This window comes from Mytilus trossulus, chromosome 3, assembly GCF_036588685.1.
Source record: "Mytilus trossulus isolate FHL-02 chromosome 3, PNRI_Mtr1.1.1.hap1, whole genome shotgun sequence".
Taxonomy (NCBI): Eukaryota; Metazoa; Mollusca; class Bivalvia; order Mytilida; family Mytilidae; genus Mytilus; species Mytilus trossulus.
This window is the reverse complement of record NC_086375.1, coordinates 13,365,769-13,490,722: the sequence shown is the minus strand read 5'-3', so window position 1 is coordinate 13,490,722 and position 124,954 is coordinate 13,365,769. Positions and strand designations below refer to the sequence as shown.

Genomic DNA, 124,954 nt, shown 5'->3' with positions numbered 1-124,954 from the left:
TTCCTATTTAATAAAAGTAATATCTCCCATCCAAAAGACTTAGAGAGACCAACTTTGAGATACCAGAGGGACTTTGAAATATTTTATTAACATCTTTTAAACATTTTTGAACAAAATAATTATTCTTATATATCTATTAAGTTAAAATATGATAAATATGCCCAATAGTATTATATACCGTGAAGCCAAAGGCTTATAAATGGAAACTACCCATAGTAAAGTTTATATATACAAATCAATTAAATTCAACAATTTTTTTTTTTTTTTTATTTTTGTAATAGGAAAATTATCTTCTTTTAGGTAAAGAACATTTCAGAAAATAACTATGTATATCTGCCTATGAGCAGAAATTCTTAAACATATAAAGACAGGTTTTACTTTCAGTATCACATTTATATATAAACATAACATGTTTAAGGATTCATGACAAATTGAGTCAAGATCAGATGTATCATAGCTGCCAGACTGACGCGTTCAAATTTCAATCATTCCACACACCAAATATAGCTGACCTTTTAAAACAAGTATGAAAAACCTACTAAAGTACAAACACTTAGCATATTCTAGAATATAAAGCTTTATACAAATTGTTCACACAGCAGCTGGATAGTAGTCCGTATGTGTCCGGAATTCTGCGACTTCTGCGACTTTCGTCACATGCGCAGCATAGTTATGTTAATCAATATCATGTCCGCCTCTTTATATGTATTCTCCTAATGTAAATTGTTGATATCATGATTGGTACTCAGAATAACAAGCTAGGGTATGTTGTGAAATTCTTTCAAATCTTCGATCGTCACTAGGCTTTACAATGAATTCATGTCATATTGTAGCTGAATTTAGTTTGATGTATGATGGTCAATCGGATCACATATTGTTACTTAATTGTATATGTTTTCTTATAACAAGATTGAGAATGGAAATGGGGAATGTGTCAAAGCGAAAACAACCCGACCATAGATCAGACAACAGCCAAAGAACACCAATAGGTCTTCGATGTAGCGAGATATGATGCTTTTCTACGCATTGGTCTCTGCTGTTAATCATTTATCATCTTGTAAATGTGTGTTTGTTGATATATATATATATATATAATTCCTACAAGCAGGTAACACCTCCCGAAACGAAGCTTATTTTTATAAGCTAGAGTTAGAGGAGGGGATAAGGTCTCTGCACAATGCTAGGCGGTGTTGTCGTAGAAGTTAGGAAAAAAAGTACAGGTTCCAGCCCCGGCGCCGGGGAGGAAGTTACGAATCAAATCTACTCTAACATCGTTAGGTTGATTTTCTAGGCACTTTATATATATATATATAGCATATAGATTTAAGAAGATGTGGTATGAGTGCCAATGAGACAACTCTCCATCCAAGTCTCACAATTGGTAAACGTAAACCATTATACTAGTAGGTCAAAGTACGGTCTTCAACAAGGAGCAATGACTCACACCGAACAGCAAGCTATAAAGGGACCCCAAAATGACCAGTGTAAAGCCATTCAAACTGGAAAACCAACGGTATATGTGCTTTTTGCAATAAAGTAGTCATTCATTCATTCATTTGTATTAAATTTAAACAGTCTGTTTGTTTATTTTCTTTAGAGTTTTTCACATTTTCTCTAATTCTATGGAAATATGTCCCTTTCCGAACCCATTGCCATGATAAAAGAAAATACTCAACGTTTAATGTCGTTGCCGATGATCTTAGAAGATTATTGGCAATCTCGATAGTTAAATTATAAATTTTAAAGTCCTCGCCGAGGCTCGGACTTTAAAATTGATAACTTAACGTGACTACTTCAGTATCTCGATTGGATAAATCCGATAATCCAATTGTATCAATGTAATAATCTATATTTATTCATGATAATGATCATCCTATTTCTAGTTTCTTATAGTATTAATGAATGAGTGTTTTTATAATGGCCCTGTTATATGTCCAAGGTCTGTAATAATGGTTGAGGTAGTCTGTAATGGTACGTCTGTAACTATGCTTCATACGTTCCTTGTATGCAGATACCTTATAGTGTTACGAAGTTTGTGTTTGTCTTATGACCAGTGTTTTAAAACTGTAAGAGATACATGTCAGTCTGGGAGGGTCATTACAGAAAATATGTATTTTTTTTAAAACAGTCATTTTTGGCAATAATGTACTTAGTTGGTTAATAATATACGATAAAAACCTTAGTTTTTGCATATTATCAAAGTCCACATGCTGTAGGTGTTAACATCTTTACTCTTTAGTCTCTTTATGTCAATCTTGGCAAAAGTTGTGACTGCATTGTATACTAATAGCTTTAACTAAACAACAGTTTGTCAAGAATCGATCAAGATTTTCTATTAATTATAACTTTACGGACTTAAACCCGTACAAATTGATTTCATACTACTAGTAAAAAAATATGTATTTATACATACATACGCTTTTATTCTCATTAAATACAATCGAAACTACGTCAGAGGTTTTTTCAATGGTGACAGAACAAATAACTTATCACAAATGATATAGTTTGTATTGGCAGATACAAGGGGACGTAGAGAAGGAACTCCACACACCATTTGATCGCCAAAAACAATTAATAATATAATATTTCCATTAGTATATGTGTAGTTTTGTGTATGAAATCGTCCAGATATTGGCTCAACTCACTCCGATCGGCGATTCAAATTCAATTGTCGGGAAGTGCAACATCATTTAATAAATCAAGGATCCCCCTCTTGTATTGTTTAACAAATAACATAGAGGGATACAGAGACTAGAGTGTAAATCAATAGATCGTTATTTAAAAATAAGTTCGCTCTTCAATATTAAAAAGAAGATGTGGTATGTTTGCCAATGAGACAACTATCCCCAAAAGACCAAAATGACACAGACATTAACAACTATAGGTAATCGTACGGCCTTCAACAATGTTCAAAGCCCATTCCAACCCTATTTAATCTACATAATATTCAAAATTCGTAAGTTGGGATTTATTCTTATTTTGGATTTTATACGACTGTCATACAAGTAAGAAGTTTAGCTAGATATAAAACCATGTTTAATCCACCGTTTTCTACTTTAAAAGAAAAAATCCTGCTATAAGTCACAGGTGCTTGAGGACAGGATCCTGTATGAGCCCCATATAGTCCCTCCCCCCCCCCCTTTTTTTTTTTTTTTTTTAACATAAATCTCAGATTTTTCGATATATATCACTTATTTGTACAATATATATACTTATATACCATATTTATACTCTAAATATGCATGTTTACTATCAACGTGAATCTCGCTCTATAGTCGAGATTCACGTTGATAGTAAACATGCATATTTAGAGCATAAATATGGTATATAAGTATATATATTGTACAAATAAGTGATATATATCGAAAAATCTGAGATTTATGTTAAAAAAAAAAAAGGGGGGGGAGGGACTATATGGGGCTCATACAGGATCCTGTCCTCAAGCACCTGTGCTATAAGTGAGGAATATGACAGTTTTTATCCATTCGTTTGATGATTTTGACCTTTTGATTTTGCCATTTGATTATAAATTTTCTTTTTGGAATTTTCCTCGGAGTTCGGTATTTTTGTTATTTTACTTTTTTCTGACACGTTAGTAGAACTAATAATATAATAGTATTGATAATAAATACTTAATTCAAAAAAGGTAAATCAGTTAGTACAATACTTATCTCCCATGCTGCCCTCTGAATAACTCGAACTATAACAATAACATAATATTTACATATACATACATACGGCTTTTAATGTATACTAAATTGCGAAAAACATAAATTTTCGTTTCATGAACATATTTTGTTAATGATTCACAAGACAAATATATGGATTTTTAGATTTATATAGATAAATTTAATTTGACAATTCAAATACCTCTTTCAGTTTAGAAACAAGAAATTATAATACATATATAATCTTTGTTTGAACTGGTCTATCTTTTCTATATTTTTGATTTGTACAGGAATACTGTTCCAAAGAAATGTACCTGCATATTGGAACGTATTTTTCAAAAAAAATATTTCTCCAACGTGGTAAGAAAAGACAATTAATGTTCGATGAACGCAGAGAATATTTTTATTATTGTTAAAAATTTACAAAAGTAATCAGGTACAACTTACTATTTCCACACTTATACATTTATACTCCATTGTGATATGTGATTCTTTTTTGAAAAGTTAAACATCATAATTGTTTGAATAAAGTTTTTGACGGTATATTATATGCTGAATTAGTCAGGCTGCCTTTTTTGTAATTTTAACATTTTTCCATGTTTGAATTATTTGTTTCATTCCATATTGAACAGTAATAATCAAAGAGAGGAAGTCCATATATCCATTATATAATTTTATAATAAACATAACCTTTTGTGAAATATAATGCTTCAATCGATTTAGTAGAAACCTAGCTAGTCTAGATAAAGTAACAGTAGTATACCTCTGTTCGAAAGTCATAAACCTATTGAGGGAACAAATCCAGGTTACAAACTAAAACCTGGGGACACACGTCAACTATAAGAGCAAAACAACGAAACAACAGAAACACTGAAGTGCAACAAAAACGATCCACAATGCAACACACACAGAAACGACCTGTAAGATAACAACTGCCATTTTCCTCACTTGGTACAGGATATTAAGATTTTTGTTTTGAGTTGAACCTGATTTTGTGGCTAGCCAAACCTCATGAGCCGTATGACAAAAATAGCCAGATGCATCATTCACAACTTTTTCTCGTATTATATGTCAGTTTTAACCAGTCTTAATTTGGATATTCATATGTGGATTGCATTCCGTAATTATTGTATTTAATTTAGTTTGTTTGTTTTCTTGATTTTAACTCGGATAGTTGGAACCTTGTTTTTTTTTTTCAATTTCAACTTAACGGGAAATCAGTTTAAATAAGTGGTTGTAAATAATGCCAGAACAAAAGTACTGGTTACTAAGCTTATGATATCCTCTGGGACCAACAGTCCACTAACAGCGGTATCTACCCATTACTAGTAATAAAAAAAACTTGATATAATTCGCGTGTTCTGGGTTTAACTTCACCAGGAACACTCAAACCTTATAATTTGAAATCGAAGAAAGAATAAAAATGTAAAAACATTATGATCTATTATATATGACGACTTGATGCTCCAAAGATCCGATGTTTGCTCAACAGTGTCTGAGTAGAAGTTGACCAAACAGGGGTACGCCAAAGAACGTCTCGTCCTATTTATAAAAAGGCTCATTGGAATTCGAAGTTATCAAAACCTTGTTGATAAATATATATTCTTTATTGAATTTACAAATTAAACACGATGGTCTTGAAGAATATATCTGTGTACTGACGTTGTTTATCATCTTAATAACGTGTAGTATTATTCTTTTATTTGTCTTTTTAAATATTACTTTTGCTATTTAGTCTATATTTTGTCTCATTTATTTGTATTGTAGTCCTGTCATATAATATTGTAATTTTAATGTTATAATTAACATTGCCATTAAAGCGGGAAGTTCAATGAACCATTTTTATTTTAAAAAGCCATGTACCAAGTCAGGGAAATAGCCATTGTTATTTTATAGTTCGTTATTGTGTGTGTTACATTTTAATGTTGTGTTTTCGTTGTGTTGTAGTTCTCTTATATTTGATGCGTTTCCCTCAGTTTTAATTTGTTACCCGGATTTGTTTTTTCTTCCCATCGATTAATGAATTTCGAACAGCGGCATACTACTGTTGCCTTTATTTGGTAATATATGCTTATGACGAAGCACTGTTCTTATGTACATCCCGTCATTGTGTTATGGTAAAAAAAAATAGTTATTAAGATTACAACACAATGTTGAATGCTGCTGTACCCCAACTTTTAACATTTTTACCTATTGAGTCTGTTTGATATTTCACAAATCGTTTTGAATATAATAGAATTCAACGAGACTGTCATACAGCGAGATATTTAGCTTGCTATAAAACCAGGTTAAATCCACCATTTTCTTCATAAGAAAATGTCTGGACCAAGAAATATGACAGTTGTTATCAATTCGTTTGATGTGTTTGAGCTTTTGGTTTTGCCATTTGACGAGTGACTTTCCGTTTTCAATTTTCCTTTGAGTTTATTATTTTTGTTATTTTACTTTTTGCTAATCTTGAACTATACACCTTTTCAACATTGAAGAATAGAACATGATTTGTGACTCAGATCTGTCTTTGTTGATCGTTTTTTTTTTGTTAATCATGTTTGCTGTTGACTGTTGGTGTTTATCTATTAGAGGTGTATTCAAATAAAAAAAAATGATAACTAGATAAAGTAATGACCTCGCAGTCCACTCTGAAGTAACTGTAGACAATTTCGGAATTTCTTTAAGATTTTATTGTGTCTTGAAAACACAAATGATGCCCCCGCATTGTTCACTGTAGGAGGAGTTATTCAAAAATTAAACGCAAGTATATACTCCAAAAATGACAAAGTTCAACTTTCTCTCAAAAGAGCAATTATTAATAATCAAACATCCAGACCACATGCATACCTTCAACATATGTACAAACAGCCAGCAAATGGAAAATTTCATATAGCGTTCGAATTGTAGGAGGAGTTGTGCGGCAAAACTATAACGTTATTCGCATTTCGACAATAAATGTCTCTGCAGAGTTGCTCAATGCCAAAATATTTTAATTCCAAAGTTTAATTAAAAAGATAAAAACAGAGATTTAATCCAAAAAATACAAAAAAGTATAGCCAAAGCTGCACAAGAAATCAGAGCTTTGCACGAGGAAATTATGTTTTGATTTGAAATAATAGCAAATTTTGATAACACATAATTCGGATATTCATGCCAAAACCGAAGTACTGGCTACTGGATGATGATACCCTCGTGGACTTACAGTTCATCCAACAAGACATCTTCCCAGTAGTAGTATTAACAGTAACTGTAATAATTAATCTAATTAATATTCGAGGCCAAACTATTTGAAAATCCGAAGATTATTAAAAGAATTAAGAGCTTTAAACGTCTAACGTCTTGGAATTTTGGATCCTCAATGCTCTTCAATTTTGTGCATTTTTGGCTTTATAAATATTTTTATATGAGCGTCACTGATGTGACTTATGTAGACGAAACGCGCGTCTGGCGTACTAAATTATAATCCTGGTACCTTTGATAACTATTCCAAAAGAATTTAATAGCAAATTTTAATAACACAGAATTTGGATTTTCATGCCAGTACCGAAGTACTGGTTACTGGACTGGTGAAACCCTCGGTGTCGTACGGCCCTCCAGCAAAGGCATCGACAGTAATAACATTAACGGTACAAATTTTCATATACCAAATGCGCATTTCAATCAATCATGAATGGATCATGCCGAGGGACGGTGTTAAATAATCTTCACTTAAATTGTATGTTTCAATGCAAATACAACTGCTTACCAAATTTTATTGACCAAATATAGTGATTCCCAATTAACCTGACCTTATCACAAACTAATGGAGTGTCAAAATATAATTGTATGCGTCCGTCACACATGTGAGTGGCTTAGCTAGCTATAACACTAGGGTTAATCCACAATTTTACAAGTCTGGAATATGATAGTTTTTTTTCACATTTGTTTGATGTGTTTGAGCATTAAAAAATGGATTTTTATGTTTTGTATTTCCTTTGGAATTCGATATTTTTGTTATTTTACGCTATTCAAAAAACTATCCGTCTGTTGAAGTTTATAGCTAAGATAAAAGGCAAATCGAATACAAATTCGCTACTGGATATTGTCGGGTAAAATTCTTACTTTTTCATAAAATATGTATCTTAACCGTTTGAAAAGGGTGTGATAGCTTACTATTCAGTTCGCCCTATCTGCAGATAATCCAAACATGCTATTTTAGGATAAATAGACAGATTGTCACGAGCGTCCTTAGGACATAATTAAGTATTTTTTTGGCAACATTAGTTTATCGATGTTCAAAAACCACAAATCAAGGTAACAATTAAATACTTTGAAAACCGCAAGCACATAAAGGGGCGTGACCTGCTAAGCATGCATCATTAACGATGCGAATTCACACTTGGTAACAATTTCAAAGTCGTTAACAAAAAAACTCGTCATAGATACCAGGATTAAATTTTGTATTTACGCCAAACGAGTGTTTCTTCACAAAAGACTCATCAGTTACGCTCAAATCCCCCCAAAAAAATCAAAAGGTAAAATAAAGTAAAAAGTTGAAGAACATTGCATGACGACTAAAAATTCCTCAACGTTTTGCCAAATATAGCTAAGGTAATTTATTCCTGAGGTTGAACATTTTTAGTATTTGAAAAATGTAAATTTATAAATATGACCGGTAACATATCAATGATAACTCATGTCAGCACAGAAGTCCTGACTACTGGGGTTGTGATACCCTCGGGGAATTTAAACATAACCAGCAGTGACATAGACTATACAGATCATAATAGTATTCGGGTAAATACACGTAGATCTTATGCCACGAAAGCAATTCACCTCTTTAAAATCTAAAGGATTATGGGTAAACTCATTGTTCGTACACTCAATTTTACCATAACGTTACGTCATTGGGTGAATTTACATTGTTAGTCACGTTTTAAACCAATCAACACGTTTTGGTATACGCTTTTGGAAGTATTACTCGGAATGTAATAGATTATGAAACGTCATTCAGTTGAGACACGGACACATTTCATCGGAAAACCATTTAGTGATATTGAACGTTTTACTTGTGTATTGTCGATTTCAGTCAGTCTTCCTCATAACACTGTTTTTGTGGTGATGGGGTACACTCTGTTTCAATGTCTACATATTGTTATAGTTGAGATATATGAACGCCATACGATTGGACAGAGAGTGTGTTACTGCTTAGAAATGAGATGTTGACAATTTTAAATATGAAATCACATTTTACAAATACTCTATGGAGCAAACTATTTAATTCTTTTGGGGAAGTACAGGGATGTGTACACCAATGTGTAATTTATCTAACCCACAACAGTATTTATTCTTTTTTTTTTTTTTTTTTTACATTTTTCAAAAGAAGATATTTTTTTATCTACATAATCGTGAGATTGAACGTATTTTATAGACTACCCAACTTGCAATCGATTCTTTTGAACCTACTCTAATAAACTCATCAGAGAAACCAGGCTTAAAGTTGTACGTCAAACGTGCGTTTCTTCGTCTTTAAGGTTTATGTACCCTTCTGTAGCCATTTTTCTACGAATTTTTCAAACCTCAATTGTATCAAAACTACAAACATAATGAATAATAAAGATAGACCATTTAGTACATATTCCAAGGGGGAACTTGATGCAACGCAAGATTTTTTTACTGTTTCATTGGATTTGATAGAAAAAGAGGACTTTGTGGCAAATAAATCATGCTTTTTATAGGACCATGCATTCAGAATGCAGCTGAAGTTTTCTTTTTCTTGGTTAGAAAATACTTACTATTTCGAGATGTGTAAAGTACATTGTCAACAGTTAGTTATAATTATGACCATATAATTGATAACGCATGTCATCTCAGAAGTCCCATCCTGTCATGGCATCGATCTAGTGGTTGATTTATGATTGTTCTTCTGATGCTTAACAGTGTAGTTGATTTACTTGAAGTTTGTTCTTTCTAAATAGAACGTCATTAATAGCTTAAGAGTGTATAGATATAGGAAGATGTGGTGTGAGTGCCAATGAGACAACTCTCCATCCAAATAACAATTTAAAAATTAAACCATTATAGGTTAAAGTACGGCCTTCAACAAGTAGTTGATTTACTTGTAAATTTTGTTCTTTCTAAATAGAACATTTATGACTATGACAAAGTTGTATCTTTTTTTTTTAATTTATTGCAAATAGATAGATTAAGAAAATAATCAATGCCAAACCAATGTTTATGGTTTTGCAAGAAAATCATATTTGATAGAACTCAGTCCTTATTTCTCTATCCTAAGTTACTGTTATCTTAAGAGGGACTGTTATTTTCGCTGAATCACTGATGCAATATCTACTAGAAAACAGTTTTTAAAGTAAAAATCAATAAATGAAATTAACTGAATCCGGAGTTGGAAAAGGAAAATGTGTTAGCATCACCTAAACAAGAGGTCAATTTTAGTCGACTGATTTATGGGTGTTTAGTGTAGACCTGATATCAACGACGACAGTTCACAGCTTTTGAAATATCAGTCGTATTAAAAATAGATGCGATACTTATAAATAAAGGCAACAGTAGTATACCGCTGTTCAAAACTCATAAATCCATGGACAAAAAACAAAATCGGGGTAAAAAACTAAAACCGAGGGAAACGCATTAAATATAAGAGGAGAACAACGACACAACACCGAAACGCAACAAGCAATAGACAAAACACCACGAGAATAACAAATTATAAATTACTTTTAACAAGATTGGTTAATATTTTCTTACAGTATGCTACTTCTGTTACAATTGACATAGTTTAATTATTATTTCTTGCATTACACCAACTTTCATTTATTTTGAGTCTTACATCATCAACTGTTTGTTTTTGTGTTTCTTTCTTGCATTTACTATATTTTCTACTGTCCAAAATTCTATTGAGATTTGGGTTGCAATTGACAATTTCTATGACACAAGATTCAAGACTCGGGATTATAATGAAAATTGATACTCGATTGTAAATGCCTTAGAATGAACAGGCTGCTGGATAGATTATGAAATTTGAAATAAAATACCTTAAGTGTTATTTTTATGAATAGAAATAAGAGAAGTAGATGTGACAATTTGAGAGAGAACACCTTTAAGTCATGGAGAAGGGTAATTTGACACCGTCTATTCTTGCACTCGAATAAAAAGAAGACAAGAGAGCACATAGTGAAGTGCCTTGCATTCTTTGCTAATTAAAGGAAAAATAAACGCAACAGTAGTATACCGCTGTTCAAACTCATGAATCCATGGACAAAAAACAAAATCAGGGTAACAAACTAAAACCGAGGGAAACGCATTAAATATATGAGGAGAACAACGACACAACACTGAAATGTAACACACACAGAAACGACCAAGCATCAGACAAAATCCTTCTTTGCTAATCATTGGTATTATGTTGATAGTCCTAAATATAAAGCTTTATTACAACTGTCACATAAACTCAACATTAACCAAGAACACTTTTAAAAACATTGATCAATGAACAATAAAAATGAGGTCAAGGTAAGATGAACCATGCAAGGCAGACATGTACAGCTAACAATTCTTCCATACAACAAATAGTTGACCTATTGCTTATAAATTAAGAAAAAACAGACAACACAATTACTTTACACTTAGCAATGAACCGTGAAAATGAGGTCAAGGTCAAATACAAACTGCGCGACAGACATATAGATAATAAAATATTGCCATACACCAAATATGGTTGACCTATTGCAATTAGTATTAGAAAAACACCAAAACTCAAAAACTTAACTTTGACTACTGAACCATGAAAATGAGGTCAAGGTCAGATGACACCTGTCAGCTAGACATGTACACCCTAAAGTCCTTCCGTACACCGACTATACTAGGCTTGTTGCTTATAGTATCTGAGGTATTGACTAGACCACCAAAACTTAACCTTGTTCACTAATCCATGAAATGAGGTCGAGATCAAATGAAAACTGTCTGTCAGGCATAAGGACCTTGCAAGGTACGCACATACCAAATATAGTTATCCTATTACTTCTAATAAGAAAGAATTTAACCTTACAAAACAAAAAATCTTAACTTAGTCACTGAACCACGAAAATGAGGTCAAGGACATTGGACATGTGACTGACGGAAACTTCGTTACATGAGGCATTTTTATACAAAATATGAAGCATCCAGGTCTTCCACCTTCTACAATATATAGCTTTTAAGAAGTAAGTTAACGCCGCCGCCGCCGGATCACTATCCCTATGTCGAGCTTTCTGCAACAAAAGTTAACAAAGGAAAATCAAACTGATAAGTCGAAAATAAACTCAAAAAAGAAAAACCAAAAGACAAACAGCAGATCACAAAACTAAAGACCGAGTAAATGATGTCCCCAAACACCGTGGATCTCATGTGTCTAGGAGGGTAAGCATATCCTGTTCCACGTTGCTATCCGTCGTGTTGCTCATAGACGTAAAAGTTCCAGGAATACGTGCACCTCATTCGTTACAGCATGATCAGTGCTGATAACACTGAAACAAATAAATATCTTTTGACGGTACTGACATGATTTTCATGTTAGAAGAAAAGAGTGGGAATTGGAAAAAGTAAACTTTACATGACATGGACGAAGGTAGAATTTCAGAATTACTGTATTCCTAACAATTTGGATGACAGTATTGATGAAATTATAACGGCAAACTTGTAAACGTGCTTTTAATACATCTGATGTTCCACGTGTCCGTTGGTGGACATTTGTGTCAAGAAATTTTACGAGATTTGCATTTTTTTAAACCTGTTATACAGCAGACTTTCTTGTTTCGGTGGTATTTTCAATCTCGATGAATTCATTTGGGATATGACATGAGATGTAAGGACTTACTAAACTATGGGTAATTGAGCGACAGAAATACATCAAAACATTTTTTTTTTTGGAATTTGTTTACCTTCGTGTCTACCAATTTCCGCCAGATTGAGGAAAATAAGCATTTTTATTGATCGAATTCGTGCTTCCCGGATAACCACGAAATTCAAGAAAATTGTTACCCAAAGAATAATAACGAAACCACAGTAAAAGAAATGAAAGAACTTTGAAATATATTTTTCTTGTTGTCTTTTGGAGAGGCTTTCATGAGTACACAAAAAACAAACCATTGGTATAACGACTGTAACCCGAAATATTATTCAAACAAACTCAACAAAAATATCATCGTTGGTGTGTACTTGTTTGTGGAATCAATTTAGTTCTTCACAAAGTAAGATTTTTCATATTCTAAAATAGACTTTTCAATCCATTATGCACGTTTTCAATTTTAGTATTGAAATTTTTGTAAAGTGAGAAAATGGAATAAATCTTTGTAAAGCAGGTGATTGAAGATTAAGTGTGCTTATTTGAATAAATAATGCCTTATGTATAGCTACGTGAGTGATACATAAAGGAAATAATAGTACATAGTTAATCAAAAATTGGATTCAAGATTTTATAGTAGATATTTAAATGTTTTAAAATCCACATGTAATTGACTCCACTTGTTGAATATACCTATGACAAAAGTAAAGGTTGGAATAAATGATCCAACAATGTAAAGAAAACATACAGTTCTTATACAAATGTATAAGGTATTCAATAATAAGTATTTTAATAAGAACAAGCCTTTTGTTAAAAGAAAATGTTAAGGCTTGTTCCTACTGGTCAATCAATATAACTTTTTTAAGTTTCTTAGTTCAAAATGGACAATGGCAGGCTGTGACAAATTCTCATTCTTAATCTAGATCAATCGATAGTGCTGCATTCTTCATGGAATAACTTTGAATTCAATGAGACCAATTGGAGAAAAATTCCTTGTATTCACGTTTCTTATTCCTGACGTGGTACAGGTATTTCCTAATGTAAAAACTATATATATAGCTAGTAGATTAACCCTGGTTTTATAGCTAGCTTAACTTGTATGACAGTTGTATCAAATTCCTATATGTGGCTTTTCCAAGTCAGGAGTTTGTTTTTCAGTGGTTGTCATTGGATAATGTTGGTCATATTACATGTATTTGTTTATTGTTTTGGCAAAATTAAGCTGAGTTTATTTGGTTTGAACTGTTTTACATTTGTCATGTTAGTGCCTTTTACTGCCGACTATACATTATAAGTTCACTCATTGTTGAAGCATTAGAATTGCTTTTTCCTGTTTACAAAACTAAGGATTTTCTTATTCAAGGTATAGATTCCCTCAGCCGAATTTGGCAAAACTTTTTGGAATTTTGGATCCTGAATGCCCTTCAACTTTGTACTAGTTTAGATTTATAAATAGTTTGGTATGTGTCACTGATGAGTCTTATGTAGACGAAAAGCGCGTCTGGCGTACTAAATAACAATCCTGGTACCTTTGATAACTATTTGGATATATATCCAATTGACAATCATATCATACCTTATATTAAATTAAAGGAAAAGTCAGCAAAGTCAAGCATTTAAAATCTAAATGCAAACATATGAATGTGATATATCAACCTATCTAACTTGCAATAGATAAACCTATGTGCCACAAGTGGAGCAGGAACTGTTTATTCTTCTGAAGTACTCAAGTTCACCGTTTTCACAGACATAACAAACTCAGTTGGTCTTATGATTTAGTCATATCTATTCTGGCTGTGTACTTACATGGGAAACATAATGAATGGGTTAATTCAGGATGGATTGACATGATAGACATTGAAACTCTTTACATTTTCATAACAGTTAAATAATTTCCAAAACAAATTCCCAATTAATAAATACAAAATACGGAAAAGCTAGGAAAACACATAAAGATGTGCTTGCTAGATTAGTGACACAAGATTAAAAACAAGAATGTGTCCAAAGTACACGGATGCCCAACTCGCACTACCCTTTTCCATGTTCCATGAACCCTGAAATTGGGTAATAATCTAATTTGGCATTAAAATAAGAAAGATTATACTATAGGGAATAGTTATCAAAAGTACCAGGATTATAATTTTATACGCCAGACGCGCGTTTCGTCTACATAAGACTCATCAGTGACGCTCAGATCAAAATAGTTAAAAAGCCAAATAAATACAAAGTTGAAGAGCATTGAGGATCCAAAATTCCAAAAAGTTGTGCCAAATACGGCTAAGGTAATCTACTCCTGGGGTAAGAAAATCCTTAGTATTTCGAAAAATTCAAAGTTTTGTAGACAGAAAATTTATAAAAATGACCATATAATTGATATTCATGTCAACACCGAAATGCTGACTACTGGGCTGGTGATACCCTCGGGGACGAAACGTCCACCAGCAGTGGCATCGACCCAGTGGTGTAAAAAGTTATCAAAAGTACCAGGATTATAATTTTATACGCCATATGCACTAAGTTTCAAGTTGATTGGACTTCAATTTAATCAAAAACAACCTTGACCAAAAACTTTAACCTGAAATTCCCACTTTCATTTTCTATGTTCAGTGGACCGTGAAATTGGGGTTAAAAGTCTAATTTGGCTTAAAAATTATAAAGATCATATCATAAGCGACAAGTGCATCAAGTTCCAAGTTGATTGGACTTCAGCTTCATCAAAACTACATTGACCAAAAACTTTAACCTGAAAAACTCTGACTTTCATTTTGTATGCTCAGTGGACCGTGAAATTGGGGTCATAAGTCTAATTTGGCTTAAAAATTAGAAAGAACATATCATAAGCAACAAGTGTACTATGTTTCAAGTTGATTGGACTTCAACTTCATCAAAAACTACCTTGACCAAAAACTTTAACCTGGTAACGAACGGACGCACAGACGGAATAACGGACGAACGAACGGAGTAACAGACCAGAAAACATAATGCCCCTCTACTATTGTAGGTGGGGCATAAAAATAATTTGCTCTGGTAAATCAAGAAAGCAACAAGCAAAACAAATCTCCTAATTCAGTATTGTGATACTATCAATAAAGGCAACAATCGATGCGATATAGCCTTTTTGTGTTAATGCCGCGTAAAGCAACCAACAATCAATCAATCAATCAATAAAGGCAACAGTACTATATCGCTGCTAACAGGTCATAAATGGATTGAGAGAAAATAAATCCTGGTTACAAACCAAAACCAAGGGAAACACATCAACTATAAGAGGAAAAAAACTGAACAACAAAACACTGAGGTCCAAACTCTGCAAAACATATGGACTAAAAAATTTACCAAAGTAATGGGCTTTTTTTCCCTACAGATAAACTTAAGTGATCCAAGAAACAGATTAATGTCCATCAACTACTGGTAATGTTTTGAAAGGCTTAAAATGCATCCAGAAAAAAACATAAGATAACCCAATGTTTATCACATATCTTTTATTGTTTTCTTGATTTTTTTAAATTTTATAATTTTTAATTAATATATTTCCTCGCTTACCTCACTCAATTAATAGTTCATTCTTTTCCACATCGTACAACCTTTCTTTCTCTGTGTAACTTTCTGTCATCACTGTACAAGTTTTACACATTTATATTTACAAACACACTTACAGAAACACAATGTTCACATGTGTACACACATATAGTCTTTACATATAAAGTAAAAAGATTCCTCCCTCACAAATAAACATAGTAATTTATACAACATATGTGTTGAACTTTGTACAGCTTACAAATTGTGTGAAATAAGTATGATATCTGAAAAATATATATGAACCAGTTAATGCAATGTTGAGATGGAAGATTGAAGATGAAATTCATTATTTAGTTCAATGTTAAATCTGATCTGTCATCATAAGCACTAAAGCAATGATGTACAAAACTCTAATAGTTAGAAACTGCAAAAAGTACATAAAATACATAAAAATACAAATTAGAAAAATACATACAAAATATATTAAATAATTAATTTTACCTAAACTAACCCAAATATAACAATAAGCAAGGCTGATCTTTATACAATATTTCTAAAAGTAATTAGTTTGGTAATAGGATATTTGTTTCCAAAAGATGTTTATATGTAGATTATTTCTTTTCTTTCATAACTATGGAGCAGTCTTTTTTTGCAACATCTAACTTTTTTTTTATTAATATTGTTTTTGGTGAAATTTCTTAATGACATTATATTTATGACTCTACAAGAAACATATAAAATGTAATCAATAGAAATAACATTATATGAATGCTTTTGAAAAGAAATGCCTGTAGAAAGAGATAATGAGCTTTTACATTTTGTTCATAAAAGTGAATTGTGAAATATATTGTCAAACATTTCAACGACAGCTCTGAATATACTGAATTATCTCCCTGTAATTATGATTTCTAACTCTTTTATTCTAATCATTTATCCAACCTGATAAAACATTCAGATGATCAGGCTACTTCTATGTACAAACGCATACCATGAAATATTTATCCATAACCATATAAACCAATGATAGAAAAAAATAATGACAACATTCTTAAAAAAAAAAATATAAAGCACTATTATATCTTTATATTAACTAAAAAGAAATGGAACAATAAAGGCATCCTCCCTCCTCTATACTCTAAATTTCTGAAATTAATGTGTGCATTAATCATTGGGAATCACTGAATACTGGTAAAAGTGGGAGATCAAATCAATGTGATTACAAACATTTTGAGAAAATAAATCATTTTTTTTTTTAATATTGAAAACAGAGACCAAGTTTACAGTCTCACAATGGAGATCAAGTTTACAGTTTAACTTTGGAGACAATTTTACAAAATAAAAAGGTATACACAACTCAAAACAATTATGCCCAATTCAAGACAAAGTTTACAGTATGAATATGTATATCAATGTTATCCTATTCAACACCTTATTGACCAAGTGTATACTCAAAGATCCAGTTCACACCATTTAAACTTACTTCACACTACGAAAACAAAGTGTAAAACCAGAAGACATAGTTTACACCATGTATGCCTCCCACTTTTTTTGGGCTGATCAATGCATTTGAATGGGGACATATAGTTGGAACCCCCCTTTGTCCCTGGTTAGGACCCCCCCCCCTTTTAAAATGGCTGGATCTGCCCCTACAGTACATGTGCTATACATTCCATAAGTCTATGCTACTATCTTGTCTTCTATAATATATCAATTTGCTACATGTAGCATTGAATATTAAACAAAGTCAATTAAGTGTGTACAAAACACTTGAAGAACAAAGAAATTGTTTTTCATTAAATATTACAATTGCATGTCACCTTAGCCTTTTCTTTTTGCTAATGTTGTCAAGTTTATAATTACATGTATACTACAGGCTACCTACGGACTTATGTCTCTTACAAGTTTTGTCCATAATGTACAAAGGAAAAATATGATGCATGTATATTGATAATGGCATGAAAACAGAAAATATGCATTCTTTTAAGAAATTATTGTCGATTCATATGTTGTCTTGGGTATCACATTTTTTGGATTACTTATTTCACAGATATTTGATTTTGTTGTAATGCTAAATTCAACACATAGTGTCATCAAATTCAGAAAATTGGTATCCCACAAAAACTATAAATCCACAGTATACTAACAATGCCACAAAAAAAAAAATATTTCTATAGGGTTTCTGCAGCAATATAGTTATGTTTCATTTATTTTTCCAAACCAAATTTTCTCTTCTGAAAATAATGATTTTTCACAATCATGCAGAAGCATATGAACAACATAGCCCAGCAAGTAAATACAATACTTCTATGGATTCATTTATTTTCGTTGGTACCAATTTTTTATGGATAACAGATAATGTACATGTTCATAGATTTTGGACAAAGTCTGGGTACAAGTGAATGGAAATATTGTTATAACTTAAAACATTTAATTTAGTGGTTCTTCTGTTATCCAAGAAAATTGGTATCCAACAAATAATAATGAATCCACAGTATTTAAAATTGCTAGTGAAAATTGAAGTAAATAATTTGTATGGTCAAAATTCTTAAATAGTAATTAGTTTGACATTAGTCTACTGTCTATAGTCGTAAGCTGCTGAAGTACTTAACATGCTAACATAATTGAAAATCAATCTAGTGTACACTATATAGCTAAAAGCAATCCTTTTCTAATAATAGTATCTTAATCTAATAAAAAATATTATCTATTATCTATAACGACTATCTATTTTAGACTTTCTGTTAAGCCTGCGATCATTTTAACTAACCTATCATATTATAAGAGCAAACATTTTCTTTAAAGCTTCTAAATAATATCTATAGAATGGAATAGTTTTATAAAATGGACAACAGCATGAACAAATTCTCTAGTGTTACAACTATAACTATATTTGAAATAAAATTTGTAGAATTTTTCTTGGGGATAAATTATATTAACAAAGACACAACAGTACTTTATTGATTCAATAGGCTATTTGCCAATTCCCGTAACTGACCCTGTAATTAGAGATCCCTAAAAAAGTTCTCCCTCTATGAGGGACATTAATTTTTGTTGACAATCGAGAGCTAGCAGAAGAGCAAATCTACCAGTGCTTAATGTGAGTAGTCTATAAGGTTTTCAAATCTTTTAATACCATTAATTTGTTGTTTAACTCAATACTTTTGACATCAGATATGATTTTTCGTGAAAAATTAGTGGAACCGACGATACATCACTTTCAATTCATCATGCTTTGCATTGGCTAAAGCCAATTTTGTCCGGTATGGAACCAGTCCACGATTGACAAAGGGAAGTAATTTGTTTAAAAAGTGTGTAATAATAAAATCAAATCGGTAATTGGCAAATGGACTATTGTATTTGAACTATATTTGTACAATACGAAGCAACTGTTTTGGTTTTCAAATAAAAAGTTTAAGATGTTTCAGCAGTTTATTTCACATTTAGTAAATTGGAGTTTAGGAAAACCATTGAAAGTATTTCAAAGAGCATTTAAGGTCCAATTGGATTTTAAAACGTAATCATATCAAATAGGTTGATTTAGTGAAACTCTAAGCTAGCCATAAAATACTGTTCTTAAATTTGAATGCATGAAGAAGTAAATTTCCTGAGAGCTGCCATTATATAAATATATCATTAAATGTGTAACCCTCAATGTTGAAACATATTAGAGCACTAAGTTTAATAAAATACAACTCTATAATATAATTATAAAGTCTATAAATAACTTTCAAACTTTACAGAAACTATAACAATGAAATACATATATACATTTGCACAACACACTTACACAAGACTTTTCTAGTGTGTAGGTATAAACCTCCAATATACAGGTAGGAGTGCTCAAGGCACGCATCTCTGTAATTGAAATATATAATAACAAAATCTCCTGCCTGAATACTCCTAATAAAGGCTGAAAAGTTTATCTAATGTGTAACAGTTTCTACATAAATAATACTAAAAAATTACACAACTGTTTCAAAAACAAGAGCTTATGAAATGTTCCAACCCTAACATGTATGGATCACTGTGTAAACACATTTTAAACTGTTGTAGTTTTAGTCAAACTATATTAGACTGTAGCACAAAATATTCTTATTTGAGAAATTAAGGTTGAATTTTTAACGTACCTTTGACTATTCTTGCAAGAGTTTTTTGTGTAAGTAATAATGAAATTATGATAATAAATGTAACATTCAGAATTTGACCATTCAACATTGTATCTTGACGATTTCTGCAAGACATTTGATTATTTTCCTTAACTTAATGTACCAGGGGTTTGAACATTCCATCGACTATTATAACAAACAAATCTATTTTGCTACTAAACTCTGACAAGTATCAAATATAAAATATGAAGGCTTTAAATCAATAAATCTTTTTCACTTAGATTGAGTTACTGTAAATTCAGAAATTATTGCGAGGTTTTTATTATTGCAAAAAATGCACCTGAGTTGTAAACGCAATAATTAAAACTCACATTTTGTAATATTTTAACTGAATTTAGCATGACTTTTCTCAAAATCGTAAAAATTAAAATCGCATTCAAGTGTAAAATGACAAAATCGCAATAATAAATGCATGCAATAATTTCTGAATTTACAGTATTATTGAGCCTTGTGGCATCACTGAAACCATTACTCAAGTTCTATAATACATTTACGTTCAAATCAAATTGCTTCTTACTCAAATTCTTTTTCAAATATCAGAAATTGAATGATGCATAAGAAACATTCAATTAAACTTCAAGATATTAATAATCAAATCAATTCACATATTTTTTTATGGATTTCATAAATTTCCTTGTTTTCTACTGATCAACAAGTCCAGCAGGGCAATTACCTTACTACAAAAGTAACTAAATAAGTACAAACTTGGTGTTAAACAACGAGTTGAGTTAAAGACTTGATGATTTTCTATGTATAGCCACCTGCTGTTTAAATTTTTCCTGATTTGTCAAAATATCTGAACCTGTCTTTTTTTTTTGCTGGAACACTCATCATTTGTGTGCACCTCTGGTTTTAACAATGTGTCCTACATATTGACCTTTATTCTGTACGAGGTAGGTTTTATTTGAGTCTGAGTTTGATATTATTTCTAGGCACATTAACAGCTTGAGCAGGTGCTGCGTTAGGACTCATCAGATCTGGTACTTCAGCACTTGGTAGTCGTTTCACATGCTGAAAAAAAACATGAAAAAGTTATTAGGCTAAAGAATGATTTTGTAACATTAAAAACAATATTCATCTTTTTTTCCATGACCTGGAATGTATACCTGGGTTGCATTCAATATCATAGTGGCTACATAGGGCTACATTGTTTTTGGCTCCTGAACAAGTAGCTAACCTAGCTGCTATCAATATCTGTGTACACGTTCATTATTCATAAATCTATGTAGCCCTATGTAGGCTCTATGATATTGAACCCTGGAATGTATTCTTTTTATGTGACATCATTGGGCATTGGTGCCTATTTCTTGACATCACAATAGGAAATTCAGAGTAAAGCAATAGAATTGGAGGTCATATTTGAAAAAAAGAATTTGTAAAGAATCTTCTGTATACATACTCCTATAACAAGGGCAGTTTCTAGGATTTGTTCTTGGAGATATGAGAGCTGGTAAAAAGATAATTGGAGACAATCAGCAGAATCGAATTGTTTTTACTCTTTCAAATTCCCTTTGAAGTCATCTGAAGAAATTTGATTGTTCAAGAAATTTGATTGTTCAAGAAAATTGGTATTAACTGCACGTGCTTTGCAACAATTAACATTTTGAAATGCTTCAATTTATCCGATGTAAATTGATTTCAATTAGAGATACTTAAAATTTTTATCTTCTTAAATTTTTTTTTATCTTCTTAAAAGACTATTGAGGTAAAATTTACCTGTACTCTCAACTCAAGTTGGCTTCTTAAACTTTTCGTCTAGAATCTATTAGGTGCATATTTCATGCATATTAATTCATGATTGTTAATTTGTTTACGGAAAATATTTATCAGTCTCCTAGCCCTATAACCACCTTTCCAAAATAAATTAGCAGTGAAAGTATGTTTGAACATGTGTTGTTATATCATCAATAATAAAATCCATGCTGGTATTTAAGATACATGCAATAGGGGGAGATAACTATTTCACTCACTACAAATCTTCTTGGTATTATAGGTTTTGTATTACAATTTTTGTCTTCTGTCTGCATTGGAAATTTTACACCCTGTGACAGAAAGTTTGTGGTTTTCTATAGTGTGCCATAATCTTTGGAATCATAATTATTCATAGAATATTACTTTTTCTCAGATTTTGCATGGTATATGTAAAACACATTAATTGTCAACGAAGTATAAATTAACTATAAAAATGTATGCACACTTTGGGGAAAATATAGGTGGGACTTGTTTCTAGCAAACGGCTTACGCCGTTAGCCGTCGGCAAACTGGCATGACACTTGTTTGTAAAAATATTTTGCACTGCGCATGCCCGGCTTACGCCGCTCGAGCCGGTTTGATTTGACCGGCTAAGCAGCGAAAAACATGGCCGACTGTTGTTAGAACCAAATTTGTGCATTTAAAACTATTATAAATCATCGCGAAGTAGCCAAAATGCGCTAAAACGGCATAAAACCTAACTAAACAAACTAACATGTGTATTTTTATACTGTACTAGAATTGCCAAGGTTTCAGGGAAGATAAATATTTGTTCATAATTGAGATTACTTTAATAAAATATTTCGTTTTTCGTAACTCATTGTAGTCACACTTTATAAATAAATTATTTATTGTTATTATTATTATCATATTTATCCTGTTGTTAATTTTTAATAATTTATCAACGTATATCAATGCTTTCTCGCTCTTGAGAACGTTTTTGTTAAAAGAAGGACGAAAGATACCAAATGGACAGTCAAACCCATAAATCTAAAACAAACTGACAACGCCATGGTTAAAATGAAACAGACAAACAGAAAAACAATAGTACACATGACACAACATAGAAAACTAAAGAAAAAACAACACGAACCCCACCAAAAACTAGGGTTAAGTTGCGAACGTTTAATACAAATATCACAATTCAGTCTGTGAGAGATATAGTTGCAATTTTCCTTCTTCGTCGTCATCAAACAGCTGGAATAGGCCATTACCTATTATAGCTGGTAGTAATTGTCCTTGAGCAGCCATGTTAGATTTGCCGGTATATAAGCCGTTCCACTTGTTTCTCGCACAAATAGGCGTACGCCGTTCACATGACCGGCGCATGACCGGCTTACTAGAAACAAGTGCACCCATAGAATTCAAATACCAATGAAATTGGCTTTCCAAAAATAAATGAATTCAGAGGAAATTCCTTTAAATTTTTCTGTTATTAATAGGACAGTAGATTAATGTTTGAATCACAATAGATTGATAAGATGTTGTTTGCCTAGCTTAACTTACACCAGCAAATATTTCCTTTTATAATCATGTTGAGAGAAAATGCACAATTGACAGCCAATGGGTCATCAGGGATGCTATCAGATAATAAGGATACTTTGGATAGAAGCAGTAGTTTTGCCTTGCAAAAGGTCACATACAGACCATCGAAAGGATTGTTTTTCTTTTTGCAAATGAAGATACTTCCCCTTCATGCACAAATAATCACACTAGTAAATGTAATGAGAAACTGCATAGGAAAGTTCCTTTAAATTTCATCTCTCACTTTTATCCTTTCATGGATAAATCTAAAAATTCTATTCATAATAAACTCCCAAGACATGAAAGTGTTCTAAAATCTAGGCAAATAATTTAAAGAAAGATGAAAAAAAAAAATTACAAAAAATTCTTGACTAAATCTTTAGACATACCTCAACATTTTTCACACTATCGCCTGATTCTGCGTCTATATGCATTGGTGATCCTATTTCAATTGGAGGCTAAAAATAGAATGAATACAAATATAATACGATATGAAAGGAGAAGGTTCACAAAGGGTTAAATTTGGCCTTATATTTTTATTATTTTAAAATCGGGCCAAAAAATAACTAATTTCACATAGAAATACTTGTGAAAATACTATATAGACAAAATATATTTGTTTGGCACCTGCCTTTAAAGTTTATGAAGCTATGACCCCTCAAATAAACATTATTTGTATTTTAGGTAAATTTGGGTAATTTTTTCCATAATTTTAGCATAATTAACCTTGGTCGTCTTCCCAATCCAAAAAGTTTTATATTAGTGAATTCTATATCAAAATTGGAATCTTTTGGTAAATAACATTTTGGATTGTAGGTGGAGGCCATGTCTTCCTAAAGCTTTTTAATTCTAAAAATTGCACAAAAACATCATAGTTTGACAAAATGTCCAAAATGGGCTTACTTTTCAGAATATTAAGTACTTTTATGAAACTAGAGGCTCTAAAGAGCCTGTGTCGCTCACCTTGGTCTATGTTAATATTAAACATTGTACACAGATGGATTCATGACAAAATTGTGTTTTAGTGATGGTGATGTGTTTGTAGATCTTACTTTACTAAACAATTTTGCTGCTTACAATTATCTCTATCTGTAACAGTAGTTGCTGTGGAAAATGTTGGTGAAAATCTACAAATTTTGTGAAAATTGTTAAAAATGACTATGAAGGTCAATAACTCCTTAGGGGGTCAATTGACTATTTTGGTCATGTTGACTTATTTTTAGTTCTTACTTTGTTGTACATTATTGCTGTTTACAGTTTATCTCTATCTATAATAATATTCAAGATAATAACAGAAAAATAGCAAAATTTCCTCAAAATTACCAATTCAGGGGCAGCAACCTAACAACCGATGATCCAATTCATCTGAAAATTCCAGGGTAGATAGATCTTGACCTAATCAACAATTTTACTCCCGATCAGATTTGCTCTTAATGCTTTGGTTTTTGAGTTATAAGCCAAAAACTGCATTTTACCCCATGTTCTATTTTTAGCCATGGTGGCCACCTTGGTTTGATTGCCAGGTCATTGGACACAATTTATAAACTAGATACCCCAATGATGATTGTGGCCAAGTTTCAATTAATTTGGCTCAGTAGTTTCAGAGGAGAAGATTTTTGTAAAAAATTACCAAGATTTACGAAAAATGGTTAAAAATTGACTTTAAAGGGCAATAACTCCTAAAGTGGTCAACTGACCATTTTGGTCATGTTGACTTATTTGTAGATCTTACTTTGCTGAACATCATTGCTGTTTACAGTTTATCTCTCTCTTAAATAATATTCAAGATAATAACCAAAAACAGCAAAAATTCCTTAAAATTACCAATTCAGGGGCAGCAACCTAACAAGGGAATGTCAGATTCATCTGAAAATTTCAGGGCAGATAGAACTTGACCTGATAAACAATTTTACCCCATGTCAGATTTGCTCTAAATGCTTTGGTTTTTGAGTTATTAGCCAAAAACTGTATTTTACCCCTATGTTCTATTTTTAGCCATGGCGGCCATCTTGGTTGGTTGGCCGGGTCACGGGACACAATTTTTAAACTAGATACCCCAATGATGATTGTGGCCAAGTTTGGTTAAATTTGGCCCAGTAGTTTCAGAGGAGAAGATTTTTGTAAAAGTTAATGCCGGACGCAGGACGACGACGACGACGGACGACGGACGACGGACGCCAAGTGATGAGAAAAGCTCACTTGGCCCTTTGGGCCAGGTGAGCTAAAAAACTGATTGATTTAGCATTAAGGCTTTTGAAATTGTGACCTTTTTGGTGCTTTATGATAAAGTTAATATTCTAGGCCATTTTGTGCCATAAGTGAACCTTGTCCTTTTATTGAAAACCACTATAATACAGACAAATCAGTTATCTTGTACAATTAATTTCAGTTCTTTTTTCTCTCTCTTCAAATTATAATAGATTTTTATTTCTTATCTCACCTTGACAAATTTTCATTTACAAAGAAAAAGATTGATTTCTTGTTATAGAGGGAAAATATTTCATGAAAATTTAAGAATTATTCAAAAAAGAAATCATTTTTTATAAAATAAATTAAAGAAATATCTTGACATTTAATTTGTTTTATAATGCATTAACTCTTCATATTTAAACTGATAGTTTCTCAGAACAAAATAAATAATTCTATTTAACAATTTTCAGATTTTATTGATCAAAAGTTCTGAATTTACAAAAAAAAAAAAAATATGCAGTAAAATAACAAAAGTGAAAAATAAAACAAAACAACATACAAGACAACACATTCTGCAGTCTGAACCTCAGAACAGGAAAAAGGCCAAATTCTATCTATTTCTAGTCTATCACCTGTGTTACTCATTATCTAGGGAAATGGTTCTAGCTAAGCAGTTACTTCAATTTAATCAACTACATGTATATTGAAACTTGACACCATTCTTTAATATATAGAACTAATCTGGTAAGGAGGTATTTTCCAGAAATTAAATTATCTATATATCTGGAAATTAATATCCTGTAAACCAGCTCATTTTTGCAAAAAAAAAAAATATACAGCAAATTCAAATCTTTCTGAATTTATCTTCTCTATAAAATGACAGACAAACTTTGGAAACATCTCAAAATAAATCTTTGCCAAAAAAAAATTCACAACCTGTCTGCGAAATTAAATTGGTTTACAGTATATGTTTAAAGAACCCCTCCCCCTTCCACACTATTTTGGAAATGAGTAACTTGATGACAGACTAAAAATAGAATCCTCCTGGCCTAACCTGACAACTTTGGACATCCTTTACAGATTTGGTCCGTTTAACAGGACTGTCTGGCCTTACTGGTGATCCTTCTCTTTTCCGACTTGGACTTTGTGACTGTGGATCTACAACCATGGGGGAACCAAGCATGTTCTGAAAATATTCATGATCACAGTGTAAAGAATGGAAACTTTATAATGGTAACTAAACTAAGTCATGGACTTGTATGTTAAAAGTTAAAATCTTTTGGACAATAGAAACTTAAAAGGGGTTATTTCAAAACAGAAAAAAATCGAATGAAATGTTATTATCAAAAATATCTGAAACAAGAACACATGTGTAAAAAATACATCACACAGACATTGATAAACCACCATTTAGAAAGTTTTAGTCTGCAAAAAAATGTAATCCCATGTATATGAATTTTGTCCAAGGAGTCTTAACTAGATGCAATTTTGATGGTTTATTATCCTGAACAGGAATAAAAAAGACATATCTGTACAATACCTGTGTTTCGTCTTCTGATTTGGACCTTTTAACTGGACTCTCTGCCCCTGAAGGAGACCCCTCTCTCTTTCTACATGGACTCTGCATTGCACTGTCTGATGATGTGGGTGATAATGGATGTGGTAACTAGCAAAGATATAAAAAAAAAATGTATGATAAGCAGTGTTTTCTTTCAGTTGCATAAGAATTTAACATGTTTTCAGATAACTCAATTGTGGCCATTAAATTGTCAACTGATCCTCTCAAATCTTCAATACAATACAGTTATCCCCTAATTTTTATATCGATATTTGAATTTTTGATTGAATCTTATGACATGGACACAATGAAAATAATCTTTACATATTCATTGATAGTCTTCCTTATCAACTTTCCTCTTTCATGTGCATGCTCTAACCATTTATTGTTCTATTGTGTGTTATTTTGTAATCATTGTATATAATTTAAAAAAACCTGCAAACATAACTGGTCAACTAAAGAATTTCTATTTCTATTTGAAACTGTACCTCTCCGTTGACTTTATTCTTGGTATCTGTTTCACAACTTGGAGCATCATGGCTTGATTCTCCGTCTGATGTATCGATGATGACATGGGTGCTTGTGCGTATTAAATCTGTATCTGACTTACTGTGAGTCAACAATGCTTGGGAGTTCTTACTACCAGTGCCTGCACTGGATCTACCTTCCTGTTAAAATAAGACAAGTATTTGTGTTAGAGCTAATTTACTCATGCATGCAAGCCATCAAAGTTTTTTTATACAAGCATTAGAAAATTAGCTCTAAAACTGATTGAGGTTTGCTGTACTTTGCATATGCACAGGAAGGCTGTATCTTCACTATTTCAAATATGTTATCAAAGCACAGATTTAAATATAACACAAAAGGGTCTTTCAATATACTAATCTGCAGTAAAGGCTTTGCTCATTGTTGAAGGCTGTACATATATTTAGACTTAATAATTCAATTTCAAAATACAGTTAAAATCATAGCATTTTCACTTTCTATGATATTTCTGTTAAGCTCCAATTTCAATATTTTCGTTTTTGACGGGAACTAATACACGTTCATTTTGCAGATCAAATACAAATTTTACAAAATTACTGTGCGAGAATATATTTTAGTAATTTTCACTTCTTGTTCAATTAAACAGTTTGTATTTTACTAAGGCAACATAAACTTACAGATTTTCTTTTAATCTCTGCTCCTTTGCATCTCTGTAATATTGATTGTGGAACAAACGATTCTAACTGTTTTCTGCAAGACAAATAAAGTTTTTTTAATAATTATCTTTTCTAGCTAGAAATCAACCCTTTTCATGTTTTGTTCTACAGTTTGTATTGTTTGTTGTGCATCAACCCAATTTGTGTGCTGACGTAGCAATAAATAACCAAAAATGACTAAAAATCTTAGCAGTAAAACATTAATTTTTAAAAAATAAACACACTCTATTTTCTTTTCAATCACATCAGGTGCAGGATGTCATGTTTTCGTAAAATGGTAATAAAATAAAACACTAGTTTCCTTATGAACAGAGAGGAACAAGAAATTCTCTTTGACACCTCTTGATCATATTGTGACAGCTGTTTTCATTGGTGGAGAAAGCCTGATTGCCTGGAGAAAACAACAGAATTTTATCAAGAAAACTGGCATTCCTGATATCAGTCAAAAATACCTGCTTTGTGTGGAGTTCTACTTGAAAGCCTAAGATAGGCTATTGGTTTTGCCTGTTGTTGGAGGCTGTACAGTGACCTTAAGTTGTTCACTTCTATGTTATTTGGTTTCAAGCGGAGATTTGTCTCATTGTCAATCATACCACATTTTCTTATTACTGTAAATTCAGAAATTATTGTGTGCATTTATTATTGTAATTTTGTCGTTTTAAACCTTAATGCGATTTTACGATTTGAGGAAAAATCCTACTTAATTTATATATAAATATTTTAAAATGCGAGTTTAAATTATTGCGTTTACAACTCTGTCGCAAATTTCGCAATAATAAAAACCTCGCAATAATTTCTGAATTTCCAGTAGTATATTCTGATACTGTAGATGAATGACTGAGACCCTCTGGCCACTAAGGCAACAATGGTATACTGATATGAGGCTCCTACGGTTGGTCTGTGTTTATGTAACTTACCGTTTGACATGCTGAATATCCACTTTCATGTCTTCTTTTAAAATTCTAATGTGTAGTGCTTGTCTGTATACTGAAAATATATAACGGTATGTTTGATTGATTGTTAATGTTTAATAATTACATTAGATGTAAGTTTCATTATAATACGCTATTCTGATTGGCTAACATGTTATTCCGTAAACAATTGCATCAGACAATAACATTTATCATGCATGATGACACGAGGTCCCACAAAAAAGTGCACAGGTGAATTAAATAAAACTGGATAAAAATCGTGTTTTCATGATTTTAGCTAAAAAAATGTAATTATAAGTATTGAATACTTCTTTTTGAAACTTTATAGGGTTGTAAAAGCGTTGATCGTGCGTACATTTTTAGAATGAAGCGCTTCAGCGCTTCATACAAAATGTACTTCGGTCAACGCTTTTACCACCCAATAAATTTACAAAAAGAAGCATTCAATTCTTAAATAAAACTTTCAGGACACTTTGCCATATCGTGATAGCAAGTTTTTATATAAATGGTGGAAACCCAGAGTGCGTTGATTGAACTACCTAAACACACCTTACCAGAAGCAGGTAAATCATTTAAAAAAACTCATCATAGATACTAGGATTAAATTTTGTATTTACATCAGACACACGTTTCATCTACAAAAGACTCATCAGTGACGCTCGAATCCAAAAAAGTTAAAAAGGCCAAATAAAGTTCAAAGATGAAGAGCATTGAGGACCAAAATTCCTAAACGTTTTGCCAAATACAGCTAAGGTTATCTATACCTGAGGTACAAAAGCCTTAGTATTCAAAAATTTTGTAAACAGTTAATTTATAAATATGACCATATCAATTTAATAGATAGTTACTCATTATATACCTCTTTCACTTAGACCTTTACAGCAGATTTCATTAAGTGTGTATATCTGAAGGTAATATTATTGGTTAGCTTGCTTTCTAGCTAAACCGTGAAGTCTTTATACAGTAAGGTATACTACCCTCTTTTAGAAGTAGCCTAGTCCAACAGACAGATAGATTGGTTATTAGTCGGACTAGTCTATTCTTAAAGGAGGGTAGTTTACCTAATCTTATTTTGACTTCACAGTTAAGCTAGCAAGCAAGCTAACCAAATATATAACACACTCAATAAAATCGGCTGTAAATCTTCTTTTTTTTTTGTCATTGGGTTGATATCTCATTGACATATTTTACTTCTTACATCTTTGTATTTAAACCCTACTGTTAGTTCAAGATTATCAAAGTAAACAAAAAAATAAGACATTCAGTTCTTTGTTAATTTACACACATTAAAATTTGTAAAGATAGAAACATTTATCTTACCTTGATTTGTAAATGACTGTATGTCGTAGGTCAAATCTACATTTTGATTTTCTACCTTAGCAAATGTCAGTCCAATAAACCATTTACATATATATGGATTCTCACTAAAAAAATAGTAACAAATTAGACTAATAACTAACCATCAATATATTGAAGATTTTCTTCAGAGCGATATTGAAATATCAAAAATTGACAAAAAATACTAAAAATTAAAATTTACTAATCAATATTTTCCTTATAACTATCTTATAGATCCCCAATTAATTAAAGTTCTGTTATTTTTTGCAGTTTTTCATAAAGAACAAAAATATTGATGGCTTACAGTTAAGCGTGAAAAAAAAAACTGTCTTGATTGTTCCCTACAATCACTGACTCGTCTCAGGGAAGATTCATGGATATCTCAATTACACTTTTTGATCAATATTTTTTTTCTTCTAAAATTGGTGCTATAGGCATTATCACATTTTTTAAAAGTGTCTTCCTTCAATACTGCATGTTTTAAAATGTATTTTATTAAAAGAATTTCTCCATTGAACATGTTGAAATCCTCTTACATTTCTTTTCCGTAAATATTGCATATACACGATTTCTAATTTTCAACCAATAACCTACCTTTCTGTCAATGGACCCAGAGATTCTGGTGTCACATGAGCTATTTTTATAAACATATTTCTCTCTAAGTTTCCAACCAGGAGTCTTATCTTTGATTCTATGTAACCATGCCTAAATTAATATAAGAGAATAAATAATTAAAACAATATGCATAAATATAATCTACTAAAATCAGTTCATTACATAGATGAGTATTTCTTAACATTTTTAAAAACAGAAAAGTAGGAGTTAAAGTATTTTTGTGTAGTTGTAATTAACTTTTCTTTTGCATAATCATGATCATCTTTTATTCTTCAAATTATACTTCTACTGTCCAATAGACACTGGTTTTTTTTATACACTAATAGATTGGTTTTTAACATCCAGTGGCAAATATACATTTGAATTGTTTTACATTTTCATTTTGGGGCCTTTTATAGCTGACTATGCGGTATGGACTTTGCTCATTGTTCAAGACAGTACGGTGACCTATAGTTGTTAATTTCTGTGTCATTTTGGTCTTTCGTAGAGTTTTCTCATTGGCAACCACATCTTCTTTTTCATATGCACATCAGGATGTACTAAAAGAATCTACCATAGTCACACAAGTTCTGGAAACTTTTTATTTTCCTTGAGGCCATTGATGAAAATCTGCGCGTCAATACTATTATTTCTATTGCAAAATACAAAATTTGTGTCTGTCCTTTGCAAAATGTTGGTGTTCAGTACCTTCAGACTACCCCTTTTTTCTAGAATTCTGCAAATAACCACCATTTACATGTATTTAAAGCCCTCAGACTTTTTTCAGTAATATCTGATCTGGAATGAAACAGTCACTCTCTAATAGCAATCAATGACCAAAGTTTTAACTAAATATTTGAATTCTACTTGCCAATCTTGGTGTTTTTTAAAGGGAGATGAAAACAAAAAGTTAAATTACCATTCTAAATAATTCTTCTCTTCTTCTGCCCTTGCTATTACCACAATATAATGCCTGTAAAGGAATAAAAAAAAAAAGATTTAAAACATCATAAATAAAATGAAAATTAAGTACTGAAAAACTTAAATTAGATATATGAGAAGTATGAAAATACCAAGGGAGGTAATAAATTAACCAATGAAACAATTGTAGAATTGGATATATTTATTTCTCATCAATAACATGCAAAAAAGACAAAGTCACTGACTAATTTGAAATTATTGAAGCTTTCCTTGCAGTTTGTTTTAAACAAAGGAGGAATTATGGTGATAAAAATACATGACACAAGTTTGACGGTACCAGTTCAATATGTGAACAGGCAGCTATTGAGCACTGAACTCTACCCAAACATGGGACAACATAAGGTACAGTCACAACTATCAACTTAATAATCCCAATGGCAGAGCTCTTGAAATTACATTAGTGTCTAGTGGATATGGATGTTACTTCTATATATTATTCTCTATATACTCTAACTTACTTGTACTTCTGGAAAAATCCTGATGGTTCAAATAACTTATCCCAACTGTCTCCTGATGTATATATTTTATTGACTACTTCTAAACCTAGATAGAAAAAAAAAAATTATTAATGGAATTGAAAATTTTCCAAATAAATAATACTGATAAACTAAACTTATTTTCCCTTTTATCTGTAAGTGTAGTGTATTGTTTCACTGTGGTAGCTTGCACTTAGTATTTAGTGATAGATTGTTGTTTAACACCACTTACTATTGGCTATATCATGGCAGTCTGCTTTATTCGTGGAGGAAGCCAGGAGATTTTTTTTAATTATTTTTCACATATCATTCCTGTATTTGTTTTGCTCTGACATTGTTGAAGGCCATTTGAGTGAACTTTAGTTGAAGGAGGACACCTTCGGGTTTTGGGAATTTCTCGCTACATTAAAGACCTGTTGGTAACTTTCTGTTTTTTCTATGGTCAGGTTGTTGTCTCTTTGATACATTCCCCATTTCCATTTTAAATTTTATTTAGTTGTTTACAATTTTGTCCTTTGGTGGACAGTTTCATTAGTAATCATACCACCTCTACCATTTTCTTATAGCCATAGAATACATTTACCTATCATAAATTCTTCCATCATGATTGTTCGTGTTGACGTGGTTACGTTAAATGTAGAGTTCTGTTGTGGATATGCAGGTGTGATGATTGGCATGAGATGAAAACGATCTGATGGATTTACCTGAAAATCAAATTCATACAATTTCAAGGCTTTATATATATAATAATGTTGTCTTTTTCTTCTATCTATGTGATAACAATTATAAATCTTACATGGATTTTTCTGCGAAGATCAAACAATGGCTTTTGTTAGTTAAAATAAACAGGCATTATTGTCGAATAAGAAAGAAAAAAACATGTGATTTTTATTTGTTTTAAACATTTATAAAACTAGAATGTGGAAACACAATTTTGCAATAAGCAGTCAGATTGGTTAAAATTCTATTTATTGTTTAATTCAAGTTTTAATATAGTTTTACAAGCTTACTATTTTGTAATCTGGTTATTATCTCCCTTTAAACAGATTATAAGCCACATGACAAAGTAGCATTTGATCAGAATTATCATATCTAACAAAATTTCTTACCCTAGGGTCCCATACAGGGAAACCAAGTTTATTTTCCTGTAGTAATTGTTTAAGCAGAACAGGTTGAGGCCAGTCCCTACAATAAATATCAAACATCAGTGAAATAAAAACAAAACAAAAAAAAATTGATTTATTGATTATTGTACATCAGCCCTCTGTTAGAACGACAATACAATGGTAAAAAAGTGATATAATGTCTGTAATTAATGTTTCAGAAGCAAGCAGGTATGCCGATTTTTAAAAGTCTGGCATATAAATATTGATAAATTATCTCCCTTTGAAACGGTATGTGATTCTCTTCTCAATAAAATCATTAAATAATGCAGTCCTCTCATGACTAATTTAACTGCAGTCAGTATACCAATTTAATTTATATATAGTTACAATCTTATTTAATTATAGATAACTATTTTATCAACTGAAATGACATCATTTTTCATAAGTTTCCATAATTATCTCCCTTTCAGGTGACCTAAAGGAAAAATGTGTAACCAGATTGGAATTGAAAGTCACTATTAAGCATACAAAAAATGTTTTCACTTTGGTTCTTGCAAGTTTGATTACAAACTTGTTTTAATATATTTTGGCAGTTTGTATCTATTAGAACTCTCTTAATGATTGACAAATACCATTATCAAAAGATTCAACAAATAAAACGAAAACAGCTGTCATATGCCTGACTTGGAACAGGGATTTTCTCATACTGAAAATGGTGGAGTGAACAAGCTCAACAGAGTCTGATTTAACAGAGACTGCAGAGATCACTGACAAAATATTCCCCTCAAGTTAAAAAAAAATAATCCCTGAAAACATTTAACTTACCACTTTGAAAATACCATGAAAAATTTATGTATTAAAGTAGCAGGTGCTGCATTTGGATAAAGCTGACAAACTCTGGCTACCAACATGGCCCAAGATACACCACCAAGGAAACCTAACACATTAGAGTATATTCCTCTTTCTGAAATGAAAAGATAACATAGTTGTATAACTTTAAACTTTTAAGACCCTTTATGTAAAGGTAAACTGAATTAATTCCTTTTTGAAGCATAAATTTTCATGGATTAAGGAAATTTTATTTTTGTGCAAACTTTTTTCATGGTTTTATAAAATCATCCAATAAAGTATATAATATATAGGAAATAAACATTCTGTTGAATACTGAAATTGGTTTCTCTTTACAATAAATCCACATATGTATACAAAAAAAAAAACAAAAAAATTATACACATACTATTTATAAATATCTACATTAGTGTACTAACAACATACTGGTAAGCATGTTAAGACTTACTTTTTGCCCATAATTTGATGGCTCGTAATGTCATTCTGAAGGCATCTTTATCAGGAACTAAATGCAATATTTCATCTGTCACTCTACAACCTAAAACATACACAATTAATATTAACTATTTTCTTGAATAAAATTTGCCTTTGTACAATCAGGATAGTACGTTTATATTATAAGTTATTTAACAGAATTAATACTTGAGAATAATTTTTATAATCATCTCATCAGAACACATACTTGACAGTGTAGAGATCAGTTGATTGTTGAAAGCTCTAGAGCCTGTGCAAAGAAGATTAAGTTGATTTGTTTTTGTTTTGTTTGGTAATAAGACCAAACATTCAAATTTACATATTTTCTCCCTATCAAAAATAGATTGTAGATCACAAAAATGTTGCATTACAGAAAGAAATGACGATTTTAGAAATTTGAAAAAGAAACCTATAATCATTTACTTTTTATACATTATGTCTCATTAGCACTCATACTGCATCTCCTTATTTATGTATAACATGTTGAGTTAGAATTTTAAGGCACTATCTCGCAAGGTAATTTTGTACTTTTAAAAATAACTCGGGTTAAAAATAGTTCTTGAATTGTTTCAATCAAAGGTTGCATAAATTCTAAAATATGAATTCAGAACCTAATGCATGCAGTAATCATTGGCAATCTGTCTAAAACTATATCTACTTACCATTCAAACTTCTCACACATTTTTCATTGAGATTTTTTAACAAGGATTCACTTCTTAAATCAATGTCATCAGCAATCTGTGGTAGCGCTAATCTGGCAAATGTCATATCAAGCTGGAATCAGTAAAAAATACATGCTAAAACATTATCTTTTTAAAGATGGATGCATAGGGGTTTTAATTGATGACAAAAATATCTGTAGACAACTAACAAAACCCAAAACAAAAGAAAGGCCTTATCACTGTTCTTCATCTTTAGTTAAGTAGACTTAAACAGGTGACAAGTCTGCAATTTTTAAAAGAAAAAATCTCTTTTACTTGTATTTTTTGTTTACATAAAACATAAGCTAATATCCTATGGCAGTTCAAATACCAATTTCTTAGGCTTGGAACATACCAAATTTAGGTTTGGAACATACCAAATTTAGGTTTGGAACATACCAAATTTAGGTTTGGAAGTGATAACAGGTTGTAAGGCACATAATATTAATATATAGGGGAAGTACGATTAGAATCCAAGTTTTCAAACAAGAACAAAATAATTTCTCATTGAATTTTTTTTTGTTATAGAACAAATAATCTTACCTCTATTCCATCAAACTCCATCTTTATCACTGGAACAAAGGCTTCCTCTATAGCCTGTAATGATCAATCAACAAGAGAATTATAAACAAAATGTTATATGCTGAGATACAGTATATGTTACTATTATGGGACAGCTATTTTACTTCATGTTACCCCGGAACAGTACTGGTACATGCTTTTTTATAATTAGAATAAGGTATTAGTTACTAACAAGTTCTGTTTTTCTTTGCTATAACTCTTTTTCCTATTTATACAGATAAAAGTAGAAATATGGCAAATATTTCATGAACATTCTAGACAAATTGGAAAACTTTTTTTTCCTGTAAATGTATATGAGTCATTTACAATTTCTCTATACAAAGATGATTCCATAGTTAATTTTTAACAAGTGTACTTCTTTCTTATATACAAGGTTTCCCCTGGTGGTTACCATTTCAAAATTTTGTGAAAAACAATAATTATGTTGATTGTTATATTTGAGGTGGCGAAAAAAGAAATTGACACAGGGAAAACCCTGCTAGCATATTAATACATATTATCAAATCAGTTCATTACACCTAATTTTTATTTTAATTTTCTACATTTTCTTACTCTCAAGTCCTTAGTTTCTGGTTGCTGTGACAGAATTTCATTGAAGGAAGAAAAGAAATCTGATCTTTCTACATGCCTTGGTGCTATGCACAGTGTATCTATATCAGCACCTATTAAACATATTTATAAAATTAACAAAATGACTTATGTACACCTTAGCTATAATATTATCTAATCAGAGGCATATGTGGTTGTATTTACTTGTTTATAGTATGTGTTATATTTCAAGTATCTCATAAGTCAGTAATTTGGATGGGTACCAATATTTTATTTTTAATTGCAAATTATGTAATTACCTTTCCATTGTGATTCATATTGGTATGTGACATTAAAATAAATAATTTTTATTCTTATTCCCATAATATACCTGAAACCAATTTGCTATACTTTTTTGCTGTCACATTCTTAATACTATATGAGTCTACTGGAATCCTCAACTTTTGTAAGATATTAATAATCAACATCATTTTTTAAATTTTCATTAACAACATTGGTATGAGGGACAGTCTGTATAGACTAGCTTAGCTTTTGTATGAACAACTTACCTTTTGTATGAACACCAAGTCTGTATGAACCAAATGTACACACTTTGCCACCAAAAGAGTCAATTTTATCTTCTGGAATATTATTCTGTAAAAGGACAAATGAATTGCATTGATTTTATATCTGTTAATTCAGTTTAATTAATTAAGAACTGTTCTATTATAATGAATGTGAGAAGCCTCTTCAAGGGAAGTTCAGTTTTTGAACAATTATGTCATTGGTTTATTTTAAGTACATGTGTGCAAAGTCAGTCAAGAAAAGTATGTTGATTGTCAGGAATATGATTTGAATTTCCGTCTAACCTTTGAGATCATTTTTATAGCCTAGGGGTTAAAGTTAGTAAGCTGTGGTCCGAGACCTATAAGATTTCAAGTCAGATTTCCAATTTGATTATTAGCTGCATCTGAAGACTTTCATTTTTCAAGTTTCAGAAAACATATGAATTTCTGCATGAAACACTTTGTTATAACTTGTAAATTGATGTGGTAATGAGTTTTAAGTGAGACGAACAAAAAAAATTAAAATTGATCTATCAAAAGTCAAATGCTTGGACCTTTCATCCTAAGGTGTACCGTACCTTCCACTTCACTATTTTCAAGGTACATGACTTTTCAGTGAATTTTTTTAATTGGAACCCCTGTAGCCTTGATTATTTTAGTCAAAAGCATATAGAAAGGTTCGACAATTTTAATTTTGCCATCAATCAAACTCTTTTCTTAACTGATAGATTTTTGGTGTTTTTACCCCACTTTTAAGCACTGCATTGAGCTATTTCGAGGTGGCCAGTCTTTAATGGTGGAGGAAGCAGGAGTGCAAAGAGAAAACCATGACCATTGATAAGAAAACTGACGATCCTAGTCAATTAAGATTGGAGTCAAGTGCACCCGTTCACGCGGGTTCAAACTCACAACCTCAGTGTTGACTGACTAGTGATTACTGTTGTAACTACTTAGACCACCCAGCCACCGCGGCCCTCTTTTCTTAATTAAAGATGTAATTAAAAACAAAATTACATATTCCTTGAGGGTCTATTCTTTCCTTATCATCATCATCTAAATTCTTTAATTCTTATAAATAATTCTGGAAGTACATTGATCAATAATAATAAATGCATTCCAATTCACAGTATTCCTATCTTACTTTTTGGCGACTGACATCTTTGATCCAATTCTTTACCATACTATTGATCTTGTGCAGTACCTCCATTCTAAAATATATATCACAATCATAAATTAAAATATTGTCAGAGCAGCAACAGAGTTATCCTTTCAGTGTTCATATAAAGTATGAAAAGATTTGATAATTAAAGCCATTTAATCATGTAATAAGTTCTTCAACCATGCACACCAGATGAAAAAGATAATAAACACCTAATTTCTTGATTGTTTATAGCTGCTAGCTGTACATGTAAAAGTTTTGAGAATCTGAATCAGCTAATTGTTGACTTTCTATCATTTTGGAATCATGTGACATTACATCATTTTAAAGTCCTGTATGAATTTAAACTTAATGACAGCTTTAATAAAGGGGGGAAATAATCTTGATTACCTATGTGCTAATTCTTCATCACTTTCAAACACTCCATATGGTCTCATTGCTTCTTCTAGCTTGTTGGATAGCTTAATATCCAAAGGCTTAGGACCATCTAAACTTATGGGGGATGTCACCCCTGGATAAATCTTTTGCCCTGACTGATCTAGGGCCATTGTCTACAAAATACATGTATTTGAATCAAAATAGTAAAAACTCATATACAATAAGAAAAATCATAATAAATTCTATCAAAAATATCATTCTTTCAGTATTTTAAACAAATATCAATGAATATAATTATCACATGATCATAAACTTAGTGACAATAGTAAAACAATACATTGTTGTCCTAGCACCCTTTCAGAATATATGGAATGGCAATTCAAAAATGTCTACTATCGGAAAGAAAAAATATTCAAAAACAAAATCTTTAAAAAGAGGGACGAAAGATACCAAAGGGACAGTCAACCTCATAAATCGAAAATAAACTGACAACGCCATGGCTAAAAATGAAAGGACAAACAGACAAACAATAATACTCATGACACAAAATAGAAAATTAAAGAATTGGCAACACAAACCCCACCAAAAACAAGGGGTGATCTCAGGTGCTCCGTAAAGGTAACCAGATCCTGCTCCACATACATGTGGCACCTGTCATGTTGCTTATAAATGTGATAACAGATCTAGTAAATAGTCTAATTTCGGTAGGTCACATTCATGAAAGGGAAGGGAATTGTATATACGACATAAGTAACATATCTGATATAATTAGTGAAACAGTTATTCCATAACAGTCAACCAACTTGTGATGGCGTCCATAAAATTTATGAAGGGATGATTTCAACTTCACCATTTGGAACTCTTGGTTTAATAGCTTCCTTGTGAGCAGCAACTCTCTATCAAGAACATCATGATAGGAAATGTATGCACAGGAATATTATATCAATTGGGAGATATATACCCTGTATGCAGCCAGATGCTGCTGGAATGTTACTTCTTAGAAATGGAAAGTTCACAATTGGAAAGCTGAAATCATCTCTTTTGTCAAAAAGTTTTGTTTGAAAGTGTTGGGTGCAACCATGAAAGGGGCCAAACTGAATTGGAAGGAATGTGATTTTAAACAGACCAGCAGACCCAGACTCATAATAGTTTGGAACAGAGTGGTCTCCCTTTAAATAATAACTTTTGGTCCATATCATCCAATTTTTTACCTAGGATGTCTTTATAATTATAATATAATAGTACAACCAAGACAATTCATTCGTTTTACTTTAATACGAAACTGTTTACAGTAAGAATTTATTTTTTAGAAAAATAACAATTGAACTTTTGATTCATTTTAGTGATTTAGTGATACTGATTTAGCCATTTTATAAAATGAAATAGGAAAGGATGAACTATACTTTCAATTCTCTGCAGTATGGCAATTCGTAGTGGTAACAGAATGTTGACTTGTTGCGTGAGCAGTGTTTGAAAAAAAAGGACAGCTTGGCTTGCTTTGTAAACGAAAGCTTTTAAAAACGTGACATTCAACAGTTCGTCGAAATTATCTTCAAAACGAACATGGTGTGTCAGAATGTATTACTGTGTATCATCTTATGAGTCATAATTTTTCAATAAAATATATCTGTTTTGGTGACATCAATCAATACCTCTTTATGGATACAGAACAGTTGTAAAAATGTGACTAGAAACCAGAAAAATATATTAATTTCATTGTGCCATTCTCTATTTCTTGAACCAAATGGCGGATTAAGTTTATCTGTAGTTTCGTAAAATAATCAACATTAATCATTTGACTCGATATTCTTTTCTAGTTCATTAATAAATAAATCCATTTAGTAAACATATTTAAAATAGAAAATTATCCTGTATTTCAAAATAATATTTTAGAAAAAAATGAGTCCGAAACTAAATAAATTTTAAGGTTCAAAGTTCGAAAAATTTCAGATGTAAACAAAGCAAGAACTTTCGCAATGATTTTGATGTTCATAAGAAACACCATAGACTGGTTTCAAGAAACAACAAAACAAAGTTTTTTCAAGTTAAAAAATGCAGTAACAACAATTATCATTGTGATATTTGTATTTATAATTTTACTATGGCTGTCAGTTTTCATGTATGGCAGTTTTTATTATTCTTATATGCCAACCGAATCATATATTCTTCCAGTTCATCTCAACTTTAGGTAATTTTTTTATATTGATGCAAGCATAGAAGTGTCTTAGATAATTGTGCATCCATTAAATAAAAGGATGCATGCATGTGTAGCTGCGGAACCGTAGGTAATATAATTTTGACTTGAGCGGACAAATTCTGGGTACAAGTCAAATCGGCACCTGGTCAAATCAGCACCCATTGAAAAAGTCAAATCAGCACCCATTGAAAAAGTCAAATCGGCACCTGGTTAATTCTGCATCTAGTCAAATCGGCACCAATTTAAAGTCAATACGGCATCCAATAATATCTGATATAACATATGGGACTGGGACTATTATGCTTAGTAAGTAATTTAAGTATACTAGCATAATAGTCCCAGATATATATAAATAATTCTAAAAATGTATAAATTCGATCATGTTCTATTTTCGGGGTTGGATTTTATTACATTGTTTTGATAATTTTTCTTTTCAATTATAAAAAAGAAGATGTGGTATGATTGCCAATGAGACAACTATCCACAAAAGACCAAAATGACACAAACATTAACAACTATAGGTCACAGTACTGCCTTCAACAATGAGCAAAGCCCATACCGCATAGTCAGCTATAAAAGGCCCGATAAGACAATGTAAAACAATTCAAATGAGAAACTAACGGCCTTATTTATGGAAAAAAATAAACGTATAACTTTTTATCAAGTACATAGTACATGTAACACCAGCTTTTGTTTCGCATATTTCTGTCATATTTTTACAACTATTAAAATTAGAATTTAAACCATTCAGGTATTCTCATTTCCATTGTGAGGACAAGGTTATAGTATGAAATGTCAGGTTAAAGTATATAAATTTGAATTTAAAGATTGAATTACAACATTTTTAAAGATAAAGTTGTATCACCTGGTGTAAGAAAATGTGTGCCAAAAAACTTATAACAAATTATAATTTGTACAAAGTTACATCTTGTACACAACATATATATTAAACAAATTTAACATGGGTGCCGAATTGACTACATCAAGTGACGATTTAACCAGGTGCCAATTTGACTAGGTGCCGATTTGACTATACTGGGTGCGGATTTGACCAAGTGCCGATTTAACCAGGTGCCGATTTGACTAGAATTCGACAATCTATGGTCAGGAAATAGTAAAAAAATAATGTAAGGACCTAAGAGAGGTGGTTCCACAGCTTATGTATGTGGGACATGTTTCCATTAGGATGAACAAAGTGTGAGGGTAGAAGTACGGTACTCTTCATGACGAATGTCGGAATGATGGTAAAATATTTGTTAGAATAATGTTTACAATAAAATTTTAACTCCACTTGACACTAATGGTAGCTGTGAATTGAGATTTGTTGAATGACCATAAAAACTAAGGCTAATTTGACACTAACAATAAGCAAAAAAGAGAATATTGATGCTTGACATTGAAGGACATTCATACCCTTGCACAATTTATATTACTATTTCCTAGTCCTTACTTGATATCACACACACTGTAACCGTTTGATTTCAAAAGAGAAAATGCCTAAAATTGTTTGAATCAGAAAAGCTTGCAATTGAGACAAATGACCAAGTTTACCAAATGAAAAAACAATATTTTTTTCTACCAATTTTGAGACATCATTCTCAAACTTATAAATACTATGGAACAGAGAACATTTAAAATCTTCAAAGGCCATTTCCATTAAGTAAATGGATTTCATATGCTATCCTTTGTTACAAAATGTCTAGCATTGTGTTAGGGATACAGAAGACGTGAAAGTTTCATTAATCATTCACAGGTTTTATGTTTTGATCTTGGTTGAGTAATGAAACTGTGTACATTGTTTATTCTTTAACCTACAAAAATATAAATACATTTGACCTTTTACCTTTAATTTTTTATGGGAGATTGAGTTGTTGATTTCTTTATTAATGTAGAGATGTTGTTATTAAGATTCAGAACTAATAACATTTACTCAATTTCAGGACATGTGATGTTGGAATGGGTGCTTGTTCCTTTCCATCAGCTAATATATCCCTGTTAAAGTATGGTCAAGAAAATGTAAGTCATATGCTATAACTTCAATGTGAAACATATGAAATAAAACAAAAATGATCTATAAATAAAGAACACATGAATACATTGTAAAAAAAAAAAGAATAAATATAAAAAAAATCAATACTGAAAATACTGGTAACTGTATGTTACTTTATCTACAAGTTATACATTTTCCATTCGATCTTACTACCTTAATAGTTATAATTAATGATCATGGACTCGATTGGATACTTAAAAATTATTTGCCAAAGCCCATTGATGTCATGTAATAATGTAGCAATGTCATATGCTCAAGTCTACCTTGGTCAATTGCAATTTATCCATGAAATGCACACAACTTCATTCATACAATCAAACAACTATTCCAACATTTTAAATGTGTAAAAGTATAAAATACCAACCATTTCATTTTAATTTATATTCTCAACAAGACAACAAAAAAATATACTGTTATATAACAAAATACCATTCTTCAATATATATATTTTCTATAGGCATATCAAACAATGTCAAAGTGAGGAACACAATAATGATTTGCAGACAAACAAAAATCACTCCTCCATGATATTAAACCTATTGCATATATAAACTGGAGAAAAATTGTGGTATGATATTTCCATGGTATAAAGTTGTTGAGTTTATGGAGAAGATATGCTAAGGGTGTTATCAAAAACCATAACTTCAACAAAAAATAAAAACAAACCACCAAAACCAAGTGTTTAAATTTTATTATACTGTTTTGGGGATATTTCAACAACTAAGAAAAAAGTCAAAGGTATGTAGAAAGTATGGATGATAGATTTCCAAAGTAAGCTCCATCTAACAGTTCAACTTAGAAATGGAAAGGAATATATCATAATCAGTACAACTAAAATTTAGAAGAAATTACTATTTCTTGGCTGATATTGCTTTAATTTACTTGCATATGATAAGGTTATTCATTTTGTTTGAGGTTTTTCATCAACTTTCTATTTTTTGTAGATGTTTGTAACAGGCCAGTTGTACAGTATTGTGTTAAATTTAGATTTACCAGAATCTAATATAAATAAAGAATTAGGTTAGTATCATAGGATGGACAAAAAGGTGTTAAGTTTCTATTGGCCAATATGAATGTCTCTTTAACAATTATTCTACATCAAATACATTTTAAAAATATTGTTGAAACAATGGAATACTGTGGCTTCATTATTATTCGAGGGATAGCAACTTTCTTGAATAAATGTAAACAATGAATTTAAATGTTCTACGAAGTATCAATTTGTAACAGTCTGCAAAACCAGAAAATCTAATATACTCATAAATGCAATTTTTTTCTCAATCCACCAAAAAAAAAATGAATCACCAGTAATCTTAAATCTGTGTTTATTTTTGTAGGAATGTTTATAGTAAAGTTACAGTTGTATAATAAGAAAGGCGAGAGTTTGTCCTCGGCTACTAGATCAGTAAGTGTAGGTGTATGTACTTCTACTAATCCTTGCACAATAATAACACGGAAGACGCAAATCTGATTTATTGTATTAAAGGAAAATAAATTGCCCCTCGCAATCAACTAAAATAAATCAAATTTTGAAACTTTGTATTCATTTATGTAATTATGATCCTATTAACATTCAAACTGACCTAAATTTAGAAAAAAAATGATTTTATTTTCCAAGAAAAAAAATCATGCTCCTTAAGCATTTATAATGTTTATCAGGAAGTTTTTAATTCATTCTTATAAATTTTCTTATGACGTTAAATATTTTGGTTTTTACAATGAAAATGTATTAATCTGTTAATGATTCTACTGTTCAAAATTATTTTATCAACAAAATAAATATTTTAACCAAAGCAACATAATCAGGTTTGTGTCATATTCATAACAATCACTGTATTTCTTCTATTCTTAGTCTTAGCATGTATTTTATCTTATTTAGAATTCTTAAGCATCAGTAGTATGACTATTTATAGATTTATGTTAAAAGGAAAACAGTGATGCTTCAGTTAAATGGCTGTTAACCTTCAACACTGCACTGTTTTACTGACTAACCCTACATTAATCATACTCTCACACTTAACCATTCTAACCATAAGTCACTAGAACCATGTAATATGCTTTCAGCCAATAAGGTTAGGCTTTTTAATGTTTATTTATTTTATTTGTTAGGTTATTTTCCATTTTATTAGGCCGGGTGTTAAGGAATTGCAGAATACAATATCAATGTGGATTTGCTGATAAGAAGTTATTTACCAGACTGGAATGAAACATTAGTTATCATTATTTAGTAAAAGCTTGCATCTTACAAAATTAATAAAACATTGCATCAATTAAAAAGATTACAACACTGTATTGTTTTTATAGGTGTAGAGCGACCTTTTAATATTCTATGCTTTAGATTCTTAAATAAATACTATGTTCTTTTTTTAAGATATGACCTAACCATTGCATGTAATTTAAAATTATAATGTGTTAAAATATATTTGTTACTTTGACAAGATGTGTTGAGATGATGATTGTTGTAGCAGTCAAGTAAGTCTTGAATATCAATAAATAATTTAATTTTGGGTGTACCACGTCTTCTGATTGGCCTATGTCATTTTGTTATCAGCCCAGAAACATAATTTAGTCATGTGACTGTGACGTCATCAACGTTTTTTCATGGTTTTCTACGGTTTAAAATGGAATTTAGAATTAAATTATAAGAAATGACTGTAATATATTTTCGGTCTATTCGAAATGACATAAAAAATGTGGTGCACACTGTTAAGTAACCCACTACGCACGTTTTCCATTGTGCACCAAATTTTTAATGTTATTTTTTCATAGACAGGAAAAATATTACAGCCATTCCTTAAATAACCAATAATCAATAATTGGGCATAGGATTTCAATGGGCATGATTTTTCTATAGTTTTTATGATATCAATAATCATACAGATGTGTCATCATGTGTGTATATATCAATGAGACAACAGGCTTAATACCACAAAAATTGACATTTGATGGCTAATGTCTAATGATAACAAATAGAGAGGAAGATAAGTACATGTATATGGAAATGTCTACTCAGATTTGTTTTTTTAACTCCTACTAAATTTTCTATAAAAGAAGAGAATGCATTCATTTAAAAAAAACCAGAATAATCATATAGTCATATACGTGTAGTACCTAATAGAGTTACTACATAAGTTTTTCAAACAACATTTAACTGTTGACAATCAAAATTTCCTTTAGATAAGATTTCAGGATCATATCATATCATCATGTCGGAGTTTCTTTTTGTAATTAGATTATTTAAAGTAATTTTAATTAGATAGCTGCTATTTATTTATTTTTTAAGAATAATGGGAGCAGAAAATGTATAAACTCAAAAAAATCAATTGTGTGTTAATCTATTGTAAATATATATTATCTCTGTAGTAAGACAAACTTTTTAATGCAATAATACAGCTACTGTAAATTCAGAAATTATTGCTTGCATTTATTATTGCGATTTTATCATTTTAGACTAAAATTGGATTAAGTTTTGCATTATTGAGAAAAATCCTGTTTGATTCATATAATAAATTTCTAAATGCGAGTTTTAATTATTGAGATGATAACCCTGGAGCATTTTTCGCAATAATAAAAACATCGCAATATATGTTACTATTTTGTTTCTTCTCCTTACAGACCATGCTTCACTACAGATCTGAGTTATTACGAGTCCTGGATACCTTTGTCTTCTCTCCTCTGTTATTGTCAGGTTTTGTAGAACAGAAGCAGATGTTGACGATAGAATTCTTCTCTAATTATGTGGATGATGCAGTAAGTTATGGGTCTAATACCAAATCTTCTTTTTTATACTAGCATTTTGCAGTTTTATGAAAAAAATCATTACATTAGATTAAAACAATCAAAGCATGAATATACAACTATATATACCAACGAAGATGTGATATGATTACCAATGAGACAACTCTCCACCACTGTGACCAAATGACAGAAATAAAGAATTATAGGTCACTGTACAGCCTTCAGCAATGAGCAAATTCCATACGGCATTATCCATAGTCAGCTAGAAAAGGTCCCGAAATGACAACTGTAAAACAATTCAAATGAGAAAACTTACAGCCTAAATTATGTACAAAATATTGAAGGAAAAACAAATATGTAACACAACATCAAACAAAACCTATCAAATTACTGGCTCCTGACTTGTGCAAGACGCTTTAAATGTTTTCATCTTTAAAAATTGAAATTTTTGAATTTTTTACCAAAAAAATAAATTGCCATGAATATTTAATATTTTTTAAGAAAAAATATTTTATTTGTTTATTTGTGCCTATTGGACTATGGTGTTCTGTAAATTATTACATAATTCCTTTTATGGAATTCTGTAATTGAATGCCAGCTACCAGTATATGGTGTACAGGGATACAAAATTTAATGTATATTATTCTATACTTACAGTACAATCCAGCTGTTGGTATTATAGTAGAAATTCAGAATCTACATGTCCAGTTGTATACAATGGTACTTAAGATGTATGCTAAATTTACAGGGCTGAGGTAAGGTATAGATATAGGAAATAATACATCAAACATTTTTTTATCTCCCACCTAGTGGCATTATATTTTACAATCTGTGCATCTGCCTGTCCCGCTTCAAATTAAAGTTTTTGATGAAGGTATTTTTTTATTAAGTTAAAAAGTCAAAGTAACTCGAATTTTAGTACACATATTCTATATGATATGCTCTTTCTAATTTTAATGCTAGATTAGAGATCATTTAATTTTTTATCCCATTTTCATGATCCACTGAACATAGAAAATGAAAGTGCAAGTGGGTCAACTTTAGTTTGCCCCGACCGAATGTTACAAAACTTAAGTTATAGATAATCCTTAAAGCCACAAAACACAGATCAAATAAATTTGGTTGGCATCACCATTCTAGAGTTATGTCCCTTTATAACATCATATAAAAGCTTGAGCATCATCTGTGTCCCATGAACAAATTCTTCATTTATTTATACTCTATTTATAGATTTGTTGTTATTGTATTATATGCTTTATATTATAGGTATTTTCTTTATCACTGGCCAATGATGTCTGCTCTGTTTGGAATCTCCTGTAATTTAGTTATGTTGTTGTTTATTGCCTTGTTGTCATGGTATCAGTGCTTGTCAACAAAAAAATCTAACAGCAGTGAATACAATTCATATGATGATGATTTTGAATCATTGGAAGAAAGAAGAAAAAGAATACGGAAAATGATGGACAAAGAAAAAGAAGGTAATGAAAAATTAGTCCCTGGACACCATTTGCAAGTATGGTCTTGAGAAACTATAATAGCCCATCGAAAGGGGATGATAAATGGCTGACTTGTGTTAAGAGAGAGCCATATCTCTTGCGTATAAATGACAGCCTTGTATATTTCAAACTAGAGGCTCTAAAGAGCCTGTGTCGCTCACCTTGGTATATATGTGAATTAAACAAAGGAAGCAGACAGTTCATGACAAAATTGTGTTTAGGTGATTGTGCTGAGTTTGTACTTTACTGAACATTCTTGCTGCTTACAATTATCTCTATCTATAATGAACTTGTCCGTGTAGTTTCAGTGGAAAATGTTAGTAAAAATTTACAAATTTTATGAAAATTGTTAAAAATTGATTGTAAAGGACAATAACTTCTTAGGGGGTCAATTGACCATTTTGGTCATTTTGACTTATTTTTGAGTCTTAAATTGCTGTACATTATTACTGTATACAGTTTATCTCTATCTATAATAATATTCAAGATAATAACCAAAAACAGTAAAATTTCCTTAAAATTACCAATTTAGGGGCAGCAACCCAACAATGGGTTCTCTGATTCATCTTAAAATTTCAGGGCAGATAGATCTTGACCTGATAAACAATTTTACCCCTGACAGATTTGCTCTTAATGCTTTGGTTTTTGAGTTATAAGCCAAAAACTGCATTTTAACCCCTATGTTCTATTTTTAGCCGTAGCGGCCATCTTGGTTGGTTTGCCTGGTCACAAAAAACAAATTTTAAACTAGATAGCCTAATAATGATTCTGGCTATATTTGATAAAATTTGGCCCAGTTGTTTCAGAGAAGAAGTTTTTTGTAAAAGTTAACTAAGATTTACGAAAAATGGTTAAAAATTGACTATAAAGGGCAATAACTCCTAAAGGGGTCAACTGATCATGTTGACTTATTTGTAAATCTTACTTTGCTGAACATTATTGCTGTTTACAGTTTATCTCCATCTATAATAATATTCAAGATAATAACCAAAAACAGTAAAATTTCTTTAAAATTACCAATTTAGGGGCAGCAACCCAACAATGGGTTGTCTGATTCATCTGAAAATTTCAGGGCAGAAAGATCTTGACCTGATAAACAATTTTACCCCCATGTCAGATTTGCTCTAAATGCTTTGGTTTTTGAGTTATAAGCCAAAAACTGCATTTTACCCTATGTTCTATTTTTAGCCATGGTGGACATCTTGGTTGGTTGGCCGGGTCAAAAAACACAAATTTTAAACTAGATAGCCTTATAATGATTCTGGCTATATTTGATAAAATTTGGCCCAGTAGTTTCAGAGAAGAAGGTTTTTGTAAAAGTTAACTAAGATTTACGAAAAATGGTTAAAAATTGACTAAATAAGGGCAATAACTCCTAAAGGGGTCAACTGACCATTTTGGTCATGTTGACTTATTTGTAAATCTTACTTTGCTGAACATTATTGCTGTTTACAGTTTATCTCCATCTATAATAATATTCAAGATAATAACCAAAAACATTAAAATTTCTTTAAAATTACCAATTTAGGGGCAGCAACCCAACAATGGGTTGTCTGATTCATCTGAAAATTTCAGGGCAGAAAGATCTTGACCTGATAAACAATTTTACCCCTGTCAGATTTGCTCTAAATGCTTTGGTTTTGAGTTATAAGCCAAAAACTGCATTTTACCCAATGTTCTATTTTTAGCCATGGCGGCCATCTTGGTTGGTTTGCCTGGTCAAAAAACACAAATTTTAAACTAGATAGCCTAATAATGATTCTGGCTATATTTGATAAAATTTGGCCCAGTAGTTTCAGAGAAGAAGGTTTTTGTAAAAGTTAACTAAGATTTACGAAAAATGGTTAAAAATTGACTAAATAAGGGCAATAACTCCTAAAGGGGTCAACTGACCATTTTGGTCATGTTGACTTATTTGTAAATCTTACTTTGCTGAACATTATTGCTGTTTACAGTTTATCTCCATCTATAATAATATTCAAGATAATAACCAAAAACATTAAAATTTCTTTAAAATTACCAATTTAGGGGCAGCAACCCAACAATGGGTTGTCTGATTCATCTGAAAATTTCAGGGCAGAAAGATCTTGACCTGATAAACAATTTTACCCCTGTCAGATTTGCTCTAAATGCTTTGGTTTTGAGTTATAAGCCAAAAACTGCATTTTACCCAATGTTCTATTTTTAGCCATGGCGGCCATCTTGGTTGGTTTGCCTGGTCAAAAAACACAAATTTTAAACTAGATAGCCTAATAATGATTCTGGCTATATTTGATAAAATTTGGCCCAGTAGTTTCAAAGAAGAAGTTTTTTGTAAAAGTTAACTAAGATTTACGAAAAATGGTTAAAAATTGACTAAATAAGGGCAATAACTCCTAAAGGGGTCAACTGACCATTTTGGTCATGTTGACTTATTTGTAAATCTTACTTTGCTGAACATTATTGCTGTTTACAGTTTATCTCCATCTATAATAATATTCAAGATAATAACCAAAAACATTAAAATTTCTTTAAAATTACCAATTTAGGGGCAGCAACCCAACAATGGGTTGTCTGATTCATCTGAAAATTTCAGGGCAGAAAGATCTTGACCTGATAAACAATTTTACCCCTGTCAGATTTGCTCTAAATGCTTTGGTTTTGAGTTATAAGCCAAAAACTGCATTTTACCCTATGTTCTATTTTTAGCCATGGCGGCCATCTTGGTTGGTTTGCCTGGTCAAAAAACACAAATTTTAAACTAGATACATCAATGATGATTGTGGTAAAGTTTGGTTTAATTTGGCCAGTAGTTTCAGAGGAGAAGATTTTTGTAAAAGTTAACGCCGGACAACGGACGCCAAGTGATGAGAAAAGCTCACTCAGCCCTTCGGGCCCGGTGAGCTAAAAAGGGCAGGGTAATGCCGCTACAAGGCAGCACTTGCATCTGCAAAGGGATTAATATAAGTTGCAATAACTTGTTTCCCAATCCACTATTAATAAATATGTATAAAATTTGTCTCAATGTTAGAGATTGATGGTCAGTTATTCTACTTGATTGAAAACCACACTTCCTCTCATTACCCATGTGTAAGCTCACTATTTCACAACTGAATATGAAATATCTGATTTAAAAGAAAAATGCAAAATATTCAAATTGTATGGTTGTTCAAAAACTAAATTCTCTGATATTTGATATGTTGAAATGATTTCACTAAAAAATCTAAGAGTAGAATCCTGGATTCATATATATATGTAAATGATATGGTACTATTAACAGATAATATTGCACATATTTATTTTATTAGGAAAATAGAATAATTATGACTTTCAAGTTTCTAAACTGACTCTTTTTAAATCATATTATTATTGATTGTGTAGATTGTTAAGGAAAATTGTTAAATAATGTTTTCTATTTGGATTGACAATAATTGATAATTATTTTTACAGATAAAAGACTTTCTACATCCAAAAGTTTGCCCGAGTTTGGTGAAACAGAGACTTTAGGTGGAGAAACGACAGAAGAACTGTTACCTGATAGTGATAATACTTCTGATTCATTCCTACGTCATAGGCACATAAAACATTCGGATCAAGATCAGGATTCATAGTATTTAGTTGTGTATTTCCTGTCTTATTACGTAACTTGTATTTTTGAGAAAAGGAGAAAATATGTTGTAATTATACATAAGGTTAGCTAAGATAAAAAAAATGCCATAGCCAAATAAGATATTAGCTCGAATGATAAAGTCCATTTCAGTAATTGACTCCAGCACTCGAAAGGGCCTTATCATATACTGTAAATTCAGAAATTTATGCGAGGTTTTCACTATTGCGAAAAATGCGACTGAGTTGTAAACTCAATAATTTAAACTCGCATTTTGAAATATTTTATATAAATTTAACAGGATTTTTCTCAAAATCGTAAAAATCAAAATCGCATTTAAGTCTTAAAATGATAAAATCGCAGTAATAAATGCATACATTAATTTCTGAATTTACAGTATATGGAAAAATCATGTTGTGAAATGAGATTTTTAATGGCGATCTCTGTCTGCATAAAGTTTTAGAGATAGGTAAATACAGAGCCAATGACAAATGATTGATTGACACCTTAACCTTCTTTAAATATCTCTGTAAGATGTCTTGCAGCAAATCCTTTTTGTGATAAGACTGTAGCTCAAATCTAGATACATTTGACAAGAAGGATGAAAATATTTGGCTCAGTGCAGTCGGTGGTGGTGGTTGAAAATAATCCTGAATCCTTTTTTGGCCACATGACTATAATAAACATAAACAGTAGGCAAAAAAGCAGTATTTTATTTTAAGATTTTTATTCAACATATTTTCCCTTTTCAAAAGTGTATGAGTAACATTTATGGTGTTCAAAATTAAAGGCATTTTACATCAAGAATGTGTTCTGTGATAAGTTATTTTCCCGGTAAATTGTTATATTTTGATTGATGCTAAACCATTGTTTTGTTGATTGATGTGTTTATGTGTATGTGTAGATAAGAGCTTTTATCATTGTGCATGTATGTGTTGAAGTCTGATTTAATTAATCATTAATGTATCTTACTATTTTCTTGCCAAATGACATTTCTGTATTGTAATTGTAGTTTAAAAATACATTAGTAGTATTTAATTCCAGTCTCCTTTAAGTAGGTACCAAACACATTAAATCAAATTAATTTGGCAAGTTTAATATTGAAAGTTTTTTGACAAAATATTTAATTTCACCATTTGACAAAAATATAAAAATTTCAGTACCACATATAATGTACTTTATCGGCTAAATTTCATTGGATATACAGCAGTTTTACAAACACTTATTTTGATTATTGAGAAGCTAAGTTTTTCCTTAAGAATAGAACGTGATTAAAACGTTCAGGTGATTTTACAGCGTTTTCTCCATGTCATGTTATGTACCACCTTATTGGTTAATTTTATAATAAAATTTGATTTACTGAATTGTAAAGTTTCTGTCTGAATGTGTTGATATTTTTTTTTTGTGTTCATGTCAAAGCTTCAAATTAGTTAATGATATTCATTTTCTGATTATTATTGATAGATGCATTAATGTAAGATTTCATTTTACCACCTTTTAAGGGGTGATAACTCACAAATAATTCTATTTGTGAATCACATACTTAGGGTGCATTTGTTGTGTTATAACTGATTTTTAAACCACACAATAAATCATCAGTGACCAAACCTGACCTGATACTAGTTTGAATGCAACAAATATGCTCTGAGTGTTTTACACATTGTGACTTGGATGGACACTTAATTCATTGGCATTCATACTTCTTACATCTATCTAAGTGTTTTGTTAATTAATTTTCTGACAATCATGGTTCCAAACCAGAACTCCATTCTTTTCTTATTTGTATAAATCCACCATTTTATGTATTTATAGTGATTTATTTAAATAAAGTGACAATAATTTCATATCAAGACAACATTTCATACCTTCATTTTACATATTTTGAAAGCCATGTGTAAAAATTGATCTGCATGAAACATGCCCTTTTAACTTTTTCTTCCTGTGTGTTCTCTTTTTGGTGTTTCTATACCCAATTCAGCTTAAATTAAACATAGATTTAAGCAAAGAAGTATGTTAGTTTTGAAAAGATATTTTTAGCTATATTTTATGACTATATGCTTTTATACACAGAAATATTTGTGTAAATAAATAGCAGGTACACTGTTCTTTATTGTTCAGTATTGTATGCAGTTACTCAAACCATTGTTTTATTATATTTGTTTATTGCATCATCTGCTTAAATGAACAAATGCATGTTTCTCTACCTTTTGTTTTATTTCATTTAAAAAGTATAAAAATACAATTAAATTTGCTGCAATTGTAAATGAAAATTAGTGATATTAATGCTAAAAGATGGTATGCACTAATAAGCTTCCCATTTGAATCCCATTTACATCAAACTAGTTTAACAGATGTTCCCTGTTAAGAAATGCTTAACCATATTTAAACATATTAATTGCAGCAAATATCATGTGCAATAAATGTGATATTTTGTTATTTTTACCACCAAAAACATGTATTTATTTTGTAACTGTTTGTTTTTTTATTTTGTGCAATAAAACCAATTTAGAAAACAAGATTTGTTTTTTTTAATTAATAGCTGATCTCTGAGAAAACTGTGCACCATTTTAAAACCATTAGAAAGCAACTATTTTAAAAGATTTGTTTTTTATGTTGTTTGTTGGAAGGTCCAATGGATAAATAGAACTTTGAATGTATTTCAATTTATATCTGATTGTGCTATTTATAGAACCATGTGTCTATACAAGTCAGAATATTAATTTATATTAACATGATCTTAAAGTTTGTCATCAAGATATGTTAAGAAACCACAAGTAGATAGGTCAAGAAGCAGTGATAGTCAACTATCTTCTATTAGGAGTTATTGCCCCTGAATTACCATTTTACACATTTTTGAGGAAATAACAATATTTAATAAAAATGTTCAACAATTAAGATCTACAAATACATCAACATATTCAAAGGTGTCAATTGACACCAGAGAAGATGTATTGCACTTAAAGATATTTCTTTTTTCATTGTTTTTTTTTTTTTTTTAGTTTTAGCTCAAACAGTAAAGAATCAAAAAAAGAGTTTGATTTTACAAAAAATTGATAGCCAAATTATTGCACTAGTTAATTGCATTTATTACCATTTAATGACGTTAGATCTTAATACAAGACCTAGTAAATGTCTCAAAAATGATCTCCAAATAAGCAAATATAACTGATTGCAATAAGAAGAAATAAATGGCATGGAGGCTCTTTCGAAGCCTCATGTTATAATTATTCATAAAAAATTGACCCCCCTCCTCCCTGCCTTAAAATCAATACTTTTTCAATCTCATAAGCATCTGTACTAGAACATCTCCATGACAAGGTTCTGGATTGCACCAGCACCCTAGTGTCTTACTACGTAATTCTTCTATTGAGTCTAATAAAGTTTTTCCATCGTATAATTTTGTATCTGACATTATATAATCCCTATACATATCTATACACTTGTCTCTCCCATGTTTTTTTGCCTGGAATGGGTTTTTCCACTTGCTCCCTACAGCTCCAGGGACATAATGAGTCATATTTCTGCCTATGTATAGGTTATTTGGGTCTGTCAACCAGTGCTGAAGGTCTTTGTATCCTTTATGATTCAATGATTGTTTCTTGACCGATATGACACAGGTTGGCCGAGGTCTTTCAGTTTGAGTTATGATAGTACTAGTCTCTTCTTTTGCATTGTCCCTGTTACCTGCTTGTATTTGTTTAACATTGTCTTTGGTTGCAGCACAGTCAGCCATTATTCAAAAATTTCTAAAATTAAAAATAAAAGAATTTTATAAATAAGTTATTAATACTTCAACAGTGTTAGACAAATAAAAAAGATGGAGGGATAGACAGACAACGATATACCATAATCACGTCCCGTAAACTGGTTATAAAAAGTTAAGAAACGACCTTATGGGAAGGGCTCGGATCCCACTAACATGTTTAACTCCACCACATTCTCTTGGTATTTGCTTGTCCAAAATCAGGAGCCTGTAATTCAGTGGTTGTCGTTTGTTTGTGTGCTATATAACTGTTGGAATTTTGTACATACATTAGGCCGTTACTTTTCTTGTTTGAATAGTTTTACATTGCCATTTCTGGGCCTTTTACAGCTGACTATGTGGTATGGGCTTTGCTCATTGTTGAAATCCGTACAGTGACTTATAGTTGTGTGCCATTTCGGTCTCTTGTGGAGATAAGTCTCAATGGCATTCATAACACATCTTCTCTTTTATATGTATATATATTTTTTTTTATATAATTGATGAAAAGTATATTAATATTACAGCTAATAATTTAGTTGATAAATTAATTGTTCATATTAATTTACCGAACAAAAATTTGTGATTTCATGCATTAATTGTGAGGGTTTTTTTATTGCAATTTTTTAGATATCTTTTGAAATTGCAGAAAAGTGCATTTTGAATGACATTGCTTGGTGGTGTGAAGGTTTCTATAGTAGTAGCATCAGTACTAATGCATCTATACATTTTTTATACGTTTACTCATTCTGGTAAAAAAACTAAGAGGGAGATATTCTGTATATCCCCGTCCAAAATCAGGAACCCAGCCATGTAGTGGTTGTTTCAAATACATATTGATGTGTGTTGCATTCTTTATGTGTGTTCATGATTGATCCTTGATAGTCTTTTTCACGGTAATGTAAAAAAGAAGACATGGTCCAATTGCCCTTTCTAGACAAGAGACAATTTAAAAGAGACAAAAGATATCAGTCTTATCAAAATATAGAATACTGATTTCGTAATACTCTATGTATTTTAGTTAGACTGAAATTAAAGATACAAAAGGGACTCGTATTCAAAATCATAAGTCAAAAATAAATGGATATGCCATGGGGGAAAACTTAAAACGAGCAAAAGATAAACAACAGTGTACAAAACACACAAAAAACAACTACAGACTGATCAATGCAACTGAACCAACGGAAGGGTAAGCAGATCCAGCTCCAGATATATAGAACCCGTCTTGTTACTCATATGATTTGTCTAATTTATATTTATCCAACTTTTTATATACTCAAATCAATTTTGAGGTCAAATGTCGAAAAATTTAAGATGTTTAGTTGATAGAACTTATAGATAAAAATCCGATCATAATAGATTTTTTTCATTTTTTGTTTTGGCTGCCCCAGTCCAGCAATCCAGATTCTGGTTAGCTTGGGTAGTTGAGCCTTAGGAAAATATTTACCGACCAACAGTGGACCTTAAACAAATAAGATATATCATGTATTCAGCTATATACATGTCTATTCTAACTTGAAATATGCTTGTTTATTCATATAATATGAACATGATATCAGATTGACACATAGTATTAGTTCGTATTACTCAGGCTTGAGTTTTCTATGTTGTGTTATGCCGAGTACTGTTTGTGTTTCATCGTTTTTCTGTTTAGCCCCAGAATATTTCACAGATTTTTTATATTACATTGTCACTATGTTTTCTTTCTTCTCTTTTTTGTCATTTGATTAAGAGACACACTTTTCTTCAAACATGATAATTTATTGCACAGGAACATCTCAATGAACATGTTTTACTTCGAACTTCATTGTTTCTATCAGAAGATATAACTGCATGCGCAGTTAGTTAAGTGTGCTCTTTTTTGATCTCATCAATATTTGAACAAGAACATCACCATGGCAGAATTCTGGCTTACACCAACATCCCAAAGTTTTCCCTTGAAGTTCTTCTATTGATTCCAACAGTGTCTTTCCGTCATACGTTTTCGTATCTGACAAAATGTACTCCTCGTACAATTCTACTCGTTTCTCTTTCCCCAGTTTCTCATCCTTAAAAGGATTTTGCCATTTGCTGCCAACAGCCCCAGGAACATAATGGGTCATGTCCCTACCAATGTATATATTGTTGGTGTCTTCTAACCAATGTTCTAGATCTTTGAAACCCATATGATTTAGGGATCGTTTCTTCACAGATACTACTCTTGTAGGTCGAGGTCGCTGTATCTGCCTCTTTTTATCTCTCTTTTGATTGATAGTACGGTTCCCTGTCGTATCTGCATTATTTCCGCGCACTTGAACATTTTGTTCTGTAGACCCTAAACATTCTGCCATTTTACTGAAAAAAGTACAATATTACTGAAATGCTGTACAATGCTGGAGCTTTTTCACAAAAAAAACATAAGAGTGAAAAATACTCGTAAGTCTTGAACATTTCAGTATAACTTACGATCAATTTTAACTTGTATCTTAGCGTCAACCCAACAATGAAAATGTGGTCATTTCACCTTACAATCATTTTGTAGACCAAATATAGCTAATTTACAATAAATGTGCCCGTCCAAAAACATGAACCTCGCCATGCAGTAGGAGTTTTAAATATGTAATGATGTGTGTTGCGTTCTTCATGTCTATTCATGACTGATAGTCTTTTTCATGGTAATGTAAAAAAGAAGATGTGGTATGATTGTCCATTTTAAACAAGATACGATAAGACGGAGACAAAAGATATCAGTCTAATCAAAATATAGAACAACTGATTTCGTTATACTCTATATGTTTAGTTAGACTGAAAAGATACTGCAGAGGGACTCGAATTCAAACTCATAAGTCGAAATATATTCGGAAGTTTTGAAAGATTATATCTTAGATAATTTCTCTCTCTACCTTTCTCTCTCTTTCTTTCTCTCACTCTACTCGTATGAAATATAAAATATATCATGAATATTTTTAAAAGTTTACGCCGGCTAGCTTACCACTAGTAAAATTATACGGATACGAATAATAACAATTTAAAGAAATGAAAATAAGTTAGTCATATGAAACCTTAAATTAAAAAAAATGATGCATATGTTTCTTTTGACAAAATGGATAGTTTTCATTACTAAACTTATGTACATATACTTTTTTTCTGAAGAAAATTCTTTAATTTGTCCACATTTAAAAGAAGTTTACTTTTTTTTTTAAATTTATCAAAACTATTTATAAATAGTTTTGATAAATTTTAAAAAAAAGTATAAAGTCTAAATAAAACAATAAACAAGGCACTGGCATGAAAATACTAAGCTTCGTTTCATTAGGTTTTTCATATATGATCTCTTAGCTAGTGTCCCATTAAGTAGTAGCAAATATTAAATAAATATTAACTAAAAACATTACAAACAAAAATATTCATAGAATAGGAAATGTTTTTTTTTAAATCTGTTTTGTAAAATGACACTGTAGTCAATAAAAGAGACGGAGTATGCTTGTCAGTAAGACAATCCAGATACTAAAGACTTAAATTTAATACATGTAGAGATTCTTACCCGAAGCTTGAGTTCAAATCGTCACTATATAAACTCCAAACTAAAACATCGCTCGTTTTATTTTTAAAAGGATATTTCACAACACGTAGAAACACTAAATGAGTGACTGCATGATCAACTAAATATTGTTTATTGATCCTTAAAGTTTACAGATATAAATAGTGTCAATACCAATAGAGTATAAATAGAACTGTATTTTATACGTCCCAATTTCTCAACCATAATATTATGGTTTTAGTTTTTAAGATCGAGACAGCTATCAAACTACGCAAAAATCGATTAATGCGGAGAAAAAATGTTTGCCTAAATAAGTTGCTTAATAGTATAGTCATAGATGTATAAACCCATGGGTTTATATTTATTTGGTATCTGTTACACGATGATGCTATGGCCACCACAATTAGATCAGCTTCTATTATACTGCTCGTTTTAACGTCCAGAATATGTATGAAACAATTGCTACTGCATTTAAACTAGCACATTTTTTGGTGTCTCCATTCGCAGACAGGTTTCATGGACTAATGTATTTTTCGGTGTTTATTTTCATGGACTAATGTATTTTTCGGTGTTTATTTTCATGGACTAATGTATTTTTCGGTGTTTATTTTCATGGACTAATGTATTTTTCGGTGTTTATTTTCATGGACTAATGTATTTATTTTCATGATCTTTCATGTTTCCATTGTTTACCTTTGTTTTGCTATAACACATCTCTCTCAAAGAATAGAGTTTTATATCTTAAAAAATGCTATCCGAAAGAAACAAATTCCGGTAGTATAAAAGTCGTTGCTTTGTTCACAATGCTTTCCGGAAAACAACTAGATTTCCTATTTGTTAATTGAAACAAAACTTATATAGGAGGAAGATATCGGAAAGAGACAACAACCTTTTTTTATTTTTTGGGGTCAATATGTCAAAGTTCAAGGTCACTTGTTAATAAAGAAAATAAAAAAAAAGTAATATCCGTATAATATTCTGAACTTAATTTGTTGGTTAAAAATGAAGATGTGAGGAAAATAGATTTCTAGACTGGAAGGAAGGTCACAGTTGCTAAAAATATAGAAAAATCAAAGTGCTGGATAGCACCTGTGGAAAGTTTGCAACGGTAGATTGTAATATTTCAAATAAATAGTGTGTAGATTGCATTGTTAACTTTTTTTTCCTACTTGAAAAAGAAAAAACTTTATCAAGAAATGATTGTAACAGGATGCTGCTACGAAGTCTCCCAAACAAAGTTCTCAAAATTAGTCATTCCCACGGGTCGCCTGACATTAAGCAAAGTCCAATACAAAGGTCTAGTTAAGTGATATTCATGATTTGGGGGTGGGTATCTAGACAGTTTACAGGTTCTCAAACAGGCAGGAGGTAGGGTAAGAGTGGCCCTAGGGACCAGTCTTTTATTTCATCTGATTTTTTTTATTATTTCGTACAAGAATATATGTTGTTTCAGTGTGGGGATTTCAACAGTTTTCAAATTTTCGAAAAGGGGGTGGATCTTGACTGTTTACAAGTTCTCAAAACAGGATGGGGTGGTTGGTTGGGTCACCCCTGTGGACTTCTTCTATATTTCATTTTGATTCATTTTATTTTCTCATACAAAAATATATATGGTTTGTGGGTGGGGATCTCAGCCGTTTACAAGTTCTCAAACAACAAGGGGATGGGATTGACCCCTAGGGACTCGCCTTCTTTTGAATTTGATTTGTTTTATTGTCCAGTACAAGAATATATATGGTTAAGGGGTGGGGATCTTGACCATTTCCAAGTTGTCAAACAACAGGGGGTGGGGCTGACCCAAAGGGACTCCCACTTTATTTCATTGAATTTGTCTTGTTGCCCTATACAAAAATATATATGGTTTAGGGGTGGGGATTTCGACCGTTTACAAGTTCTCAGACATGAGGGGGTGGGGCTGACCTTAATGGACTCCCACTTTATTTCATTAAATTTGTTTTGTTGCCCTATACAAATATATATATGGTTTAGGGGTGGGGATCTCGACCGTTTTCAAGTTGTCAGACATGAGGGGGTGGGGCTGACCAAAAGTGACACCCACTTTATTTCATTTAATTTGTTTTGTTGCCCTATACAAAAATATATATGGTTTAGGGGTGGGGATCTCGACCGTTTACAAGTTCTCATACATGAGGGGGTGGGGCTGACCCAAAGGGACTCCCACTTTATTTCATTGAATTTGTTTTGTTGCCCTATACAAAAATATATATGGTTTAGAGGTGGGGATCTCGACAGTTTCTAAGTTCCAGACATGAGGGGTTGGGGCTGACCCAAAGGGACACCCACTTTATTTAATTTGATTTGTTTTGTTGTCCTATACAAAAATATATATGGTTTATGGGTGGGGATCTCAACTGTTTACGAGTTTTCGAAAAGAAAGGGATGGGGTGACTGACCCCTCTGGAGTTCCTCTATATTTCATTTGATTTATTTCATTGTCCCATACAATAATATATATGGTATATGGGTGGAGATCTCAACTGTTAATAAGTTCTCAAAAAACCAGGGGGTGAGGGTGACCCCAGGGGACTCGCCTTTTATTTCATTTGATTTGTTTTATTGTAACGTATAAAGAATATCTAATGTTTAGGAGTGGGGATCTGACTGTTTTTAAGTATTCAAACATGAGGGGTTAGGTGGGGTGACACCATGGACTCAGCCTAAATTTAATTAATTTGATTTGTTTTATGGTCCTGTGACCATTATTGAAAACCATGTGTGGGTGTCACTTACTGTTTTCTTAAAGTTTATAATTTATTATTGTTATTGAAAATTAAAAAAAAAATCCCTTGGGGTTCTATAGTAAATTCCTCCCTTCTGTTGGCCCCTCAAAATACAACTAAATAGACCCCAAGGAGAAAAAAATAAGAACTGAGCAAAAACTTGTTCTCTATCTATTCTTTACCTGTGTATCATGAAATCTCTGGTCTGACCTACTCTATATATTTATAGACCCCCCTTCTATGAACTAATGTTCTCTGTCTATTCTTTACCTGTGTATCATGACATCAACATTTTTTTTCTACTTTCTGTTTGCTATTTTTACTAGGCCGCACCACTTCCAGTAAACATGATATCCTTCCACTTTCCTGGATTGATATCCCCAAAAGATGCAAGTTTTTTTTAAAGTCTATATATATGTTTCAATTCAGCATAAACCTATAATCAAACAGAAAAAACTGAGTTCAGAAAAAAATTCAGAAAAAAATGCACTATTTTGTTTCCCTCCATGTTTTGACATGCACCGGAAATTGGAGTTGTAATACAAGACTGGTACCTGAAGAATACCGATAAAATCATAACGTAGAAACTGCTGTCTCGTGTGTGTTTTGATTTTACTTTCCGCGTAGCGCAGATCCGCGAAGTAGTGTTTGTTCGTCTTTCAAATGAAGTTGAATTATTTGATTTATCGATGAAAATTCAGTACATTTCTTATTCAAGCTGTATGCTATTAAAATAGAAGAGCTCAAAATTGCAAAAGCATCTTTCTATTATTAGTTTTCAAACACCAGTACTACATTATCTAGAAGTAGGACACACTTCCTAAAGTAAGTTAGTCTGTCTCTTTTCCGGTTAGGTCGATGCCTTAAGAAAGTTTATTGCTATAGCAAGCTATAGCAAACTTTCCAAAAACCGGTTTCACCGAGTTGTTGGGGAATTTCTCAAAGTCCATTTGTTGGATTTTAATGTAACTAATACCAGTTTTAAAAAGTGGGAAAAGGAGAAAGCATATCGACTTTGGCATTGTCAAAAGTCAAGGTCACAGTTGCTTAGTTACAGAGTTGGGGTAATTGTAATTGTAATCGTTAATCAGCTGTAATTGATTACAATTCTTCAAGTAATCATTGTAATCATTAATCAGCCAAAAATCTGATTACATGTAATTTAATTTAATCAATTACTTTTCAAAATACCCTGTAATCCTGATTACTTTATGATTACATTCTGATTACAATGAAAAAATATCTTAAACTGTGTTTATGGTCAATAAAGGAAACTTTTTGTTACTCTTATTCAATTCACATTGAACATGTTGAGATAGTTTGGTTTACTTTATCTTTTTATAAAACATGACAATTGGTTTGTATACTTCAGTAAAAAATAAACTGTTACAGTATTGAAAAGTCATCAATAGCCTAAGAAGAGACATATAATATAATTATATGTTTCTGGCCTTAGTAAAAGATATTGTACATATATTTAGAATTTAAAGATGTACATATATATATATTTGATAATAACTGTTATATTCAAGTAATACTTTTCTTTAACCTTAATTATAGTCTTTTGTTGATATTGTGATTTTTGTCATCTTTAAATTGACAGGTAGGAAACCAATTAAGGTTTGTTTTTATTGCAATTACCAACTGAGTATAGCTGTATGACAATATATATGGTAAAAGATAAATCAGACATGTGATTATTTATCTAATTAGCACAAAATTAATTAAAAGTTGGACAAATATCTTGTTTAAAATAAGCAAATGTTTGTATGTATTTAGACTGGACATGTAAAATGCAATGATTTTTAGCACTTGTATTTTGTTTACAATTTGATTAAACTGGTACAATTTCATCCATATTTTAACTCCCATAAACTGTACCTTGAAACAAAACATAAATTAAGTCTAGAACATGTCAAAGGACAAACAGCAAATGCTTTTTATAAAGCTATATTCAATTGAAGTCAAAATAATTCAGAGATTAATGATGATAAAACGCAATGGGTCGTAATCAGTGAAACAATGTTCATGTCTGTATGAAGTGGACTTTTGAGGTTTATTAAATAGATGAAGTTTGAAGTTGTCATTTTATAATATAGCAAACACATTACTTTCTAAAAATTTGCTATAGTTATATATTAAATGTTTATTCAGTCACATCATGCAAAATGTTTTTTTTAATCCATTGTTATCAGATGTAATCATGATTACTTTGCCAATGTAATCATTAATTTAATCAGACACTTTCAGAAATGATGTAATCATTAATTTAATTTAATCGTACAAATGACAAAGTAATTGTAATTTAATCAATTACATTGAAAGTAATCGGACCCATCTCTGCTTAGTTATGATATTTGTCAAAGTCTTGATTTCAGATGAAATCTCTTAAATATGGCCTTTTTCAATAGAAATAGTTTATCAGTCAGGTTGGTAATTAAAATAGGCCAGGGTGATTGGAACCACTAACTAAAACACATGGATCAAAGTTCTTAATGTTATGATAACTATATGAACATTGGATTCGAATTTCTGAATCTTATATAAATAAAATCTGATAAATTTAGCTTCACCACAACACCACAATACTAGTAACTTTCTGTCTCGCTATTACTTACAACACCACATTTACTTACTGCAACGCAATTACTTACAACACAACAATTCCTTACACCACAAACAATTACTTACAACATCACGATAACTTGCTGCATCTCAATTACATACAGCATCACAATTACTAATAAAGTACCATCATTACTTAAAACACCGCAATAATTTACAGCACCAAAATTAATTACTGCACCAGAATAACATGCAACACCACAATGACATCCATCACGACAATGAAATGCATCACCATAATCACATGCATCATACCAATCACATGCATCACCACAATGACCTGCATCACCATACTGACCTGCATCACCACAATGACCTGCATCACCATAATGACCTGCATCACCACAATGACCAACATCACCATAATGACCTGCATCACCACAATGACCAACATCACCATAATGACCTGCATCACCACAATGACCTGCATCACCACAATTACGTGCATCACCACAATGACATACAGCACCACAATCACAAGCATCACAACAATGACATTCATCGCCATAATGATCTGCATCACAACAATCACCATAATGGCCTACATCACCACAATGACATGCATCACCACAATGACCTGCATCACCACAATGACCTGCATCACCACAATGACATGCATCACCACAATGACCTGCAGCACCACAATAAGCCCAATCGCCACAATGACCTGCATCACCAAAAAGACCTGCAGCACCACAATAAGCCCAATCGCCACAATGACCTGCATCACCACAATGACATGCATCGCCATAATGATCTGCACCACCATAATGATCTGAATCACCGTAATGACAAACAGCACCACAATGACCTGCATCACCATAATGACAAACAGCACCACAATGACCTGCATCACCATAATGACCTACATACTCACAATGACCTGCATCACTACAATGACCTGCAGCACCACAATCACATGCAGCACCATAATGACCTACATCACTTCAATCAACTGCATCATTACAATGACCTGCAGCACCATAATGACCTACATCACCATAATGACCTGCATCACCATAATGACCTACATCACTTCAATCAACTGCTTCAAAACAATGACCTGCATCACCACAATGACCTTCATCACCATAATGACCTGCATCACCATAATGACCAACATCACCATAATGACCTACATCACTACAATCACCTACATCACCACAAATCACATGCATCACTTCAACCACCTGCATCACCATAATGACCTACATCACTACAATCAACTGCATCACCACAATGACCTGCATTACCATAATGACCTACATCACTACAATCACCTACATCACCAAAATGACCTACATTACCACAATCACATGTATCACTACATTCACCTGCATCACCATAATGACCTACATCACCACAATAACATACATCAACACAATGACCTACATCAACACAATGACATGCAGCACCACAATTACATGCATCACCACAATAAAATGCATCACCACAATGACCTGCATCACCACAATGACCTGCAGCACCATAATAAGCCCAATCGCCACAATGACCTGCATCACCAAAAAGACCTGCAGCACCACAATAAGCCCAATCGCCACAATGACCTGCATCACCACAATGACATGCATCGCCATAATGATCTGCACCACCATAATGATCTGCATCACCGTAATGACAAACAGCACCACAATGACCTGCATCACCATAATGACAAACAGCACCACAATGACCTGCATCACCATAATGACCTACATACTCACAATGACCTGCATCACTACAATGACCTGCAGCACCACAATCACATGCAGCACCATAATGACCTACATCACTTCAATCAACTGCATCACCACAATGACCTGCAGCACCATAATGACCTACATCCCCATAATGACCTGCATCACCATAATGACCTACATCACTTCAATCAACTGCATCAAAACAATGACCTGCATCACCACAATGACCTTCATCACCATAATGACCTGCATCACCATAATGACCAACATCACCATAATGACCTACATCATTAAAATCACCTACACACCACAATGACCTACATCACCACAAATCACATGCATCACTACAACCACCTGCATCACCATAATGACCTACATCACTACAATCAACTGCATCACCACAATGACCTGCATTACCATAATGACCTACATCACTACAATCACCCACATCACCACAATGACCTACATTACCACAATCACATGTATCACTACATTCACCTGCATCACCATAATGACCTACATCACCACAATAACATACATCAACACAATGACCTTCATCAACACAATGACATGCAGCACCACAATTACATGCATCACCACAATAAAATGCATCACCGCAATGACCTGCAGCATCACAATGACATGCATCACCACAATGACCTACATCACCACAATGACCTGCATCACCCCAATGACCTGCATCACCACAATAACTTGCATCACCATTATCACATGCATCTTTTCAATCACCTGCATTACCATAATGATTTGCATCACCACAATGACTTGCATCACCACAATGATCTGCATCACCACAATGACCTTCATCACCATAATGACCTGCATCAACAAACAGCACCACAATGACCTGCATTACCATAATGACCTGCATCACCACAATCACCTGCATCACCACAATGACCTGCATCACCACAATGACCTGCATTACCATAATGACCTGCATCACTACAATGACCTGCAGCACCACAATCACATACATCACCATAATGACCTGCATCACCATAATGACCTGCATCACCACAATGACCTGCAGCACCACAATGACCTACATCACCACAATGACCTGCATCACCATAATGCCCTGCAGCACCAAAATGATCTGCATTACCATAATGACATGCATTATCATAATGACCTACATCACTACAATCACATACATCACCACAACGACCTACATCACTACAATCACCTGCATCTCCACAATCACATGCATCACTACAATCACCTGCATCACCATAATGGCCTACATCACCACAATAACCTACATCAACACAATGACCTACATCACCACAATGACATGCAGCACCACAATGACATGCATCACTACAGTCACCTGCATCACCATAATGGCCTACATCCCCACAATGACATGCATCACCACAATGATCTGCATGAAAACAATGACCTGCATCACCACAATGACTTGCATCACCACAATCACATGCATCACTATAATCACCATAATGACCTGCATCACCATAATGACCTACATCACTACAATCACCTGCATCACCCCAATCGCGTGAATCACTACAATCAACTGCATCACCACAATGACCTGCATTACCATAATGACCTACATCACTACAATCACCCACATCACCACAATGACCTACATTACCACAATCACATGTATCACTACATTCACCTGCATCACCATAATGACCTACATCACCACAATAACATACATCAACACAATGACCTTCATCAACACAATGACATGCAGCACCACAATTACATGCATCACCACAATAAAATGCATCACCGCAATGACCTGCAGCATCACAATGACATGCATCACCACAATGACCTACATCACCACAATGACCTGCATCACCCCAATGACCTGCATCACCACAATAACTTGCATCACCATTATCACATGCATCTTTTCAATCACCTGCATTACCATAATGATTTGCATCACCACAATGACTTGCATCACCACAATGATCTGCATCACCACAATGACCTTCATCACCATAATGACCTGCATCAACAAACAGCACCACAATGACCTGCATTACCATAATGACCTGCATCACCACAATCACCTGCATCACCACAATGACCTGCATCACCACAATGACCTGCATTACCATAATGACCTGCATCACTACAATGACCTGCAGCACCACAATCACATACATCACCATAATGACCTGCATCACCATAATGACCTGCATCACCACAATGACCTGCAGCACCACAATGACCTACATCACCACAATGACCTGCATCACCATAATGCCCTGCAGCACCAAAATGATCTGCATTACCATAATGACATGCATTATCATAATGACCTACATCACTACAATCACATACATCACCACAACGACCTACATCACTACAATCACCTGCATCTCCACAATCACATGCATCACTACAATCACCTGCATCACCATAATGGCCTACATCACCACAATAACCTACATCAACACAATGACCTACATCACCACAATGACATGCAGCACCACAATGACATGCATCACTACAGTCACCTGCATCACCATAATGGCCTACATCCCCACAATGACATGCATCACCACAATGATCTGCATGAAAACAATGACCTGCATCACCACAATGACTTGCATCACCACAATCACATGCATCACTATAATCACCATAATGACCTGCATCACCATAATGACCTACATCACTACAATCACCTGCATCACCCCAATCGCGTGAATCACTACAATCACCTGCATCACCATAATGGCCTACATCACCACAATGACCTTAATCAACACAATGACCTACATCACCACAATGTCATGCAGCACCACAATAAAATGCATCACCACAATGACCTACATCATCACAATGACCTGCATCACCACAATGACCTGCATCACCACAATCACATGCATCACCACAATGACCTGCATCACCACAATGACCTACATCACCACAATGACCTGCAGCACCACAATGACCTGCATTTCCATAATGACCTACATCACTATAATGACCTACATCACTACAATGACCTGCATCACCACAATGACCTGCATCACCACAATGACCTGCATTTCCATAATGACCTACATCACCATAATGACCTACATCACAACAATGACCTGCATCACCACAATGACCTGCATCACCACAATGACCTACATCAACACAATGACCTACATCACCACAATGACATGCAGCACCACAATAAAATGAATCACCACAATGACCTACATCACCTCAATGACCTACATCACCACAATGACATGCAGTACCACAATAACCTGCATTACCATAATGACCTGCATCACCATAATGACCTACATCACTACAATCATCTGCATCACCACAATGACCTGCATCACCACAATGACCTACATCACCACAATGACCTACATCACTACAATGACCTGCAGCACCACAATGACCTGCATCACCACAATGACCTGCATCACCATAATGAGTTACATCACTACAATCATCTGCATCACCACAATGACCTGCATCACCACAATGACCTACATCACCACAATGACCTACATCACTACAATGACCTGCAGCACCACAATGACCTGCAGCACCACAATGACCTGCATCACCATAATGACCTACATCACTACAATCATCTGCATCAACACAATGACCTGCATCACCACAATGACCTACATCACCACAATGACCTACATCACTACAATGACCTGCAGCATCACAATGACCTGCAGCACCACAATGACCTGCATCACATACATCACCACAATCACATGCATCACTACAATCACCTGCATCACTACAATGACCTGCATCACTACAATGACCTACATCACCACAATGACCTACATCACTACAATGACCTGCATCACAACAATGACCTGCATCACCACAATGACCTACATCAACACAATGACCTACATCAACACAATGACCTACATCACTACAATGACCTGCATCACCACAATGACCTACATCACCACAATGACCTACATCACTACAATGACCTGCATCACCACAATGACCTACATCACCACAATGACCTGCATCACAACAATGACCTGCATCACAACAATGACCTGCATCAACACAATGACCTACATCAACACAATGACCTACATCACTACAATGACCTGCATCACCACAATGACCTACATCACCACAATGACCTACATCACTACAATGACCTGCATCACCACAATGACCTGCATCACCACAATGACCTGCATCACAACAATGACCTGCATCACCACAATGACCTGCATCAACACAATGACCTACATCAACACAATGACCTACATCACTACAATGACCTGCATCACCACAATGACCTACATCACCACAATGACCTACATCACTACAATGACCTGCAGCACCACAATGACCTGCAGCACCACAATGACCTGCATTTCCATAATGACCTACATCACCACAATGACCTGCATCACCATAATGACCTACATCACTACAATCATCTGCATCACCACAATGACCTGCATCACCACAATGACCTACATCACCACAATGACCTACATCACTACAATGACCTGCAGCACCACAATGACCTGCAACACATACATCACCACAATCACATGCATCACTACAATCACCTGCATCACTACAATGACCTGCACCACCACAATGACATTCATCACTACAATCACCTGCATCACTACAATCACCTGCATCACCATAATGACCTGCATCACCATAATGGCCTACATCACCACAATGACCAACATCACCACAATCACATGCAGCACCAAAATAAAATGCATCACCATAATGACCTACATCACCACAATGACCTGCATCACCATAATGACCTACATCACTACAATCATCTGCATCACCACAATGACCTGCATCACCACAATGACTTGCATCACCACAATCACATGCATCAATACAATCACCTTAATGACTTGCATCACCACAATCACATGCATCACCATAATGACCTGCATTACCACAATGACCTGCATCACCATAATGACCTGCATTACCACAATGACCTGCATCACCATAATGACCTGCATCACCACAATGACCTGCATCACCATAATGACATGCATCACCACAATGACATGCATCACCACAATGACCTGCATCACCACAATGAACTGCATCTCCATAATGACCTGTATCACCACAATGACCTGCATCACCACAATGACCTGCATCACCACAATCACATACAGCACAAGAATGACATATATCACCAGAATTACCCACATCACAATTAAACACCACAATTACTGTTACCTCATAGACAAATGATAGAAGAAAAAAGAATTATACATTAGACAAAACTATAATTCACCACTATCAGTTTGCTGACCAAACATGAAGTCATTCTGTTCAGTAGTGTCTGACAAAAGTGTAATGGAAACATTTGTTGATTGGACAAGCTGAATGTGGTATACAGTGGGGGTATCATAACGGTCCCATATCAATATATAGAACTATATCATATGGCTGATAAACATGTCACAAATAATATGGAAACATACTTTACATTTGTATCTTAGATATTCAACAACATGGATGGCTGCTTAACATGTTAACACAACATCATTATCCCATGAACCCTGCCTTGTCCTTCAATACACACAATGAGTTTGATTTTGGATATGCTAGTTTATAAGGTAACAGTCCAAATGAACAACCTGAAGCATCATTCTGAGAAGGGATAATCAGTTTTTGCTTTCCCTTTAAAAATCTGTGTGCTAAGTCGGGAAGCACCAATTACAAATATTTTTTTAAATATGAGGTATGGTCTTTGTTCATTATTGATGGCTGTACAGTAATCTATAGTTGTTAATTTCAGAGACATTTGGTCTCTTCTGGGGAGTATTCTCATTGGCAATCATATCACATCTTGTTTTTTGTTTGTACTCTGATGGAGACTGATTTTTAGTTTGTTATTTATGTGTTACCAGCATGCTAACATGTTAAACCCCACCACAATAGACCACTTTCGAGTTCATCCGTCACCGGAGAAAACTCGTCAATTATACGCGCCTTTATGACGTCATTTACCAGATTGTTGGGATCGCCTGTATCCCTGTACTATTAACGTTCATCAAGCGTCTTAGTGATCGTCATTGTGCAGGATAAACTAGAAATAGTGGTTGTTCTGTAGGTACTTGATGACAATTCCCTAATGACAGCAGTGCTGATTGTTAATTTTGAGAATTCAATTCGCCAAAAAAATCTTACAATATAGAATTATAGTTTTCCAACCACTCGCTCAACATTGGAATGGAAGTGATGACACCCCTAAATGCACAAATGACGTTCACTCAAACCAGAGTTTTTGACGGAAATGCATCGAACTCGAAAGTTGTCTATTTTGCGCCTGTCCCAAGTCAGGAGCCTCTGGCCTTTGTTAGTCTAAGACTCTTGTATGATTTTTAATTTTAGTGTCTTGTGTATAATTTGGAGTTTATAGTATGACGTCCATTATCACTGTACTAGTATACATATTTTTTAAGGGGCCAGCTGAAGGACACCTAGGGGTGCAGAAGTTTCTTGCTACATTGAAGACCCATTGATAGCCTTCGGCTGTTGTCTGTTCAATGGTCCGGTTGTTGTCGCTTTGACACATCCCCCATTTCCTTTTTCAATTTTAACTTATATCATGTATATACACGATATATGGAACAACTCAGTTTTCATAATACACATTCAGTGACATTGCAAAGATGGTAAATTCAATTTTTATTTCAACAATGTTATAAAAATAATCTTATTAAAAACAAAGATCTTAGTCAATCATGTAAATAGAGAATAACAGTAAATTATTCAAAAATTCAATAAACATATAAATACTTCTAAAAAACTATTTACAAATTAAAAATACAACTCCTGTATCCATGTGTATCATTGACTATTATGACCATATCGACTTTTATAAAATATTTTCAATTTAACAGAAAGGCATCTTATGCCATATCTGTGCAAATTTGAACAATAAAAAGATCTACCAGAACAGCTTTTAGAAAATAATTACACATATAATAAATTATGAGAATTAAACATAAAATTATTAACCATCACCAGCATCAAACCTTTTATCTTGTATAGCAAGACATAAGTGTTCTACATTTCTGTTCATAAAATTTCTAAATAAACTGGAATAATAGATTAGATTTACAAACACCTTCAAGAAAATAATTCTGATTTTGTCCACAAATGAATGTGAGAGTCTTTCCTTTTTTGCCAAATCCAACGAAAATGAAATAACCGATTCAGGTGTAAAAAATTTAAAACTGCGCAAGATATTGGATCCATCTGTAAAAGCTTTGGCCATGTGATGAAAATGTGGCGGAGGTTTGTGTAACGCCGGATAGACAATGTCATTCTCTATTTCATGACAAATAGCAACGGCTTCTTCTAAAGAGTTTATGCAGATATTATTTCTGTCTTCCATCCCTAACAAATATCCTATCCACCTCCAAAAATAAACATAATCTTTAAGATCCTCTTGACTAGCTTTTATACCAAACTGTTTAGGATACATGATAATAGCGCCCATAAATCCCGCCTGGACAAGCGTCATGTCGTACTGGGAAACATACAATTTATCCATCTTCTTCATCATATCAACCCTTGTTCTGTCATGTAATCCACACACTGTCTGGAGAGATTTTCTTGCTTTTGAATTCATATCCCAAACATTCCCACAATGCCATTGTACAACATGAGCCATTGTTTTAAGATATCTAATTAAAGATTTCCGAGGTGTATCTGATTTTCCAGTGAAGACCAACGGCTCTAACAAGTTAGTGACACACAAACCACATACCAGTGAACACATCATTGTGAAAAGGCATGCTGAAATGTTTTGCCTGAAAAATTGTTGACCTCTTTCAAATCGCTCAAGGTCAAGTTTGTCTGGAATAGCTTCAGAATAACAATTTGTCAGAGTGATCTTGTTGTCTCCCTTTGAAAGTTTCTTTAAATAATATCCCGACATTTCTTCACTGTGTGTATCCATCTTGTTTACAAGCAGTTACTACTCCAGCAACTGTTTAACAAGCTGAAATAGAGGAAAACAATTCATCAGACTAAATATTTTATTATTCTAGTTACAAACCTAAAAATAAAAATATTTAAACAAAATTATGGTAATAATAGTAGAATACATAGTGTTGTAATGGTGGTGGTATAGAAACCAGCTCACACCAGTTAACATGTTCTATTTATATAACACTAGAACACACCCGCGAAATCGCGGGCATTAAGAGCGTAGTTTAAAGTATGTAAAGTAGTGTTGGAAGAATTTTGTAAAATATTGAATGACTGGAGAATTTCAGCAAAAGAATCACAAGTCATAGTTGGGGACAGGAAAATGCTTCTTTTATTTTTTCCCTCCTCCTTTATTTCCAATATTCCCATTTTTTGGTTTTCTATCAATTTCAATATGAACATACATTTAGTATGTTATGAGCATTCAAGTAAGGAGCCTGTAATTCAGTGGTTGTTGTTTGTTTATGTGTTACATATTTGTTTTTCGTTCATTTTTTTGTACATAAATAAGGCCACTAGTTTTCTGGTTTGAATTATTTTACAGTGTCAGTTCTGGGCCTTTTAAGGCTGAGTATGAGGTATGGGCTTTGCTCGTTGTTGAAGGTCGTAAGGTAACCTATAGTTGTTAATATCTGTGTCATATTGGTGGGCTTTGCTGGTTGTTGAAGGTCGTACGGTAACCTATAGTTGTTAATAAATGTGTCATATTGGTCTCTTGTGGAGAGTTGTCTCAACATGGCAATCATACCACATCTTCTTTTTTTGTAATCAATGAATTTTGTAAAAAATTTAATGACTGGAGAATTTCAGAAAAGGTTTCAAAAGTTCACATAAATATTTTTAGCGCTTATCTGTATATTATGAACATTCATTACTTTATAAATATAGTGTATTTACTTTCAATTCTAAGTTTACTAATCGATCCATAGTGGTTATTGATATAGTATACAGAACCTCTCTATTTAATAAACCCTGTGACTGCCGTGGATAGTAAACTTGAAAATAATAGCAGATAGAATTCTGAAAATACACTTTATTCTTTGTATATGTATGTTCAAACTCAAAGTAAACAGAAAAACGCAAACCGGAAGTCTAATCTGACTTAAAATTTCATCCAATGACGGGACAATATCCAGATGCCTTTTTTCTCGTTTTTCTCTCAAAATAACTCAATCCGAATAATCATATAAATGGATGACAAATGGCACTATACACAGTACCTATAGGACACAAAGGCGTGTTGATTAATTTCTTGTGGAAAGAAGAGAAGCGACACCCAAATTGAGGTCTTCTCGTTTAATAGTATAGATACAACAAGTGACATTGATACCACAATATTAAGCGTAATACCACTGTCCCAGGTTAGGGGGAGGGTTAGGATCCCGCTTACATGTTTAACCCTGCCACATTATTTATGAATGTGCCTGTCCCAAGTCAGAAGCCTGTAATTCAGTGGTTGTCGTTTGTTTATGTGTTACATATTTGTTTTTTGTTCATTTTTTGTCGAGCCTTCGTCTTTAGTCAAAAAAGCGAGACTAAGCGATCCTATATTTCGGCGGCGTCTGCGGCGTCCACAAATATTCACTCAGTGGTTAAAGTTTTTGTGTAATAAAATTTATTTTTAGACAGATGAGTGCTAATTTAGCCTTCAAAGATGGTTTATAAGAGCATCAAGATTATTTTTTACATGTTTTATGGGCTGTTTTCTGTTTGACAGTCCGTATTTTCATAGCTAGACCGGCCATCGGTCCAGAAATTAATGTACTGTTTACAAACACTCTTTTTCTACACGAAATTTTTGACGCAATTTTACAAAAAAATGAGATGAAAGACATATGATTTTCATTGGATTTGCTGAATGATATATATGTACACAGTTTCAGAAAAGGTATTACTTCAAGCAATTGAAATTCTACTTTTAGTCAAATTTTGGTGAAATATGTGACATCTTTCCCCCCCTTTTTGCAATATTTCCTAACAAATAAATGCAGATTGTTGCCATGGATACACCAAAAAGAAATTATATTTTACCATTTTATATACTGGAAATAAAATCTATGGAAGATTCTGATTACATACATATGCCCTTATATGACACAAACAGTAAGCTTGATATTGCAAGAAAGCAATGAAAAGGAATGGTAAAATTCATAAGTGCACATTTTAGTATTTTTTTCTAACTGTTTATTGCTACCTTATGGCATACTTACCAAGCTCATAGTTGTATAATTTACGACTTTTTATGCCACAAATCTATTGATATTTAGATTCAAAATCAACTTGAGTTAATAAGTGTTTAACAATGACAATGTGTGTCAATTTTATTGTTTACAGTCCTTAGCAACCAAAATTAGACATTTTGACACTAGGCTTATATTTGTACTCTATCTGCTTAAGGCTTGCTTATGATGGATTGGGCTGCATGTAGTAGCCCAAGTATTGAAAGCGTTGGTTTTTTTCTTGCGAATATATCAAATTATTGTTTTTATCAAGATTTCATGTTACATTTTGGCATATATTAAATGTATAGTTAAATCAGATGTAAGAAATTGATTCCCTATCATCAAGTTTTTTAATCAAGTTTGTGCAAGAAAGCAATGAAAAGGGAATGGTAAAATTCATAAGGGCAAATTTTAGTATTTTTTTCTAACTGTTTATTGCTACCTTTGAAGGCTGTATGGTGACCTATAGTTGTTAATGTCTGTGTCATTTAGGTCTTTTGTGGATAGTTGTCTCATTGGCAATCATACCAGGTTCTTCTTTTTTATATTCATAGTTTACCGACTGAATTTGGATTGTGATCAAATTTTTGACATAAATAGGTTTCTGACACAAAATAAATTGGTTCAAAGATCTTATAAATATATTGTGCAATACTGTGCAAGTAAAGATTTCTTCTTGAAACATTTCAAAATTTGAAGAATTTTGAATAAAAATATAATTCACATAAAAAAATTGGAAAAAAATCCCCCCCCCCCAAATTTTTTGAAACCCCTCTTGGAGCATTAACGCCAAAACTCAATCCCAGCCTTTTCTTTGTAGTATTAGAAACTAGAATAATGCTTATTTTTTTCCCATTTTGGCCCCTAAATCCTAAACTGTTGGCCCCATAATCCTGCAAATGATTCCCAACCTTCTACTTGTGGTATTTAACACTGTGGTCCAATTTCAGAGCAATGGAAATACTTATACACAAGTTATTATCCCAAAACTACAAAAAAATGCTTGTTTTCAGCCCCTTTTTTTGGGCCCCTAATACCTTTGGGACCATCAATCCCAACCTTCTTTGTGTGGTATTGAACCTTCTTAAAAAAATTATAAAGATCCATTTACTTTAACTTAAGTTATTGTCCTTAAATCAATGTACCCTCGGACGACGACCCAGACAACATCATTATAAAATATATGGTTCACTACTGATCCCCTACGGATCCATAGAGGGTTATTAAAATCCATAGGGGGTGAGGCCGGAGGGGGTCAGTAGTTAACCGTATAACAAATTTATCGGACGGTGGACTTTTACTGCAGTGTTTTGTTGAAAAATAAACAATGAAACACAACAACATTTATAGATGACGTCGCCATTAACGCGTCATTAACCCCATATGATACTTTCTAACCCTACACGGTCTCATAGGGGTCACCACGTGACTGCGTTGAACCAATCACAACGTGATAATTCATCTGCGGTTCGATAAACTGTTATATGATCCCAATTTTTTTTAATGCCAAGCATGAATTTGCCATCAAATAAACTGTTAAAACAGAAAATTCACAATTTTTTTAACTATTAAAAGTGAAATATACTTATCCTCTGCTTAGTATATATCTAGGATTTTGATTGGTTAACACACGTCGTTACAAAACCCATAGCCCGTGGGTGTTGTTAACCCATATCTCCGGACATTAATAACCATTATCCTGAGGAACTTCATGCAAGTTTTCCTTGGTTCCATGATTGCTCCTTGTGAAATGTTGAATTCTGCAGATTATCCATGATGTTTGTAATTAAATATTTAATTCATTAACCATTTTGACCTATGCCAATCATTTACACTCATGTCATACATTTAATGCATCACTTGACTGCCACCTTTTCAAGGAATGGGACTACTGACCTAGCTATGCAAATGACCCATATTGCTGTCACACCATCAATGAAGTAACTCTCACAACCAATAACGCCAGTCTTCTATGTCTCTGTCATGTCTGTATTAAAATCATCTTATATTTGACTACCTGTAGGGTTCTACTCTACACCAGCGTAATAAATATGTAAAATTTACAAATTTCAATAAAACTTTTTTAGAAAATGAAAAAACATTGTTTCACGTTACACTTATCATGCTTATAGTACCTGAATTTCCGTAAATATGGTACAGATATGACATTTTAACACCCTTCAGTACACTGTACACTTCAGAGTGTTAAAATATCCATATCTACGGATATGAACGTAGATAACTTATAATATTTTTTTTAAAAAATCCAATAATTCAATGCCAATGCGTTGAAACAAAACAAAAATAAGGTGCAAACAAACCTTTAGGAGGTGAAAGTATGTTTTGTGAACGTGTAAGGTGTGCACATGTTCTGGGAGAGAACAGACTTGATACTAACTTACTATACTATAGTCCTACAGGGATTGTTACTCATTGGGCAAGGAGTTTTCTGTAGAAATTCATAGCACGTTTTCAAGGCAGAGACCATTTGATTTCCGGGGGGGGGGGGGGGGGGGGGGGGGGGGGGGGGGGGGGGGGGGGGGGGGGGGGGAGGGCTTTGGGGTTTTTTTTCTGGACAATTTTTTTTTTGTCTACGGTGAAGAACAATTTTTTTTCGCGACAAGTCGAAAACATTTTTTTCTTTCAATTTTAGCAATACATATCGGAGCAGCCAAGGGTGAAACAAACATTTTTTTTTCTCTTAATCAAAAACAAATTGATTTTTTCTCCAAAAACTGGAAACAAACTTTTCCCCCCCCCCCCACAGAAAATCAAATGGTTGCTACCTAAGAATAAATTGGTAATGACAGTGATTATCTTAGGTGTTTTTGAATGAAATATATATATACCCACCGGTTCACATAATTAGATGCACTATAAATTACATTATTTTAGTGTATAAAAAATGCGAATTTCATCTTTGGTTTCGTAACAACAATCTTCTGTTTCCTTCCTTCAATCTTTGACAAGGAATCAGTCGTCAATAGAGGAAGAGCCAGTTCAACCGGTGAAAAACTCAAACAGAAAACCAGTTTCCTACTAAAAAATATGAAGAATGGCGCTAAATCTTGCAGAGGGTCGAAAGAAATATCTTTCTGTTTTAGGATTACAAAACGATGCTTCCAACGGTAAAATAAGTTCTATGAAGAAAAATCACACCAAGCCTCGAGATACTGTTTAATTTTGAATTGTCACTTTTCGTGACATTTGAAAATGCTGCACATGTAAAATCTAACCAAAGACCGACTAATGTTTTCACCTTTGTAAATTTTCATATCTTTTGAAAAGCTTACTATTTTCATGCATTCAAATTTAATCCTTACGGAGGTGCAAATTAAAGAGTGGTCTGCTGCCCCCCCCCCCCCCCCCCCCCCCCCTATAATACCTGTATAGAGGGGTATCCTTCTTTAGAGGGATAAAATTATCCCTCTATAGAGGGGTATTTTTGTTTGCACTGGTTTTAAAGCAAATTAGGGCAGATTGGCATTTTCTAGTTATATTGGCTATCATCTCTAGCATTATATGCATCAACATATGCACTTTTGGGTATCTGGTTGTTCTGGCCCCAAACCGATCAGGCCCCAAGTCAATCTGGCCCAAAGTCGATCCGGCCCCATATCAAAATAAGAATAAACTATATTGATTTTGAAGGAATTTGTGACAAATTGTAACAGTATAAATGGAATTTTCAAAAAGTGTCGGGATAACAACAGGTACATGTAAGTGAAGTATTGGAGTACATGTACCTGGTTCAGTTTAACTTAAAGAACTATTTTAAATTGATACGAACATGAGTGTGTGTCTGTTTGAATAGCAGCTTCAACATATTTTAAAATATGAAGGATTTTTCCATGAATAGTTGGAAGGTCATGGCGATTTTAATTTTGTTTAGTTCATTCACAGAATATCTAAATAAATATTTACAGTCCAATGGAACCTATAAAATTTAACTCATCATGATGACTTGTTAAATCAAATCATTAGTCTATAACTGGTTTGTTTATTCAAGAATTGTCTGATGATTGTGAACTACATTTAAGGTAATGCCACTCTAATCACTTAATTCAATCAAATCCTGATTAATTAAAGTTACGTAATCAATTTCAATTTCAATTTCAATTCTTTGTTACTTTAAGCACATTATGCTTATCAGTGCAATAAATACAAATACATTTTTATAACACAATAACCAACAAGGTCTTTATAGATGTCGAGGTCTAACATGTTGGTCACATACCATACAAGGAAATGCCATTGTGATATTAAAAATCAACTGCATTCTGTCTTCTCTTTTATAGAAAGGATTCGGCAAATCAAACAACATTTCGCAATTTGAGAAAAAAGTAGGTCCGGTAAGAGCCTATTTGGGCCTCAAATTCCAGGTTCATCTATTCAAGCCTAAATATTAAAAATCTACCAAACATGTAAAAAACGTCACTTTTCAGATTTTTTTGGGGTCAACCTAGTTGTTTTATACTCATCTATTTTTCAAAGGACATTTTTTTTTTACCGTAAACCTTTCTACCATGTTTACATTATAATAAAAATCACACACATTTATGAATTACAATTAATGTATTTCTTTATTTTTGTTCCTTATAAAATATATTTTTGTTGGGGCCCGATTGACTTGGGCCGGATCAACCCAAAGGCGCACTTTTGATGTCTACCGTCGTCCACAAATATTCACTCTGTGGTAAAGGTATTGGAAATTTTAAAAACTTCCTTAAACTATCCTGGATTTCTACCTAACTTGGACAGAAGCTTGTATATGTTCATAAGATAGTATATATCCAGTACAAGGGTGTGGAAACGGTCATATTTGTCAGTCTTGTCCTAAACTGAAAGCATTTTTTCTAAATCAGTAATTTGGATTTAGGTCAAATTTCATTTTTTAACAGAATTCATTTCGATCATTTCGTTGAGATCAAGTTTCTAAATTTTGCATTTTGAACTTGTTTTTGTTTTGTTATCCCTTTCCTGTATTAAAACTGTCTGCCACTACAGTATAGTGTTATAATCTTGAAGGCCCTCAAAATGACTAAAGTAATGCTTCTTGGAAATATTGGCTAATGGTCGCTAATCTCTTTACCTGTGTTTTTAATTCACACCTGGCTATTAATCACAAGCTCAGATCTAATATTATAAAAAAAAATAATTCCATAAGAACTGTCTTCGTTATTTAATTACTGTTCAGGTAAAACAATTGTCAATTATGATTTAAAATTAACAGTCAGAGCTCTGACATAAACAAGTCAGAATAAAATGACTTCCATAGGTCAGATATAATTTGATGTAAGAGTTGTCTCCCTTCTTGCACTCAACCGAATATGACTTGTACAGGTCAGTTTATGTCAGACTTTAATTTATCATAAAATGACTTCCACAGGTCAGCTTTTGCACAAAATATTGTGACTTAATATCGTCATATTCTAATTAGATTTATGTCCCTTTTTGATGCATTTTGACTTAGAGAGGTCATTTTTTGTTCTGACTTGAAGCAGTCATTACTACCACTTTGTTATCAATCTCCATAAAAATATAGTGATTACTTGTTTCCAATCAAAGAGTTTAAAAAGTGGGGCTCATCAAACCTTCTTCTTTCCAGAATCTTAACATAAAATATTTATCTCATTGAATTTAATCATTTCAAAATACAAACAAAAACCAGGGGAGAAAAAATGGATCATACAATTTTCTGTCAATATCAAAAGATTTACAAAATACAATATTGGATACATTTACTAGTACCATGACAATACCTTCAATCTTCCAAGGAAAAAATAAAGGATCTATTCTCATCCACCTTTAGCTAAATTTATCAAGAGCAAAACATTTATTATTTTAATATTTCATTGAGGTAAATACTGCTGTGCTAACTGACTCAAACAAGTCACACTATGTTCTGACTTAAAAAAGTCAGTCAAAACTAAACTTATTTCAACCAAGTCTAGTTCTGTCATATTGATTTAAAAATGTATTGGAAAGCCAGATATAGCACAGAGGAAATAAGGTCCCCTCAAGTCACAATGAGGACTATAAAAAAAATATTTGGTATATTCAATATTTAAATGCATTTTCTTTTAAACAAGTCAAATCATGTTTTGACTTTTAACAGTCAGTCCAAAACTAATTGTATTGCAATTTTTAGAGTGGGGCACTGACATATGATATGAAATGAAAGTATGGGAACGTCAGAATATAGGAAATGTATCTTAAGATCCCCTAAAATAAATAACCATTTGACTAAATTGTTTCTAAACATTTATCAAATAATAAATTCGCAGATTCAGAAGCAGGGCTTAAAGGAACTCATTAATATTGTACACCTATCATTGATTTGAAAATTTGTTCTGCAATCTGACTTTAACAGGTCAAATCATGTTCAGGCAAATTGACTTTAACAGGTCAAATGGGCATGTTCAGACAAATTGACTTAAACAGGTCAAATCATGTTCTTACTTAAAAAAATCAGTCAAAAGCTAAGTTTATGGAAATTTTGAATTTTTTAAGTCAGACATTGCCATACATGTATGATATTAATGTTATGTATGGAAGAGTCAGATAAAAGACACGTAAACTACATGCAAGATCCTCTAAGATAAATGACCATTTGATTTAATTGTTTCTTAAAAAACTTATTAATAAATAAACTCAACAGTGGCAGATTCAGAAGGGGGGTAAGACTAAGAGGAAGATCACTTCGCTTTGATTTGAAATTTTGTTCTTCAAACTGACTTGAACAGGTCAAATCATGTTCTGACTTAAAAGAGTCCGTCAAAAACTAAATGGTTTGCAAAGTTCTGTAATAGTCGGGCATTATCATGATTGTGATGTAATAGTTAGAATGTATGGATACAAGTAGGAAAAAAAATCACAAATATTAAGTCACAATTGTAAGACCTATATAAAAGATAATTTGGTATATTTTTGATATCTTAATATTTCATTGAGGTAAATCCTTTAAGTGCAAACTGACTTGAACAAGTCACATTATGTTCTGACTTCAAGGAGTCAGTAAAATACTATACTTTAATTAAGTATTGCAACTTTAAGTCTGGGATTGTCATATGCATTTAAGAATGTATAAGAAACTCAGATAAAAGACACCCAATAATAAAGTCACAAAAATGAGGACTATAAAAAAGTGTATGGTATACTAGTATTTAAAATTCAAATATATTTTGTTAACAAATTTCTTCAAATTATCTTAAAAAAATTATTATATTTCTGTTTTTTCATGACTAATTTCTGTTAAATTAATATTTGGAACTTTTGGTTTTAAAAAAAAAACATTATTTTAAAAACCATTTGACTGAATTGTTTCTTAAAAAAAATTCAATCTTATTAAAATAAATTCTCATCACTTGCTCCTCGATTTTTTATATGTCGCCGTGTGCGACATATAAAAAAATCAAGGAGCAAGTAATGAGAACTTATTTTAATAAGATTGAAAAAAATAATGAATTAATTAACTCTACAGTAGCAGATTCAGATATGGAGGGGGCTTAAAGAAAGAAGACCTAGTTTTGATTGGACATTTTTTCCCTGTCAACTGACTTTAACAGGTCAAATCGTGTTCTGACTTCAAAGAGTCAGTCCCAACTAAACTTATTTCAACTTTATAGTCTAGTTTTTTCATATTGATTTAAAAATGTACGGAAAAGCCAGATAAAAGACTGACGAAATAAGGTCCCCATACGGCTCAATAATGAGGACTATAAAAAAGTTTATTTTGCATATTCAATATTCAAATATATAATTTGCAAATTATGTTCCGACTTCAAAGAGTCAGTCAAAAACTTCACTTTAGCTTATTAGTACAACTTTTTAGTCTGGCATTGTCATATGCATTTAAGAATGTATTGGAAAATCAGATAAAAGACACCCAATAATAAAGTCACAATAACAAGGACTATAAAAAAATGTCTTTGGTATATTTTATATTCAAATATATTTTGTTTACAAATTTCATCAAATCATCTTGAAATTATTATTATATTTCTGTATTTTCATGACCTTTCTTTTCTGGTAAGTTAACACATGGAACTTTTGGTTGTAAAATAAATTATTTTTAACCATTTGACTGAATCGTTTCTAATAAACCTATCAATCAATTAACCCAACAGTAGCAGATTCAGATAAGGGGAAAAGGGGGGGGGGCATAGTTTTCATTGGATTTAATTTATCTCTGTAAACTGACTTTTACAGGTCAAATTCATGTTCTGACTTCAAAGAGTCAGTCAAAACTAAACTTATTTCAACTTAATTAAGTCTAGGATTTTCATATTGATTTTAAAATGTATGGGAAACCAGATAAAAGACTGACGAAATAAGGTCCCCCAAAGTCACAATAATGAGGACTATAAAAAAATGTATTTGGTATATTTTATATTTAAATGTATTTTGTTAACAAATTATATCAAATTAATATCTTAAAAATTTATTCTATTTCTGCATTTTCATGATTTTTTTACATATAGAACTTATAGTTGTAAAAAAAATATTCTAAAAACCATTTGACTGAATTGTTTCTTAAAAAAAATTATCAATTAATTAAAATCAACAGTAGCAGATTCAGATAAAGAAAAAGGGGGATGCTAAGATGAAGAAACCTAGTTTAATTGGATTTTCCCACCTGTAAACTGACTTTATCAGGTCAAATCATGTTCTGACTTCAAAGAGTCTGTCAAAACTAAACTAATTTCAACTTTTAAGGCCAGGATTTTCATATTGATTTAAAAATGATGGAACATTTTTAATTGATATATTCAATATTCAAATGTATTTTGATTTCTAAAGATTTTCATCAAATTATTTAAAAAAAAATATTGTATTATTTCTGTATTTTCATGACTTTTTTCTGTTAAATTAAGATTTGGAACTTTTGGTTTTAAAAAAACATTATTTTAAAAACCATTTGACTGAATTGATTCTTAAAAAAAAATATGAATTAATTAACTCAACAGTAGCAGATTCAGATATGGAGGGGGCTTAAAGGAAGAAGACCTAGTTTTGATTGGACATTTTTTCCCTGTCAACTGACTTTAACAGGTCAAATTATGTTCTGACTTCAAAGAGTCAGTCAAAAACTTCACTTTAGCTAATTAGTACAACGTTTTAGTCTGGCATTGTCATATGCATTTAAGAATGTATTGGAAAATCAGAATATATTAATTTTAAACGATTTGACTGAATTGTTTCTAATAAACCTATCAATTAATTAACCCAACAGTAGCAGATTCAGATAATGGGAAAAAAGGGGGGGGGGGGGGCTTAGAAGAAGAAGACATAGTTTTCATTGGATTTAATTTATCTCTGTAAACTGACTTTAACTGGTCAAATTCATGTTCTGACTTCAAAGAGTCAGTCAAAACTAAACTTATTTCAACTTTTAAGTCTAGGATTTTCATATTGATTTTAAAATGTATGGGAAACCATATAAAAGACTGACGAAATAAGGTCCCCCAAAGTCACAATAATGAGGACTATAAAAAAATGTATTTGGTATATTTTATATTCAAATGTATTTTGTTAACAAATTTCATCAAATTAATATCTTAAAAATTTATTTTATTTTTGTATTTTCATGACTTTTTTTCTGTTATGTTAACATATAAAACTTTTGATTGTAAAAACATTATTCCAAAAACCATTTGACTGAATTGTTTCTTAAAAAAAAAATATCAATTAATTAACTCAACAGTAGAAGATTCAGATAAGGAGAAAAAAGGGGGGGGGGGGGGCTAAGATGAAGAAACCTAGTTTGATCGGATTTTTTTCTTCTCCTGTAAACTGACTTAAATAGGTCAAATTATGTTCTGTTTTAAAAAAATGTTGAGGAGAAAATACTTAGAAAATCAGACTAAGTTTGGTGACTTTGTTGTCCTTCAAGAAGCGGTACATATATATAATACATAATATTTTCACTGTTTTTTAAATACATGTAAAAGTTGAAAGATAACTATCTATTGGGTGTTTTTAAATAGATTTTTTAGCAACATTTATAACTTTGTAATTATGTTCAATCGTACACTTGTTATTTTTAATATAGATTTTTTGGGAACAAAATCTTGTCAGGATTTCTTATGGTACTAGCATGGCAAGAGCATTCATATTCTTAAATACTCATAACATTAAAAACAAGTCAGTATCTTCAGATCATTCTGAGTCTTATTGAATTAAAGTCAGAATAGTTATCAAAAGTACCAGGATTGTCATTTACATGTAGTATGCCAGACGCGCGTTTCATTCAGACTTTTATAAGTCGGAACATACTGACTTCCAATGTTCTTCTCACTTCTGTAGAAACAAAGACTATCTATATTTTAAATAAAAGGTTAATGCTTTATGTGGCTATGCATCTGGGGTAAGAATTATAGATGCGTACGGTAACTTCATAGGAAAACATATATGCCATGTAATTAATAAGAAGTGATTCATGTGAGAGGAAAATAATACTGAATAGACAATTCTGTTTGCACAAACACTGATCAATATAATATGTAAAGGTGGTCTCTCAGCAAATAAAAATAATTGTAAGAGGACGCTGTTAGGAGGTCTCTCAAACAAAGCTCCAATAATTTGTCATTCCCATGGTCGCCTGACATTGAGCAAGTTCAAGTAAAAATTGGTTTGGTCTAGTAAAGTGATATGCATACATGTAAGTAACTTCTAGGGATTGACCCTGTATGTCATTCAAATCTTCTTGAAATGACGAACAGGAATATTATACGGTTAAGGGGTGGTGATCCAGACCATTTCAGAAAGGTGGATGGGGATGACCCCCATGGACTTTCCCTTTATTTTATTTGATTCGTTGTATTGTCCCATATAATAATATATAGGCTTAAGGGGTGGGGATCTCAACCGCTTACAAATTTACAAACATAAGGGAGTGGGGTGACCCCAAGGGACTTTATCTTTATTTCATTTGATTTGTCTTGTTGTCACTTACACCTATATATATGGTACAGTTGTGGGGGTCTTGACCATTTACATGTTTTCACACAGGAGGGGTGGTGTGACCCCCCCCCCCAAGGGACTTCCCCTATATTTCATTGGGTTTGTTTTATTTTCCCATACAAGAATATATATGGTTTATGGGTGGGGATCTCGACCGTTTACAAAATATGAGAACATTCACAAATGGCAAGGGGGGGTTAAACCCAGAGACTAGCCCAGTATATTTCATTCAAATCAATTTGACATTATAAAAAGGAATATATATGGTTTAAAGGGGATCTTATCATTTTCAAGATGTAAGATTTTTCTCAAATGACAAGGGGTGGGGCGACCCATAGAGACTTGCCTGGTATATTTCATGATACTTTACAGAGAGAACAAATTGAGTTTAGGGGGCAGGATTCTCGATAGTCCAAATAATTATGACGTCTTGAAAGGCTATTATATTTTTTTTCATTGACGCCTTACATCAAGTAAGGCGTCAAAGAAAAAACTTATAATAGCCTTTCAAGACGTCATAATTATTTGGACTAGATTCTCGACTGTTCACAAGTTAAATGACAGGAGTAGGGGTTATCCCTTTGAGACTCACCCTACATTTCATTTGATTTATTTTTAATATCATATTCCATAATCATAACTGAAAACCCGTTTTGTGAATCTTTTAATGTTCTCAAGTTAAAATCCTTTTTTTTTTTAAATAAAACTAAAAAAATATTTGGTTCTTTAGTTAAACCCTCCCTTCCTTTTTCCTTTATTTAACTTATTCCGATTTTCATTTCATTTTCATGAATATCAATATTCAAAAGATCGTTTTTCTCATTGGGAGAAACGAAAAAACAAATATATTTAATAAGCCGCAAACTCGGAAAGGTTTAAAAGTCAATTCATGATTGAGTTTAAAAATAGAAAAATCACGTGACGATGTTCATCTTAAAGCAATAATTTCACTTTTAAAATTGCACTGACTGGTTAATAATGTTAATACTGTTTAAGACAACACGAGTTGTCTCCCGAAAATAACAGTTCATTATCATAACAACATTTTCTGACCTGAACAAGTCAGAATTGTCAGACACCAGGTCATCTCAAAGGCCACGCGTCCGTATTTACAGGTCACGCGCCTTCATAAAACAGCAACAAAATCACTTGCAAAGACCTTCTTTACACGTAAAAAATATTAAAATGGCCATGAAAATACGGAGGTAATATGAATTACCATCTGAAAATGACCACATTGACCTAGATTTTCACTAAAAAAACGTAAATAATCACTATATTTTCAATAACTTCTCGTTCGAGAAACTCCCAAAACAACGACTCTCAAACACGTGATCTCTCGCAAAAAACCACGTGATCGTATGTGTCTTAGATCGGCGGCAAATTCAAAATAACTTCTGGTTTGACGGACTCGATGGAAAACTACGCAAAACAAAAATTGACCCGTACAGGTCAGAATTTCAAAACATTTTCTGACTTGAAGAAGTCAGTTCATTCTGACTTGTTTATGTCAGAGCTCTGACTGATTAAATTAAAACTTGATTTAATTTACGTAGAAAAAAACATGTCTGGGTCAAAGTTATTAAGGCTGGGTCAAAGTATTTGATGTCACAAAGCAGTGATATGGAATAATATTAAGAGCTGAGCAGAGTGATATAGACAATTGGACAACCGATAAAGTTCATTATTCCATTCACAACATTTACAAGATGTAGTATCAATATACATGTATATATCCCAAAGTTGCAAGACATCATATGGTTAGTGATGTTGAACATTAACAAATTTCAGTTAAATAGTCTTATGTAGAAAACACAAGTTGACTTTTAAAATTTTCTAACAATTATTATACTCTGTTAGGAAATCCTTATCACAAGGTTTACTTTTGGGAATACATGAAATAGTGATAAGTAAATGTAGAAAATAGACATTTTGCCTTAAAAGTTTTTTCAATTTTTTTTCAGAGGATATTAAAAAGAAATACAAAAAACTAGCTTTACAGCATCACCCAGACAAGGTTTGTAAAAATATTATTCAATGGGTTTTTAGTTTTACAAAAATATAGGTGATTTAGTTTGAAGGAAGTATTTAAAAGAAAGTTGGATAATCAATTATTTATTAAAAAGTTATTCCCCTTTGGAAATTTAATATGTATATAGAATTGCATTGTAAGCCATCTCTCTTGTACATTTCTTGTCAAATATTTATATCAGCAATAATCCAATTTTACATTCCACTGAACATAGAAAATGATGGTGCAGATTGAAGTATTTAAAAGAAAGTTAGATAATCAATTATTTTTAAAGAGTTATTCCCCTTTGGAAATTGAATATAAGAATTGAATTGTAAGCAATCTTTCTTGTACATTTCATACATTTCTTGTCAGATATTTATATCAGCAATATTCCAATTTTACAGTCCACTGAAAATAGGAAATGATAGTGCAGATTGGGCATCCATGTGTTGACTTGTGGACACTATCTTGTATAACAGTTTCAGATTTTTTTTATATTTTCTAGAATCCAGATGATCCTGGTGCTACTGAGACATTTCAGAGACTTAGTCAAGCTTATTTCCAGCTAACAAGAAAATATGCAGGTCTGTTCATACTTATACTTAAGAATTGAAATTTGCCTTTGTAATCTTGTGCTTATGAAGTGGGTCTCATTGGGGTGTAAGCCTGACGTGGGATTGGTTGATTTTTTTTAAGTGTGAGCTATGAAAGTAAAATAATTTAACAGGAAAACAGGAAACGAAGTTGGGTGGACACAGGAAATTACATGCCAGAAGCAGGATATGCATTCTGACAAAACAATAAGCTGGATCCTGGATCCACATCCCCCAAATGAGACCCCCTATCAATACTTATACCATTTATATTTTGTTTTCTAGTGAACAGGATAGTAGGAGGATGCTGTCAAAGTTGTGGATGTCAGTACTGCTATGAAACTGACGACGAAGAAGAAGATTTTACTGATGAAGATCTTGAAGAAGATGATGAAGAAAGCTATGCTGTATGTTTTTTCAAGATCAGTTTTAAAACATCACAGATACTTTATTTATTGCATATACAGTGTTTTTCTGGATTAAGTTTTATAAAAAATGGAAAACAACACATTTAATGATTTAAATGCGTCCAAAGCGCTTTTCTGGATTTACCTTCATCAGGAACGCTGAATGCCAAACATTTGAACTCTGAAGATATATAAATACTGAAAATATTTGAAGAGCTATATTTTAAAAATACCTAAAAAAAGATAGCCAAATTCATCTAAAGTCAACTTTGTCTGAGGGAGTTGAAACCTTAGTTTTATAATAATTTCAAAATTTATAAATGGACAATTTTAATAAAGTTGGTTAAATCATGTCAGTACCGAAGCACTGACTACTGAGCTGATGATACCCTCATAGTTGATAGGACTTTAACTCCAGCAAAAACTACTTTGACCAAAAACTTTAACCTTAAGCGGGACAGAAGTACAGAAGAAACTATGGACACCCAGACCGAACACTATTAGTTAGGCATCTCTAAGGATTAAAGGACACATTCTTGTTTCAGCATAATGGACTATGATGTTAGAGTGTTAAAAAACAAATAAAAACATGGATAAGATAAGGGTCCTTGTAGATAAAGCAAATCATGGTATTGCCAATCTAAATTAATTTCCATTGAATTAGTTTTCATTTTTAATGGGCATGTAATTATTTCATGTCAACAAAGGATCATTTCTTCTCTATATTTTTTCAGTCTTGGTTCTTCAGAAAGTTGTTTGTCGATGTATTCGGAGATTTTGTTTTTCAAAGAAGTAAGTAGTTTATCTTTATTTCTGTTTTGAGTTATGAATATGATTTACCCTGTAATAATTTCTCAATTAACAATAACCAACTTATTTTTGCAGACTCTTTTACGTATGAATATAAAAGAGAAGATGTGGTATGATTGCCAATGAGATAACTCTCCACAAAAGACCAAATGGCACAATAATTTTAGGTCTCTGTACCGCTTAGTCCCTTATAAAATGCTCCAAAATGTCAAATGTAAAACAATTCAAATGAGAAAACTAACGGTCTTAATTTGTGTACAAAAATATGAACAAAAAACAAATATGTAACACATAAACAAACAACCGCTGAATTACAGGCTCCTGACTTGGAATAGGCACATACTAAGAATTTGGCAGGGTTAAACATGTTAGAGGGATCCCACTGTTCCCCTTACCTGGGAAGCCCTTTCTACTAAACTTCAAGGCAATATATTATAGTTATTTTCTAAGCTTTTGAATTTTGCAACATATATTTTCTACATAAGGAAATACCTGTACCAAGTCAGGAAACTGACAGCTGTTTTCCATTCATTTATTTGATTGTTTCAGCTTTCGAGTTTGCCATTTGATTAGGGACTTTCTCATTTGAATTTTCCTTGGAATTCAGTATTTTTGTCCTTTTTATTTTTTTGGTACCTTTTAAAGTCCCAATAAATAAAACTCTTGCAAAAGTTAATTGGTTTGCAGTTATTATACTGAGGTTTATCATTGTCTATTACATCATTTAATAAATAAAACTTGCTACTTGGATTCTATGCATTTCTAGAAATATAAATAGTATAGTATTTATAGTAACATCTGTGACACAATATTAAGAAATAAAGGCAATGAACAGTAATAAAAAATAATTTAAAAAAATAAGGAAATTTGTATCATGATGATAAATTGGAGACTTGTTTGCTTAATGTTCAGTGGCAAATATTTAAGGCATTTTCAGGGAAGATCATTTGAAGATGGCAATTGTTTTCTACAATTTGAATTATTGTATTTTTATATATATGCACATTATAATGTTTATTAAAGTTCAAACATATAACAGATAAACAGCTGATGACTATTTATCAAACAGTTCAATATGTCACCACGATAAATGTCAAATGATACTCAAATCTGTCTTTTGTTTAAGATACTTATCATCCTAATGTAAGTTTGAATTTGAATATTCTCCTCTATTATGTATAGATATTATCATTTGGCAAGTGATAAGAAAAAACATAATTTCTACCTACCTACCCAAACCTACAATGCATGGCAACATCAAACAATTTTTTAAGGTTGCCCCAATATGATGTGATTTCTCAAAAAAATATACATTTCTATGTAAAATTCACATACTGTAAACTAACTAATTTTTGCAAGCCATTTATTTTTGTGAATTTTATAGAAAAATAATTTGAAAATTTACAGTATTCTATTGTAGCGAAAAACATTTAGAGGCCATGAATCTACGATATATTTATTATTTTTTAGGATTTCAGTCGAGGAAAAAACCCAAATCTCAGAGGTTTACTCGGGAGGAGGAAGAAGAGGACAGTTTCTTTGATTTTATTTACAAAGTGAGATATATACTATTCTCTCATTATGTAAAGATTTAAAGTGGTTCTGTTTACATAGTTTTGTCTGAAAAAAATGATGAACCTTACTTAATTTAATCTCTAAATATGGGTATGGATTGGTAGAGAAAAAATAATACTAAGGTACGTGTCAGTTAAAAACATTAGTCAAGTAAAAAAAGGAAATGCCATTGCAAACTATCCCCCAGGCTCAATATCAAAGGAAAAGAAAATAGACAAACAGTAGTCCCCAACATAAGAAGAAGAATATAGCGACAGAAACCTGATCAATAAAAAGGCCTGTCATTTAATATGTTGATAGTATTTAAGTTCCTCATACATCATGAAATGGTCCCTAGATCATACCCGTAGCCAGGGGGGTTCGGGGGGTTTGATCGAACTCCCCCCTTGAAAACAAATAAGCACTGTTAAAGTCAATGTTCTGTTCGAATTGTGACTGTTAAAGTCGAGTTTGTGAGTCCAACAAACCCCCCCCCCTTGGAAATTCCTGGCTACAGGCCTGAAATTGTTCATGTATTGTATATACATCATGAAATGGTCCCTAAATATTCATGTATTATATTCAATCTATTACATATTTTAATTTCTATTTTTAGAAATATCGAGATGATGACGAAGAAGATTTCATCACAGAAGAAGATGTATGTATAATATGTATTATCGCTATTTTGTGCATTTTTCTTTTGATCTTTTTTTGTGATAATTTTCATACCATGCTTCTTGTTTGAGATGGAAAAATTATCGCTAGAAACTAAGGAGGCCATGTGGCGTTGCTAACGAAATTGACATGAAATTGACAACGTCGTCATAGGTAAAATAGCGATAAACAGATTATTATTGGTCATCTCAACTCTATTGCTTTTCTCACTTTCGCTGTACCAGCTCAAGCGAGAAAATCAATCTCGTTAAGATGATCAACAATAATCTATAATTAAAATCATGTTTACAGATAATTTTCTAATTGGCTTAACTCTACTACATTAAAAGAGTTCCCATGATAACAAGTCATTATTTTATTAAAAAGATTCATCAAATGTTGAATAATAAAGGAAAAGAGTTACTTGTATGAGTTTTGATATTTGTATTTGATTCATTTTTATCAGCATTTTTTAGTTATTTGAAATTAAATATCTTATGACTTAGCTGGAAGAAATTTTAAAAGCTGACATTATATTTATTTCCTATTGAAATATATTATGGAGTTTAATTGTTCAATTTTGATAAATGTTAATTATAAAAAGGAAATGTATTAAAAATGTGTTTTTTTAAAAAAAGGTCAGAAAAATTTGAAATGAATATAAATATATTTAATTGGGCTACCTTTCATGCTTATAAAGACATATTTGTAAGTTTCATTCCTGAAAGTTATTACAAAAACTGTTTACTTCCTTAATGTTATGACCGTAGTGTATTTACTTTTGTACTTTTATAAGAGACAAAAAAATGATGATGACAATCTATACATATATGACATTTTAATTTTTTTAATATGCACCAGCTGATAGATGCATTGATTTGATGTTCTTAAAGAGTAGAACTAACTTTGTGAATATTAAGATGAGACAGTGTCATTGAATATTAGATATTGCTTAACCAGTATTTGTGTCAGTTTTCGATTCGTTTGATTTTACCATTTGATTAGGGACTTACTGTTATGAATTTTCCTCAGAGTTAGGTATTTTTATGTTTTACTTTTTATCCCAGAAGGGGTAGCATTTCCACAGGAAACTTTAACCATTGAAAAAATTGGGAAACAAGTCGGGTAATTTCAAAAGACGTGTTTTTATAGCATTTCTTTGTGCGAAAGAAACTGGTTTAAACAAGGGGACATGTCAGGTGTTCTAAATGATTAAAAATTTTCTTCAGCACCTGTTATAAGAATTTTTATTGTTTTGTCAGCTACTGTAAATTCAGAAATTATTGCGATTTTGTCATTTTAGACTTTAATGCGATTTTAATTTTTACGATTTTGAAAAATATCCTGTTTAATTCATATAAAATATTTTGTTTACAACTCTGTCACATTTTTCGCAATAATAAAAACCTTGCAATAATTTCTGAATTTACAGTATAAGATAAATAAGTAATATATATATTATTGCTTGCCAGGAAGATCAACTGTATATAAGGTAGGAAAGAGTGTCTTATATAGTGAAGATATATATAGAATGTAGTGTAGGTATTTATAGAAATCTGTGCTGGTTTATATCATTTGCAATCCACTTTTATCATTTTTTTGGTAATCTGTGTGTAGTTTGTGTGTGCTTTTAGGTACTTTTATTGCTCACCTGGTTTATGTATTTCTGCCTTAATTTAAGAATAAGAAGATGTGGTATGATTGCCAATGAGACACCTCTGCACAAGAAAACGTTTGACATGATTGTTTTCAAGTTATGCATCCAAATTATGATAATTTTTTAATGAATTAAAATCAAGAGGTTTGAAAGGTACTAAATCTGATTAAAAAAAAATGATCTGGTGAAGGTAAATATATATTTCATTACAATAATTTTAGTAAGTTCATGTACACTTCAAATGATCTTTGTACATTTCCATTACTTGTGTCTGAAGTTTCAAAAAGAGAATAAATTATCTACTCTGTTGCACTTTAGAAGCGTTTTTTTTCCCTTCTTTTAATATCTGAGTAAGAATTGTAATTTTACCCCTCTTTTTTAAGCTTTTCAATTCTCGCCTTTAAACAAGTGAACTTTTATTTTCTACAGACTTTATGCATGGGTGGAATATTTATGTTGTACTTCCATATCACTCATAGCTTACTTAAACTTTCATTGACAAAAATATCACATATTGCAAACCACCTCATCATCGTCATATATATAGCACCTAGTGAAAGTTTCTGGAAACCCAGTTCTCTCTAGTTACTTGTTTGTGTTGTATCATCATATTTAAACATCTTCAATCAAATATTTGAAAACATATTTATTTATCTCATTATTTATTGTGTCATGTACACAAATTTACTGTGTTTTGAAATATGAATTGAAATTTAACTTATTTTAATATCTCTAAAAAAAATTTAAGCCAGTCGATAATCAGAAATAACTTTTAAAGGCTGTTGTCATGTGATTCTTATTTGTATTTTTAATATGTAAAAAGACAATTTCAGAATCCTTCCCGACAGGGATTTTAGTTACTGTGGATTTGTTGTTATCGGTGGGATAAAATTTTTTAGTGGATTTCATAGGTAAAGGTAAACCTTAAATTTAAATGTTCTTTCAAGTACAAATTCTCTGTATGCTCATATGCAGACTTGTACAAAACCACAAATACAATTTAGTTCCAAATGAATAGGTATCCACAAATAATAAATGAATCAACAGTTATACAATGCATTATTAATTGCTTTTTAATTTGTCATCCACTTTATCTTTGAACAGCTGAAAAAATTTCATTCCTACGACGATTGGTTGAAGGATAGAGATCCAAAGAAAAAGCCAAACCAAAGAACAAGGGTAAGTCAATCTATTTTAAAATTGCTTCAGTGGCGGATCCAGGGGGAGGGGGTTGCAGGTTTGAAACCCCCCTTTTTTTTTTTGATGATCAATGCATTTGAATCGGGACATGTGGTTGGAACCCCCTATTTATCCTATGTTAGGACACCCCCCCCCCCTCCTTTTTTTAAATGGCTGATCCGCCCCTATGCTTGATGCTTAGGCCATGGAAAATTAATTGTTGGTTTCCCCTAACATGGGAAAATTTTAGACCCGGCAGGCTTTTTTTTTTTTTTTTTGTAACCATGCATAATTTTATATCTATATGTTTTGTTTCCTCAACGGAACTTTAATCTTTCATATTTCCAACACATTTTGTTGTCAGTGCAATAAAAAAAAAAAAAAACTTTTTTTTCAGAAAAATTAAATGACCTGTTGATAAAACAATGACCGGGTCGGGTTAGGGGAAACCATGAATTATTTTTCCATGGCCTTAGTGCCACTTTTTTGTACTATTGCGCTATTACATGGACAGTCAGTTTTTATTGGTAAAGGAAACTGTAGTGACCAGGGAGAACCACCTACTTATGGTAGGAAATTTATGTATGTAGAGAATTTGGACCTTAAAAGATCAATTCTTGCCTTTGCCCTGTCAAGCTGGCTTTTTAGTGAGTTGGGAAAAGGTCATAGTTTGATAGATATTTTCACTACAGTTGTCTTAAAATTTAAACTTGAAGACAATAACTGAAGTAGGTCCTGCCAATCTGAGATTCCTTAAACTAGTATTCGATAGGATCTTGATTCTGACATATTAAAGGAAATGTCTTACTCTTTTAAGTATCAATAATTTTGCATATCCAATAATAATAAAAAAAAAATGTTCAATTTTTAAATTTTGCTTTTACAGAAAGCCAGAAAAAAGCTTAAAATGAAGTCAGATAAGCCAAAGACGATAAGTAAAAAACAGCAATTAGCAGAACAGCACAGGAGGGAAAAGGTATTGTATAAAGTCTGTATGTAATTGTACCCATATCAACAAAACCTAAATGTTTTTGATTTGTCAGTATGTCGTTTTGTTATCTTGTTAGATTCAATTTAAAAGTTTTAAAGGGGTTCAACTTGTAAACAAATTGGATGCATTAAGCTATCAGCAAAATTGAAAAAAAAAAATCTTTTATTTTTATTTGAGGTAAATGGGTGTCTGGGTAACACAAATTTCATTTAACCCTGAAGATTATTACCAGGTACATAAGTATATGAACCTTTCCATGCATATTGTTTTATTGTACAATACTTCAAAAAGAAATTTATTGTTATTTTGTGTGCAAATTCATAAAAAAAAACTTAGTCTTTGAATTGTGACTAGTTTTAGCAATACAAGTGTTTGTAACCCCATATGCTTCCTATATCATGCAGTCCATCAGGGTATATTTACTGCTATGAAGCAGAGGATGTATATCTTGGCCTTCTTTTACTTCAGATGTCCCAACCCATATAGAGCTCAAGTTAACTAAACCTCATATTTTTAGCTCTGTGTACAGGCCTCATTGTTACTTTGAGATGAAGAACAAAAATAAAAGCGCATATACAACACGTTTTGTTTTGAATTCTTGTAGCCAAAAGAAGTGTTCTAACAAAGTTTGAGTTCTGACTTTACAAGCCTGAATGCTATATGCATGAACATGGAACAAATGTTATATATAAATGTGCATGTCCAGTCTGAGCCACACGGTATTAGAGTTATATACATTTTTTAGGAAATGAAGGAAATTTCTGAAGAATTAAAAAACAAACTAAAGAAGAATGAAGCTACAAATCAAAAGTAAGTGCTGCATGCTTTATTCCATTTCTCTTTTGTTGGTAAATAGAGCTATAAACATTGCCGCTGGATCTGATTATCTTTTTATACCATACTGACTAGGTGCTTAATAGTAATCAGTCTTAAGTCCTTCCTTCATAAATTTGATTTGTTTTACAAATTAAGATCGAGAATAGAACCTAATTGGCTAAATTACAGTTCATCTTGGCATCATGCACTATCGATTGCGGAGGAATATTTAATTGGTAACTGAATGCATAATACTTTTATATTTTTGGGAAAATTTACGTTTCTGAAGTCTTTATATCTTGGAAATCTACATATCTGACCACGTTTTTAGTTATTTTGCCATTTTTAATAGTCAATTTTGATCAGGTGTATCAAAGCTTAAAGTGCAAATGTCTATAGTCAATTTGGTTTAGATGTATCAAAGTTTAAAGCGTAAATGTCATTAAGTGTTAGATGTAAATTAGTAAAAAAACATCATTTCACAATGAAGATAATACATTGCCCAATCTGTTACAATCAATAAAATGAAACATCAACAAAATTCAATGTTTCTAAAACAAAATGAACAGCTTCAGGCCAATAAAAATCTATTTTACTGTACTATCTGTCCGGCAAAAGATTCAGTTTCTAAAAAATGATTCATACCTGTCAAGTGACCCGTTTTCTGCGGGTGTGACCCGAGATTTTCACAGTTTTGAGGAATCTCCCGGAACACCCGCCGGGTCATTGAAATAACCCGGGAATTCCGAAAATGACCCGATTTCACCCATATTTCTTAGCCTTGAGATTGATTTCATAAGTAATATTTCTTTGAAATACCTGCAAATTCGTAATTCTTCCATGAACAGGAAGATCATCTAGCTATTTAAACTGTCAAATTAAGTGACCCATTAAGTGCATGGCTTCACTTGACAGCTTTGGTGTCAAACACACTGTTAATTAACACCAATTACCTTAGCTTTAGGTCGTAAATAAATTGCATTATTGGTTTGCAAAACATATTTCAACTAGACAGTTACTTCCCCTTATTTGTCACCATTCAAAATTATTCCTTATATTTACGTTTTATGGGTGAAAAAGATTAAATCATGATAATATAAAATTCAAATACATATTGAAAAATAAATTTGTATTATTTTTATACCTTTATACAATATTTTAAAAAAAAAATGTAAATTATTTTTTACATTTATACTTCTTTTAACTGTATTACTATATTTTATCATAATCTTATTTCCTTTTCAAGAAATTGATCAAGCATCAATATTCATTACATTCAGTCATGTCTCAGTCCTTACAGCTGAACGGACGTGCTGGGTCAGCTCTCCTTTACCCGCTATCTTCGATGAGGGTATACAGTTAGATGTTCAACGACTTACTACTTAAGATGACAGAAACCAATCCATGCCGTACAGAGAGACGTAGTAGTTGGCGTACCCGCGTTAACATGCCTCCAAAACCATTGTCTATTATGGGGAGTGTCATGCCGATTAACGTCCGAGGGCTGTATCCTAGGCTGTTGGGTGATACGACCTTCATTTCACTGCCTCACGGCTTTGGTCCTGATAACGCTTCCTGTCATCTTCTGAACTACGTCCGAGAGCATCTACCAGTACTCCTTCATCGAGGCTAGCGGGCTGTCAAGCTGACCAAACTGGCCCTGAAAGCAGCCGTTAGTGAAGAAAAACATCAAAATAGTAAACAAAGAAAAATCAACTCACCAAAACCAAGATGGCGGCCTACATATTGCGACCTCCACTACTTGTTCCTGACCCATGGCATCAAATCATTTAAAGCTCACCAAACGCCTTCGGGCACCGAGCCGACCGTGCGAGGGCTGAAAGGCCAGTCAAGGTCGTAAAACACTTCCATATATATAAGAAATTGATGATGTAATTGAAGGCTACTAAGCCAGTGCCTCAAACAATAAAATATCACATCTTACAGCAGATTTCAGTCAGTATGTAGCTTATGATAATATCTTTGGTTAGCTTGCTTGTTAGCTGAACTGTGAAGTCATTGTTAGGTAAGGTATACTACCCTCCTTTTAAAGTAGCTTAGTCCTACAGAAAGATAGATTGGTTATCAGTTGGGCTAGATTACTATTAAAGGAGGGTACTTTACCTAACCTAACAATGACTTCACGGTTCAGCTAACAAGCAAGCTAACCAAAGATATTGCCATTAGCTACATACTGACTGAAATCTGCTGTAAAAGTAAATTCTAACCACACTAAACCTTGCACTAAACCTTGCTGATTATAACAAAAGTAATGAATGCAAGACTGTGATGCACAAATTTATAAAAATCTGTAAAAGTGCATTGAAATAATAATTAATAGGATTTAAAATGAATTAACCAAGTGAACATGCATTGATGTATTGGTATCTTTGATATACATTATAAGAAAATGTACCATAATACTGAAATTTAGCTCGAAAAAGTTTGTACGCATTATGACCTGAGATTTGATTCTTCAATGCAGGTCATGACCTGCATTTTCATCGTCACAGGTTGACAGGTATGTGATTAAAGGTACAAAACATGGGGTATTTTTTTAATGAATATCAGACTTGTGTTCCTCCTCTTGTGTTTTCTCATAAAGTACTGCATATTTTCTTTATCTTATTACACAGTATTGTTGAGAAAGTTGAATCATTTTGACAGACTTAATTTTTTTCTGGATTTTTTATGCATTTTGAAAATACAGTAGATTTTGAAGCAAAATTACAATTCAAAAGGTGGATTTAGAGGGTGGCAAGGGCCTTCATCCTCCTGTCCCATTCCTGGAAAATAATCTGTTTGATTAAATGGGGAATCACTGAAGTTTGACCCGAGCAGGCCCTGTTTTAGTCCGTGGATCCACACTTGCAAACATTTCTGAATCTGCCACTGCAATTATTACATTACTTTATTTGTTGTTCTAATTTAAAACCATCTGTTACCATTGATTAGGTTGTGATGGAAAGCTCATAAATGAATATAAAATACTCGATAATTGGTCTTATTGTAGAAATTTTATTCTTTATCATTTGTTTATGACAAATTTTGGAAGACTGAAGATATTTAACATCTTTTGCAATATAGGATTTTTGATTAAGCTTTGAATATCAATTTTGTCAATTTGATACTTGAAAATATCTCTTTTTTCAATAATTTCATTTTAAATTTTTTTTGAAATTAGAAAAACAGATAGGAGTATTATTTTAATAAAGATAAAAAACAGGGTAAGTAACTCTACCCACAATTAATTCCTAATATTTACAAAAAACATTTTTTGTACAATATATAAACAAAGCAAGCAAGCTCACCAAAGTCTTGCTATGTATGCATTAGGAAATTAGCTCTTTTTCAAATACATGATATTTTATTTCACTAGCTAGAAAATTCATTAAAATAAGGTTGTATTCCCAGATGAAATAATTTTGAAATAGTAAAAGAATTTATTTTTTTTAGTTTGAAGAATGCTGCTTCAAGTCAGAAAAATAATGGGTATGCATTTAACTATTAGATATGTCTGATACTTCAATCATTATTTGGATTTTGTTTGTTTGTTTGTTTTGTCAGATTCCTGTATGTACGTTAGCAATTCTCATTTTTAAGCTCACCTGGCCCAAAGGCCCAAGTGAGCTTTTATCTTCACTTTGCATCCATTGTCTACGTAGTTGTTAACTTTTACAAATATCTTCTTCTCTGAAACTACTGTGCCAAATTAAACCAAACTTGGTAACAATCATCATTGAGGAGTCTAGTTTAAAAATTGTCCGGTGACCTGGCCAACCAACCATGATGGTCGCCATGGCTAAAAATAGAACATAGGGGTAAAATGTAGATTTTGGCTTATATCTCTGAAACCAAAGCATTAAGAGCAAACCTGACATGATGTAAAATTGTTAATCAGGTCAAGATTCATCTGTTCTTAAATTTTCTGATGATTCGTAGAAGCCGTTGTTGGGTTACTGCCCCTAAATTGGTAATTTAAGGAATTTTTTGCTGTTTTTGGTTATTATCTTGCATATTAATATAGATAGTGATAAACTGTAAACAGAACTAGTGTTCAGCAAAGTAAGATCTACAAATAAGTCAAATGATCAATTGACCTCTTCAGAAGTTATTGCCCTTTATAGTCAACTTTACAAATTTTTCTTAAATTAATGTAATCTTTTACAAATATCTTCTCTGAAACTACTAAGACAAAATCTAACAAAACTTTTCCGCAATCATCATAAGGGTATCTAGTTATAAAAATGTATCTGATGACCCTTCCCTGAACCAAGATGGCAGACATGGCTAAAAAAAGTACATAGCTTAAAATGCATTTTTTGGCTTATATCTCTGAAACTGATTGAAGCATTTAGGGCAAATCTGACTGGTAGCAAAAATGTTCATCAGATTTTGATATATCTCCCCTGAAATTTTCAGACAAATTTGACAACCAGTTGTTGGGTTACTGACCCTATTAATATAGTAATTTTTAACCGGATTATTGTGACAAAAATGTCGGTTATTGATATGGGGATGTTTTACCGTTCAGGAGTTATGGTTAATATGTTGTTACTGATGACAAAATGGAGGTCAAGTTCAATAATGACGATTTTGACTTTTACCGTTCAGGAGTTATGGTTCTTGAAAGATTGAAAAATGGAGTTTCCAGTTGTGTCCGTGCATTTACGCATGAACTGTTCCACCAAAGCTTCCCAAATTTCAATATGTTGTTACTGATGACAAAACAGAGGTCAAGTTCAATAATGACGATTTTGACTTTTACCGTTCAGGAGTTATGGTTCTTGAAAGATTGAAAAATGGAGTTTCCAGTCGTGTCCGTGCAATTACGCATGAACTGTTCTACCAAAGCTTCCCAAATTTTAATATGTTGCTACTGATGACAAAATAGAGGTCAAGTTCAATAAGGCCACACCAATGTAATTTCTTGTTCTACGGATTTTTGGACTCCAAAAATTGGGGCGAGCGAGCGATTTGAAAATTTTAATAAAAAAATATTTAATTTGCAAATTTTTGAGGCGAAGCTTAAAAAGTAAAGGCGAGCGATTATAATTTTTTTTTGTAAACATAAAATATAGGTTTTGACTATATTAAAACTTGATTTATCACTTGTACCTTGACATTTCTTTAATTTATGAAGTATTTTTTCCCTGTTCGACAAGAAATAATTGAATAATTAAATCTGGTCTATGTATGTGTGACTGACAATGAGACAATTCTCCATCCAAGTCATATTCAGGTTCAGAACAACCCCTTAATGTTATGAATATCCCTTTTATGAGGGGTCATAATATATTTTTTTTGTAAAAACACTTTAAGTACAAAAGGGCTTATATTTTCCCAAAGAACTATAATATTTGGTATTAAATGGTCAAAACATGTCCAAGAATTTTGTTATATTCCTGGACTTTAACCATGTTAACACATTTACTTTAACAGTTTAATATTATTCAAAATAAGTGGACCCATCCCTCTTTTAGAAAAGTTGTTTAAAATATAATGTATTTCTCCTCTTTTTGAGTAAAAAATTCTAAGTTGTCAAAGGTTTTGTATAGTAGCACTGTACAAATCCTTAGTATTTCTATTTTCTTTTCTACAACACACTGAACAGTAAACATGGTAAAATGACCCCTTCAAGGCCCTTGTCTGAGGGAGGGTTAGTCCCAACCTGATAATAACATATAATAGGTCAAAGTACGGCCTTTTACACAGTGCTTTGATCAAGACCAACCAGCAAGCTATAAGGGACCACAACTAAGTATTGTAAACAATTCGAACAGGAAAACCAACGATCTAAATTATATTTCCAAACGGGAAAAATTTACCAATGAACCACATCAACAAACGATAACTGCTGAACGACAGGTCTCTGAATCAACCAGGACAGGTGCACAAACCTGCAGCGGGTATGACCGTCACCATACATTATAATTGCAGTTGAAGGCAAATCCTTCAGAAGTTCTTTGTACTTTATTTTAACAACGAACATTTTTTTTATAGGGAATATAAGTTAGGGGGAAAGAAACCAACGTTTTGTTCTATACTGGTATTTCTATTTATATCGGAGCACTCTCGCTTGGAATAAATTGGCTCCATTCTGAAACAAATATTCTCGCAGATAATTACAGTGTTGTGGGGTGCTGATAGGTTTAAAATCGTTATATAAAGGCTAGAATGTGATTTTAAAAAACAAATGTTGAGATCTTTACATAATATTTACAAAAAAAACGATGCGGGAAATGGACATGATTTCATATCCGGATGCGGTTTTGAAAAAAATAGGTGCGGGCGGGTCCGTAGAACAAGGAATCAAATTGGTGTGGCCTAATGACGATTTTAATTTTTACCGTTCAGGAGTTATGGTTCTTGAAAGATTATTAAATGGGGTTTCCATTCATGTTGTTGCATTTACTCATGAACCATTCAATCTAAGCTTTTCAAATTTGATTATGTTGATACTGATGACAAAATGGAGGTCAAATTTGATATTGACGATTTTCACTTTCACCATTCATCAGTAATGGTTCTTGTGATATTGCCAGGACACAAATAAATGTTATAAATCCGGTTTGCTGTCGTTGTGACAGCCTCTTGAATGGAAATTTTCTAGTTTTTTGCTATTATCTTTGATATTATTTTAGTATCTAATGATATCTTATACTATAAATTATGATTTTAACCTTATTTTACATGATTTCCAAAGCATCAGTAAATACAGGTGAGCGACACAGGCTCTTTAGAGCCTATAATTTGGAATTTCCCATGTCCCGCTAGACTTCATTTCCTGTTTTCACGGCACTAAAATTTGGCTTTCACTTGTCACGCTTACTAAAAGATAGACAATCTCTTGTCACGCTTAGACCCCAGCGAGACCCACTTTGAAGAGAATATGGCATTATTAGTCAACTGACAACATGGTCCAATGATAAATGTTGTTTTTATGCCCCACCTACAATAGTAATTGTGTGTTTTTATTATGCTTAGTTTATTTACAATCTCCTGGAAATTAAAGGCATTTGGCACATAGAATTTATAACATTGATTTCATATCCTGGCTTTGTTTTTATGCTTCAATGGTCAGAAAAAGTTTATATGATCCATTTTGTAAAACCAAAATGTTAAAGACTCAAAATATCATGAAGTTGTAATTGATAAAGTAGATCATACTTGTTTTTTCTAGTTTATGCTTACCTTCAGGCTAATCGTTTTATTCCTTAAATATACTTTGGTATACAGACAAATTACAGGTAAATTTGTCAGCATTCTAGGAATAGAGTTAATTTGTCGTAATGTAAGTTTATGTCATACTAAAATAAATATAAAGACTATTAATTAAATTTTTTTAATATAAATTCGAAATAAAAATAAAGACTACTAATTTAGACTTTTAACATAAATTCAAAATAAATACACTTTAGATATAAATTCAATAAAGCAGTGTAATAGTTTCTCCTGTGTGTTCATTCTTGTTTAATAAGAATAACTGTTAAAAAAAAAACACATTTAAATTTGTTCTTTTTCAATTTACTATGAAATTCAGAATATATGTCTCATTTAAAAAAAAAAGCAACTGACCATAATCAAAAAGATATTTTTAATGATTTATCTGAAGAAATTAAGATATTTTTAATGACTTATTTGAAGAATTTAAGACTCACGCAAGACAATAAAGGTTGTTGCTTTCTCTCCACCTAATCTAAGATAATATTCAAATTATATATAGTGAAAATATTGACGTGAAATTATCTATATTATAGTATTTGATTAACCCATATTTGATAATTCAAATGGCTTAATAAATTACATTTATAAAAACAAACTTTTTATACATATAGCAAGACTGATCCAATGATGAGGTCAATTATTTTTATTAAGATGTCAAATTACCTCGTATATGTAGAATTATAAAAAGAAGGGAATCTGTGTTACAGCCAATTTCAATGAGTGTGTAGGCAACGGTAATATCTTTGGTTAGCTTGCTTGCTAGCTGAACTGTGAAGTCATTGTTAAGTTAGTTAAACTACCCTCCTTTAAGAGTAGACTAGTCCAACAGATAAACAATCTTATCTGTCTATATGACTAGGCTATTTAGAAAAGAGGGTGGTTACCTTACCTAACAATGACTTCACGGTTCAGCTAGCAAGCAAGCTAACCAAAGATATTACCTTAGCATACACTCTAATTGAAATTGGCTGTAAATATCTCAATAGCAATAGTTATACAATTTTATTGGAGTTTTATGTTTATTTTTTGACTTAACTTTTCACATCCACACCAGTAGCATCAGCATAGCTATAAAATGAAGTTACTATTTCTAAGTTTTCACCTTTTTCTTCTGTTATGACAATAATGACAGCATGAACTCATTAAAAGTTGCGGAGTCCATCAACTGGTCTTTGACTGATTTTAATGAAATTTTGTATAAAGTGTTATTAATACTGATCTGTTGATATATTTTCTGAATACAAGTTTTATATTTAAGGATTGATGATGCAGAAATTATGAAAGAAGTTGAAATGCAGTTAAAAGAAAATAGAAAAAATGAACTACAGAGTTCAAAGATCACGACAGAATCTACCAACAATAAGAAGAAAAAAAGGAAGGCATTGAAAGAAATTGTAAGTTTGAGTGCATAATATATAATTTCATTTTACTCATAATTCTTGGAAAAAAATAGGTAACCATCCACAATCGTTAATTTTAAAGGCCTTTAACCCCACCCCTCTTGACCCCTCATCTTAACCCCAAACGACTACAATAAATTTTGCAACAACCCGTAATTATTTGAATACCCAAAACTTTGTACATACTTAAATGATCCAAAAGGACATAAAGTAGAGCCAAATACGGACAAATATGCTTTGATATTTTGGCCTTCCTTACATTACAATTTTTGCTCACCGGTCTTTTTGAAATAAGCTTTAAACTTAGTATAATACAAATCAAGTATGGAATGTTCATTACTAGCAATACTTTTTGAAATATAAGTCAAAGTAGGGTTATGATACAGGAGTTTACTTAACATGAAAAAAAGAAAGAGTAACCTGGGCAAGGTATCCAATTACCAAATTTTCTTGTTGATAATGTTTAATATTTTTTGTAGAAAAAGCAAATTAAAGAAGATGCTATTAAAACTCTGAAGAGGGACATTGAAAAAGAAAAGAGCCCTGTACCTACAGCAAGTACAAAGACAGATTTGTTTGGATCTCTGAACAATGACCTTAACATTAAACAAATGGTAAATGTATTTGTTTGTAAAACATGGATTTTGATCATTACTTTCCTGGTCTTGTCTAATATTTTGAAAACTCTATATACTGCTGCTTTCTCAGGAGTGATCAACCTATTGTTTGGTAACTAACTGACTTCCGAAGAGGCTAACGCCCATTATATGAAGTGGCTTTGCCTATTTCTCTACTTCTAGACAAAACGAAAATATTAAAGTCTGGGCTGTCTGCACCTTAAATTAAGAACAACTAATGAATGGAATATATACGATAGATTACATGTTTAACGAAACATGTTATTGCACATTACTTGCAACCATTCTTCAGTACTTGTTTTGGTAAATGCACGTTTATTGAATGATTACTGAAAAGTTTTCAAAATTACTGAAATTTTGATAGATTGTTATTGATTTTGCCAAGGATTTGTATAGTTAGAAGGATTGGAATCTCGCGGTTTATCGTAATCTCTTCCGCGGCGAGACTTCACACTACTCGCCACTACTTCTACATTTCGAACTCGTCACTTACGATATCGGAACGTAATTTTTGTACACATGTATCGAGTTGTTTTCTTATTTTTGTCACGTATAGACTATATCATTATGGTAACGGACTTTATTCCTTCTTAAATGTAAATATAAATGTATATAATGTAAATATTATTGATTATCACTTGATTTTCAATTGACAAATAGCGTAATTTAAGTGATTTATTTGATGGAGATTGTAACGCAATGTGTATTATATTACGACAGTTGACAATGTGTTTACAAGTATGTATCTTCTGCCAAAGAAATGAAAACAAAATCTCATTCTTGTAAATGATGTCATTATATAGATATAGGGAGATGTGGTGTGAGTGCCAATGAGACAACTCTCCATCCAAATAACAATTTAAAAAGTAAACCATTATAGGTTAAAGTACGGTCTTCTCTATAGCTATTTTCAACTTAAGAAACTATCAATCTGTGGGAAACAGGTGCAAAACCATATTTGTGGCAAAAAAGAATTGACCACACATTTCAGGACGAATAATTTGCGTTTTATATACATGTCAGTGGCTGATCTTTTTCATAAGGTTGGGACAAGTACTGTTAAAAAGGGGGCCCAGTCAGCTAAACCTTATCAAACTGCCTCAATCTGCATGTTACTCTTTATGTTCATGTAGCTAGCTGGTTTCAATCATCTTAAAGCAGCAACCATTTGATATTTTTTTGGGAGGGGGCTATGAATTTGTTTTCTGTGCAAACTTTTTTTGCCTTCGTCGAAGAACAATCTATTTTTAAGCGACAAACCGAAAACATTTTTTTCTTTCACTTCTAGCATTACATATAGTGGCAGCTGAGGGTGAAACAAACATTTTTTTTCTCTCAGGGTCCAAAACAAATTATTGTTTTCACCAAATACTGGAAACAAACTTTTTTTTCCAATAAAAACATAGCCCCCCCCCCCCCCCCCCCCCCCCGAAAATCTAATGGTTGCTGCCTAACCATGATAAAGGCATTAAAGACATGTTAGCCAGTGTGTACTGCAAGCAATGTTTTTAATTGTACTATTAAATAAATAACATTACAGCTCTAAATGAACTTTTCTTTCTTGTCAGAGTACTTAACTCATTTGTGCATGAATTAAATAGGACAACCTTATAGTGTCAGCTCTCTGTCATAACGGCCACTCAAGTAGTCAATCATGAAATTACTCCTGGTTAATATGTACGGGTGTATTACACATGTAGTAAAATACAGAAGTTAACTTGAAAAGAGCGACATGTCATATATCAAAGAAGACTTCTTTCATCTTTTTCTGACTGTACATAGGAGGTAAGTTACAGCAGATTACATCAAGAATTAAAATAAAAGTCTTACTTTTCTGTTAGTAACTTTAATGCTTGCTAGGTCTTAACAGTGGCGACTAGATATTTATCAATAAATGTCTTTGTAAACATGACAAAAATGTTTAATGTCTAAAAGTAGATACTTTTTGTACAATTTTGGCTTGTATGGACTTTATAGTGCTCAATTACAAATACATGTAAAACAATAACTTCTGTCTATCAAGATTAGAAATAAAGATTGATTGAATACTTGCTTACCGGGACATCAACATCATTTGAACTTTGGTGAACTGAGCTGTCTCATTCGATTGACAATCATACCACACCTCTAAACTTTTATGTCTTAACTTTAAATTTGGTATACAAACTATATTTTTTTTACATGTTTTATGTATGGACTGTTGGTTTCATTCATCTATTATACATTTGTACATGTAGACAACTAGTTTTTTAAATCTTCATTTGATATTAGATGGATAGTTGTCTCATTTCAATCATATCCTATGTGTCCTTGCTTATCTTACTAGTCTACACATCCTCATAGACATTAATCACACAGATTTATATGAAAAACTGGATAAATAAAGTCTGTGACATGAAAGATAATAGTCAATATACCCTCAACACCAAGCAGATTAGGCAAATATTAAATGATTCTGGCATGTAAAGGAATTTAAAATATTCAATGATTTATTTTTTATTAAAATAATAGATATAATCTAGTTCAGCTGGTATCAGGTGCATGTGATTATCTCACGATTATAGTCACTATCAAATTCCCCTACACACAAAGTGTAGCTCTCCATGTTTTGCTAAAAGAGATTGTATTTAATGATCCAATAAAATACTGTTGGTATATCTTTCCATAGGTGATATTTGGAGGAACGTTCTAGTCAATAGTCACATTAAGTTGTACCAATACTCAAGTATTTCTATTTGAAGGCATGCCATATGTCAGTCCACATGATTAGTACATGAATGGTCAACTGCTTAAGACTTTTTTGAGGACTTTTCTTGTGCCTGGCCTTTTCTTCTTGACATTCACCAGTTTGGGCAATTTGGGAAATACTGGAAAAAAATGTGAAATATAGTTACATGTGGCACTTACAATACAATAGGATATGGCTTAAATTATTTCAATATAAAATCTGTCTTAACAATAGTAATATTACCTTTATATCTCTGCTCGAACAATTATATTTGCAAGATTTATGTTAGTTTTGTAATCTATGGGTTTATGCTACATATATGCCAGCTTGTGCAAATTCAGGAGTTATCTACATGTAGCAATGTTTCTAAAAAAAAAATATATTTTCAATATTGTAGGATCATTTGATGTCACATACAAAAATAAATACAAAAAAATATAAAATCATACTTTAAATTAATGGTGCTTGCTTAACTACAAACCTATATATATATACACATTTACTTATACATGTATATCATAATAGGTAATGCAGGACCTAAATGAATCATTGATTATGTAGCACATTGTCATTACATGCATGTTGGTGTTCAAACGACAAATTGATATTTTCATATCTTCACAATATTGAAATTAAACAATAAAAAAATATGGGAAAATTTAATATAGAGTGATTTAGGGGAAAAAATGGAACTATTTGGGTATTTCTAAAGATATCTATATAAAATAACTGAATAATAGACAACGATTATCTTACGGGGCAATGGATAATAAAATTAAGATACAGTACACTACAAAATATAATAAATAACCAGTTTAAAAGAGTACAACATTTGTTTGCTTGATGGCTATGAAGGAAGACACCTTGCAAGGCTATTTCTATTTTTTTCTTTTACACCGTTGCAGGAAAACATCTTGCAAGGCCTTTTTAATGTATGATTTGACGCCGTTGAAGGAAAGAAATAATATAGTCTTGTACAAAATGTTTAACTTGTTATGCATGTGATATGTACATGTATGTGGTATACAGATAGAGATGAAGGGAGTCCATAACAATACCATGCATAATAAAGCTGGATGGTAATAATTTATAATGAAGACAAACACAGCACTACCTATGGCTATGCATTATTTTAGCAGATGAGCTCTGTTGGTGTATTAACGTCAGTAAAAAAGTACATTCATTTGTACACAACGACAACTTGATTTACTAGGGAGGTCATTTGCCGGCATTGGGATGAACATTTGGCTACTTCAAAACACATGGTTTAACGGTTTTACTTCGGTTGAAGCAGGAAGGAAGTATCAGCTGATTATGACAACTGGATCCCCTCCCAATTTAGGCCTGGTAAATTGCGATTCATCTGAGAACCACATTGATTTTACAAGACAGAAAAGTATCACAATTACCTTATTTAGCGATTTGAGCTTTCTTCTATACACTTTATCCCTTATGTTTTACGTTTATAAACTAGTTTGAACATCAATCTAGACCAATTGAAGAACTTTATTCATTTTTCCTAAGCCACCCCCATTTTCGCTCCAGAACGCCATATTTGTTGTAATCAGCTCAAAGAAACGGAAAAATTAGGAAAACTAATGCATCAATTACTACGAAATTTACTCAATACACGAACAAATCATATATCTTTCAGAAAATGTAAATTTTATCACTCATCTCCGTATTTTGAGGAAGGAGTATAAAAATAGAAAATGATGTTAGGACCGCCCAATAGGCGGGATAGGGTGAGGTCACTTCGGTCATTATGCAAATTCATTCTATGGAGCCGTGTACTCTTACTGCGATCGTAAAAGTTATTAATAACACCAGAACCATTTTAAACTTCTTATTTTAAGCATAAAATTTGATAAATATGGATTGTAATACTTACATATCGGTTGTCAGTTTGTTTAGGTGATAAAATGTCCGCCATTAATCAAGGCACGTTTAGCATTTTCCAGATGCATCACGGGTAATCTCACAAAATCTCGTGTCGCATAAGATATTATACTACAGTCTATGCAAAAGCCCACGAGATTCCAATCCTTCTAACTATACAAATCCTTGATTTTGCAAAAGGGGGTTGGCATCTAAGGTGTTATTTTATTTGTCCAGTGACAATTTTGGGGCGTGGAGTATGTAAGCACACTCACTAAGGTTCTTTAATTTTGAAAAAAATGGATTATATGATATATATTTTTACCTAAGTGAATGTTATCAATGAAAAAATTATAATTCTTATCTGTAATTGTAATTTAAGGGTAATCCTGCTGGAGATAGGGAAACTAGAGAACAGGATGTTAAATCTAGTATCCTACAGAGTGCCATCTTTGGAACGACACCTCCTGTGAATGTAAATAAATCTGACAAGAAAGCTGAGCTATTACAGCGCCATCTTAAACAGTATAACGAGTTGATGAAAGTCCAGCCTGTAAGACACACAGAGAAACAACTGACAGAGGAAAGAATAAAAGAGAAGAACAAACAATTACAGAAACAACATAAAGAATTAATGGAATTACGGAATACTGACCAGGTCAGTGGAAAGTTTTATGGAAGTTTTGATATTACTAATGAAGATGTATATACCTCAATCCACCTCCACTTTCCAGGGAATAACACAGACAAATTTTACTAAAATGAATTACACCTCAATTAATTAAGGTTTTATGTGAAACTCACTTGAAATCAGTTCAATTTGCATGAGCCATTTTTGCCTGTGTAGTGAGGAGAGTGGATGAAATGTACTTAAACAATAATATGGGGACGAAGTCGCCAATAACAGTAGAAAATTCAATAAAAAAAAAAATCAGAAAAATTTCCTGAATTTTTCATTGTACTAATGAACTCAAAATCATTCAATTTTTTTTTTTTTTTGTCATGTTTTGAAATCCCGGACCTGCGCAGAAATCTACAATGTACTTCCCTTTTCCAGTTTTGTTTGTATGAATCTTTCAGTAAAATATATATTTACCAGTCTATTATAAATAGGAAGGAACGCAATATCAATTTCATTTTTATATGAAAAAACGTTACCTAATGAAAGCGTTTCTTTGTTTACATTTCATATGACGTCATAACTTACGCACAACTAAACTCCCTAACAACAGAACCAAAATCGGAAAAGTTACGGTATATTTCCGTTTCTTTTTTTAACAAATATTTAAGTTACAGAAAAATAATTCATACAGACTTCGTCCCCATTTACAGGTAATGCCTGCCTCATATTATAGTTATAATTCTTAAGTCAAGGTGATCTGTAGATGCATCTGTTGGTGACCTGCTGTTGTTTTTTCTATGGTCAGGTTGTTGTCTCTTTGACACATTCCCTATTTCCATTCTCAATTTTATAGCATTAGTTTATGACTAATCAGTTGCTCATTGAATTAGTACAGTAAGTTTGTTCTGCCCACATGAAGTTAAAACTTTTAAAAAATACTCAGTGGGTGAGTGGTTTAAGCCTGTTGACCCTGAGGTTGATCATTCAACTCAAATCTGAATTGACCAGAACTCTTAAGTTTCCTGCCCAAGGTCATTGGTTCTATTCTGACACTGTCTTCCTCCATCAATAAAAAACTGACCACCATCATATAGCCAATATTACTGAAAATAGTGTGAAACAATATTACTCAATCATTGGTAAAACTTTCTTTGTATACACAAAATAGTTCAAGTGAACATTAGGAAAACAGCAATTCATTAATGTTGCAAATATTGGCAATAATTACTTCAGTGTCCCTATACATTGTTTTGAATTTGAGGTTATTTTAAAGTCTGTATTGAATTGAAGCTTAATGTATCAACCAATTATTTTGTTTTTTGTACAAACTCTTTTACCCAGTTATTTTGATTTTTTTTCTCTCAGATCAAGGTAGACAATTCTTTGTCAAAAAGGATGGATGATTCTGTTGAGGTGGAATTTGCAAGGATGAAAAGAGAGCATTTGAGAAAACAACAAGAGATGGAAAGAAAGAGAAACGAAGAAGAAATAAAAGAAATTCAACAAAAGAAGTAAATATAATTTGTTTACTACACATTTTCTCATTTAAAACAAGTGAGGGGTATTGGTGTTCGAGTGGTCTAGGTAGTTACTACTGTACTCACTAGCCAGTCAGCACTGAGGTTGTGAGTTTGAACCCTGCTCTTGAGGGTGCACTCGACTCCAATCTTAATTGACAAAGGTTGTCCGTTTTCCTATCGTAGGTTGATGTTTTTTTCCAGGCACTCCAGCTTCCTCCACCAATAAAAACTGGCTGCCACGAAATAGTATAAAAAAGGGCATTAAAACACCCAAAAATCAAAAATCATAAACAAGTGTAATTTCAGAAGACAGCAGTATCTCTATCTTGATCTGAACTTCTTTGATTGCCTAAAATGACGGACAAGTGTTTCATAATTCCCTTGTATAAACTCCACTTGCCAACAAATTTTAATGGTAGTATTTAATAATTGCTTCCATTTGAAAGACCATTTGTGAGTCCTTACCAATTAGAAATCTGAAAATACATACCTGCCAACTTTTCAAAATGCCCATGGCGGTTTTGTGTGCGAGAGGGCTCTTAAAGTCCTAAAAAAAACCTTCAAGGGGGCCTTCACATTTACATTTGGTAGCTTTCATGGGGGAAATCCCCCTCAAATAGTGACAGTTGGCAGGTATGTAAATATGAATTGCATACTCTTTTTAAAGTTTTTGTTGTTTTCTTTAATTAATTTTTTAAACCCTGCAAGTAATTTTTTTTTTTTATGTGTTTTACTTTTGGTGGAGGGCATGGTATCCTTTAATGAGTTCATTTAGTGTTCTCATTGTCTAGGAAGTTGTTTCTAAGATTGAACAAATGGACAAATGTTAGGATTTATAAGGGAGACAACTCATAGCAAGTCATCACAACATTTTGTTAGTGAATTCTATAAAGAAAATAAATAAATAAATAAAGTAATATAAATTTGTAAACCTATTATCTTTATGTTACAAACTTATAATTGTTTAAAAATGGTGACTAGACATTTAAGATTTTAGTTGTTTTCCTTTAAAAAACAACAACTTGTAATTGGCATAACATTTGTTGTGTAAGTATTACAGTATTTAGATGAAGTTATGATAACCATATTTAAATGCACATTCCAAAGCAGACATCTCCTTGTTTAACTATTGATATTTTTTGGTAGAGTCTAGTGTTGAACATGATCAAAATATGTGAAGATCTGACAATTTTAGAATATCCAACCAATTATTTGATATGAATATTGAGACATATAGATTTGAAATATTTAAGTCTAAAGAGTTGAAAGCTTAATCTTATTAAGCATTATTCAGTGACAATTAAAATGACAATAATTTAATGTTTGTTAATGAATGTATTTATGGAACTGTTTTGTTGAAAAACGTTAATTTTAAATTTTTGAACATTTCAGGACAAAACCACTGAAATCTTCACAACCTCAGCCTACAATGAAATGGTATGAGAAACCAACACAGCCAGGTAATTGGATTTATTTATCTCAAATGTTGTCTATATTTAAACTTTGTTTGAGAACAATTTGTATCAGTGTAGAATTGTAGATTCTGTTCATGACTTCCTATTGAATTCTAAAATAATGGGACGAACGATTGGTGAAAGGCCCCAGTCTAAACATTGGCCAAGTCCTCAATTCTAGACAGTCTCCGTCTTTTATAATGCTAAATACTTTAGTTAAATAACTTTCTAAAAATTGAGAACAAATAAATACTAATAGGGCAAAAAAACACCCATAAGTCAAAATAACTGAACAAGCCATGACCAAAAAGTAAAACTACGAAAAAATAATTTCCAACAAGAAATGCTGCATTGAAAACTAAAGATTGAGAGACATGAACCCCACCTGAAACAAGCAATGAGACCATATCATGCATATTGTAAACTATGATGTAGTTCATTGTCTTTACAAAAGTTATTGCCATCCCTCAAAATGTTCTGATAGAAAGCTGGCTTGAAATATCGAGTGAATATTGCAGCCATATGTAAAGAGGTTATTACATATATCTGATTTGTTGATATTTATTAGTAAACATGTTTAAAAATTGTACTGATACCTCTCTATGCCTTGACCATGTGGTAAATTAAATCAGCCTTCTAGTTTGACATTGTAATTATTTTACTTCAGTTAAAGTATTGAAGATTGCCAGTTCACCACCACCAGCACCTACGACTAATGTTTGGGCTGAGAGATTCAGACAACAAGAGGCCACTAGGTTACCCATACCATCATCTAATGAGGAGGAAGAGGAAATGTTACGGAAAGTCTTAGAAATGAGTCAAATGACAGCTAGACAGGACGAAGAAAGGAGAAAGTATGATTGATGTCCTATAGCAATACATACTGCAGCTGTCCTATATGAGCAGTCAAATTGCATTGACTGTATATTCATATGTCACTGACTGTATATCAATTTGTTTATGACATTGACAATGGGTTTCTGTAGAGTTTTATTTATGACCTCAATAAAGCATACAGGTTCGCGGAAATTTTACATTGTCCGCTTCAACTTAAAAAAATGATTGTTTTTACCCTAAATATTTCATTTAGAACACTTAAAAGAAAAAATGCCGTTCAATTCATATAAAAAAAATTAAAATGGGATTATTCTGATTATAACCCTGTCGCATTTTTTCGCAATATTTAAAACATCACAATAATTTCTTAATTTACAGTAGTTAAAATAATCTCCTGGTTGGTGGTGTTGTTGCCGTATCAACACAAACATCTAAAATCGCTAATTTCATGTTCTCAAATTGAGAGATCTAGATATGAGCTTTGATTAGTAATATAGGTTCAGTGCATAGGCATATGAATTCCTGACATTCTATGTTTGGTTATGATTTCTTTAAGTCTGAAATTTTTTTTGAGTTGATTCATGTTGCCCACCTCCACACCCAAACAAAAATTATGGCAAAAACACAATAACAATCAAAACCAAGGAGTAAACAAAGACTCACAAAACCAAATGACATTTATATCAACAGTTATAAATAATAAATACGAAACAACAAGAACTTCACTAAAAACCAGGAGTGAAATGTGAAAACAAATCATTTCAAATTTTAAAAATATCCATATCTACCTACACAACCATACAAAGCATGGGTAGGCGATATCAAACAAAGATTTTGTTACAGGTGGCCATAGACTTACTCAAAATAAGTAATTTTTGATGGGCAGAAAAATCCACACAAATAATCTTACTTCATTGGAAATTTTTTCTATTTGTAGATATCGTCAACAGATGGCAAGCAAAGAATTCATACCAGATCAGCTTAAAAGACAGATAGAGGAAAGTAAACAAGAAAGGTATACTAACATAAAAAACATATGTTGAAGTATATTTTACTAACTTTCAAAATGTCCAACAATGTCTTTGATATAAATCAGGGATATTGTTTAGCTTAGTGGCAATATTGTCATCTCCATTTTCAATTTGGTGAATTCTATCGGGGTGTCCAGAACTTGAATATTTTATTAGCAAATAAAATATGAATATCGACTTGATAAAGTTTTTAATTGAATTGAATTGAAATGGGAATAAAAGTTATTTTACTTCTTTGAAAATACAGAAATATTGATAAAAGCTTGATACAATGGACTAGAATATTATTTCTTTCCAGAATGTTATTGCTTAGCAAATCATCATAAAAAAAAGCTTATCCAAGAAATGATCTGAACACCAAGTCAAATACAACAACCACATATCAAAAAATGTGAACCACCAAGTAAATACAAATAAAAAATACAAGCACAATTCAGGAGTAAAAACTACCCAATCACAATTATTAATTTTTTTTTTAATCAATCAAGACATAAATTTTAAACAATCATGAAAGTCAACAAACAAAAAACATCTGCTTGGCTCAATATGATTTTGTGTACTCGTTCTTAAATATTTAGATCTCTTGGTTTATTGATTTTGTTTATAAATTGATCTTGATTAAAATCTATCATCATAACAGCAATAAAATATGCAAGCAATACTTTGTAAATTCACTGTATTTCCTTGTAAACATTCAGAACTTTCTAATGCTCTTCTTTTTCTACTTTCAGAACACATAAGCCTGAAAATGTTTTACCTTTAAAACCACCAAGCAACAAATGGACATCAGTTGTTACCTCAAATTTATCAAGTGAAGTTGTTAAACAGGATGTCAGATATACAGATCCACCTGAAAGGGTGAATAAAATATTGGAAACTAACTACAACAACTTGCAACCAAATCTGAAAATTAAAATACCAACAGAAAAGCCAGTACACTATGATGAGGATTGGACAGAAGAGATTCAGGAGCTGGATATATCACCTAAAATACCGAATACTATTGAAAAATATGTTAAATGGAGTAAAAATGCTAAAGAGCAAACCAAAAAAAGTACAGATGAAGGCATTTCAAGGAAATCATGCAGTCTGAAACCAAGGTCACCTATTATTTCACCTTCAAATGGATCAGGAGATAAATGCATTCAGCAAACACTTTCACATAGATTATCCACAGTAGGTGTGAATACAACTGAGAAAGATCAGACATCAAATGCATGGACAAAAAACACATCTAATGAAGTACACCAAAAGGGAGATGAAGATTGGGATTTAGTAACTGATGACAAATGGGGCATAGGGTCAAGTTCTGTCGGTCATAAAGGTGACTATGATGCCAATGTTCCTGACAAAAATCAGTCCTTTTATGATAGAACAGATGCAGTCCCTAGACAACAAAGATACAAACAGAAACCTATGAAAACAGTAAGTAAACCAGAATACATGGAACAGCAAAGGACAAAATTAGATCTAAATGAAAATTGGGTGTCAGGTTTTGTGGATGATATTAAACAAGCTTCACCAGAAAACTGGAGCTGTGGCTCTACCAGACCAGGAAATAAGACAGAAATCTGTACAAATAACAGGAACCAGACTTGGGAAACACAATGGAACAGAGAGTCCATTATGGATGGCAAACAGGTCTCTTCCAGATCTGAAAACCGCAGTGGGTTAATAAATAATGGCAACAGTGCATCTGAGGAACACTGGAGCATAGGATCTGTTAATAATAAATCAGTTCCATCAGTTTTATCAGAAAATAGTAGTATTAGAATAGCAGATGATATTCCAAGAATTCCACAAAATCATATGAATATTGGAGCTACAACTAATATTCAAAATTCAACACAATTTGCCAATACAAAGCCACATGTCTTTTGCTCTGACACATCATCAGAGAAATCAGAAGTTAAAACTCAGCAATTGTCAATGAGTAAACACTCAGATATTCAAAAGACAAATCCAATTGTTCAGAATTCACTTGAAAAACAACAAACTTGCATTGAAAATTGGGATGGTAAAGTCATTAATAAAAATGTTCATTTATCTTTGCAAGAAAAAAAGAATATTGAGATATCCTGTTCATTTGAGAAACAAGAACCTGTAAGCTTTCCAAGCTGTGACGTTAAGACTGTGATCAAACAAAGAAACATTATGTCTGATTGTACTGGAAAGACAATCAAACAGGGAACCAGTGGAGAGAGTTGGGAAGAAGATCTCTCTGCTGTTGTAACACCATCTAATACCAAACCAATGATGCAAAATGTTGAATTGAAAAATGAACAGGTACTAAGTGATCAACCTAAAACGACAATTCCAGGACAAAATGTAAATGAAAATTTTGACCACAGGCTACCTGTTCTTAAAAACTTGTCAACAAGCTCGGAAGAAGATGTTGAGTTACCTTCTTGTCGGTTACCTCGCTTACCTCACATTCCACACAGACAGAATTCAAAGATTTGTCCTCCCATTCCCAGCAGTGTCAAACATGCAAACCATCCTCTGAAACATGAAGAACCAACAATAAAACAACCTTCATCTACGAGTAAAGAATTGCCAACTACTTCTCAACAGGATTTATCAGGTCTTATGGCAGGTTTAAACATGTCGTCTGCCTCAATGAATCTTCCTTTAGGACTTCCTCCACATCTTGCTCATGCCTATTTGCAGTTTTTATCTAGTGGCAATACCAATGCCACTGGAATGATGCCATTAGCCAATATGCCACTTTTACCAGGCTTATTACCAATGTTACAAAATCCTCTCATGTCTGCTTCACCAATACTAGCATATTCTCTACAACAACAGCAGATGGCGGCCATGAATATTGCTATGGCAACAGGGGGAATGATGGGAATGAATGTTCCTCAAGTTGACCCAACAACACTTCTAAGGCAAAGTATACCAAATGGGGATGGTCAGAGTAATAGGAGTTGTGAAAAAGAAACAATTAAGCAATACCAACCTCCTTTGCCAAATTCAGAAGTTGAAGCACCTGTCTCAGTAGATGTTAAAAATGGTGACACGAACATCAATGTTACTAATATAAAGTGCAAAAATTCAATCATTCCTACTGCAGCAGTACATAGTAATCAAAACCGTCCCTTAATTCATGATCCTGTAAAATATATCCCACAGCCTATAGAACCTCAAAAAAGCATAATTGGAACAGGAAGTAACCAGTCTGAGATTCCAAATTATATCCCACAGCCTGTAGAACCTCACAGGGGCATGATGGGAACAAGAAGTAGACCATCAGAGATTCCAAAATATATCACACAGCCTGTAGAACCTCAGAGGACCGTTAGGGGAACAGGAAGTAACCAGTCTGAGATTCCAAAATATATTCCACAGCCTGTAGAACCTTGCAAGAGCATGATGGGTACAGGAAGGAGCCAGGCTGAGATTCCAAAATATATACCACAGCCTGTAGAACATCAGAGAAGCATGAGGGGAACAGAAAGTAACCAGGCTGAGATTCCAAACTATATACCACAGCCTGTAGAACCTCGCAAGAGCATGATTGGTACAGGAGGAAGCCAGGCTGAGATTCCATACTATATACCACAGCCTGTAGAACCTCGCAAGAGCATGATGCGTACAGGAAGTAGCCAGGCTGAGATTCCAAAATACATCCCTCAGCCTGTAGAATCTCGCAAGAGCACTGAGATTCCATCCTATAGCAAAACTCCCTATGACCTCCAAAGGAAGAAAGACCAGGTACAAGCTGTACAAGACATGCTAAGTGGATTGAGGAAACAACCAAGTTCTCTGGTAAGTAGATATTAGATCTAAAGCACACACACAAGTATGATTGTCATGATGAGATATTTTCAACAGTTTGCTTATATAAGAATCTAATTGACTCCTGTTAAAAAAAGTGCACCAAAACAAAATTTTCAACAATGAATAAAAAACAATGACAACTTTATTAGGAGTTTGAAAAAATGGGTAGATGATACAATATAATCTATTAATTTATATAGGTTAACCAAAAAATGTATTCTTTATGCCACATCAGATAATTGCAGAAAAGGCAAACTAAAGAAAAAAATCTAAAGATTGACCAACATAAAACGCTATAAAAAAATAATTAGTTAGCAACATGAACTCCCAACCAGTTAAGAAGAACCAGGTCTTTTAACAAATTACAAAAAGGCAAACAATCTACCAAAAGTCCTCTAAAAATTATGATTACAATGAACCCCTATACAAAAGCTAGATACGAACTTTGGTAACAACAATCAAATTGTTACACTTTATGATAAGTCCCCAAACAATTATGAAACCATGAAATAAAAATAAAACTGTGATCCATTGTAAAAGCAACGCAATGGCCAGGATAATAGTAGTTTCAGGGGTGTGGAAATGCTATGCCTAACTTGCCCGACTCATACATATGATCACCCGAAAAGTAACTTTTTTTGTCTTGGTTGCCTGTGGACAAGTTAAAACTTAAACTTGACAAGTTCAATTCATACAATAATATATGTCTGTTTTTAAAACTTATAAAGAAGTTTAATTTTCTGTGAAAGAAACCAATGATAAACAAGTTAATAAACACATGTATTAAAGTCAAAACATCAATGATCTAGACAATAAATATTAAATAACACTGGAAATAGATCTGTAACCTAATTGAAAAAGTAAGTATGCGAATCCCGGTCTCGTAAACATTGAGTCTTTCTCCATTGATCTGGGATCATTGAATATGTTTTATCCATCATTTAATTGAAGTGCCATTTACCTTTTGTATCAAGATGGATAAATACTTAATAAAACTGTTGGGCAATCAATGCAAAAAGAGTGACGAGTCGAATAGAAAATGTAGAACACAGGGGGAGAAGGACAAGTAGTATGAAAAAGAAACGGAAGCGAGAATTTCAGTCAGAGTTCTCATGGCTCTACGGAAGAAAAAAGGAAAAATAAATTGAATTTTTGTTTAGTCAATGATAATATGTACAAAACATGTTGATCAAAAGTCAACTTTATTTTTTGGGAAAGTGAAAGATAGAAGGGACACATTTACTGCCCATCAACTTTCAGCAAAACACCCAAGCATGTCAGTTGAGAAAAACAAATAAAATAAAATCTGTTTCTGGGGAAATGGACAAGGCTTTGGCTAAGGTCACTCAGTCTGAGTTTGATAGGTATGAAAAACTCTTTAATACAGCATATTTAGTTGTCAAAAATAATCAACCATGTTTGACTGCCAAGAATTATGCAAGCTTTATACGGTAAAATAATTCAAATTGACAATATTTATTAGGACTTTCAGGGCAAGTAAAAAAAATTACGGAGGAGTAGAATTTACAGTTTTACTTGCCCTTGGACAAGTGCTGCCAACAAATATTTCCACACGCCTGCAGTTTGATTGCAATGGAGTGTTCATTTATATACAAAGAATGAAATCATTTATAGAGCCTGAATTTCCAACTTTCCAACAACAAAAATATCACCGAATCACAACCTTGATGTATGATGTTTTTAATTTGCATAAATTATATTGCCATTCTATAAATCTAGATTTTCAATTTCAGCTGGAAAATTCTGATTTGGATCCTAGACCCTTTTAAACAGACTTGTTATGGATGTGGAATTCCATGGGTAATGATTTAAACGTTGTGACGAACTTGTAAAGAAATGGTGCTATAGTTAAAAGGTGCAGATCACTGAATGTGCTCTTTTGTGTTTGTGTCAAGAAAACGTGCTATAGGTCAATGGTACAATGTTACTGAATGCTTTTTTTAGGTGTAAATATATTGTGCACAATTTTAAAGGTAAAAGGTTGATAACAAGGATTTTACTTGCTTTATGGTGAAGTTTGTTTATAACTGTATATCAAGACAATTCAAAAATGAGAAAAATAGATTTGAATATTAATAATATGTATCATTGTACTGTTCTTATCATGACTTATTCTCATTAACATTTTCACATGGAATCTAAAATATAGGGCATATGAAAAAATACTCAGATATAAGAAACAGGTGTGATGTTTTGAATATTCCTCATAAACTCAGGAATGTCACGCTTGTGGCAAATGCCTCATGTTGGTTGATTGCCGTTTTAAATCTGCTTAAATTCTGGAGAAACAAATGGAGGGATGCATTTTTTATAATTTTTATGTTAGCATCATTTTGGTTCACTCATATATCTAGCCTTTATGTGATAGATTTGAAGCAATACTCAAAGTAAAATTTATAGTTTGATGTAGGTAAGACTAATTCAAGGTCAACATTGAATAAGAAAATTCTATTGACCTTGTCCACAGCTGTATTTAACGAAAAAATGTCTAGTCAAAACAATGGTGCAATATTGAAGTACAATGTACATGCAAATTTCAAATAATCAATTGACGTTCGCATCAAAATAAGTAGAATAAATATATATTTTTTGTAACAATCTTGGAATTATTCCTCAAACACTTGAATATGCAAAAAACTGTTATTAGAAGTATTGTCTTTTTGTGACATGCATGAGTTGTACTTGATATGACGAGTGCTGATATGTTTTGTTATTAAAAATAGTTAATTTAGGGTTATATCTTTCAAAGGGTACATGTGCAAGTAAATGTATGGTTGAAACATTTTTGTATAGAATCAAGGGTATTTTCTGTTATTTTATTTTCCAATTGAAGATATCTCAATTAAAATTCTAAGCATTGTGTTATTTGATCAGGATTTTCAAAATAGAATTTAACTAATTTGTTCAAAGGAGAGGTAATCTCAACACTTTACCATGTGGTGTTTTAGAGTCATTTTATGGGAATTTTTATAATATAGGCTTGGTTATCTATGAAGGTATGAATACTGAGTTAAGATACTGATTTTATAGAATCATATTTGAAATCCAAGGCATGGAAGACAATAGTTCTCTTGTTTAAGTGCTATTTTACAAATGACATCTACAGTAGTTATGTAATAATTAATTTCAGGAGGCATTGTAGTGTTTTACATTTTATGATTATGAGTAAAAAAATCGTCCATTGTTTTTACAAAATGTATTATTTTACTGTTGAAAATAAATTTGTTCTGAAGTTTGTTTTGATTTTTGAATGGTAAGTATATCCTTCAGTAGTAAATTGTTTATAGAGCCTTCTAAAGAGGGGCAAAAGATACCAGAGGGACACTCAAACTCATAGATCGAAAACAAATTGAAAAATGACATGGCTTTAAAAAAAGACTCAATATTAGTACACAAAACACAACATAGAAATCTATAGACATAGCAACACGAACCACACCAAAAACTTAAGTGTCACAAAATGACTATTATAGCTTGTTGTTCGGTG

General features: G+C 32.3%; 7 protein-coding genes across 11 annotated transcripts; 2 read left to right on the top strand and 5 right to left on the bottom strand.

Moving 5' to 3' along the window:
- Positions 1 to 15,942: 15,942 nt before the first annotated feature.
- LOC134710194 (poly(A) polymerase type 3-like) lies at positions 15,943 to 40,812 on the bottom strand. 4 transcript variants are annotated; one of them, XM_063570423.1, is made up of 23 exons: positions 40,708 to 40,812; positions 39,068 to 39,228; positions 38,660 to 38,726; positions 37,522 to 37,606; positions 36,977 to 37,086; positions 36,386 to 36,439; positions 35,804 to 35,915; positions 35,116 to 35,205; positions 34,644 to 34,782; positions 33,822 to 33,897; positions 33,296 to 33,416; positions 32,695 to 32,779; positions 32,175 to 32,228; positions 31,256 to 31,366; positions 30,644 to 30,747; positions 29,309 to 29,378; positions 28,353 to 28,425; positions 27,678 to 27,857; positions 27,172 to 27,297; positions 26,686 to 26,817; positions 23,831 to 23,899; positions 22,136 to 22,207; positions 15,943 to 21,176 (listed from the first exon to the last, which is right to left on the bottom strand). In XM_063570423.1, exons 2-23 carry the CDS (start codon positions 39,223 to 39,225, stop codon positions 21,066 to 21,068), a joined length of 2,199 nt encoding a protein of 732 aa, XP_063426493.1. In that variant the 5' UTR covers positions 39,226 to 39,228; positions 40,708 to 40,812; the 3' UTR covers positions 15,943 to 21,065. The 4 variants fall into 4 exon arrangements, with proteins under 4 accessions (XP_063426493.1, XP_063426494.1, XP_063426495.1 ...); XM_063570424.1 differs by having other exon boundaries at positions 26,746 to 26,817; XM_063570425.1 differs by lacking the exon at positions 22,136 to 22,207.
- A 169-nt stretch (positions 40,813 to 40,981) lies between these two features.
- Positions 40,982 to 54,640, top strand: LOC134710191 (seipin-like). 2 transcript variants are annotated; one of them, XM_063570420.1, is made up of 8 exons: positions 40,982 to 41,243; positions 43,193 to 43,268; positions 44,247 to 44,322; positions 44,640 to 44,707; positions 46,918 to 47,052; positions 47,698 to 47,795; positions 48,307 to 48,518; positions 51,966 to 54,640. In XM_063570420.1, exons 1-8 carry the CDS (start codon positions 41,032 to 41,034, stop codon positions 52,124 to 52,126), a joined length of 1,038 nt encoding a protein of 345 aa, XP_063426490.1. In that variant the 5' UTR covers positions 40,982 to 41,031; the 3' UTR covers positions 52,127 to 54,640. The 2 variants fall into 2 exon arrangements, with proteins under 2 accessions (XP_063426490.1, XP_063426489.1); XM_063570419.1 differs by having other exon boundaries at positions 44,640 to 44,713.
- Positions 54,641 to 57,379: 2,739 nt separating this feature from the next.
- Positions 57,380 to 59,505, bottom strand: LOC134710193 (uncharacterized). Its single transcript, XM_063570422.1, has 2 exons — positions 59,388 to 59,505; positions 57,380 to 58,198 (listed from the first exon to the last, which is right to left on the bottom strand). Exon 2 carries the CDS (start codon positions 58,192 to 58,194, stop codon positions 57,706 to 57,708), a length of 489 nt encoding a protein of 162 aa, XP_063426492.1. The 5' UTR covers positions 58,195 to 58,198; positions 59,388 to 59,505; the 3' UTR covers positions 57,380 to 57,705.
- A 5,307-nt stretch (positions 59,506 to 64,812) lies between these two features.
- On the bottom strand, positions 64,813 to 65,928 carry LOC134710408 (repetin-like). The gene is made up of 2 exons (XM_063570762.1): positions 65,814 to 65,928; positions 64,813 to 65,687 (listed from the first exon to the last, which is right to left on the bottom strand). Exons 1-2 carry the CDS (start codon positions 65,926 to 65,928, stop codon positions 64,813 to 64,815), a joined length of 990 nt encoding a protein of 329 aa, XP_063426832.1.
- Positions 65,929 to 65,932: 4 nt separating this feature from the next.
- LOC134710406 (cysteine-rich, acidic integral membrane protein-like) lies at positions 65,933 to 72,371 on the bottom strand. The gene is made up of 8 exons (XM_063570761.1): positions 72,366 to 72,371; positions 71,397 to 71,691; positions 69,723 to 71,288; positions 69,309 to 69,596; positions 68,499 to 69,218; positions 67,328 to 68,317; positions 66,787 to 67,146; positions 65,933 to 66,498 (listed from the first exon to the last, which is right to left on the bottom strand). The coding sequence occupies exons 1-8, from the start codon at positions 72,369 to 72,371 to the stop codon at positions 65,933 to 65,935; spliced, it is 4,791 nt and encodes a 1,596-aa protein (XP_063426831.1).
- A 766-nt stretch (positions 72,372 to 73,137) lies between these two features.
- Positions 73,138 to 79,703, bottom strand: LOC134710192 (uncharacterized). The gene is made up of 2 exons (XM_063570421.1): positions 79,536 to 79,703; positions 73,138 to 74,470 (listed from the first exon to the last, which is right to left on the bottom strand). The coding sequence occupies exon 2, from the start codon at positions 74,426 to 74,428 to the stop codon at positions 73,478 to 73,480; it is 951 nt and encodes a 316-aa protein (XP_063426491.1). The 5' UTR covers positions 74,429 to 74,470; positions 79,536 to 79,703; the 3' UTR covers positions 73,138 to 73,477.
- Positions 79,640 to 123,900, top strand: LOC134710190 (uncharacterized). The gene is made up of 20 exons (XM_063570416.1): positions 79,640 to 79,810; positions 89,612 to 89,664; positions 90,167 to 90,245; positions 90,540 to 90,661; positions 91,396 to 91,453; positions 92,942 to 93,027; positions 93,642 to 93,686; positions 96,444 to 96,518; positions 97,405 to 97,494; positions 98,255 to 98,319; positions 101,782 to 101,817; positions 106,811 to 106,946; positions 107,432 to 107,566; positions 112,579 to 112,854; positions 114,184 to 114,329; positions 115,731 to 115,798; positions 116,460 to 116,646; positions 117,567 to 117,644; positions 118,392 to 121,434; positions 123,201 to 123,900. Exons 1-20 carry the CDS (start codon positions 79,738 to 79,740, stop codon positions 123,234 to 123,236), a joined length of 4,887 nt encoding a protein of 1,628 aa, XP_063426486.1. The 5' UTR covers positions 79,640 to 79,737; the 3' UTR covers positions 123,237 to 123,900.
- The last annotated feature ends 1,054 nt before the right edge of the window (positions 123,901 to 124,954 follow it).

Coding starts and splice junctions, on each gene's coding strand:
- LOC134710194 (XM_063570423.1), bottom strand. CDS start 39,225: ATGGCCCTAGATCAGTCAGGGCAAAAGATTTATCCAGGGGTGACATCC. Junction 38,727..39,067: donor GATGAAGAATTAGCACATAG/GTAATCAAGATT, acceptor TATATATTTTAG/AATGGAGGTACTGCACAAGA. Junction 35,916..36,385: donor TGGAGTTTGATGGAATAGAG/GTAAGATTATTT, acceptor TACTGATTCCAG/CTTGATATGACATTTGCCAG.
- LOC134710191 (XM_063570419.1), top strand. CDS start 41,032: ATGATTTTGATGTTCATAAGAAACACCATAGACTGGTTTCAAGAAACA. Junction 44,714..46,917: donor CGGCTACTAGATCAGTAAGT/GTAGGTGTATGT, acceptor TTCTCCTTACAG/ACCATGCTTCACTACAGATC. Junction 47,053..47,697: donor CTAATTATGTGGATGATGCA/GTAAGTTATGGG, acceptor CTATACTTACAG/TACAATCCAGCTGTTGGTAT.
- LOC134710193 (XM_063570422.1), bottom strand. CDS start 58,194: ATGGCAGAATGTTTAGGGTCTACAGAACAAAATGTTCAAGTGCGCGGA.
- LOC134710408 (XM_063570762.1), bottom strand. CDS start 65,928: ATGCATGTGATTTGTGGTGATGTAGGTGATTGTAGTGATGTAGGTCAT. Junction 65,688..65,813: donor AGGTCATTGTGGTGATGCAG/GTCATTGTTTTG, acceptor GAAGTGATGTAG/GTCATTATGGTGCTGCATGT.
- LOC134710406 (XM_063570761.1), bottom strand. Junction 71,289..71,396: donor TGGTGATGCAGGTCATTGTG/GTAATGCAGGTC, acceptor GTGGTGATGCAG/GTCATTGTGGTGATGCAGAT. Junction 69,597..69,722: donor AGGTCATTATGGTAATGCAG/GTTATTGTGGTA, acceptor GTGTTGATGTAG/GTCATTGTGGTGATGCAGGT.
- LOC134710192 (XM_063570421.1), bottom strand. CDS start 74,428: ATGGATACACACAGTGAAGAAATGTCGGGATATTATTTAAAGAAACTT.
- LOC134710190 (XM_063570416.1), top strand. CDS start 79,738: ATGGCGCTAAATCTTGCAGAGGGTCGAAAGAAATATCTTTCTGTTTTA. Junction 91,454..92,941: donor AGATTTTGTTTTTCAAAGAA/GTAAGTAGTTTA, acceptor ATTATTTTTTAG/GATTTCAGTCGAGGAAAAAA. Junction 117,645..118,391: donor GAGGAAAGTAAACAAGAAAG/GTATACTAACAT, acceptor TTCTACTTTCAG/AACACATAAGCCTGAAAATG.